The 144,179-nt window shown below is 32.3% G+C and overlaps 1 protein-coding gene across 4 annotated transcripts; it reads right to left on the reverse strand.

Moving 5' to 3' along the window:
- Nucleotides 1-11,353: 11,353 nt before the first annotated feature.
- On the reverse strand, nt 11,354-70,495 carry LOC118205180 (uncharacterized). 4 transcript variants are annotated; one of them, XM_085810895.1, is made up of 4 exons: nt 70,222-70,495; nt 63,709-63,813; nt 32,038-32,278; nt 11,354-14,458 (listed from the first exon to the last, which is right to left on the reverse strand). In XM_085810895.1, exons 3-4 carry the CDS (start codon nt 32,081-32,083, stop codon nt 14,142-14,144), a joined length of 363 nt encoding a protein of 120 aa, XP_085667021.1. In that variant the 5' UTR covers nt 32,084-32,278; nt 63,709-63,813; nt 70,222-70,495; the 3' UTR covers nt 11,354-14,141. The 4 variants fall into 4 exon arrangements, with proteins under 4 accessions (XP_085667021.1, XP_085667019.1, XP_085667022.1 ...); XM_085810893.1 differs by lacking the exon at nt 63,709-63,813 and having other exon boundaries at nt 70,222-70,491; XM_085810896.1 differs by lacking the exons at nt 63,709-63,813; nt 70,222-70,495 and adding an exon at nt 37,554-43,415.
- Between the last annotated feature and the right edge of the window lie 73,684 nt (nt 70,496-144,179).

Genomic DNA, 144,179 nt, shown 5'->3' on the forward strand with positions numbered 1-144,179 from the left:
AATGAAATTATTTTGACTATTCGATTACTTTCCCTTTATTTAAGCCATTCCGAATATTATTCCTTAGAAAGCTAATCTGTGTTAAAACACAACCATTTTTGGAAGTTTACTATACTTCAGCAGTTACTGCAACTATGTTATTATAAACATTCATACATATGCTCATAATATAAGCATAACGATCATAATAAACACGAATGTGAACTGACCATGCAGAACGAGAGTTCAAATTTTTAAGATCTTGATAGAATTTCAAATGTGTGTAGTATTTGGGTGGGAGGAAAAGAATGCCGAATGTACCGGAATTTTCTACTGCTTTTGCAATTCTTTGACCAATAGAACAACGGGCACCTGTCTGTACTCTTCGTGCACACCAAAGTTATGTTAATGCAGAGAAAGGGGGTAAAGCTATTTATGGGAGTATGACATTCCATATTAGGAAGAAAAGTTGTTTATTTAGTTTCGGCTTTGGTACGGGGAAAAATAAAGCGTTCATTAAAAAAAAGAAGCACTAAAAGCAAAAAATAAGCACTAAAAACAAAAAAATAAGGGCTTTAAAGAAAAAGTAAGCACCTATAAGGGCCTTTATACTTTATTTTCAAATATAAGGACTTATAAGCACTTATAAGGACCGCTACGAACCCTGTTAAATATCTGTCAATCTATATTTCATTAAAATATATTAATTATATAATAACATAGACATACAGATCACTTTACAGCTCCTAAAACAAGAAAATAACACACTTTGGCAAACATCATATATTAATATAAAGTCAAAGAATGTTGCTTTACAGAATGATACTTTAATTGACATTTTAATCTGAACGAACGACTACAAATTTTACAAGCATAAGGCTTCACGTTTGAATGAACAGATAAATGAGATCGTAGATTTTCTTTCAGCATGAAAGCACGATTACACGCATTACATTTAAAGGGTCGCTCCCCAGTATTAAGAAACATGTGTCGTTTAAAATTGCATCTAAGAGATGAAGTATAAGAACAGAGAGTGCAATTAAAAGGGCGTTCTCCACTGTGAATCTGCATATGGCGCTTGAAATTACTACTGTATGAAGATGTATAATTACAGTATTCACACTGCATAATTTGCCCAATAGGTCTCTTTGCACCATCATAAAAAATTTTGTAGTATACAGTTATATGTGACACACCTAATTAAAAAGGAAAAAAATCATTCATAAGAAAAAATACTGTAACACATGTATTAAACTTCAGAACCTTCATTAACTACTTTCATATACAACAACAAAGGAAAAATTAAAAAAAACTTTAAAATTTCTGTGTACAGATCAAAACACTTCCATCATAGATTATCACAGATGTCAAAGAATATCAACATATGTCTCAAAAGAGTATCAAAATAAAAACACTGCATTTTAAAATAGGTATAGGTGTGGCAGGCATACATGCGTGTGTGTAACATAAGTGTTTGATGATAACGTAAGAAAGATGAACATGCTAGATGACTGATCCTGGAGACTTTTTCAATCTGATAAACAATATATATATACACACATTATGTATGTACATACATAATGGAGAAGATTTCATATTACATCAAATCTTCTTCATGTGAGATACTTTTATCTTGCACTACATGCAACCTTTAGATAAATTTAAAAAAAAAAAAAAAGCATTATTATGGTTATTATACCATAGTTAAAATACAAACAAGACTATATTTAATTTTGTAGCTAAATTAAATAAAAATTAATGCCTTTATTTAATTTTATTAGAGACAGTAATGGCTAGATGCTTAAATAATCAAAATAATTTTACCGCTTAAAAAAAAATTTGCATTTTGTCCTAAAAATAAAAATATTTTATTTTTTAATTGCATAACCGTCATTGAAATAAAACAAAACAAATAAAAAAATAAGTGAAGAAACAAATTCCATTACTTGCTTAACAATAAATATTATATTTAATTCATGGTGGAGAAGATTAATCCAAATATCCAAATTTTTTGAATTCTCAGATGGGCTGTAGTCCTTTAGAATTAGACTATTTGATTGCTTCAAAGCAACTTATGGTTACCTGCCCATGGGAGACACTTATTATCAGACTTGATCATTGGTCCATGCAACATACTAAATTTCCAGTTAATAAATGAATTTATGACAAATACTTATGACCTTATGACTTAAAATAGCATAAATAATTTAATTATTTTTTTTTAATTAAACGGGTATTGCTTCTAATATAATTTTGCCTAAGAAATAGAATTTAAAATCTCCCAATATAATTTTTTAAATAAAAGGATAAAATTTATTTATTTCTAATTTTATTTGGGACCCTACATGATACTTTATAATATGAATTTTTTCCTTTTTTAAATCCTTCCTGCTCTTGCCCTCGCTCTTGCTAACCCAATTCTTTTCATCTTCTTAGCTTTATTATTACGCGTAATTAAAACAACAACATATAGTTCAACAGCAAAATTGCAAAAATTTTAAAAGCAGCTTAGTGGCATGTTTAGAATTCATGTTGCAATGTTAAGTGTTGGCATGCATTTTTTAAGTCTTTTCTTAGTTCATTGTATCAATGTTCAGTTTTCTTTGTAAGTTGGCTCAGAAATCTTTTTTTTTTTTTTAATCTTTTTATTACTTACATTTTTTGTGTTAAATTTCTTAATTAAATATCATGTTTTTGTACTTATGTCACATAAAAATCAACAGTAAAAACCAGAGCTGTGGAAACGGAGTTAAGCAGATTTTTGGGTAAAAGGAGTTGTAGTCGCTAAAAGCACGTTGACTCCAACTCTTATCCAATTTTTCTTGGGCAGTTTGAATTTGAAATGAAATTAAAGTGAAATGGAATAATAATAATAATAATAATAATAATGACAAACTGATTTATTTTTATTTACGGACTATATACATTGATAAATAGTTATTTTCTATTTTATTGATATATTAATAAATAAATATAAGGGAGAAGGATGGATGTGATATTTGCCATTATTGATTAAACTGATTCATTTATTTACAACTCTCATTGGTAAATTTAGGTAAGCAGCAATAGCAGCAAGAACTCCTAAAATTGATGCCATTTTTAGGAAGCGAGCGGGAAAAGGATCAATTATTGATAAAGCAACACGATGGGAAAGTACACATGTGATGATATAGAGGTTGTTTGAATTAAGAAATTTTTTAGAAGATGTAGATAACTCTAATGTTTCACTAACAGTAAGACTGTGGAATGATCTTGCGTAATTGGAAACTCTTTTATCTACACCATATATAGCCACAAAAAAGCTACAATCTGAAGGATTAACAGGAGGCGAGAATGGAAGAATGTGATGCTTGTTCTTTCTGAAATGGAGGGTTTATTGCAGAAGGAATAGTTTGTTCAAAACCACACAGTGGAGAAGTGGCTAGCGCATTGTGCAACTACACCACAGGTCCTGGGTTTGATGCCCGGGCTGGGCAAGGTTAACTCAGCTTTTCATCCCTTGAATGGGTTGATAAAATGAATACCAAATTCGCTCGGGGACAAAACACTGGAGGGTCCTGCGACAAGCTGACCACTTGTTCAGGGCATATGCTGATGCACTCCAGGGCCCAAAAGTCAAGAAAGCAGCTTGCTGGGTTTAATATCTATAGATCCAAAACACTGAATTTTGTTGGATGACGATCAAATTAACAAGACAAAGAAAGCCATCTATAATCTTTCATTAAGAATGAAATTATTCTTAGAACAATCGTAATATTCAAATCAGGACAGTCAAACTGCAGACACTGCAACTGAGGCTCTATCATTTTCTTCCAGTGATGAATTAGATTTTGAAAAATATTTGAATAATATTGAAAAGGCTAAGGCAAAGTGAATGAAAATAAAAGTCCAAGAGCCTTTAGATATAAAAATACAAACAAGATTTCTGCACGGCCTTAGGAAAAATAGAGAAATATGATTGCTCCTGCAAGACACCAATGTTAGAACTTATAAAAACCTGTTTCTTAGAAATTACTAATGCCAATTTTTCAATTTCATAATAAATGCTAATAATTATAAACAATTTTCTATGCCATCAGTTTTTTCCTGTAGCATCTGTTACTTCTTTTATATTAAAAAATAAGCTGTAACCCATGTGCATATGTTTACATATATATGAGGGCATCGGAGTCAGTCTCTTTAAAATTCCAGGAATCAATCATTTTCCCTACCGATTCCGCAGCCCTGGTAAAAACACAAAATATTTAAAAATAGCATATCTTTAGAATTTTTGATGGACAATTTTGCACACTGAAGATAAAAACATTTTATTTTGTACAGTGTTGCCACTGCTCACTTTCAAATCATTGAGTTTGCTAATAAAAAATGTTTTAACAAAATATGAAATATAAAATTCAAAATTTAGGCAGAGGACTACATTATTCAAAATTTGATAGCTCTAGGTACCGTTGTTTTTCTCCAATGCGAGGAACATACATGCAGATTCTCCATTATTAAATTTCCTTAAAGATAATACAGGGTGATAATATTTGGTGTAAAATTTTTGAAAAGTGATACATTCCTTTATGGCAGATGACACAGATCCTGTTTTGTGACTAATAGCCCATTTCAGCTAACACCCTTTTGGGCTAAAAATAAACTTCTCTTCTGTTGAATGGCTTGAAAAATGCATTTCATTAACTATTAAATGCTAATTCCCGCATAAAAATATACTGTGACTAAACAATGACTTAAATACAATTTCAATGAGAAATGCATTTTTATAGTGTTATTTCAAATAAATTTATTACTAGTATCCAAAAATTTAATAATATACATAGTAAATTTACAACATTTGAATGCAATGCCTTGTTGCAATTCTTAAAAACAAAACAAAACAAAAAAAGGCACAAATTTTTTAATTTATCATGATGAATTTAATATCATAACACCCTTGATAACAAGTTTATAGCAACCACATTATAAAATTAATATTGAAAGTATAAAAATATTAAAAAATCAGCATTCTATTACTCCCAAAATCACTTTAACAAACAACAATAATATGATTTGAATAATATGATAATTTAGTTACTATAGAAACTGGTCAAAGTTATGATTTTTATACAAAACTGCTAAGACTGGAAATCAGCGGACAAAACAGTAGTATTTTGTCCCATGGTCATTGAAAAAGCCTGTAAAAAAATACCATCAAAGAAGACATCTCGCTAGTGAATAGCGGAATCTTCCGGAAATAGCATTAATGTTTATTGTGCTTCTTGTGCTTCCATTTCATCCTTCTATCAGTTATAAAATTGCACAGATTCTCCATAAGTTCAACTTTCAAGTCACTTTCTCACCTATCAATAAAACCCATTGTTTGATTCTTAAAGATTCCATTTCTCACTTTCTTTTCTGAATTCTTGGGGAATTTAGAGCAAGCTGCATCAGTGTGGTACAAGATATATATTGGCCAAATTAAAAGAAAGTGTAGTATCAAGGAATACAAATCTAATGTCCAAAAAGGCGAAATTAACAAGTCTTCAATAGCTAATCATACTTGGAAATTTAACCATAATTTTGACTCTGGGGATGCAAAAATCATTCATAAAACTTCTTCTTCTTCTTCTTTGGATTTTCTTAAAGCTTTTGACATTAAAAAAAAAAAAAAAATTGTTTACTTAATGATTTGAAGTCTAATCCAGTCCTTCCTAACACTTTTTAATTTTCACTTTTGTTACTATTTTTGCCAATAGATGGTGCTATCTTCTCATTCGCTTTACTTCCGTACAGTTATAAATACGACTGGTGACTGCTTTCCAGTCTTGCAGATTTCTTTGCTTCTGATGAAGAAGGACCTGTACATGTTTGCCTACAGAATCGATTGAGATCTTGACTAAACCTATGATAAACACAAGTTTGTTGTTTTGGCAATTTTAAGAAATCACATATTTTGAATTGCTTACAACTAAGAGCAGCATTTTAAATAAAAATGTGTTAACTGCTTTTTAAGGTTGTTCATATATGCTAACATGAAAGAAGGGTTTATTTATTGATTATTATTACTCTAAATTAGTTCAAAGTTTGTTGACTTAAATTTATATCAGTATATGAATATACTGATATAAACTTAAGAATATTTATATATTCCAAGTATATCAATATACTTGGAACTTTATGGTATAATAATGAAACAGAAGAATGTTCAAACAGCTGAATGTCAACTGAATACAGTAAGACCCCACTTAACGCGGGGAATACGTTCCATCAAAGTAGAGCGTAATGCGAAACAGCGCTAAACGAGGCTATCTTTACATGTAAATATTGGGGTTAGGGGAAGATGGCTAGGAAATTGGTTAGGTATTAAATTTAAAAAGTATGTTTTTTTAATAAAAATAAAACCAAACATTTATTTCTTAAAGCCCAAATTAATACCACATTATTATTTCTTGCAAAAATAAAAACAAAATATAAATAACAAAACGAATATTCTTAAAAAAAACAAATAAAATTCTAAGTCAGTCATATTTAGTTAGCCTTCCGCGTTTTCAGTGTTCTGCCTTTTTGTGACAAAAGCATCTAATGTTGTTTGCCTTTTTCTTTTGCGTTGTTCTCTTAAAAGTTCTTCATAAACGGATAGAGCATCTCTAACACCACGCCTTACTTTTGAGCTCCTGTCAAAATTCGGATCATTTTCAATGAGTTGATCCATTATTTCAATTATGGTAGACAAACTCCTTTTTACAAACGCCATCGAAAGTTCTTTTTGCTCTTCTTCTGAATCACTGCTGTCACCATTTTTGTTTTCTTCTTGTTCAGTTAATTCCTTGAGCTCATCATTAGAAAGACTACCGCTGCTTCTTGAATTATTTCTTCGACATCTTCCACATTTACCCCTTCAAAATATGTCTGTACAATACTGCACCAAACAAGAAATACAAGTACACTCTTTCGGATATGTATTTGAAACCTATCGCTGCATAATATTTCGGGGAATCCCCGTATGCTGCGAGCAATTTCGTGGAATCCCCGGGTTGAAATAAAAGAGCGCTAAACGAAACAGCGTTAAGTGGGGTCTTACTGTACTTAAAAATCAAAATTCTTTGTACAACCGAAATAAAATATAAAGGATATAAAACCTTTTCAAAAATTAAATAAAATTAATTTTGAAATGAAGTTTGAAAAGCTGAGCTGTGGGAAAGCCAATAATAAATCATGATACATTTCAGAAACTTCACTGAAATTTTACATCTTGAAATCATCAAAAATCAACATCATTTACTCAGAAAAACTATCAATACACAGCATTTGTTGGCAGAAGATGGAACCCAGCAGTAAATGGGAATTCTATTATTTTGTTTAAATATGGGAATTCTTTTGTTTAATTTTTTAATTACTTTTTAGGAAGTAAAAATCTAAGTAAGTTTTTATCACAGCATTAAATAAGCATGCTTAATTTTAACTTCTATAACTGGCAAAATTTGTGTGTGTTCTTTCACTGTATCAAGAAATGTCAAATTAATGAACTAAGTGACGGCATCCCTTCTATCATTCTTTTTTACCCCTTTTCTCTTTAATCTTCTATCATCTTTTCAGAGAATGTCTAACAAGAATGGCAGTACATTACAAAAAATTTTAATTGATTTACATCATACATTTGGCAAAATTTCTCAGCTTTTGATAATAACATAAATTTTAACAAAAACTTTTGTCACTTTACAAGAGGCATGGTGCTCTAAATATAGTGAACCCATCAAGTAGATGATAAACAACTTAGATCATTTTATTTTTAATACTCTTAATTGAACATATTTTGTTAAATGTTTTGATAAAGCATTACAAAGTCTTCATCCATTTGTGATTGCATATCAACCTGACACCTCGAATTTAATTCACTGCTTTTAATAGCATCAGTCCCAAAAAAACTTTTCTTTGAATGCTTTATTTTTTTTAGGAGGAGGAATTAGTTTTCTTTTGAAAGCAACCGATGATACTTCCCCTTCTTCAGTTTGAGCAAACAATCATCAAAACTTGACTTCTAAATTATAATGCATTATGCTTGACGATACAGTAAAATTTGTGAAAATTTAAAAACATTTATGCGCACACTACCAACTGACAACGAAAGTAACATTAAATTCAGAGCAAAAAGGTTCAGCATTTGAAATTGGTCAAAGGAAAGTATTTGTGAGCGTTCTGAAAAATGTGGACAGTTCCATATGGGGGAGGGGGAAAAATGAATTATTTAGCTATTGCCAACAGACAAAAACAAACTCAAGCACTCCCAACAGCTTAAATGTTCATTGAAGGAAATTATTTATAATAACGAGCTTATGTAATAAAATTCTCATAAATTACTCACTTCAAGCAGTTTATTTGGTTATTATTAATAATAACTACATTATAATAATATATATCTGCTCATTTAAAAACATTTGATGAGAAACAAAAATAGCTGCTGAAATAATGAAGGTAAGAAAAATGTGAATATAATTATATCTGGAGATGCAATGCTATTTAAGCCACTTTTCAAAATTTCTAAAATACAGCTAAATGTTGTCAAAAAATTTGCCTCCAGCAAACAGAAATTTCATATTTAATAATTTTTTCTGGATTACTGATAAATGTACAGCAAGTTTTTGAGTTTTTTGAATGTAAGGAATTTTAACAGTTCTTTTTTAATGAATCAAATCATATGCATTTTTCTAAAAGAAACAGATGGCAGACCTTTCTTCTTGTCTCAAAATTCATATGTATGAATTTTTTCACATTTAGCAGTGTTTTATATACAGTGGATGGACAAAAATATGGAAACACCTTGTGAAATGTATGTTTGAAAAGAAAGATTGATTTTAATGAAATATGTATGTGGCGCTGGCATTTTTGACTACTGACGCCACCTATACAACTTCGTAAATGTGCTAAACAGTTCAGTTGTTGTCGGAGTACTGTTATGTGAGGTTGTCATTGCATTATGTCAGAGTTAACAGACTTCGAACGTGGGCAAATTGTTGGAGCACATATGGTAGGTGCTTCCGTAAGCAAGGTAGCCGAGGTGTTTAGTGTTTCAAGAGGTACTGTATCGAAGATTTATTCCGCATATTTGAAAAGCGGAAAAATATCATCTGCTAAATCACAGCGCGGACGAAAGTGTGTACTGAGTGATCGTGACAGACGATCATTAAGGGCAATTGTGACGAAAAATAAGAAGACCACAGCTGCAAAAGTTACTGCTGAAATGAATGTTGTGTTACCGAACCCTGTGAGTACCAAAACAATTAGAAGGGAGCTTCATAAACAGGGAATTGCTGGCCGTGCTGCAATTGAGAAGCCACTCATCAGTGATGCTAATGCCTGTAACAGGAAAAGGTGGTGTTTAAGTCATAAAGCCTGGACTATAGAGCAGTGGAAGCGAGTAATATGGTCTGACGAGTCTTCTATCACATTGTTTCCCACTTCTGGCCGAGTTTACGTCTGGAGAACGCCATCTCAAGCCTATAATACAGACTGCTTGTTGCCAAGAGTGAAACATGGCAGGGGTTCTGTTATGGTTTTGGCAGCCATATCGTGGTTCTTTGCTAGCCCCATGATAACTGTGTCAGGGCACATGACTGCCAAGACTTATGTGAACATTTTGGCTGATCAAGTTCATCCCATGGTACAAACTTTGTTCCCCGATGGTGATGGTGTCTTCCAAGATGACAAAGCCCCTGTTCACACAGCTCACATTGTCCAGGACTGGTTTTCTGAGCACGAGGATGAGTTGTTCCATATCCCCTGGCCACCACAGTCACCAGACCTGAATATTATCGAACCTTTGTGGTCTATATTGGAACGGAAAGTGCGTTCTCGTTATCCATTGCCAACATCGTTATCTGAACTTGCCACTGTTTTGCAGGAAAAATGGTATAATATTCCCTTGGCAAACATGCAGGAACTGTATTTATCCATTCCGAGAAGACTGCAAGCTGTTTTGGATGCCAACGGGTTTCCTACACCATATTAAGCAAAGAAACATGTTTTTTTAAAGGTGTTTCCATATTTTTGTTCAACCCCTGTATATTTCCAGTTTCTTTCCCCAAAGAAATAACTTTATTCTAAAACAAACCCATAAATGCAAAATAGAGCTCCTTTCCAATTTATTCAAAAAATCTAATTATGTAATTTGCAAAAAAGAAACCATATGTTGAATAAAGTTCAGAATTACTTTAGCAATTCTCCTGGAGATTATACAGTTCTGCTACTTCAGACAAAATAATGATAAACAACAAAGTTAATCCTTAATCTTTTTATTAAAATATCTCATGTGGACATCACATGACTTCACTGCACAGCCTATTAAATTATACACATTTTTTACTGCATTTCATTTAAACTTATTTCCTCAAATTTCATCAGAGATATATTTCTCATTCAATCACTTCAGTTCTCACTTTGCAACAAGACAAAAATACATAAAAACTCGAAACATCTTCATTAAAGATTGTAAAATACAGAAAAATCTAAAATACCAAATACAGCTAGAAAAAGATTTAACAATTAAAATTAGTTTCTATGAAAAAACAAGTTGATGCACAAACTGAATTAGTTATTTTACTAACAGATTCAAATGTAAACAAATGGCAGCCTCCTTAGGCTTATCACCACTTAAAACTTTTAAATTGTTGATAATTCTATAACTATTGCATGCTGATTAACTAAAGGGATAAAAACCTTAACAGAACATATTAAAATTCAATCACTTTTAAAGCAAAAAATGCATAAATTAGAAACATAAAAAAATGGAAAGAAAAACCGAGCTCAATGAGCTGAGTAATATAGTGGGGTAATATACATACATTTGGTGAGGCCGACTGCAACAAAATAGCAGGTGCTCTACGAGATATTATAGCAGACCCATATAAAAAAATTCAATGTTCTGAGACAACTCGTTTTTGAGTTAAACGAGATACATGCATGTGTCCATGTTTCACAATATCTCTAAGCTCCTGAATTCATTTTCTGATCTGTTTTGGAGAAAAGAGCCCTTTATTCTGTGCATACATTCAGATGTCATGCAAAAACAGCATTAAAATGGATTGGAGTGTGATCAAAATGGATTATTTTCATTGAAATATGATACTCGAAATTTGTTTGCGATTATACTTCCTTTACTTCGTACAAGGAAGTAAAAAGAGATAATTCATATTATATAAAGTATTTGGAATATGTTTAACTAAAAATACTCAATTTTTTTTAACCTAACCTATTTTTCAGATATATAAACACAGACATTTAGTAAGACATATCTTTTATAAACTGCAAAATATGAAAATTTCAAAATGTATCCGAAATTTTGGGCCACTACTGTGTAATGTGAGAAGCACTAAGATTCTGAACATGAAACTCACCACAATGAAACCAAACAATTTATTGACATTTGTGAGAATATTACCAAAAAATTCTGATACTTTATAAGTATCACAATGTTTATATTGTTTCATGTTTTTATACAGTTCTTACGATTCAGTATACCTAAATTAATTACAATCACAGGCAATTAATTCTGCGAGTATTATATCTGCTTAAATACATTAACAATTATAGAAACACAATCAAAGAATTATATTTTACTTACAATAATATCACAAATTTAATTGATACTTACCTTTTGTAAAGAAAAATTTCTAATACTTAAAAATAATATTTAGAATTAATTTTGCTACTTAATATATAAAGGTTGAACAATGAATCTGAAACATTAGGCACATTCCCAATTTAAACATCATAGAATCAATACTCCAGATTTCAAACACTGTATACACTTCTGCCAAATATCTCTGAGTGACAAAGCATTTTATCAGTAGGAGCAGTGTGCTGAACTTGAATTTTTAGCAACAGCAGAAATACTGTGCATTCAGACATTAACACTGAGAAATATGGCACAAAAATGAGAGACTTGCTGAAGTTCAAAAGAAGACAAATAGTTGGTGCTTGTCTGACTAGTGTAACCAAAGAAAAAAAAAAAAAAAAAAAAAAAAAAAAAATAAAATATAAAAAAAAATAAAAAAATTTTAAAATAATCAAATATAAAACAAATTATAACATAAGATTACTTAAATTATAATAGATTCAACATTCTGAGCTCACCTATTTCTATGAAAACTACCTATTGGAAGCTTCTCAGGTTAATTTATGACAGAGACACAACAGTAAAACCTTTCATAACTATTATCCATGCTAAATGCTTGTTTCAGAGATGACAGTAATGCAACATTTGTGTACAAACAACACATGTGTACTATTCAGCAGTCAGTACATCTTTTATTTTCTTTTCCACATTTTTAAAAGCTGATGGATAGAGAACTCCTTCAGAGACAAATGATATGGGCTGCCTCAGGCTCAGAAACATGGAAGTAAATTAATAAAATAGGCCAATGAATAACGGAAGTCTGAGAATACTGATAGTTCTTAATTGTCATGTCACTTTTGAGTATTATTAATGTATTCTAAATGATTAAGTATATCCATTTTTTTAAATATTGTATCCCATAAGAGATGATACGCATCAAGATTACAGTGCACTAATTTATGCTGAACAGTGGCAACAAAGTGGTTTAAAGAAAATAACAGTACATTTGAACCCTTTTCAAGTATTGCACATTCCCAATTTAAACATCATTGAACATGTCTGAGGCATGCTAGCGGACAGAGTTAAAAGACATCCTTATTATGAAATAAAATACACATTAATTTGCAGAAGAATAGCTAAAAATATTTTTTCTAGTTTTACGTAACTTATAAGTCAATATTCCAATAGACCCCCCCCAAAAAAAAATAACTGTAGCACATGCCTCTAAAAGAGGGTATAAATTATATAAATAAATTATTACAAAATACAGTTCCAGAACGTTCTACAAAAGTTTCAGATGTTCCAGTTTCACTGTGCAACCTCTGTACATATTTCATCAATTAGTTTGGTACAGTAATCTTTTTTAAAATATCTAAATTACTTCTCAATGTTCCATATGCTAAGATTTTAAGAATTTTATAGTCAGATGAAATGCTAATGATAATTCTAATAAAATCTTTAATAATTTAAAAACTTAATATATAGCACAGTTTTCAGCATGATCAGAATTTAAGCATTTAACTTCATACAATTTACATTCTCAGCTGATAATATAATATCTAAGCTTGTTACCAATTTCCACAAACTAAAAACAAAATACACTCACCTACGACTGTTTGAAGAACATCAAATAACAGTACATAAATGCAACAAAAAGTAATATAAAAAATTAATTAAATAGTCACAACAAAATTTTAAAATGAAACAAAACTCAACTAAACTTGTTTATCTTTATACAAATAACAGACACCAAATATATATATATATATATATATATATATAAAATTTGATTACATAAGCATTATAGAATGACTTAAAAACAAAACAAAACTACATATTCTTTACACATGCAGTACTGTAAAATATACAAAATCTTCCGTATTTTTTTTGAATTATTATTAATTACGCATGATCTTTTTAAAAAAAGCTGAAAATTTACATTTAATACAGCGAACTCAAGAAACACATGTGTCTTTTGTTTATAAGCATAATTTTACAGCTCCCTACCTACCATTTTTTTTTTTTTTTTTAAATTTATGAAAACCAACGAAAATATAAGCAATCAAGTTAACAATGGATGCTATATTTATTATAATGATTGCTTGGCTAATCGATTAGCAAAGTAAGCTGTGGTGGCGACAAGGAGCATGCCTTGCGCCCCCGAGTGTATGCTGAAAAAATACGGCAACCCGAGGTAGAAGCGCACAGAGAAAAGAGAGAGAGACCGGCTGTTCGAGAAGTTGCATGCTTGCAATAAAGATCAATTTTTACTCAGCAATATGTCTTCCGAAAGTTCTTGATGGATGCATGTAACATGCACAACTAAAAATTCCATAGAATCCACAACAATCACTTCAAAGCTAAGACTATTTGTTATATGATTTGTAATAATTTCACATTTTGCACCACATAGTGAAGACTTTGTTTTGTATGAGCTGGTGAATCTTCAACAGTTAAAATAACACAAAGTAATAATATTACTGGAAAAATACTGTCCATTTTCAAAGACTAACAATTTTATTTCTCTTCAAAACTTGAGTTTTCGTTCCTAAAAAAAATTGCCACAGAATGATTACACCTTGTTTCCTTTACAAAATGTTTTATGACTTCTTAATGCATCAGATCGCCCAAAAGCCTTACCACAGAGTTCACAAATATGGCTTTTCAAACCAGTATGTGTAAGCATATGCCTTTGCACATGAGACTGATATCGAAATTTCTTGTCACAAGTTTTACATGAAAAAGGTCGTTCACCTGTATGAGTCCGCAAATGTCCTTTGTAAGGTGTTGAATACTGACAGTATGGGCAAAAGTTTAGAGAAACAACTTCATTTGATGCATAAGGTGAAACATTTTGGTAAAATAATCTTTGACTTCTACTTAGCACATCTATAAAATGAACAAAATGTGTTAAAATCTTTAAATTTCATTACACGAAAAACTTACTATAAATAATTTTACAAAATGCATTTAATAAATGTTTTATTAAACTACTTACATGCGTAGTTTAATGATTAAAGATTACACATGGGCAATGTAGATTAAACTTATTACGGCCATCAGCTGATTAAAGAACACACAAATCACAATCTATTTAACACAAATCACAATATAGAAAAGAACAATTTTCCTCATATATTAGGGATAAGACATTTTTTAATTAGGCCATTGCTATTAGGCAAAGACACTTCAAACTAGAGCTTCAGTATTTGAGAAAATAATATTTTATAGCTAGATGATATTGACCTATCTGTTTAGAGTGAGACAAGCTAATCTGTTGCTTCCATTTCAAGTACAGGGAGGGAATAAATCACTTCTGAAGGAGTGAAAATATTTGATATGCTATTTCTAGTAAAGATAGCAGCTGAGTGTTTTTGCATAAAAAGAATAATGCAGATTAGAAAGAGGAAAAAATTTAAAATAGTGAAGAAAAAAGGCTGTCTTGTTAAAAGGCAAGCTTGTACAATTGTTAGTTTTCACACACTACTAATAAAGCAACTTTGTCATTTAATTATCAAAAGTTTCAAACCAGAATGGTTTTCACTTTTGCTCAATCAAAATCATATAAACAAAATTATATTCAGTCATCATTTTTCTCATAAGGATCCACATAGGATCTTTTAATATAAAAACTCTAATAGCAAAATTTTGAATACAGAAGGAGGAAATCAAAAATTACTTTTATGGAAATAATATCTGCATTTACTAAGAGCTATGTCTGCTTTATTTACTATAATGTATATGCATCTGTTGAATACTATCATACAAAATTATTGTGTTCTAAAAAAATAAATTATATAACAACATAAAACTTTTTAAGATGGCAAGAAACAAGAGAAAGTTCTTAATAGGGGAAAATGATAACTTTCCATGATTAAAACAGTTAAAATCTGTTAGCCAAGTACTAAGTCAATAAAACGAACAGCTAATTTTGGTATAAAAGTTGGGTAATCTGCTGGACTATTATAATTCTGGAATGAGGGAAAAAATTATAATTCTCACAGAACATGCAGTACACACCAATATTTAGGCTCTTTTGGAACATTTAGTTGGATTTCCACCTTGCTTCCTGATCAAATGTCAAGTACAGCAAACATAAAAAATATCAAGACAGTATATGACAGAAAGCTGTTTAAGTTCACTTTAGATGCATTGGAGCAATACACAAAAATACTTCAGAAAGCACTGACACCATAAAATACACCTACAGTGACAATGACAGCACCATTCTGTTAGAGCAAAAAGATAGAAACTGGTAAACGAAGTGATTTAACATGTATGACTTTGAAGAAGTGAATATCAGTAAATGTTTTGACAAGTTTTAAACATAATACTTAGACAAAAGCCATTTATTATTTGAACTAAATGTATTATTTCATATGTTCTGTGTTTAGTCTACTCATATTTTGTTTTAAAAGAAATAGTTTAAAACATTTTATGAAAAAACATGCTTTAAAATTCCTAACATATATAATTACAAAAAATAGCTTAAAACATTTTATGAAAAAACATGCTTTAAAATTCCTAACTCATATATACAATTACAAAAAATAGTTTAAAACATTTTATGAAAAAACATGCTTTAAAATTCCTAACATATATATATAATTACAAAAAATAGTTTAAAACATTTTATGAAAAAACATGCTTTAAAATTCCTAACATATATATATATAATTACAAAACGTAAAAAGACTTTAATATAATTTTTGTTATGAAATGCAAGCATGTCCTTTTTTAGTAAATTCATCTGAACAAATAATTAGCTTTTCACTATTTCTCAAAATTTTAACACAAACTTTTTTATAATTGAGACAGTCAATAATCTAACTAAGCTAAAAGTTTACAGCCTGAAGCATCCTAATTAATACCAGAATCATATATAATTTTAAATATGAAATACATTAAAAAAATAATAAAAGTTAACCCAGAAACATAATGAATAATTAAAACATTTGAAAAAAATAAATATTTTTAATCAATTTTATGCAAATCATTCAGTGTCAACATACTTTGGTCCAGTCATAATTCAAATTTAATGCATAGGATTTTAGACCGACAAAATGACACTTGTAATATTTCATGCATTACGATTTAACATAGGTTAATAAGTTGTAAACACGTGATTAAATTGTAACTAACATTACGTTGTCTAAATATGCTAATTAGTAAATCCTATTAAATACTTATTTTTATTAATCATATTAAAGACTCATTTTTTTAAATTTAAGATTTCTATTCTGAAAAGATCAATTCAATGTTTAGATTGAGAAATTCCCCTCCCACCCCCAAAAGAATTCTGCTAGGAGTACAAAATAAAAAAATCTGATGTGGACACCACAGACTACCTTGTACAGTCTATAAAATTATGCACATTTTTTGCTGCTTTTCATTTAAACTTACGCCCCCAAATTTCACTAGAGATATATTTTCCATTCAATCAATTCAGTTTTCACTTCGCAAAAAGGAAAAAATACAGATCTCAAAACATCATTAAAAATTGCAAACTGCAGGGAAACCTAAAACACCAAATAGAGGTAAAAATCGTTAAAAAAAACAATTTTTTACAATTAAAATTTTAAATAATTGAAATTAGGCAGAAAGACAGTTTTTTCAGCGCACCAAACGTTTGACCCCACTCAAATAAAAAGACACTCAAGTTGGTGCAGAAACTGACTTAATTCCCTATGCAGGCTAAATTTCAAATGTAAACAAATGGGGCCATCATTAGGAAACATAAGAACAATATCATTCAATCACCTTAAAAACAAAAAATGTACAATTTACCAACATATAAGAATAAAAAAACTTAGTTCACTGAGCCAGGAAACAGAGAGGGTATATAAAAAAATATGTAAGCAAACTTCTAATTTTAATTGGTTTAAATTCTTTTATTTTTCATTTAATTTGGGAATTTCTTCTCTCTATCTTAGAAATAGCACCATAAGTCTAAACTATGTCATTCAAATTAATCATGTGATCTTACATAACACTTAATGCAGATGCCTTTTGACCAATCACCAAATTGTAAACCAAACTTAAAAACTGAACCTCTCTTCCTTTACATTACTACTGTGACACTCTCTCTCTTCTGGCTTATGCTTTCATCCTGTTAAGACGCTGCAGCAATCTTCAATCACTATAGTATCAAATTTGTAAATGTTCTGGAAATAGAGTCGATTAGAGTGCCAAGTGAATTATGGCCACAAAAATGTGAATTTAAATAAATACAGAATTTAATCCCGCCCGACTGTTTCTTCTTAAAAATGGATAGACATAAGTCTATCCATTTTTAAGAAGCATCAAGTCTATAAGCATCAAGTCGACACTAAACAACATTGCTACGCTTCCACATCTCAGTGCCTCCAAAATTGTTCTGTCATTACATTTTTCAGCCAGTTGTAATTATGAAGAAATCTACACGGGTTTGTTACTATATGTTCACAGTGAAAAACCAATTCCTGTTTCACTGAAAATTTTAATGCAAGTTTATGCTGCACTCATAATCTGCAATCATTCATGTCATGTTATCGAACCGCAGTTTTATTACATATATATAATTACAAAACAATTTGGGGAAAAAAATTCTGAACGGTTTCAGATTTTAAATTACATCCAAAGGAGCATTTTCTTAACATTTTGTGTGTTATCGTTATTTATTAAATATCATGTTCTTTGCACTTAAACCATAAAATTCAGTTCAATAGCAATGTTGCAAAATAATTTTAAAATGAGCATATCTTTAAAATTTCCGATATACAGTTCCGCGCACTGGAGATGAAAAGGTTTTTTCCGCGTGGAGTGTTGCCATTGCTCGCGTTGAAATCACTGAGTTTGTTAATCAAAAATTTGTTAAAGTTTTACAAAATATGAAACCGATAATAAAAAAAAATTCCAAATTTCAAATTTCGTCTTCCACATGCCCATATTCGCAGGAGGATTACACCATTCAAAATTCGATGGCTCTATGTACCGTTGTTTTATCACAATGCGAGAAATATACATACATTTATGCAGATTTTTCATTATTTAATTTCTTCAAATATAATGCAGGACTCTAATATTTGGTGGCAACAGTTTAATATAGTTTATTAATATTTTATAATGATACAACTATATTTTTAAGAACAAGATTACAGAGCTTACAATAACTATATGTCTAAATTTATCTCAGTTTTCAGCCTGAGATGGAATCCAAGGATATTGATATAGACAAAGCAAACTTCGGATATTTTCCTTTATTGGATAACATTTGCCAAACAATTTTCTATACCAAAATATATATGCCAACATTGCCTACTGTCCATTAAGTTAAATATAACCTTTGAATCTCTCATAATATTATTCTTATTCTAAAAGTAACTGTTGTCAGTAAATCTATCAGTAACCTTCTAAATTTCTTACTTTATGCCTTTACTTTTGGTGCAGCCAACGAAAATGGAAGTGCATATCTACATGCTATAACAGTGTCAAATACAAAATTTCAACGTTCTAAGACCATTTGTTTGGTACGTACAAGATTTATATATATATTATCTTTTTATTTGTCAAAGAATTTAACTTCCAAAAAAATCTACAACCACAAGAGTTAAATTACTACAAACACACCTACAGATATATTGATGACCTTATTACAATTAATAATTTTGGTAAAATTGAAAACTCCGACATTTATCCGAATTGTCTTAAACTTAATAAAACTAATAATTCACAAAATAGCATAGACTTTCTAGATCTTCAAATCATTAACTACAAAAAAATTTTACTTTTTGACAAAACAAGAAACTTCAATTTCAATACTAAAAAATTAATAAATTGGAACTCCAACATATCCAAAAAAGTAATTAACAATACTATAATTAATCAAATACAACGAATTAAAACTATATGCACAGATACAATAGATTTACAACGCGAAATTTTGATCCTTATCAAAATTCTCAAAAATAATCTAATTCCCTTTCAATTTATCAACCATTGCCTTAAAAGAGCAGGCGTTAAATACTCACTCTAAATCATTTAACTGATAGGGATATGATAATTTATTCCTAAATTTGAGAAGGCGGTATAAGTTGGATGACTGTCAGTTGAAAGATTTGTATATAGTGCAATTACTTAATCGTATATATTGTAAAAAGCTAATTGTCTTCAGACATATACTGTTACTATACTGTTACTAAAAAAATGGGCCTATTTCCTGCCTTTAGACTGTCTATTAGCTCTTGGACAGCGAAAATGCCTTTTTCCTTTCTTAAATTCTTAATTATTGCGACACGACAATTAGCCAGAAATTAATTAATTTCCATTCACTAGTATTTTCAAAAAAATCTTAACAGACGGTCTCTCTCAGATAAGAACTCCACAAAATACATCCCTCAAGAATTCCAAGTCCCACCCACTACCATAAATTACTTCACCCAAGTCTTACCGACTGATATTATTCAAAGCCCCTACTGCCGCTAAGAATTTTCGGACACCCTACACTTCTGAGTCAGACACGAAGAGAACACTTTGCCAACTCCCCCACTAGAAAGAATGTAAGTTACTTAATACCTTTCTGGCCTTTATATCTTCATGTACATTCACTATCTTATTTATATTATTTTCTATATTATTTTTATGTTTTCTTTGATTTGTTTTTACAAAGTTTGCATTATTTATCTTTTTTATAATCTTCTATGTTTATTTCAACTTTACTTTGAATTTGATTTCATAATGACAATTTCCAATGTTTAATTTCTACAAATAATATAGTACTCAAATACATAAAGATGATAGTGTCGGGGACGGTTACTCGAGTTTTATAGGATTTCTCTACAGTAATTGATTTTTACTCCAAATTGAATTGACTAAAATGCTTCATGAGAATAAGTTCTTTGAGTAGCAACTATTCGCGGAAATATTTGGCCTGACTAGAATTGACGGTTTGGCTTTAACTTATAACTCGAGTAAAGACGAAACACTTTCATATTTACGTATTTTTATCAATTATTGTTCATTGAACGGGAGTTGGTTTGTTCCCCTTGAAAAGTCAACTAATTTCCGATCAATGACAATAATTACATGTTTTAATTTTTCCTTTTACAATTGAAATATTATTCTTCGTGATGATTTAACTCCAGTCCCCGTTAAAACATTATTAACATTTTGCTTTCAAATTATTTCAAAACATCTTTCAAAATATAACTTACCAGTATGGATGCACACTTTTAAAATAATTCTACTTTAATTAAACTTAGGAGATAATATAATCAATTAATCAATACTGTTTAGGAAATAAATTATATATATATATATATATATATGCAAGAAACGTACATATGCACATACTTAATAATAACATTGTAAATCTCTTCTAAATCAATTTTAAATCCATTTTACAATCCGTTTTTGGAAAAAGAGTCCTTTACTCTGACTGTACATACAGATGCAAGGCAAAAACATCGTTCAAATGGAATCAAGAGTGGTCAAAATGGATATTTTCGTCGAAATACAATACCTGAAATTTTTTGTGATTACAATACTTCCTTTACATCTTACAAGCAAGTAAGAACATATATTTTTTTGCTACTTTAAAGAATTTAGATACTTATTTATTATCCCATTAACTGTACAACTGTTGCCAAGCAGTGTGATTTAGTACCAATTATGAGTAAGTGTGATATAACAGCACACTTATAACATTTGTGCTTTCATCTGATGTAACCCGAATGTTTCTTCAGAAGACACCTTGTGTTTTTATGAACAATATATAAATTAACTGTTGTTGCCGTATTTTTTGTTGCATTTTGAAAGAATTGGTTAAAATTTGGGACCTCCCTTCTCCAGAACAGCAAGCAGTTGGTTACTTTCATAGTTATGGGATCCTAATATCAAAGTAGTAGTATTAATGAACATGATATGATCAGCTGAATATGGCCAACAAAATAGCAATAATGATTAAAATAGTTACCTATGGGAAGTTCTTATTCATAACATTCTAAACAGAGCTGCTAGTGAAATAAGAGTGCCTAACAACATAACAGAAATGAACAAAAGCCTTTTTGAAAAGTGCAAAACAAAGCAAGTTGACTACAAATAGTTTCTTAAATAAAGCATCAGTTCCTGCAGAATTCCTCTGGAATGACTGGCGCAATTTTGACAGCATCATACCAAATTTCATGAGTCGAGGTAGCCAACTTTTATAGTCGACAGAATAATTATGTAAGTCCCAGAGTCATTTATACAGTTTACATGAGTTACTTTATAATTTAAGAAAACTGATCCGATAAACAAAATATTTTCATTCTAAAATTATGAAAATTCCTATACTAAAAAAGAAATTTCAAACTGCTAAACCTATTTTTCTGACAAAATAGAAACAGTCCTTACATATATTATACTATGTTACTCATGAACACTTAAATATTTTCTCAGTAAACAGTTTTATTTTATATAAAGATTCACTTGGCTGGAGAGCATGACAATGTAAGGAAATAAATTAAATAATGAGCATGTTGATTTAAAAAAAAATCTGAAATCGTTTACATTTTACATTACGCCCAAAGGGGCGTTTTTTTCATTTACACACATACACATTTTGAGAGTATTTGCTTATGTCCCTTTGAGCTAAAATTATTTAAAAACAACATATCTATAGAATTTCCAATAGACAGTCTCAATAAAAATGTTTTTTCCATGCAGTGTTGCCACTGCTCACTGCTCACTTTGAAATCATTGAGTTTGTTAATTAAAAGGTCATTAGAGTTTTACAAAATATGAAATAGATAGTAAAACATATTCCAAATTTGGGCTTCCAGGTGCTCATATTCGGGTGCAGGGCTATGTTATTCAAAATTTTATGTTTCTATGTACTTTTTTTTTTTTTTTTTTTTTCAATGCGAGAAATATACATACATTCATTCAGATTCTTCATTATGTAATTTCTTTAAATAAAATACAGGGCAATAATATATGGTAACACTAATTTGATAGTTCATACAACACTTTTAAATGAGCAATTTGATAAGTCATTCAACACAAAATGCTGTTTCAAGACTAACAATCCTTCTGGCCTAATGCCCTTTTGGGTTAATTATGAAAACAGATCATTACATTTAGCTTTATAGCTAAAGATACTTAAAAAAAATAATCTAAAAAATGGCAGATTTTTTCAAAAAGTATAAAGGCAACTACATTTTGCAGGAAAATACAAAATATACTAAATGACAAAGAACTTTGCAAGTTATATGTTATATGCATATCATGCTTAAAGTGAAAATTGCTTACACCTGAAACAAACAAATAATGGTACCTCTCGTGGTCACAAGCTCATAGTAAAACATACATTGAAACCGACAAAAATATAATTATAAATGTCAGCAAATAATACAAATAAACAAAGTGAGAGCAATTTTCATCAAAACAACCAATTAAAGCATTATATAAGAATACAGGAAATAAATATAAAATATATGCTTAAATAAAAGATGTGCTTTATGATTGTATATATTCTTCTAAATTTTATATATATAAAATAAAATTAAAATATTTTTATATTCAAAGTAATAGCTGGCAAAATAAAGCAATAAAAGAATATACTAATAAAATATCACAGAATTACAATCATAAATAAATATTGCCTATAATACACTTTAAAAAAATAAAAACAGTAACGCAAACCATAAAATCACTAATCATTAATTCTGTCATTATACTAAACAGGAACAAAAAAAAAAAAAAAATCCTAACCACATGTTAAATTTATCATATGTGAGGACAAAAAGACGGATATCATTAAAACCACTGATTCTACAATATAAATTTAGCCATGTTGCCAATAAATAAAAAAAATAATAAAAAACAACTCTAAAAAACACATTATTTAATTATGACTACCAAAAATATAGCAACCATAATTGCGAAAAATACATTTAATTGAATATGTGTTAATTTATGTATGTTTAATAAAATTATAAAATACAAGTGCATTGTTCAGTTCCATTTATCAAATACACATAAATAAATAAAGTAATTAAACGAATGGAGGTGAAAAATGAAACACAACAAAAACTGCGTTTTGTAAATGTAAATTGCCTATAAATCCCAGTTTCCAGAATAACAAATAAAAAAAATTCAGAGACCTTGCATAAGGGAAACTATCTATTCCTTGCTGTTAAAAGGTTAAGATGAAATAAGAGTTGTTGCTGCAGTATATTTAAATAAGTCATAAAGTGTCAGCTCTTATGTCCCTATTACTACAGAATGGTATTCTGCAAAATATTTATAATACTTCAGGATCTCATGATGGTAAAAATACTGTGTCTGATGACAACCATATATTACCTAACATGGGGTAACACAGCTGCCAATCCTGAAATATGAAAAATCCACAGTTTTCGGAAGGTTTTCATGTTGCATAGTGATAGCATCACATCAAAACTCTAAATTAACTTTATAATGCATTATTCAGGTTATTTGACATGAAATATATTAATACTTAATTAGATATTCTAAATTTTACACTCTTTAGAAATTTCAATTTGTTATTTTCTCACACTTTTATACTAACAAAATCCCGAGTAAAGAAGAAAAGCTTTAATTTATTTCAGTAGTTTTAAACATGATGAAAATAAAATAAATAATTTAAGACATACTATTGTGTGGATAAAATTAGTAATGTACTGCATATTACATTGATGTAAAACAAAATTAAATACAAATATTAACTGATTAAACTTTAGTTGAATCTTCATAAAATGTTTTTCAAATATATAGAGTAGATTAAGATAATTCAGAACAAATAAAATTTAATAAGGGAAATTATGCTGAAAATAATTACAAGTAGGGCATGGAATTTGTAGAAATTTCATTTATTGATGAAAAACATTTTAGTAAAGGCTAAAAATTAAAAATCAGGACATCCAATGTTCTACCAGGAGAGCAGAAGTTGTGACGAAAACCAGGAGAGTTGGTAGCTATGGAGTGATCAAATCAGATGAGATATTCTTTGCCTTTATCACCACTTTTAGCTTTCTTTTTATAAAGCAATGGCAGTGAATTTCTATATTTGTATTTTTCAAGGCCAGTTCTAAATTGAATCTTGATGCCATTGGCCACATATGTTATAAGTAGTAAATACTTAGATATATTCTGTGTTCCACAATGCCTTGGTGGTTGAACACAAAAATCCCAGTGAAATTTTAAAGAATGGAGATTTTGCTCTAGAAAAGGGAGTTTTAGCAAAGCAATCACTGATACAGCTGTAAACGAAGTAATTGCATCATTTGAAGCAGTACATGAAAATTGAAAATTTGAAATTACTACAAAAATTAGTTATGCTTTTGTGAAAGTGTTTTATAGAAACATACAGAATTATTCTTATAGCATATAAAAGTTTAATAAGTTACTTGAGAATCTTATTGCAAGCACTATGTACAACTAAGTTTTACAATACAGTACAAGATTTTCATTATGATTACTCCTACTCAATGGTAAGTACTATGAGTCTTATATTCATATTTAATGATTTTTGTGGTTTGATAGCATATTTTGTGTCCTTTTACATACTATTTTACATTTACAATATTATCAGTTCTTATTAGGTGTTCACTATCACATAGGAAATTTTTACTTCAAACTGCTTTTCTTGAAACAGTGCTTTTTAGATTTGTGTACATGATATTTTTAAAACTGCTTAATATATAGCTTCAAAATTTTCAGCACACAAATATAAAGGCAGTAATCTAAATGAACTACAATTATGACGATGTGCAAAATCAAAAGAGTTATTTCAATAGAAATGCACGAAAAAAATGTTTTTGAATTAATGCTTAATATTTTAAAATTGAACTGATAAATAAGTTCAAATAAATAATTAAATTAATGTGCTTAATTTGATGATAAATTTTTGAAGATCGTGTTAAATTTATATAAGATATCTTATACACAACGTAGTAATATAATATGAGACCTGAATTACTAGGACTTGACGAAAATATTTTAAAAACTAATTTATTTATGTCTGTGTAAAAAACTTTTCCCACATATAAAAATTTTGCTAACTTAGAAAAAAAGGGGGGAATCTAAGTATTGTTGTGTTTTTCTTTTCTGACACCAGTTGTTACGTTATTTTCTTCCTTCACGTTTTTGCGTTACGGGTTTGTACAAATTTGGAGTGAATAATGACGACAGCACTTGATGGAATATCGAAACATACTTTATTTAGCGAATACTGATCAGGACAGCTCCAAAGTCACATTTTACAGTCGTCAATGAACTACACTAAACACGCTGGAACAATCAGCGACAAAGCCTTCAGGCTATCACGGTAGAGACATCTTCACTGCAAAGCACCAGAGTACAGCTCCCGACTCTGCTTGGTCGTTCTCGAAACTCCACGTACTCTCTAGACTCTCCCCGCTACAACTCGCAATGTACTCGATGATACACAAGAGTATAGCTCTCGACTCAGCACAGTCAAAGACAAAATTCGAAGATGCACTAAAAGACTCTCTCGATGCACTCAACGACCAACTCGGCACTAGACTTCGAGACACTCGCTCACTGACTGACTATTAGCTCACTAGACGAAGCACACACACTGGACGAGACACTCTCACACTAACTGATTGTGGACTAGCAGGGTTTATATAGCTTTTGGCTTGTGTTTGAGAACATTCTGGGCTAAACTGGTAAGAATTCGTTCCAGAAGGTTTTCCATTCGTCCATGGCATATCGCCAGTTTTGTCGCCAAATGCGGCAACTCTGCCTTCCCTTGCCATTTTATGGCAACCCTAAAACTGCTTTGCGGGGAAGCTACCTTACCGCACCTTGACATTTCATAACACAGTTCGGATGCATCAAATAAACACGATCATCCAGAAGAAATGTTCACTACATGCCACAGGATGAGGAGGTCAGATGAAATTGCATTCTTCTCCTGAAAAAAGCAATTTATTATCGAAGGAGGGAAAGTTCTCGTGTCATGGGGTGATCTCATTATCAGTTGTCTTTTGCACCTTTACTCCATATTCACAGAAATAAATACAAAAATTCATACTGATGTGCAATATTAGAAACCAAAAATTGTTGAAAATTTTTTTCATAACATATGAACTTAACATATAACATATGAACGGAAGAATGAAATACGTTTAATAAAAAAGGGAGATTAATAAATATATACTAAATTCAATTAACATTATTTATTTGTCAAATGGCAGTTACATTGGTTGCCATTAAACTTCTTGCTTGCCAATAGCACTGAAATCTACAAGAAACATTTGTCAGTGCTTCACACTCATCCAAATGTTCCGCCGTCATTGGCCGTCCACTATTACACAACGGCAAATCAGTTAGTCCAATGTGAAATAAATCATTCTGTAAACAGTCATGTCCCGTCAATAGTCTAAAAGATGCAACCGCAACTGTTCGTGGGTGCTCAGGAACAAAAGCTGGGTTTGTTGAGAGAACATTTCTAAAAATAATGGAACTATAATTTTTGATTGGAAAACACGTCAACAGGTATTTACTCATTACAGGAGATCACTTGTATCACTGATCGTACTTGATTTAATATGACATTTGCCATTATTGTGATCTTTTACACAAAAATCTTTTTTTTTTTTAAATATATTTGGTATTCCCCGTCCACTTAAACCATGTATAAGAATGCATACATATTTTAGTCTAAAAAATCAAGCAGAAATAATAAATTATTTATTATAATATTATTTAATTAAATAACTATAACAAACATTTATTAGTCCAAAGGGGCTTTATCCGTGAAAGACTATTGTTTTTGTTTTGCGATTTTGCATCGGAACCCTATAAATGGCGTATCACTTTTCAAATCGTTGCCACCAAATGCTATCGCCCTGTATTATTTTTGAAGAATCTGCATAAATGTATGTTTCCTGCATTGTAATAAAACAATGGTACTCATAGCCATCTGATTTTTAATGACGTAATCCTACTGCATTATGGGCATCTGAAAGCCCAAATTTTAAATTTGGAACTTGTTTCATTATCGATTTCATATTTTGTAAAACTTTAACGAATTTTTTATTAACAAACTCAACGATTTAAAAGCGTGCAATGGCAACACTCTACTTGGGGAAAAAAAACCTTTTTATCTCCAGCACACGGAACTGTGCATCGGAAATTCTAAAGATACGCTGATTTTAAAATTATTTTGCGACATTGCTGTTGAACTGAATTCTATGGTTTATGTGCAAAGAACAAGATATTTAATAAATAAAAGTAACACACAAGATTTTTAAAAAAACGCACATTTGTACTTTATTTAAAATTTGAAACCTTTCAGATTTTTTTTCCATTTTTATCATATAATTATTTATTAAGAAATTTCTTATTTTCAGTACATATTACTGTGCATTGCATTAAAAAAAGGGGGGACAGTTCCATATCTCCCAGTCTACTGGGCCGATTTGACGAAATTCATATTGCGTTTTTCATGTCTCAAAAGTGCTAATATGTATTAGATTTATACATAACAATGCTCTAACACATGTATTCTGACACAAGATCGGATATTTTCTGAAATGATACGCCAATTTGTTTTTCATATTTTGATTCTACGACTCAAATTGTGCCTAAATATTAAACTTCGTAAAATTTGGTGCGGAATTCAAAAATTTATCTTTGCACTTTTTTTTCAGTTTGCGCCAAGAATAATTCACTTCCCAAACTTCTTAATTTATAGCAATCTATTTTCCTTTTTAATCATTGTACACGAGCGGAAAAAAGTCATTGTTCATACTTTTAAATCATTTTAACAAAAGGTGCAAACCACATTTGGCATTATTATCGCTTATAACATATTTGTCAAATTTCTAAATGTGCCAATACGTATTCACGTATATCTTTCGAAATTTTTTGATAAAAAAACTATTTTTTGTAGGTACACTTAGAAATACGTCTACTTTAAGATTATGGTATAAAGTTTGTAAATTATAGTTCAAAATATTTTTCGAAAAATTTATAAAATTACTTAAAAATAAATCATAAAAAATAGGCGAATTTTACTAGAAATGAACCTAAATTTTGAAATGTGAACGGAAAAATAAAATATGTTTAATAAAAAAGGGAGATTAATAAATATATACTAAATTCAATTAACATTATTTATTTTATTTATTTGTCAAATGCCAGTTACATTGGTTGCCATTAAACTTCTTGCTTGCCAATAGCACTGAAATCTACAAGAAAAATTTGTCAGTGCTTCACACTCATCCAAATGTTCCGCCGTCCACTATTACACAACAGCAAATCAGTTAGTCCAATGTGAAATAAATCATTCTGTAAACAGTCATGTCCCGTCAATAGTCTAAAAGATGCAACCGCAACTGTTCGTGGGTGCTCAGGAACAAAAGCTGGGTTTGTTGAGAGAACATTCCAAGGCTTGCCCTCACAAGTCCGAGTGGCAAAATCTCTAAAAGTCTTTTGATATGTCAGCGATGTCCGAAGCTTAATAAAATGGAGGCTTGCACTCATTTCTGGCTTTTTGAGAACCGTAGCCCCTTTTTTCGCAAGCATATCAGCCATCTCATTCCCATAAATACTGCAGTGTGAAGGTACCCATTGAAAAGATATCTTGTGGGAAAGTTTTTTTATGACTTCCTGACACTGTTGAACGCATATGTTCTTACATTTTTGGCAAGAGGAAATGGCCTGTATTGAAGTCGAATCAGACAGTACAACAGCCCTCCTGAATGAGCTCTGTCTCAATGATTGTCTCAATTGCTAGGAGAGCTACATGAATGGCTTTCACTTCTCCATCAAAGTTAGTGGAGTAAGCCCCTACAGGTATGTAGAAACTGAAAAGCTTGCAAAAAAACTCCAGCTCCAGCCCCCTGGATCCTATTGGTCAAAGAGCCATCTGTATATACATGTAACCATTCCTCAGCCATAAAATTCAATTAACATTGAGGAGCTATAATCTTGAGAGCTAATGCTTCAAAAAGTACTCATGCCATTTTTACTTGCCAAACTTGGCAGTTTGGCAAAACTTGAGTCATAGAATCGAAATATGGAACAAAAGTTGTATGTCATTTCATAAAAAGTCAGATTTTTGTAGTCCAAATACCTATATTGGAACAATACTATAAATAAATCTAATATATATCCTAAAAACTATCAGTTTCTTCACTTGTACTGAAATATACTATTGCAGTTTTAGGTCATTAACTTTAGTTTTTAAATTAAATTTTAAAATAAAAGTTTCTATTATTAAAAAATGCGTCAAAATATTTTCGTTTATTCTTTGTGTGTATTGTCTTATCTTTACCTATTTTCAGAAACATTAAATACAAATATTTGGTAATTGTAAAATTCTTATAAATTTTTTGGCAACCACATAAGAAACTGTGGTGTGTTCTTTTATTGCTTTATTTTGCCATTTGTTACTTTTAATAAAAATATTTTTGTTTCATTTTATATATACATCATAAAGCACATCTATTATTTGAGCATATAACCATATACCCAGAATTTTTAAATCTTAATCCACTGGTTATATCAATGAAGTGGTGATAGAAGCAAAAAAAAGTATATTAATTTTTTCCATCCCTACTAAATATTTTTTCAATTTTGTAACAAAATGCATTCACAAGTATGTAAACAGCCTTCATTTCATACAGGAGTTTTTTGGACATGGATCTGACAGCAGTTCATATTGGAAATAAAATAACTGCAATATCAGTCATATGTTATATTATGATAAAATACATAAACTTTTTTTTTCCTTTTATTGCTAATGTAGTATAAGTAGTCTTTCAGTCTTCTAATTATTTACTAGTCATTAAATCTTCCAATGCAAGACAGTTTGCCTGCTCACCTAAAAGACAACCACAACTAGTTTTGGTATTTGCATAGAAATAAAAATGGCATTCATAGCTTATTTAGCTTGCTGTCAGAACAGCAAGCTAAAGAAACAATGTTTTTATAAGCCTGGATACTTCAGGGAGCAGCATAATATGAAGATCCTTGATATCATTGCATACTTGATATGAGGCCTTCCTATTTAATAAGAAATTTATATTATATTCAGACTATTCATTACCTATCAGAAATTTTACCTCAGAACATAAAAATATATATATAACTTTAAAAAAAAATTCTGAACAAACCACATAAAAAACACTTTAACAAAAATTTTTCTTTAATCTCTTTCATGTAGTTTCTAACAATTAAGGAAATAACAACTAACTGTTTGTATTTAGTAATACAACTTCAACACATATAACAGACATGCCACTTCTTGGCTTTAACTTGTACTCAATAAATTAACATTTATTCAACTGTTTTATCACTCAAGGTCATAATAATAATGATATTGCACAATTTAAAAAAAAATTACATGCAAATGAAAAAGTATACAAGGGAAAAGATCAAACACTGGTGAATTCAGTCATAAATTATTTAGTCTCAAATCAAATAGCCTAAGTTAGTATAGTATGAATAGTTTGTATCATCAAACAGTCTTGCACTAGAATAACACTAACCAAATGACACAAGAACTAAAAAAATTTTTGCTGAGAAATTTTTGCTAACTAACAAATTTGGCAGAATGACTCACACTGGCTATTCTACCAATCAAAACTGCCATCTGTTTGGGATATTACAGAATAATTTAAACATGAAAATTTTCCCATTCCTCAGGAAATGCAAAACTGCTTAACAGAATTCTTTGAAGAATAGCCAGGTTAGGTTAACTGAACAGGGCAAATCACATGAGAGTTATCTACCTAAGGGAAGGTATGCCTTCCACATTACACATGGCTTAAACCATGCAAACCAACTATGCAGCCAGCCTGTTTGCCAGGGATCGAACCTGGGGTGATCTTCCAGCCCTTAGTGGCCTTAACCACCCAGCCACTGACGAATCTTGAGAATGGCCAATAAATTTTCACAAATGCAATATTAAAAAACTGATAAAAAGATACTTGAGTATTAGATATAATCAATGTATGCACTACTAAGTAAAGTATTAGCATGAAAAAAAAAATCTGAGAAAATGTGAAAAAAGGAAAAAACTTCACATCAATTAAAAATTACTGCAACAAGTATAATTTCTCAATAAACACATGAACAAAATTTGTGAAAGTTTCTGTTATAAAAAAATTGCTTAATTAATACAATATATTCAGTCACACTATTTTTTTAATTTAACAGAAGCTTAATTGAAAAACATAGCATAAGCTTCTTAGAAACATTTTACTTACAATTATCAAACCCCTTTGGAAAGGAATTATCATAAGGAAAATGAATAAATCACATTTTATATTAAAGTAAGAAATACAAAACTATGAACACTGAAATTTTTGATTGTTTATTTTTTCTCCTAATCAACAACAATACAAAGAAACAAAGAAACTGACTGACAAAGATAATCTAATTACAGAGAAAAATTAAAATAATAATAATAATAATAAATAAATAAATAAAAAAGCTTTTATTCATCAAACCTTGCACATAAAAATCAAAAGTGGGTAAGCATATGTGTTTGCACATGAGACTGTTGTCGAAACTTCTTACGACACACCTTGCACATGAAAGGGCGTTCTCCGGTGTGAACTCTTATATGCTTGACTAAATCATAGTTAAAACGAGTTGAATAGGAGCAATATGGGCATGTCTTCAGAGAAACTGCCTTGTGTAAAGTCACATTATTTTCATAAAATGTTCTTTGAATCTTGCCCAATGCATCTAAAAAATATTTTTGATGTATTATTCATACATTAAGAGTAATAATATGCAAATTTACAACATGAAATAAGCATATACTTAGGAAAAATTACTTCAAAATTAATATCCCTTCTTCTGGTTCCATATATAAGAGATCTAAATTAAAATGCTTTACATTTTTAAAGGTGAGTACCTGCTTAATGCATTTCCCACCTTTCTCCTATGGAATAGCAATGATTTAAATAATATTAAGGATGATGATGACATAATTTCTTCAAACTATTTGGAAAAATTATTTTCATGAAAATCATTAATACCATGATACACACACTTTCATTATTTAAATGGCTGCCAAAGATCTTCAATTTCTTCATGTTTATTTTATGTAATATAATTATTTTCATGTATGCAGACATTCATTTTTGACAGGAATTAGACTAAAATTCATTAAGAAAATGAAAAATGCTCAATTAGTGTCTAACATCTAAAAATAAACACTTTTTTTAATGAGAAAAACTTTCAGATAAATAAAAATGTAATATGTCTAACTGCATTTAAATGGAAATAAATACTTTCATATGAATAGATAACCATACATAAACTTTAATAAGCCTTTTTACAAATTTATTTGGAAGAATATAGATGGAGAATGGATACACTAAGAATTATACAGCTATATCTCCTTGATGTGTTTCACAAAGGTTTGATAGTGCTAAGGAAAGAGAAGCCTGATCGTCAAATCTATGAAAATTAATTTACAGAAATGTCTATATTGTTGCTGTAAACCAATATATTGTACTGTCCCCTTTAAAAAGAATTTCTTTACCTACAGTGCCATAAAACACTTACTCATGCTGCTTCAATCATAAGCAATTGATTACTGATGAACAGTGAGCTTTACTGTTCATCAGTAATGAAGCTCTGTACTTTTAGTAACTGCAACTTGGCATGAACTCTTATCCCGATGTCCTTCTACTCAAGCAATGTGAATCTTCCCATTTCATATACCTTTTCTTGACAGTATACAGTACTATTTTCTTTTAAATAGAATATTATTTACACTCAGAAAAGACTGAATCAGCTTTCTGAATGTGAAGAGCATATTAGTTCACATTTCAAACTTTTCTAATTTTTATTGCATATGGTTTTTACTTTGAATTATGGATGTAAAAACAATCTTCCAGTACTGAGACACATTGCTTGGAAGGAAAACCATACATGTCTAAGAACAGTTAGTAGAATATTACCATTCTTGTATTAGAATGTACTCTATTTAAAAGTTAACCTGTTATAGTGAGCCAATTACATTTTCTATTACATTACAGTAGAACACTGATTGCTTCAGTTCTGTCAAATGAAAATTTTCAACAAATCAAACTGAATACTGAAATGTAGAATTAAAAATTAATGTTAGATTTCCCAATAAATCAAATTTTAAATTATCAAAAAATATTTTTCTACTCCCTTCAGTTTCAGGAAACTGAAGTTTTGCCAAAATCTACGTACATCGCTGCACACTGACTTAACCCAGTCTCTTAATATACATCTAAAATGCATTCAAGTATGGTCTGAAAATACAGTCCAAAAGATCCATACACCTATGCCCATCCTTTCCCATATAACTTAGCAGCACAGCAAGGAGCTTTTTACACTATCTGATAACATCAATCGCGTGAAATTTTCTTTCAGCTTTTTCGAAAATTCTTCATCATGTGAAATTATCCAAATAACATATTTGAAACACTATGGAAATTTCACATTTGTATATTCATTTTCCACATCAAGATTATCTTTTAGGTATAATTTCTCTATTACTGTTTCTAATTTTTTATCCATTATAGAGTTACATTTTTATTACGTATAAAACATCACACTTTTGTGAGAGATTTAGTTTTATTATACATTTGCTAATTCACAATGCTTCCATTTAAAACTGTTCTTAAATATTTCACAGCAAAATAATCATATTATTAATAATTACAAGTTGTTATAAACATTAAGCATATTATCATTATAATAAATTCAAAATGAAACTATCAATATATTCCTCAGTTAAAAGACACCTATATACTGCATTATAATGTTCTTTTTTACTGTTACTTATATTCTTTAGTTATAATATTTGATATTTAATCTTCAGTTTCAATTACATTACATTTTTAATGACTAAATAGAAAAATTCTTAAATTTTTTTATTATTATTATAAATACGAAAATGAAAAATATAGATATGAAATAAGTATACATAAATGCAAACATAATGAGCAAATGTGATTACATATTAATAAACAGAAATAATCTACGATTACATTTTGTGATTCATTACAATCAAATGAAATAAATCCTTTTTGTGATTTATTTCATTACACTGAAAAAAAAATTGAACTTACAATACTGCTTTTATATTATCATCACATTCATTTCTAAATATAGATTTCATAGCAAGTAAATTTTCTTAAACAGCTGGTTTCAAACCATGCACACATAAAATACAAATTATTTAGCTAAAAACATGCAGCAAGTCTGAATAACTAGAAATTTTTCTTAAAAATTCACATTTTTAAGGAATGTAAATTTGAATATGCCTCTATTACTTTCTGGAAGTTAAGCATTCCTGGAAAGTCTTTCATAAATTGAAATGGTGCAAATCAAATAAAGTTACTATTAATTTGTACAGGAAAACCTTCAAAAAAATGTTAAAGACCTCATCCTGAGATCTAAAAAATTTTAAATATTGTATAAAACCTCAATTAATAATAAAGCAAGAACAGCATATACATAACCCAAATGAATAAATAAATAAATTTCTAACTTTTCAACAGAATAAATAACTAGTTAAAATGCATAGAATTATGTGCAATATGATAATAACAGGGTTGCCACTCAAACAGGAGAATGAAATTCCCTGACTTTTCCAGGTTTTCCAGGTATGTTTCGAGAAAATTCCAGTCTATCCGCGTAATGTACGTTGGCTGTGCTAAGAGGTAAATTAACTATGGTATTACTTGTACTGTGTAGCAAATTCACTTTGTTTGATAATTTTGTTTACTTTTCCACTTAAAAAACTTAATAAAATTTAAGATATATACATTGGATAACCAACTGTACGTTTTATTTAATTATTACTCATGATCATCCCCAGTTCAACACGAGGCTAATCCGGTTCTTATAAATCACAACGCAATGCTAAAAGTTAGGTTAGATTTTAGGTAAATTTAATTTGCGCGAGGTGTATTCTTAAAAGGCACCTTAACACTTGAAAACACAAATATAATTATAATAGGAGTTGTTTTCTCCACTGAAGATTGAGATTAGAATTTGCCCAATCTGGAATAAAATAAGGCTTTTTTTGCAGACATTCTGCAGCTAAACGAAAGAAAGAAATCTATTTAATGATATTTTTTTACTAAATTGAGGTATTTTATATTTATTTCGTAGCATACATAAGGAAAAAATATGTGCATTAAATTTCGTGATGTCATCATACTGCTAGAATTAATTTCAGAATTATGCCAGAGAAAATTTCCTGAAATTTGGAAATATTATTTACTAATGATAAATAAATTTAGAGGGAAGAAGCAACATTAAATGATATGAATAACATAAAAATAAAGATAATTACTTACAAATTTAATTAGAATAATCAACGATATTTTAGCGAATATAGTTATATTACATGGTTATCCTAGATGATTGATTACTATTTTTTTATTTTACTGCAAAATGACAAGGTATTTATTAAAAAGAAAAGAAAAGAAACGAAAAAAAAAAAAAAAAAAAAGATTTTGCGGTAAAATCCTAGTATACGATACGGCCTTCGCATGATTTTGAAAATTGTCGCCAAGAACAAAATGACCCGTTTACTGCTCATCATCATGTCGCCAAATCCTGCTGTACCGTACATGGAGATTATTCTTACCAAAGAACGTCTATGTAAAAAGCGGAGGGAAAATTTGCCAAGGGATTTGACGACGGAACGGCCAGAATTTCCCTCTCCGCGATGTGTACAGAAAATTGAGAAACACGTGTAAGAAGAAACATTCTTTGACCAAAAAGAAAACTATGAAAATCCGTTTTTAAATTATTGCGAAAAATCCAAGAAGAAATGTTTTATCAAATAACGTTTTTTCTTGGATTTTTCGCAATAATTTTAAAAACGGATTTTCGTAGATTCCCCCCCTCAAAATAACTAATCCATGAATTAATTTACTTGCGCCAAAAAATATTTTCTTTTCCTTTAGAGTTTAAAGACATTTTAAACGATATTCATTTTATGAACTCTTGCTAACGTGACCTTCGAACTTCGACACCGGTTTCGAGCTTTGGCGGCAGATATATCGCGCATGCACAGCTGTTTCCCCGCTATGATGGAACCGAGCCACGTCTGTTGCAGAGAGGTTTTCCTTCTTTATAATACATATTTTTTTAATTCTAACCTTCATGGTACTGTATACTAGGATTAAACCCATTTTGTTTTATACGAGAACAGGTACTTTCTTAAGTTCATGCACTGCACTTGCGATTCTACGCGAAACCAAAAGTTGCGGGAAACTTGCTTTGCCTTTCTAAAAAGACAATCAAATTGGAGCTGCAAAAATTGGCTCTATGCCAGCTGCCCGAATGACACTCACGTGATACACAATTCGCCAAAAAAAGGGATCTCTTCCGACGTCGGCGCAAAACTCACCTTTTTTGGCAGGATCGTTGTATGAAATTCCATGACTTTTCCAGATTTTGACTAAAACACTTAAATTCCCTGACTTTTCCAGGTAGCATCGCAACCCTGTAATAAAAGAATACAGCGGTACCTTGGTATGTCCGCTGTGGAATATGTCTGTATAATATGTCCCATTTAGATGGAAAAATTTTTGTTTGGAATATGCTGCAAGTGTGATAAGTCACGATTGAATGCACTACACTTGTTTACCTTTTTCAAAGTACAACTACCCACGAGCCACAGTACACCTGTAGCTACTATCAGTAAACAACCTGCACTATCACTCATAATTTTTAAGTACTTTTTTTTTTTTTTTTTTTTTGCATAAATTGTTTGTATATTCATTAACAATGAGTTTTAAGAAAGTTAATGAGAAGCAATGAAGGAAGCTGTTGGGATCACCATGGAAGAGAAAAAAAGCAATTTTCCCCAGAAATCAATAAATTCAGTTTTATCATTAATAGAGGCATGATAATTGCAGTAATACTTCTGGTTTCATTTCTGTCCTTAAAAACAGAAACGATAATATTTTAATAAAGACTCTTCATTCTCTCTGTCCTATAATTTAATCTCCCATACCTTTATAAGGTATTTCTCCCGCTTTCCTAGCGTGCCTTTGTGGTGCAGTGGTTCTGTACGCTGGCCCGGTAATCCAGAGGTCTGTGGTTCTATTCCCTGCAAAGGTGGTTGCTAATTTTTCATCTCTCCAGCTTTCCAATTAACCTAATGTCTCTACAGTGGCACTGGAACTAAAAGGGTGTTGGATGATGATTCTCCTCACCCACGATTTGGTGATTGGGTCCCTTGAAAACCCCAGTCGCCCTTTAAAAGGGGGAGTATATATGGTGTTTCTCCCACCTTCCTAGCGAGCCTTCGTGGTGTAGTGTTCTGCACGCTAGGACGGTATCCAGAGGTCCATGGTTTGATTCCCAGTGAAGGCGACTGCTAATTTTTCATCTTGCCTGCTTCAAAAAAAAAAATAAATAAATAAAAATAAAATAAAATACCTAATGTCTCTACACCTTTCACTAACAAATCTCAGGCAATTCTTTACTTCCATCACTGTGAGCATTGTAGTATCACTTTTCTGATTTTAGGCAATGAAACTAGTCTGTAAATATATTATTAGCATTTAATACATATCACGTTATTGCTCTATTAATCTTGCATTCAGCGATATTTTTGGTTTTATGTGTTATTTGGTATAATAAAACGGGATTTTTTTCCCTCACCCTTTTCCTCTGTAAATTAATCATAAATATCTCTTGACTTGATCCCTTTTTCGATTATGAAGGGATTCAAAAGAATGCACAAATTTCATAAAGTATCACATATCTGTATATGCCATAGGTTTCAGTTAAAATCTTAAAAAACAATTCATACTCTATGAAACAATACAGTCAAAAGTCGTTAATAATCCGGACCTCAAAGCTAAAAACTTTCTGCGCATGCGCCGCTTTGACGCATGCGCATAGGCGTGCGCATAAGACCTTTACGACTGCGCATTTGCGTGTGCACAAGCGCAGAATACGTTTTCGCTGCACGTTTAATGTATAACGGACGGTATAAGCAAAAATTATCTAATTGTCTATTTCAGTTAATGTTGATGATTGCGTTGTTCCTTAATCTTCGAATTGGATCCGGCTTATTATTTTTTGCAGACTGTAAGAGCAATTTTATAAAAGTAAGCTTGAACTTTCGATTATGTCAAATAGAATTTCCGATGCTGGAGCTCCCAAAGGATCTACGAAAACGAAAGTATGTTTCGATGTCCATCAAACAAAAAGTGGAATTGCTCCAAAAAATGGATAAAGGCATATCCTTTCTTTATCTAACCGTTCTGAAATCTGTTTATCAATTTCACGCTGCTCTGTGCGGGGGGAGAAGGGGACGTGGTGGCGCGCAATGAACTGGAAGTTGATCTGTCAACACTATCGTTATCTTCAGGGCAGATGTTTTTATTTTATTCGGCTTATAATTCCTTATTAAATGTAGTATTTCATCTCGATGTACTTCGTCTTTGATATGATTTAAATCAAATTCCTCGTCATCATAAATATCACGAATACAAATCAAATAGTTTTCTGGTTGCAATTTTCTAATTTCGGCTATGCATAATGTATGCTTTATGCATGCGCGCGTTGAAAGAAATGTTTAATAAAGTAAACAAATAAATATTAAGCTTTTTTTTGTAAATTTTGATACCCTATAGATCATAATTGCTTATTATTTTATAAATTACGGTTTCATATTTTTAATTTTATAATTTCTGCATGCCATCTTACCAGATTGAAACTGATGATCTATAATCCGGAAAAATCGATAATCCGGAATCACCGAAGTCCCGACGAGTCCGGATTAAAGACTTTTGACTGTATTGAAAAAATACAAATAACAATTAAAGAAAGCAAAATCTTAAAAAACAATTCATAATCTATGAAACAATATTGAAAAAATACAAATAACAATTAAAGAAAGCAATTATCTTGAAAGACAATTTTCAGTAACAAGAAAGAAGTTTAACTTTTTATCTACTTTACTTAAGAAAATTTAAAAAACATAATTGATTTTTTTAACATCTTTAATTTTTTGTTACACATACTTTTATAATTCTGCACTTTCTGAAAGATATCAATTCACGCAATAGTACCCAAGTAGCACACGACGTTGCAAACTGGTCCGAGAGGTTGCAAAGTGGTCGTGGTAACTTTTACGACGTCTATACAACATTGCGAAGACGCAAAATATTTGCCGTTGCATCTTGCGAATTTGTCGACATCACTGAAACATCATGATATGACCCCTTTTAGACGTGGTCATTTTAGCATTTTGTTTTAGTTCATCAGCATTACTTTTAAAATGAAAAGACACTAAATCTGCCCTTTCAAGAATCTGAAGTCTGCATAAGATTTACTTTGCAATGTTTCATTACTTTATTTCATCTAAATACATTCATCTAATAAAATGTAAATTTAATATAAATACTTTTGATTTATTAAATTTAATTAGTACTAAAAATACGTGCTAAATAATTGTTTAAAATTTTGTTAAAATAATTAATACTTAAAATATTTTTTATAAATATTATAGCAAAATATTTAAAAATGAAACTAATCTATAAAGTAAGTTATTAAGTTATGCATTTTATATACTTTAAAAAATCATATTTCTGAAATCAATGTGAATCACATGTTAGCAATTATTTCACTACTGAAATATGTAAAATATTTCTTATTTTTGAAGTAAGAACGAATTCATGGCTGGCCAATATACATGACAGAGAACTCATCAACAGTCAGGAGAAGAAGACCTGTACATTATTTACTGGATGCTTATATAAATGAACATCTCGAGATTTGTTCGCTTTGGCTAGCTGCCAAATTTGAACAAGCAACTGCGCCATTAATTCAGATTCTAGCAGTTCTTTCAAGTAATTTGGTAAAGATGTCATCTGTAAAGCGTTTTACAAGACTGACTTCATGTTTGAAATTTAATCAAGCAATGACTGATATAAATAATATTGCTTATATTAAAAGTAAATGTAATGCACTGTCAATCAAAGAACGCATTGTGAATCTTCTCATTGTTCTGTATCTACTTACTTCCAACTTCCTTCAGCAAGTGAAATTCCATTGCTGTGAGCTGTTTGGAAGCCTCTGAATTGAGGAGAATGCTGAATTTGTGCTAATTTTGTGTGTGAATATCTGCTCTGCAAGAAATGCTACAATGCTAATCGTGAATCTAGTGTTGCTGAAATAGTGTCTCTGTGGTCTATAGTAGTCTGTGGAATATAGTGTTCGTGAAATAGTGTTTCTGTGGTTCGTGAAATAGTGTCTGTCTCCAATCACTGTGGTTCCAGCGGTGCAATATTTGGTGCTTATTAGCTTTGTGCTTCGATTATAACATCTTAAGTGCTATATCGCATATCATTCATATTAATCGATTATTGTGTTCATATTGAAAAGTTGGCTCTAAGAATTTATTCACATAAAACCAAAAATAACATACAACGGCAAGCCACTTTCTGGTCTTGCTGAAAATGCAATCAATACAGAAGCAACAACAATTCAAGCTGTTGTGGTACGTTCATTATTTTCAAAATAGAAAGAAATTATTGAACAGGTACCAGTACTTAATACGACTGCTGAAGATGAATTAGATATATGTATAATATAAGCAATTAATTAATTATTAAAATTAATAATAATACACATTCTATAGTATATTGTCTTTTGTACAGTATGCAGAAAAGGTTAATGATTTTAAACATTGTATGAAATGTATGATGGAAAAACTTGCAGTAAGGAAACATTAGTATTTCTATGAAATATTGTAATCTATAATTATGTGATATTTAATTGTGTAATATTAAAAAACACTAAATATTTTTTTGATTGCAAATTGCAATTTTATTACTTTTTATTTGGTATCTATTCTTCCAAACACTAATTCACGTTTTTTTAAATATTGCTGTTATGTATATTAGATTATCTCAATAAATGAATGTTGGAAATCGGGTTTTATTTTTTTATTAAATTTAAGTATACCCTATTTTCTTTGCTTACTTTTTATGTGCTTGTGATAAAGAAATTCATAATAAATAGAAACAAAAAGTTTCATCGTGTTCTATTTAACAAAGAGCTTACTATCGTATACTATATTATTTAAATTATTTCTGTGCAGAAGGAAAGTTATTGATTATAAAAAGTGCATGAAATAATCAATGTAATCTATCACTATTCTAAAATGCAGAAACTAAAAATAAGTAAATACATTAACATAATGATCGAAAGAAATGGTGTTAAGAAACAACAGCATTACTAGTAAATACTACAATCCATAATTATTGCACTTTTATTTGCTTACTATTTAAAAAACACAAATATTTTTTTTTTTTTATTAATTGGAAATTTTAGTTCTGTTACCTTCCTTCTGCTATTTATACTTTCAAACACTTCTAGTTCATGTTTTTTCTTAAACAGTGCTGTCATGTATGTTGTTTGTTAGGTTATTATTTCATTTTAGATATGAACTTTTGATCACATTTATTAACTACTGTCTTTCATTTGTATATCTTGGATATATCGAAGTTAACGGTTATATTTTTTACTGTGAAACACGAATAAATTTATACTTGACTTCAGGTAAAATACCGATTATGTTACCTTAAGAACCGCTTTCTAATTTATCATGACAGGGGCAATTTTCAATGTGTCTGAGATTTAACAGAAATAAATGTGATAATGCTGTTATCAGAAATGCTCTTTTTTTTTACCCACATATATATCTTTACTTTTATTTACGTCTAATTGAATTTTATTTACTTAAAACCTACTATTAATGTTATATACTTATAATAACCACTTTCATTACTCTCACTTAAAGGAAAAAAATGATGAAATCTTAAATAATCATAACTTAGAATTTAAATTATTTTTAAAATATAGTTTAAAGTACTGAAAGAAAGGCTATTACAGTCAAAAGTCGTTAATTCGGACACCCATAATCCGGAATGATCTATAATCCGGACCTCAAAGCTACAAACTTTCTGCACATGCTTCGCGTTCACGCATGCGCACAGGCGTTTACGAGAGCGCGTAAGACCCTTACGGCTGCGAATATGTTTGTGCGCATGCGCGTTTAATGTTTAACGGAGTTATACGCTAAGCTAAAGTTATCTAATTCAGTTAATGTTGCAGATTGCGTTGTTCCTTAATCTTCGAATTGGATCCAGCTTATTATTTTTTGCAGACTGTTAGAGCAATTTTATAAAAGTAAGCTTGAACTTTCGATTATGTCAAATAGAATTTCCGATATATATTTACTACAAAGCGAAAGTATGTTTTGAAATCCGAAATCTGTTTATCAATTTCACGCTGCTCTGCGGCAGAGGTGGGGGCAGAAACGTCATTATTATATTATGATAGATTAGAAAGATTATGTCAAATAGAATTTCCGATATATATTTACTAATATGTAATTTGTATCTACAAAGCGAAAGTATGTTTTGAAATCCGAAATCTGTTTATGAATTTCACGCCGCGGATTGGAAGTTGATCTGTCAACACTATCCTTATCTTCAGAGCAGATGTTTTTATTTTATTTGGATTATAATTCCGTACTAAGTTTAGTATTTCGTCTCGATGTACTCCGTCTTTGATATGATTTAAATCAAGTTCCTCGTCATTATAATTCGCTTCCGATAGTGAAGAAAGTGACCCAGAGGTTATTGAAAACGAAAACATTTCGATTGACAAATTAGTCTGTATTCTCAACACAGCAATTATAGGACTTGAACAGCGGAACTTTGTAACTAAACAAGAAATTATGTCTGTTTAATAGAATTAAAGAGAAAGTATTATCACATGAAACGAAGCAACTTACATTGAAGGAAATGTTTAATAAAGTAAACAAATAAATATTAAGCTTTTTCTTTTTGTAAATTTTGATACCCTTTAGATCATAATTGTTCTTTATTTCATAAATTACGGTTTCATATTTTTAATTTTGTAATTTTTGCATGCCATCTTACCAGATTTAAACTGATGATCTATAATCCGGAAAAATCGATAATCCGGAATCGCCGAAGTCCCGACGAGTCCGGATTAACGACTTTTGACTGTATTAATTATGCATATTTAGTCTAAAGAGAAAAAATTGTATTATCTTCCGGTTTTCAGGAAATGATAAAATATTTAAACTTTATATAAATACAAGAAATACAAAATTTTAAAAAAGAAGAAAAATATATGAATTATTAAGCTTATTTTTCTGCATAAATCAATATGTAACAAAAGGACAAAATAATGACATTTTCACAAATGTTGCAAAAAGGTGGAATTTTGCGAATATTTAGGCGTCTTTAAGACGTTGTGATACAATGCTTTCACAACCAAAATATTACCTGCAAAAGACTCAATAACAACATCTATGCGACAAAAACCTCATCTGCAAAGACGTAATAAAGACATCTGTGCAACAGTGGATGTTCGCGGTTATCTGGGTATCTTAAAGACGACATATTGCAACGTTTTTGCAATGTCATTACGACGTTGCTGTGCTACTTGGGTAGCAATTTTATTGTTTGTATATTTTTAATATATCGCAAACTTCTGTTAACTTTAAGCAAATATACATTAAATTGGTATTTTTGAATGGATTAAAAAATGCCTTCTTAGATCACAACTACGACGAAAAGTCTTGAAACAAATATCACATGAGAAAGGTCTTTCACCAGTGTGAATACGCATATGTGGTTTAACAGCTGCTTTCCAAATAGTAACATATGAGCAATATGGGCAACTATAGACAGTTCCTTCACTTGTACTAGTCTCTGCAATGTATTCTTCAATACTATATGAAAGTTTACCTAAAAATTATAAAACGATATTAAATTTTATTTTAATACTCTAATTTTTTGTCAAAAATATAATAATTAAGAAAGGTGAACAGAATTCTTAATTTCATCAAGGTCATTCTACTTACCTAAAACATTAAAACCCAGAAAATTTAATACAAATACCAATAACGTATATTACCTAACCATTCTAACAAAACACACAATTGGTCTTAATTTGAAATAAGTTATAGTTTTAGAGAAATCAATAAACTTTAATTTCATTCATGATCAAGAAAGATTCTCGCTGAAAGTTTTTTAGCCTTAAAACTTTAATTTACACTCTTCAATCACAGTTAGTAGAATCTAGAATAACACATGCCATAAAATACAATATTATTTCCCACAGCCCATAAAATTATACTTGTTGCTCCCCTTCTTAGGCTTGTAGCTGGTTTCTCACAATTCATGGGTGTTGCACTTTTTCCAGCCTTTGGAAAAGATGACTGTTCTTCCTTTCATGCACATTTGGATTTCTGCAATCAATGCTCCTACTGTTCTATGTGTGCCACCCACAGGGTATAGTAGTTAGGGAAGCCGACTGTGATACCAAAGGGCCCAGGTTCGAATCCCAGACAAGGCATGGTTGTAACTGTCCATCCCTTCATAGGATGCAAAGGTGGCCCACCTATTAGGTGCCTCCATAATAAAGTGACCACCACCTCTGGCCTTGACTCTTGACCAATCCAAAGTCAGCTGTGGGCCTGCCAATGGTTAAAAAAACTCTTCTATCTGGAACAGCCACCATAGATGTTTCCTTTGTTACACATGTTGGGTGACAATCACAGTTCTTCTTTATAGAATTTGACTTATACACATTCTTTAGCCAAAAGTAAAAAAAGCAGATAGGTGTTCTAAAGGAGATACTATTATTTTCAAACCAATTTCTAGCATGCATTCTAATACTTTGCTTGCAGTTTTGACATTCCATTTCCATTAAATTCAGTCATTTATAAGAAGTACAATTTTACAGTCCTATTATGATCCATTCCAACAAAATAAATAAATAAAATAAAATAATTTTAAAAAAGGACTTTAAAGGATGGATTGATTAGAGAGATGAGTAATATTTTTAAAATGTAAATTAATGTGCACTCAACCATGTACATACATGGGTTGGTTATTTCTGCATGCATACAAGAAAATATGGCAAAACACAATACTGATTGCTGAAACTGGGATTGGGAACAATCAGGAAAAACTTTACACCTTTTTAATGCTTGAAGAATCAAAACATGTCTCAATTTAAATAACATTATCATACACCACATTTTCTGGAACTTAGAAGATGTTTTAATGGCTTATTTGTCATGGTTACAAAGCAAAACTTAGGAAACAAATATTCATGGAAAAGGATTCAGTATAAAATCATTGGCGAGCCAGACCTAACAATGGCTAATAAAATAATTAAAAATGCAGATGTCATGATTTATTGACTATTTTCTAATCAGCAAACAAATAATTATTTTTGCAGTTCTATTAAACTGACCTATATTTCATAGCAGTAAAATAGACATTATGCTGTATAACAATTTCTGAGTGATTTTCTCATCACAAACTAACATATTTTAGTTATTTTTAATAATATAAGATGAAAGTCATTTTCACAGCATTAAATTATATCTCTGTTTATGTCATAAACAATGCTCACATTAAATTTACAGATCTACAGAAATATTAATCATTCAAAAGTCAAAAAACAAGGTTTCATAATTATTTAAATTTTTCATGAAGTTAAAATTATACTTTCAGATAAATGTTATTTTTACAAAATTTCAAATTTTTGAAATTTTATAAAAAAAAGCACATTACACTCCAACATCTAAACTGCAGAATTTTAGTATTTAAACAAAATAAAGAAGCCAATAACATTTAAACAAAAATATGGATGCATTTTAAAACTATACATGAGTTCTGTACACATGAATGTCTATTATCCACACTTTAACCCATTACACCATACTTAAATAAAAAGCCTTCTTCATTTCAGAATTTTTTTGGGAGATAGGCTGTCTGTGCACCCATATGAGTCTAATCCCCCTTGTTAGTCTCTGCTTCAAAATATCAGAAATTTTTATTACAAGATGCAGACAAACACAATCTAATATTATTGAAAGAATGGTAAAATCTGCCAAAGGGTTGAATAAAATTTCACAGAACTTTTATTGGCATTCTGAGTACAATGTATGATAATAATGTAAACAGTGCATCCAATGTTAAAAATAAGTGAAAATGCAATAAATCCTGTCCATAAATACTCTTTCTAGTCCAAAGACAAAAAAAAAAAAAAAAAAAAAAAAAAAAATTTTGATGAAATATGAAAACAGTCAACTGTCCAAAATGGTGATAAAATTTTTGGTTGAGAGAATGGAAACTTTTTGACAATGGGAATAAATTTTACTATCAGGTTTCTATTTTTCACAATGATTCATTGTGAATAAAATTTAAAAAATTCCATATATATGTGGAATAAAATAATAACAAAAAAGTCTCCCACATTATGTCTATTTTAATATATTCTGATTTAACTAACAATCTCAATTCAATGACGTTTTTTGTAAACTTCAGGACGAAATGGTTAGCTTATCAAACTGTTCAAATTTTTTTTTTGTTAAACTGTGCCAGCTGCATGATGGCAGGTTTTCCATTATTATGACTCTGTAACTCTAACATTAATTTTAAATGTTAATACACTTGCACCATTTTATCACCTTATTAAAGACAGATATAAAATAGAATTTGCCCTGTTCCCTAAATACTACTTTCATATTTTCATTTCATTATTTAAACAGTCAGGAAATGTATCAAATACTGGTTGATAATTCAAACAAACATTGCTATACATGAGAAACATGGAACATATTTTTTGTTAGCTTATAGAATAAAAAAAATCTAAACCAATAAATGTTGCCAAGAGAGTAATTATCAGATATGGGCAGAATCTAAAAAATTCCACTCTCATTTTTTGGAGAATTTTTATTTTTTTGCAACTCATTTTGCTTAATTTAAATTAGCCAGACTACCTTAAACACTTAACAAACTTAATGCTATTTTACTTAAGCTGACATATCACAGATTAGAACATAGCCATGCAGCTTCCAGATCCAAGTTTGGTTTATTTAATTTAAGCAAAGCATTTGATCCAAACACAATGAAAAAATATTTTTAAATTCTGAGCCTATATAAGCAGTTTAAAACACTGAAATACAAATCCAAAAGTAGAAAATACACTCAGTGAATTAATGTGTGTAAAGCTTTTACACATGAAGCTGAATTTTTCAGATACCAGAAAAACATTGCTAGCTGCTAGTAAGAGAAATTATGGAGAGGAAATGAATCTTCACTTCACCACTAAGGAACCTGAGGAAAATAAAATTAATAGTTTTGAACTTTATTATACAATTATACTTATAATTACATCTTACAACTAAAATGAAAATAAACATAACAAAATTAATAAATGCTGTATCTGTCATGACAATAGAAAAGAAAAAGCTACAAACTGGATGCAATTTTTCAAATGAATGTCTTTCCAAATGATTTACTATTAATACGTACTTTAAAAAGGAAAATAAAATTTGTTAATATCATCTAGATACATATTTCTAATCAAAATTAACTTTAAAACCATTCTTTAGCCCCTATACATGCAAATCATTACATTACTACTAAACCTTCTCAAACATTAAAAAGTTAATCTTGCATAAATTTGATCTGGAAAATAATTTAACTTTCAAATCAGTCGTTTACCTCTGATCTGATGCAGATCATTACAAGCTACCACTACAGCTCTTCAAGCACTAAAAAATTTAACACTAGAAAATAATATTAATTTATAAATCATATTACAAAGATATTTTTATTTCAAATTTATATCAAATGAGAGCGTTTATGGTATAGAATTCCAAACATATGCAGTTTTCCCTTAATCTAATAGGGGCTTAGATAAGCCCACTATTCTGAGATTAGGTAACCTCAGAATGTCGACTATCCTCATTATCATCAGAGTTCCTGTATATTGTAACAATCATTCGTTTCAGAAATAAAATTAAAATCAGCATAATTGCTGGGAAAAAAAATGTAACAATGCACACCAATGGGAAAATTAAATTTTGCATTATTTAATTTACTGAGACATTTCATTTGACATAAACACCAACTTAAGGATGAATTTGATCAATATTTAATGTTAAAAAGATGGTTGTGCATAAAATTTACATTTATACGAATTAAGAGCAAGAATATTTTAGAAATAATAGTGAAATTACCTGTGAAATGCAGAGTTGAATTATATGATTATAATAAATACACCATTTTAAAATACTGAAACATAAATACAGAGCTGATGCTAAAATTTAAGTATGAAATAAAATATAATACAGTACAAAGTCCAAGATCCGGACGTCCAATATTCAGATCTTAAAGACACCAACAAAATTTTTTTAATGCTTTACACATGCGTAATTGATTTTTTCCGCCGTAAGAAAGCATGTGGAGAATTCCAATTCTTAATTTCACTTCGGTACTGAATAAAATACCTCGTTATTGAAGAAACAATCATTTTAGTATAAATTTATGGATCAATAATTTGGCTCTGTAGTTGCATATCTGCTTTTCAAATTTATGGATTTTGTAAAGATATGTGGAGAAGCGGTAATAAGTGAAGATGATACAATAGAAGTTTTTATTGTGATGGAAATGTTTCAATCATCAATCAATTAATGGACGGCGAAATCTGTAGTAGCGTTCTAGATCCAGAAAATACCGCTACCAATAGTGAAGAACGTGACAAGAGGTTATTGAAAATGAAAAAATTTTGAATGACAAGTTAGTCAGAATTCTTGAGATAGCAACTACAAGACTTGAACAATAGAACTTTGTAACTGAAGAAGAAATTATGTCTGTCTACAGAATTGAAGAGAACATATAAGCACAAAAAATGAAGCAACTTAAACAATTTATATTTAAAGAAATGGTTAATAAAGTAAACAGATAAATATTAAGCTTTCTTTTGTAAATTTTGATACCCTTTAGATCATAGATGCTTCATTATTTAATAAATCACAATTTCATATTTTTAAGGGTTCGTACACATTTCTGCACATGGAAAATAAGTACTTTTAAGGACCATTAATGAAAAACGTTAAGGACCTATTAGCAAATGGGAACTGAATAAATTCAATTTAAAATATTACTTATGCCTGAATTTCACTTTTGTAATACCATCCTAAAAATAAAACAGATCCCTAAGTAGTATGCATTATTACTAAACAAGAATTAATTAACCCTATTATTAATAAGTTTTAGAGTAAAATAAACTTTATGCAATTTATCAATTAGCATTAAATATATTACATTTATAATAGTTGGTCCTATTTGAAAGACGATAAGTGACATTTACGATTTACTAACAGTTAGATTTATGTTGTCTCATTTTGTCACAAACTTGGTCAGTCTAGAGGTTTAGTAAATAGCAGGTATATTTTATGTCAAATGGCATAGGTTAAAATGAAAAGTAAGATCATAATCAGCATGATTCATAACAAAAGACTGAATGTTGCCACCGCTGATGCTTGTCTAGAGAGAGACCTGCGGATCAGAACAAATCTGAAAGGCCTGATGTAGGCATGTTTGGCAAGTTCTGAAAGTTAGTCAGACTCTGTTTGACGCAGTCAGTTTCGTAGTTCCATGTAGAGTTTCAGGAGTTGTAACCCAGTTAATATATTTCAACGTTTCAATAAGCCATTAAAGCACCAGAGGTGATAAATTGTTTTGTATTATTTTAAGTCTCACTAGATGCAAAGAATAAGTTTTACTTGAATTTTTACATTTTTGTGTTTTATCTTGTGATCACAGTGAGTATTAATGAAAGGCAATAATGCTTTAATATGTAGAGATAATTTTTACAGGTAAGCAGTTAGTTACAAATAATTAAATTAGGTAGTTAGATAAACTTAGTCATTATGGATTTACATGGCCACTATTAAATTTTATTTTTTAATAATATTTGTTAAAAAAGCCCTATTAAAATCAAAATCTAATAAAATTTCACAGTTTAAAATGCATGCAATTTATGACTTTGATTCTTAAACAATATTAGGATAATTACACATTAAAAGCTCGTAGAGACTTAGGTATTTTTGAAAGCAGGGAAGATGAAAAATTAGCAGCGCCTTCGCCAGGAATTGAGCCGTGGACATCTCAATTACGTGCTGAACGTGCAGACCACTATACCACGAAGGCGGGAGAAATACCTTATATACTTCCTCTTTAAAGGGCAGCTGGGTTTTTTTTAGAGGACCCAATCGCCAAATCTTGGGTGAGGAGAATCATCATCCATCACCCTTTTAGTTTGGGTGCCATTGTAGAGACATTAAGTATTTTTGGAAGCAGGCAAGATGAAAAATCAGCAACGTTTTTCCAGGAATCTAACGGCTGACCTCTCAATTATGCGCTGAGCATGCAGACCACTACACCATGAAGGCTGACTAAGAAGGAGGGAGAAATAGCTTATAAGCTAAAAAACATTTATGTTTTGTTACGACGACACTCAACAAAATATTTATCCGTCATTTTAATTTGAAGACTTCCCAAACATTTTGGCTAGTTTATATCAATTTCCTTCTCTTTAAGCATATTTTCTAACAATTACAGATTTGTCTCAATATGAAAACCAGTGCTCTCGCTAGTTTCTTTGTGCTTTATCTCCTAACTTATCAACCTCTCCACAATGTACCTAAGAGGGTTTACTTGATCTGGTAAAAGTTAAATAGTCCAAAACCTCCCGACAGACGTGAAGCACATTATTGCTATGTCTGAAAGTGACTACAGTATCAGACAAAGGTTTAAATAAGCCTCTTATTTAAAAAGAACTTAAAATATAAAGGCATGTTCTGATGCTAACAAAATCAATTACAGTTCGTGGTGATATAATTAAACAAGAACAGTCAAATTCAAACTAAAAAAATGGACTAATGGTCAAAGATTATACAATTTAATTTTAATTTAATCTGGCTCAGTAACTCTATCATATGAAGAAATAGAAATGGAAAATTATAAGTAATAGCTGAAATCATGAGCAGTTGGGTAATTTACATAATAATTAACTGCACTATATCTTTGAAGAATACTTTTCTGTATGTATTCAGTTTCTTTCTTCAGCACGTTTCCTTGCATCAGGTGGGAAAATGCCTAGAGCCAGTTCTGTGCATGATGCATTAAAACATATTAAGCTTTCAATTTCTTTATTAAAAAAAAATCCCTTTCTATAATGCCTGCCCGTGTGATAAGATAAAAGATTATAGTATCAGAAGTAAAACATTCATATATTATGTTTTCAATCTTCTTCCAGAAGAATCTTCTTCAAAAAGAAAGAAATTCATTGCAAACTTTCTGTAAAATACATCTATTACATGTTGATACCATGGAGACATTTTCCATTTTATCATATATTTCTCGAATCTTCTAGAATCGTGTGTCTATAAATCTTGCCTTCAAATCCTTCTAAACTTTCCAAGCTGCAATGTCTAAAATCCTAAAGAAAATTATCCCTACCAACTCCGTAACAGCAAAAAGCCAGAAATATTTTGGAAAAAAAAAAAAAAAAAAAAAGGAGGGAAAAACTTTGTACTGTATTCATTTTGAAAATTTCTTCCATACTCTATCTTCAGATTCATTATATTTCAGATATTAATATACATATATATATGTAATAATAAATTCCATAGTCAAGAATACACTTTTAAAATTCTAGCTGTATGTTCTTTTCATTTTTAATGGCGACGTTCTCTTATTTGAAAATACGTGGAATTAAATCCACAGCCCCGTAGTCAAGTTGTTTTTTCCGCCTTTTCTACACGTACAGTTATAGAATGTTCTCGAGATATTTAAAGCGAACTGGATTGGCTGACGTCATTTCTTGGAAGCTCCGCCTTTCCAGAGGCTATAAAAAGACTCACAAAAGGAATATCAGGGTTTTTTCTTAAATGTCACAATGCAGTAAAATTCATACAAAATATTATTAGTAGTTCTTTTTTATTTACTCCGGAGATCAGATTTTTGTAATTGCTATTTTCTCCTGAAATATAATAAATGGATCCTGTTTTTTAAAACTATCATCTGATAATTTAAGCTACGACTACATTGATGATTCTTCAACAATCTATTTATTCCTGACAAAAGCTGGTACATCAGATATATATATACTATTATTACCTTAAGATAATTTTGTAAAAATGCAAACCTAAATTAAGAATATTTATATATGATTCGGGATACTTCTTTAACTCCATTCTTCATATTCTTTATATTATTTTAGACCATTTCCTCATAATTTAACCTAATTAAAAATTACCTTTCTTTATACTTTCCGACATCTTTTTCTCAATATGTTACATGCAGTTGTTTCAATGATATGAATAGACAGTCAACAACCTATTCTTCTGTAAAAGTAATTTAATTCTAGTACTGAGTTTACCTTCTTCACCTAAAGATGAAGTTTTTATCGGTTTTAATGAAAGTTCTCCGCTTCTGCAAATATTTTCTGCAAACAGTTCGTGCTGACATGTTTAATCATATTTTGACAAATGATTCTTGGCACTTCAAAGAAAGAGACTTTGTGAAATCTTTTGTGAAATTAAACACTCTTTTGTGAAATTTGTAAAAAAAAATTATTAAGTCCAAGGTGTCTGAAATAGAACTATCAAGCTACCAGATTAGTGCCAATATTTACTTCCAGTTCTGTTGAAAAAAGTCAGCTACAGAATGTCCCCAAATCATGTGTATAGCTTTAGGTGCTAATGTTGCATCATTTAACACTGTGAAGGTTTGATACTGAAAGTTCAAAAACAAGGACTATGGCATTCAAGAAGCAGAGCGCTCCGGCCGGCCTACTGATGTTGATGAGGCCCACCTGCGAGAAATTGTGGAAAAACCACTTGAGAACTAAGGAGTTAGTCGTTAGTGCCATGTCCATTAGTTGTATTATGCATCGCATAAACTTGACGTACAAGTTCAATTGCTGACTGCCACATGAACTTACTCAAGCAGATAAGATCAGAGGTTGTTGGGACCTGCACAAATCTGCTCGAATATCGATGCAAAGACAAAATTCTGGACCAGATCATCACTTGTGATGAAAAGTGGATTTACTTCAACCACACAGGCCGAAAAGGGAGTTGGTCTGTACCCAGTGATCGCGTCAACTCGTCACAAAGCACAACTTGACTAACAAAAAGATCAAGCCTTGTGTCTGGTGTGATTACCGTGGTATTATCTACAAAGAATATCTGGAAGGAGGTAAAACCCTCAACAGTAAGGTGTATAGCAAGAAAACATTGAACTGAGTTCCACCGCAAAACGGTAACGTTCAAGATAATGCAAGACAACATGTGTCTGCACTCACCAGCTGGGCTCTGTACGGACTCAAATAGGATCTTTTGCTGCACTCACCATATAGCCCCTACATCATGCCTTCAGATTTCTACATTTTTTCACACTTGCAGCTATATCTTGCTGTTGCTAGATTCCATTCTGCACAGGACACCTGAAATGAGGTTTATCTCTTTTAGGCCTCGTAGGCACCAAGCTTCTGGGCTGAAGGCTTTGAAAAACTACCAAAACATACTTAGTAAAAGCCAAGAAAACTTTCATGGTATCAGGTCACTCACCAGGATTTTAACTTATGTTGAATTATCAGTGCTTAGCAATTTTAGCGCTCGATCACTAGGAGAGGACCATCAGACGGATTTAAAATTTTGTTCCAAAATCTTCCAACTTGATTTAGTAAGTTATAGGTATTGTCGTATGAGGGTTAGGATTATCTGAATACAGCAAAGCACAGAAGGACTATCTGCCTATGGAGTGAGATGTCTTTGGGGAAGACCTTCTAAGGGAAAATGATCCGTATTCCTGTTTCCCATGAAGATCTCAAACCACACTATGCAGCCTGTACATTCATTCATCTGGGTTCGAATTTAAGTCAAACTACCAATATTCAGCAATCTTATTAGTCGCAGTATAAGAAGGGAAAATATATATTACTAGACTGTGAAATCTGAATTAATAAATTTAAAAAATTTACTTTATAAGTAAGCTTGAACCCAAAATAAGTTTCTTTTTTCTTTCCTGCTAAGGACTAATAAAATTATGAAACAATCTTAACACTTCATTTAATTTTCAGATTATTAAAACCAATTAATAAATGATTATTTAAACTTGCTTTAAGGAAAAAATACACCAAATTTTTCCTTTAAAATATCAGGAATTATTGAAAAAGACTTTTGTAATTTAAAAATGAGGAAACTGTATATTTAGCCACATTTCACATGCATGAAAAAAATAATTATGATCTTCTCTAGTGAAGATTTTTGTTTCAAAATCTTTGCTCAAATTTCTAGTTTCAAAATTAAGTAAGAAAACTAGTTGCTGAAGCCTAAGGACACTAGAAATTCCTGCAGGCTTCTATTTTCAGCAAAAGAATATATTAGCTGCATGGAATTTTTATCATTTTTCTCTTACACTAATTAAACGTGAGAAGGTTTTTCTTATGAAATTCGCAAGAAAGGGAATATCTCTATCTTAGCAGACAGATATCATCTGCTTTAGTAAAATTAATAAACCCAAGGCCGACTGTAATATGTTTCGGGCATTTCCCTTAGCAAAATCAAGACAGAACATTTCACAAAAGAAACTTTTTGGTGTTTTCAAACCACGTTGATTATTCGTATTGTTTTTATGATTTTTCACTTAAACTAATTAAATGCAAGCACGTTTTTCTTACAAAGTTCGCTAGAAGTGGAATATTTCTATAGCAGACAGATATTGTGCACTTTAGTAAAATTTATAAACACTGGGCTGACTGTTTGGGCTCTTCCCTAAAAATCAAAAGTAGCGAAATCAAGGCAGAACATTTTACAAAAGAAGCTTTTGGGTTTTATCAAAACATCTCGATTATTCGTGTTATGCATTTCTCCATTCAGCACCCTGGCCAGTTACCCTACATTGCTCCCTTTTATTTAATTTTATCTTAGAATTGTATACGACACACATAAAAATTTCTCTAAACTAATTCGCTAACTAGTGCAAACTTTTCATAATCGGAAAACATGCACAACCTCGAGCATTTAAAGGAGTTACAATTTTCCTCATTATATATCGCGCAATAAAAGAGCATGGATGATACAAGCATTAATGAAAGATTGGTTTGAAAATCATTTTATACCTGAAGCTCAGCAACATTTGAATTCGGTTGGTTTATCTAATAACTCAAAATAATTGTTGTCCTGATTGTAGACAACTGTTCGCCTCATATTTCACTTAAAGTTTTAGTGAAAGATAATGTAACCATATTATTCTTCCTTCCAAATTGTACATCTGTCATTCAGCCTAATCGGAATAGTGCGCACACTGAAATGCAAATATTCTAGTGAGTCTTCTAGTGAATATATTTTGGCAGAGCACTCAATACCTCTTTTATGGATTTTACAAAGTTTAATAATTCTCTGATAATATAATAAATAATAATAATCCATTTCACATTTAAACATTAACTGCATTGTCATCAGTTGCAATCTTGATTGCCTTACTCTGCATAATATTGCTTTATTCGTCCAATTCGCAAATGTATCTGTGTTCTGTTCCACACATTTGTGTAAAACTGTATATAATTTTACGCAAATGTGTGGTTACAAATCAAGGAAAAGTTAACTTATTAGCATATCTGTGTGTATATTTATTAATTTTCATGAGGTTAGGTTAGGTTATTTAATTACGGCAAAGCCTTGAGGGCTATCTGCCTAAAAAGAGGGAGGCCTTCATGGAGGACTTTCTAAGGGGAACTGGCTCGTATACACGTTACACATGGGGAAACCACGAAAACACCCATGCAGCCAGCCTGTTTGCTGAATTAATTTTGATGAGGATTACAGCATTTGGTGGTAATTTTATGTTTTAATTAACCCAAATAAATAAAACATGTATACCCAAAGTGATTATTTTTCAGTTATATACAAATAAAATGAGTTTAAAACAAGCAACTATAAAGCCTCTCCTCTAAAAATTTTTTAGAAGTATGTTACAATAATATATGGGTGACAAAAAATGTATTTTATTTAATATTTTGGTGTTTAGAACATAGAAAGAAGTGAATACTCTATCAAGAGTATCGAAAGACATATACAATTTTAAAGGTACCAGAAGGTATTTTTCATTCTTTAAGCATAACATTTTTGCTAAAATCTACATTTTTGTAGTTCAACAGCTTAGAATTTTACAAAACAAATTTATAATCAAAATCACTGTTGTTAGTTATCGAAAAATAACCAAGATGCGATTTTTGCATAATTGTCACTAAACTGTACAAGTTGCCATTATCCATCACACCATGAATGCTTCTTTTATGTGGAAGTGTCCCACCGTCGTGTGTCGAAATACTATCAGAACACTGTCAAGAGAGCTTTTGAATGTAAACAAAAAACACCCCATCTGGAGACCGAAGCCTCAGAGTAGTCCTTCACTCGTAGTGTGGGTTCGGCCCCTCCTCCCTTACTTAGCTCCATAGGATGTACCCACTTGATCCATTGCAGCAGCATTTTGGTATTTCTATATAGGTAATGCTTGCTTTTGGAGTCGTGCCTCAGGCACCAGGTCTCAACCCCAGTGATGATGGTTTTCAGAAAATTTGGATTTTGATCTGCTATACTGATGAAATCTTCACAGGCATCAAGCCAAAGTTGTATTTGTTCTGGCATCAAAGTGTGGAGCACAAGTCGGGAGCAAAGCTTGGGATTATCCAAACTGTGGGTCATTAAAAGGTAGGTTGTCTTGCAACCAATTCCCACTTTTTTAGCTATTACTCGCACTATCACACGACGATTCTGGGTCAAAAATTTATTCATCTTCTGCACAGTGTCTGGGGTACATGCAGTTATAGGCCGATCACTTTAGGTGTATTCTTCAATGGTGCCTTGCCCTTCTCAGAAGCAATTACACCACTCAAACACAAACTTCAATAGCACATAATTAATAAACAGTTATCACCGCTTCATGAGTCTCTTCCATTGATTGTCCAAGTTTCAAACAACAGCATATTCATTTGCCAAGCCATCTTGAGTTTCAACAGCACACATAATATCTTCATTCTACAATGAGTTGATTCCACATAATAAACACACTCACACCACCGCCACTCAGGGACTAGTTTCTTGACGTATCCACTGTGGAGATACGCCAGTTACACTCTCTTACAAATGTGAGCACTATGATGTCATTCACTGAACTTGCTGGACAGAAGTTGTACTTTTATATTTATGATACCAATTACATCACATTGAAGATTACTGAATATATAAACAAGTTATTTTACATCATTTTTAAAATGACTAAATTTACCAGTTATTATGGTCATATGTACACATACATATACACCGATATGTGTGTAATGAGAATCCAAGAATTCAATTTTAAGTCTAAAAAACCTGACACATTTTGAAATTTCTAATAGATCAAAATTACTGGAGTATTTACCTCAGAAATCAGTTTTTTAAATTTTGGCAAATTCCTTAACATACAGTATCCTGATCAACAAAAATGTAAAGCTCATGAGGCCCACCACAGCCTAAGTGATTAAGATCACTGAACCATGATAGTTTGACCTGGCTCTAATACTGATGAATAAGGGAACTCTATGAATATTTTCATGGTTTTTCCCCATGTAATTTAGGAACAAGGTAGTTTCATTTAAAATGTACTTCACAAAGGCATTCTTTTCCCTCAAATGCTTTGGATAAAGTAAAAGCAAAATAAATAAAATTTGTTTTAATAATCATAAAATCTAATATTGGAGAACAAGATATAATAAACACTTCTTACCCTATATGTGGGAAAAGGCTTTTTCTAAGAGTTATGCCAATCTCTTTCTTTTCATACGTATTCTGTCAAACATTGCAGAATTTGTTTTCCTCTTTGCAGAAAATGTACCTTGGCCAGTTGGTGTCGAAATAGATGGAATGCAACAAAATGTACAATACAATTCCGAGGGGGAAGTCAATTTATTTTACATTTTAAAGAGATTTTACTACATGGGGAACAATCCCTGTATGATTAAAAACACCTTAGGCACATAAAAAGCTGGAATATATTCTATATATAGATTGTTCACAATTTACTAGCTCTGAAATGTTCAAAGTTAATGTTTTATAAATACAATGGGAAGAACTTTTCAAGTTTGCACTTAGGATTAGAAAAACTTAAATATTTCCGTGACAAGTTTTTAAGTTCATTTTCAAATCTAAATATCATCTGCTATACAGACTGTAATCTTATACTAACTCAGCAGTAGCAGTATGGCAAGAAACAAGATTTTTGACAAAGCATTTTGTTTGTCAGCATATCATCGCACATATATTTAAGCATATATATTCATATACACATTTAAGAACAGAGAACAGTAGAACCCGGATACATGAAAACCATTTAGATTACTTCATTCAAATTTGCAATACTGAAATATTTATTAAGCATCATTAAATTGCTTGTTTAGTTAAGAATTGTTAATAATACATTTTATTCTGCAAACAAAACAAAACAAAAAAAAAAAAAAAAAAAAAAAAAAAAGACTGGTTTCAATTATATAATTAGAATTTTACAAAAAATATTAAATTCTTAATCATTAAAATTTTATGGATTAAAAATGACATAATTACCAAAATATTCATAAACAAATAAATCGGCAATTCTTTTGAAAGTTAAAATATCATGCTAATACAGAATTTAGAAATTGAGACTTGCATGACAATACGAGGGCTATCCAGAAAGTAGATTACGTTTTGGAATAAAAAAATAAACAAAGTATAGGAAACAAATTTTATTATATACAGATGAAAGCCACACTCAAATACTACTTTTCTACATAGTCACCATACAAATTAAGGCATTTATCGTAGCGATGTACGAGCTTGGAAATTCCTTCGTCGAAAAATTCGGCCGCCTGCGCCTTCAACCACTTCGTTACCTCTTCTTGCCTTCCATCTTGCACAAAACTTGTGGTAACCAAGCTTTTCGCTGATGATTTCGTGCAACAAACTTCGCGAAATTTGTGGAAAACTCAAAGAAAGTTCCGTTATTGTGAAATTTCGATTTTCACGGACTTTAGCATCGACGTTTTCGAGAAGTTCGGCGGTCACTATGCTGGGTCTCCCACTTCGATCTTCGTCGTGAACATTGGTTCGGCCATTTTGAAATCTTATGATCCACTGACGCACTCCACCTTCAGTGATAATGTTGTCCCCATACACTTCACGAAGCTGCCGATAGATTTCTATCGGTTTACAGTTTTTTGCAGTCAGAAACCTTATTACTGAGCGCACCTCGCGGGATTTTCAATTAACGCAGACATTTCAAACCGTCACAGTATCTGAACGGAGCACAGCACGAACCTCTCACTAGCACGGCTAGATGCAGACTGAGCTGCGCAACGCTCTGACCCCAAGATGGCCGCGCTAGCCCCGCCCCTAGCGGACACAGACGGAAACGTAATCTACTTCCTGGATGGCCCTCGTATTATGCATTTCTTTTGAAGCAATTAGACATGAATCAATGATCCAACAATTTTAAGATGGATGAAACATTGTTATACATAACCATTTAACAGAACAAAAAAAAATGTTCATAATTAGACACAACTGATTTCAGACATCACTGTTAACATTTTATTTGTCTACTGAGGATGTATGTCTACAATATTACTATTAGACGCTATTGATCTTTTGAGATATGAAGTATTTTCTTATGACTTGATAAATTAAGCAGATAGTGACAATTAAAAAATAGTAATTGATAAATTAAACAATAGTGAGTTTAATAAAATTTACCTATTCAGTTTAGAGCTGTGATCTGCAAATCGTCAATCGCAAGCTACTAGTAGCTCACGGAGCCATTTTTAGTAGATTGTGTTAAAGCTTCAGTATGCTAACCTTGATTTCTCTACTGAGCTGATGCTGATGACAATTGTCAGCCTCATCTCATAGTTGACTGTATACAAATGAGGTTGTGCACGTTATGTTTCTCATGTACACTGCTCAAAAAAAAAAAAAAAAATGGGACAGTCCTATATCTCCCGATCTACTGGGCCGATTGACAAAATTCAAATTGCGTTCTTCATGTCTCAAAAGCGCGACTTAGGATATATATTAGATTTATATATAGCACTATTCTAACATAGGTATTTTCACACAAAATCAGACTTTTTCTGAAATAACATACCAATGTTTTTACATATTTCGATTCTACGACTCAAATTACGCCTAAATATGAAATTTTGTAAAATTTGGAGCGAAATTTACGGAGAAATTTACAAATTTATGTTGGCACTTTTTTTTCAGTTTGCGCCAAGAGTACTTCACTTGGCGAACTTCTTAATATATGGAAACCTAGTTTCCTTTCCCGTGAAAGGAAAAAAAGTCACCATCGTTCCTTTTTTCCAAATAATATTCTTTATATTATATTTTTAATTATAACTTATAATTTTAAGGAATTTTTTCTTTTTCGAATTTCATTTTAATTGTTTAAGTTGCACGTTTTTTTTTTTTTTTTTTTTTTTTTTTTTTTTTTTTTTTTTCTTCCCGAATAACTGTTTTAAAAATTTCTATTTACCTATTCGAACTGCGTAAATAAAGGTGCAGCGTTTATTTTTTTTTCAAATAGTTTTCTTTATATATATTTTTCGTCATAGTTATTATTTTAGGTAATTTTTAAATTTTTATACTTTTATTTTAATTGTTTGTGTTGCATTGTCTCTTCAGATAATTGTTTTAAAATTTTCTATTTATTCCTTCGAACTGAGCATTTTAAATATATTTATTAATATCAATTTTCCAGAATTTGATTTTATTTATTTGAACTGCATTTCTTTCGGAAGAATACTTTGTAACCCAGACTACGATGAGTTTGAAAACTGCATACTATATTAAAAGAGAAAATGCAGTAAAGCACAGTTTTACACGCCTTTCAATGTTCCGTTCAGAAAAGATATATATAAATAAGAGAGATGTATAACCGACATTTTAACTTAGGATGACTTGCATACACTGCTTTAAACAGTTTTATCCTACATTTGGTTTCTTAAAATGTTATTCATATTTTAGTCAAATATTTTATTTTTGAAATCGCAAGAATCAAATATCATAACATTGAAAAGTTTTAAATTAAAAAAAATACAAATGCTAAATTTTACGAAAAAATTTATTTTTCTTCTCTTTTTCTTTAAGCATTCTGAAAGTATATTAAAAAGTATCCAACTTTTCGAAACATTTTGGTATTTCTGACAATCATTTTAAATAAAGTTATCGCCTTCCATTTCATAAAGGCCCACAAACGGCCGAGCGGAAAAGACGCTGATCACTGGTAGTTCGGTCCGAGGTTCGAATCCCGCGAACGGGCTGGTTGCATGGGTGTTTTCGTGGTTTTCCCGATGTGTAACGTGTATATGAGCCAGTTTCCCTTAGAAAGTCCTCCACGAAGGCATCCCTCCCTTTAGGCAGATAGCCCTCGTGTGCTTTGCCATAATTAAATAATCCAATCCTTAATTAAATATAATTGATTTGTAACTTCTACTAGAACTGACGTTAAGAATTGAAGTGCAAATAAATAATATCGTGTGCAATCTTGATTAATATAAAATTAAAAATATTTGCATTCAGACAGAAAGCTTTTTGAAATATTTGCAATTACTTTATAAGAAGGATTTATTAATAACTGTAATAATTACTTATTATATTACTGACGATTAGGAATCAGTTCTTGACAATTACATTCTAAATTAGAATTTTAAGAATTATTAGAATTTTAAATTAGAATAATGAAAATACGCTACACACAAAATTACATTTTAGGATAAAAAATGAGTTGATTTTTTATGTTTTAAAACTTCTTGAATTCATTTAATAAACATCGTATCCTCGTTGTTAATTGAATTCATAATGTTGGGTGTCGTTTATATAATTATTCTTACTTGTCCACGGAATCTGCTGACTTATCCAGCGATTAAGTAGCTTCAAATCATTTCTACATAACCATTGAACTTCCATTAATTCAGTCTCTAGAGGGTTGTATATATATATCATAATTTGACTTTTATAAAAATGATTATTCTAAATCTTATGTTTCTATAAAAATATACTGTGATTTAAAAATATGGATGATAGTACCAGCCACTTCAAAAGCATCAGTTTGTTAAGAAATAAATTGTGCAGTTAATGTCATAAAATTCAAATAAACATCAAACGAAAATTCTCAGTTTTAGACAATTCGATTTAAACGAAGTAAAGTAGCAGACGATAAAGCGCCGAAGGTAAAAATTTACTCTTACAAAAATTTACTCTTATTTAAAAAAAAAAAAAAAAAAAAAAAAAAAAAAAAGATAGAGAGAAATTAAAAAAATATTAAAAAATTTATTTAAAAAAATAGCTTTTCATATAGTATTAATAAATATTTATTACGCATCATTGAAGGAAAAAATGTCATATAATTAATTCTCCGTAAAATTTTACTTGAAATTTAAGGTCAAAAATAGCTGTGGCAATACAGTGTAACAAAAATCCATAGACCACATTTGGCGTTATTATCGCTCAAAAAAAAAAGATGCCAAATTTCAAAACGCGAAAATATGTAAATTTGTGTATATCTTAGAAAATTTTGAATAAAAAAGTCTAATTTTTTGCAGATATGCTTAAAAATATACCTACTTTAAGATGATGGTAAAAATTTTATAGGTTATAATTCAAAATTTTTTTCGAAAAATTTATAAAAATTATTTAAAAATAGAAATTTAAAAAATAAAACACAAAAAATGGGTAAATTTTGTTTGGAATGAACCTAAATTTCGAAATGTGAGAGAAAAAATCAAAAAAGTTTAATAAAAAAAGAGATATAAATAAATATTTGCCAAATTCAATTAACATTGAGGAGCTAAAATTTTGAGAGCTAATATTTCAAAAACTACTCATACGATTTTTACAAAACTTGGTATTCTGGCATAATTTGAGTCGTAGAATCGAAATATGTAAAAAAATTGGTATGTTATTTCAGAAAAAGTCCGATTTTGTGTCAAAATACCTATGTTGGAATAGTGCTATATATAAATCTAATATATATCCTAAGTCGCGCTTTCGAGACATGAAGAACGCAATTTGAATTTCGTGAATCGCCCCAGTAGAACGGGAGATATAGCACTGTCCCTTTTTTTTCTTTTTTTTTGAGCAGTGTACATATGGATAGTTTGGTTTACACATTAGTATTAAGCTTGGTCTGTTATAATGATAACGTATTGAAGCAAAAACTTACCACTTTCATTCAGAATGGAGAACGATCACTTTTTCACCCAGGTAAAGGTTACGATTACATTTTCACCAGGTATGTGTGTATTTTCTATGCTACATGCAAGCATATCTGTTGGGAAGAAAGGGAACTTCAAACATCACTTCGAAACCGTTCACGCAGGGACTGAAAAACATTTCCCACTGAATTTTGCTCTAAGAAAAGTTAAGATAGCTAAAATCTAAACTTAATGCTCAACAATCAACTTTTTAAAAACCATTAAACAAGAATACAGCATCAACTGAGGCATCATTCCGAGTTTCAAATATCAATGCAGAGAATAAAAAAACCCTTTGAACACGGTGAAATAATCAAAACTGCATTTTAGAAGCTGCAGATGCATTATTCGATAATTCAAAAATAAAGCTGCGATAATGTCTGCTATTAAATCTATACAGCTTTCTGCAAATACAGTAATGAGGTTGCGAGTTCTGATGTTCCCTCACAACTTAAAACTGACTTATAAAAAGCAAGCAAAATTTCTCTCTGCAATTTGATTTATCGACTGATATTTGATACAATTCAGTTAAGCCATTTTTGAAAAAATGGTTTTTGATAATTTCGAAATAAAAAAGGCGCAGATAAAGATTATATCATTAACAGGAAGCACTAGAGGGCAGGACCTATTTTTAGCAGTTAAAGTTATTATAAACTTTAAAGATATTCTTTTAAATGTTGGTGGGCTTAACAATTGATGGAGCTCCTGTGAGAGAGAGATTCATAACCTTGTGTCATAAATACGACAGCTTTCCGAAATTCCAGTCTTACCCTTGTGTAATACACCAGAAGTCACTGTGTGGGAAGTTTTTAAGTATGAACAATGTGAAGACAACAGTCATAGAAATAGTGAACAAAGTAAAAGCACATGCAATTCAGAGATGCTTGTTCAGAGCACTGACTGATGAGTTAGATTGCCAGTATGGTGATCTAGTGCTTCATATGGAAGTTTGCTGTTTGAGTAAAGGCAGAGTTTAAACGTTTTCAAGAGTTGCTTCCTGCTTCAGTAGAATTTTTAAAAGAACGAGGCCAATCCTTCCCTGAACTAGGAGATCCAGTTTGGCTGTAGGAGTTTTCTTTTCTCACAGACATCACCAATAAGTTAAATACTCTTAACATGCAGCTTCAAGGTAAGGACAAAGATATTGGATGAATAGTTTCACATGTTGCTTCATTCTTAAAAAAGCTCAAACCGTGCGAAGGAAATATCATCCACAGTGAATACAAAGACTTTGCCTGTTTGAAACAATCATTGACAAGCAAGAATCTTCAATATCTCCTTACAGCAGTATACAACAGGTTGAATTTTTTTCAGATTTGGGGAGTGAATTCAACAGACACTTCCAAGATTTCAATTGTGGCAGACTTTAGTTCTCTACTTGTGTCACGGAGCATTTTGATTTTCAAGAAGACAATTCTGCAGTGGAGTTGGAACTCATTGATTTTCAAAATATTTGTAAAACCATTTTCTTTAACTGGTTATATGAAACTGAACTACTGAAATATATGAAAAATACCTAATTTTGGTCCAGGTTTAAAGTGAAGGCAATGTTGAGCTCTACGTATCTGTGTAACATTTCTCTTTCCAGTATGAAATTTATTACAAGTAATTACAGAAACAGACTCACTGATAGAAACTTGGACAACTGTATTTGAATGGCAGCCACTACCTACTCTCCCAACAATAAAAACTTGTTGATCACAAAAAGGAGTTCCATCCTTCTCATTAAAGTTAATAAGTCTGATGAAAAAAAAAAAAAAAAATCTGCTATTATGTTTGTTATTTATTACTAATTACACTTCAGTTTCTTAGTGAAGTACAACTCAATTTCAGTTTCCTTCTGTTATATACAGTTTAACTGAAATTGATTTCACATTTACTAGAAATGTAAGTTTATAGGCAATGCGATATATATATATATATATATATTTAAGTTGGTAGTCTTTTATCTCACAGTAAGATTTACAAATGGTACGACAGCTCAGAAATTTCGTAAGTTTGGCGATCACTGGTTTAGAGGAAACATACTATTACTGCACAAAACAGTGTTCTGTATTCATAAATGTGACCATAAAAAGCATAAAATAAAAATGAAAAAATTAATATAGGAATGAATGAAATATAAATATGAGAATTTGTAGAAAATGCCATCTATATTATAACAGATGAGAAGGAAACGGTATGTTCGCAGGCATGGGCACTGTGATGAGCAATTTCAGTTTTTTAGAATGCATCAATTATTCAGCTGAAGAAGAAAACTCAGTCACGAGAAAGGTTTCTACATAAATGAAGGCTTTTCTGTTCAAACTCTGCCGTAAATGAAAGGGGGGAACGAGGCTCAGCTTTTTAGATGTTTGGCGTAAAGCAATTCATCAATGAAGAAATGGAAAATGACAGGGGGGAGTAGGAAATTATTTCTGCTGCACTCAAAACCATCTTGAGACACACTCAGAGGGGAGAAAGTGTAGAATCACCCACTGCTTGGTGCGTTTTTAAGAATTGCACATACTTGGTGTCCACGTACACATCAACCTATTTTCACTTAAAAAAACATCCCAGAATTGCATGCTCCCTTGACTTTATTCACATACACACCGACCTATTTTTACTTAAAATGACAAAGAAAATTGGCAAAAATCCAATTCTTCTTACTCTTGTAAAAACCGCCAAACAAATAAGTGGGCGATTGTGCGCTTTACACACTTAGAGTTGGAAACAAGGCATTCTAACAAGAAAAGGTTAGAAATTTACATCAACGTTTGGTCCATTTTCTAAAAAGGGGTAAAAAACCGGCAATGGTTTAACAATGTTTTAATTATTTGTTAAGTATTTCATCCGATTTCTTACTTTACCCAAATGCTTTGCTAAAATTAGAAATGTATTAAGTGTTTCTACAAGATCACAGATACAGTCAAAAGTCTTTAATCCGGACGTTCATAATCCAGAATGATCTATAATCCCAACCTCAAAGCTACAAACTCTCTGCGCATGTGCAAACGCATAATGCATGGAAGTTGATCTGTCAGCACTATCCTTATCTTCAAAGCAGATGTTTTTATTTTATTCGGCTTATAATTCCTTACTAAATGTAGTATTTCATCTTGATGTACTCTGATATGATTTAAATCAAATTCCTCGTCATTATAAATATCACGAATACACATCAAATAGTTTTCTGGTTGCATTTTTGACTATGCGTAATGTATGCTTTACGCACGCGTGCGCATAGAAAGAAATGTTTAATAAAGTAAACAAATAAATATTAAGCTTTTCTTTCGTAAATTTTGATACCCTTTAGATGATAATTGCTCTTTGGTTCATAAATTAAGGTTTCATATTTTTAATTTTATAATTTCTGCATGCCATCTTACCAGATTTAAACTGATGATCTACACTCAAGAGCCAAAACATTATGACCACCTGTGAATAACGAGTTGGGCCACCTTTGGCACGCAACACAGCTTCAACCCGCCTTGGCATGGATGCCAGAAGTCCTTGATAGATGGCCGGAGACAGATTGTACCAGATGTTGTAGCAATGGTCACGCAAATCCAAGATATTGCGAACTGGTAGTCTTTGACCTCTGAGCTGCCGTCCCATGAAATCCCGAATGTGTTCTATCGGATTGAGATCCGGTGAGTTAGGCGGCCAGGACATTAACTGGAAAATGAGCATCATGTTCCTGGAACCACTCCAACACAATTGTAGCCTTGTGACACGGGGCGTTGTCCTGTTGGAATATTCCATTTCCAGCTGGAAAAACAGAGGTCATGTAAGGATGCAACTGGTCCACAATGATGTTCAGATACCCTGTAGCATTCATGGTCTGCTCTACCACAACCACAGGTTCCAGAGACGCCCAAAAGAACATCCCTCACAGCATAATACCACCACCACCGGCTTGTGTATGACCTACTGTGCATTGAGGGAGCAATTGTTCGCCTGGAAGACGGCGTATCCTGCAGGCCATCGGAGTGATGAATGATAAACTGTGATTCATCTGACCAGGCAACTTTCTCCCACTGATCCATGGACCAGTCGCGATGTTCCTTGGCCCAGCGCACGCGCAGTTGGCGATGACGCTTGGTCAGCAAAGGCACACGAGTGAGACGTTTGCTGCGTAGCCCCATACCCAACAGTGTCCGCCGATACTTTTCTAATTGGCCCTACACTGTATTCGGCTGTCAGTTGAGCCACTGTCTGCCTCCGGTTTTGCTTCACCATGCCAGACAGTCTCCGATGATCTTTTTCTTTGATAGCGTGTGGATGTCCAACAACATGTCGTCTACTGCTGGTTTCACCGTCATTCATACACTTTTCATACGTACTAACAACTGTAGATCGCGAGAAACCCACGAGTCGTGCAGTTTCGGAAATACTTGTTCCAAGCCTTCGAGCCATTACTATCTGCCCTTTATCAAAGTCCCTTAGATCCGCAGCCTTTCCCATCACACACAGAGGTAAGCGAAAGAATGATTCTTCAGACTCTCCAGCAGCAGTTAAATACCACTTCCACCCGATCACGTGCCTTCCATGTCATCCAGGTGCGTTCATCGCAAAATGTACGGCTGGTCATAATGTTTTGGCTCTTGAGTGTATAATCCGGAAAAACCGATAATCCGGAATCGCCGAGTCCGGATTAAAGACTTTTGACTGTATGTGCAAGTTGCTTTAACAGTTTCATTTTTTAGCATTTTAAAAATTTAAGAAGGTACATAGTTACAATCTTAAAATTTATCTACACCACCTTAAATAATATCATAACGAGTCAAAATGAAACGGAAATGCACCTATGCCAGATTATGCCCTCCCCCTACGAAATCAAAGTGACTGCTGCAGAAATGAATCATCTGTGAAGCCTATAAACAAGAGTCTTACACCATAATGCTTCTAATACAGGTACATGCCTATCTGAGCTCATCACTATTTTATAAACATACAACATGCAAAACTTTTGAGTACCTTATAAAATAAATAAATATACTAAAATAATTACATTATACAAAAAAAAAGTTTATGATCAACATGAAATTCAAAAGCATAAAGCAGACATCTAGAAATGAAATATGATAAATTTACAGTTTCTTTAAGAATTGGGTGCCCCTTTGATTAACGACAGTTTTTTTTTTTTTTTTTTTTTAATTTTGGTGATGAAACCTCCTTTCTGGTTACCATGATAGTTTTAACTTTGTTTTAGCTTCCTGATTTTATTTAAATGAAAATAGATTGATGTGTATATGGACAAATTTAAGGCAGTGCGTGCAATGCCTAGTTTGCGTAATTCTAGGATGCTTTTTTTAAGTGAAAACAGATCGATGTGTACATGGATACACAGTTTGTGCAATTCTTTGACTTATTTTGGTTTTATGTAGCGGCCATATCGAAATGGTGCCTTTCTGGAGTCAAAAAAGAATCGCCAAAAAAACAAAGAGCACCCACTTGTAAACTTTTACCTTTCTTTATTTTAAATTTTAAGTCAGTTTAAAAGACTTCTGGAAATTAACTTGACAGGTAAAAAATTTTCACCATTTCCATACACAAAAGTTTTAATAACACAAACATAAAAAAATTATATGGATAAAGTTTTGAAAAAATCTCAGCAATTACGTATTTGATTATCAAAGTTATCACTGTATTAATTGTAAAAATCATTAAATTTCTGCCAAATTTGTAGCATGCACATATTAAATACCACCAAACAGATATACAATGGCCGCTTCAATACATACACAATTACTTAAATAGCTACATCTTATCATTACTGTAAAATGCTATTATAGTTCATATTAAAAAACTTATTAAGGGTTTTCTTTTGCAAAGAACCTTCCCTTATTAATTTAAGACAATACAAACAATTTATACTTCAAGCATCATTATATACAAACAAGGACATTCTTCTTTTAAGTAAGTGCTTGGTCGGTATGGTATGACATTTAATACGCGAAAAATAAAATTTTTCAGATATGAAACATATTGTTGTTTCTTATGGCTTTATCCGGAAATCAATACATTTACATCAGGCCACTCACCAAAAACAAAACAGTAAATTCAAAATTACATAAAAAAATATTAAAAATTACAGCAATAAAATTCGAGTGTTTAAAATAACAAAAAATTAAGACTTAAAAATTTTACAATTCAAATCTTAAAAACCTTCAGTGATTAGAAGCAAAACAACCGTGTGCTCAGGACATACGATCGCTGTCCATCCAATCTAGCCGAACATCACCACTATGATGTAACTTGAGATTTAAGGTCCGAATCGACGAGCAAATGCTGCTTATTCATAGTATCTATTTTACAAATAGGGCATCGGATATTAGTCAATATGCCTATTCTGCTGAGATGTTGGGTTAAGCAGCTGTGCAGGTATGAAAAATAAACATAATATCATAATGTAACAGTCAACTTATATTAACCAATAAACATATTCAAATAAAACAAAATTATAAAAAACAATTACTATAAAAAACATATACTACCGTCGCCCATAAAAAGATCATAATTGTTGCGGTTGCATACGATTACTTTCATACCGTATTGATACATGTATGCACTGTGGAGATGTTCGTTTACACATACTACAAAATAATTCAAAATGAGATGAGTGATTTAACAGTTACATTACTAAAATTTGATACGAAAACAAATATATACGACAATATTCGAAGTTTGGCGCGACCGATGTTGCCACTTGTGATGCCTTAATGTTTAGACTAGCCATATCCCAAGGAGGTTACAACACATGGAGATGCCCTGCCCGCAGTCCAAGTGAAGCCAAAAAGTGGGGGAAAGCATGCCCTTAGTAGTCGTGGCTTTAGTCGTGGCTTTAGAAAGATTGACGAGCTCTTCAGCCAATGAGGCAGAACCTAGCCACACCCAGTTTCGTAAATTAAAGACCGTGAATTCTTCGCGCGCTTTTTCCTTCACTTTTTCCCGCCATTTCATTTTATTTCTACATTTTCTATCATCTTGTAGACGGCTGCAATATTGTTCCGAGAAGCAATTTTTATTCCTGCGTCGCTTTCGGCTGTACAAATAGAAGAATAGCAGGATCCGGTATTACATTTCACAGGTAAATATTCTTTTAACATATATACTATCATTTATTTAATTATACTCAAAGTTAGATAAAAATTTGCTGTGCATGTTTAAAACATATCCAAGGAAACGGCTGCAAGTGCTGATAATTGTATCAATTCTAATGATTATCAGGATGTGCAGAGGGAAAATATATGTACAAAGGGACTGATTCCATTAAAATGAGTTAAATGAAAAATGCATTATGTAATTACATGCTGTCATTAATGAATGCTAGCAATAAAGGTATTGTGAAAATAAATAAATAAATACTCAAACCATTAATTGATTATATTTTAGTTATTCTAAATATATACAGGTATAATTCTCAATTTTCCATGTTAGAAATACTACTTACGTTTTGAAAAATATTAAATTGCATGAACAATGATAAAAAATAATATTTAAATTCTGCATTGTTATTTTTAAAACTCCCACAAATTTCACCCCAAATTAAATCCTGTTATTAAATATTTACTTGAACAGAAAATAAAATTAAATACATAAAATATGACTTGTAATATAATATGATCACACCTTTAAAATAACGCGTTTTCTTTTCCACTATGAGCTGACCACTCCCCCTTCCCTTGTTTACTTACCGTTCTGCTTTTACAACTCAGTTAATTACGAGTATAATACTCAAACCATTAATTGAAGAAAAATCTGAGAATTATAGATGTTTCTTCGCGCACGTCACACCGAGAAAATACTCAAACTCTTTTCTGACGGCTTTTCAAACGCACATTTCAATTATTCTACTTATTTATGCATGTTAAAAAAACATTCTTTTATATGGAAATGAAATCCGAAATGTAGACATTATTTCAATGTAACCATTCAGTACCTTATAACCCTCTCACGTCTTCACATAAGAAATCAGAAAACACACTCAAAACTTCAAACAAGCTGACGTTTAACCTCACTTGACATAGTAAGGGAAGCGTTTTCTTGCCCTCACGAGGCGTGGCTTATTTGCCTTCCCCGGCTTCACGCTCCTCGTATTGCGACAGCAGAGACGCCATCTCCATGTATTCTAACCTCCTTGCCATATCCGCATCAAACAAGGAACCTGATCAAACCTTTTGCTACATGTACTCACTCAAGGAGGTTAAATTAGAATATTCTAACCTTGAACACAGTGAACTTAAGGCGGTTTGTTGATAAATATTTGCCTATTCTTTCAACACACGGAGTATAAAGGTCTGTATTTATACTCTGGAGTAGTTATAGTTCGTGACCACGGAGTATAGTAGCGCGGAATTGCATTGAAAACCTGAGCGAAAATAAATATTTGATTTTTGTGTCTTACTATACAGTAAAAAATTATAATTTGATAAATTTTTAGAATAAACGAATGAAAAAGTTTAGGGAAATCACTTTTAAATTAAAAAATATTCATTTTTGAATTTTCGTTGATTATTATTTTTTTATTTTTGTTGTAGTTATTTTGTAACTCTTAAAAGTCTGTCTTTTCCAACGAGATAATATACTGTTATAAGAAGTCGTTGGTCTTTTCCTCTGTTTTTTATTTCAAAATTGGTGATGCATAAGGGAGGGCGCTGTGATCACGTACGATGGAGGCAGGATCTTAGAAGAGCTCCTAAATTTTCAAAAGTTTCTTTCAGAAAACGTTCATTTATTTAATAAAAATTTTCGCGAATATCCTCTACATTGTCTCGTTCTCAAAACCGAAAGTTTTCGTGTACCTAAAGGTCTTATCTTCCTTGCAATCTTTTACAACACCAAGACGGAACATTCAGATAAGTAGAACTTCTTTTCTCTAAGCTAAATCAAATATCTGTCACTAAAGTACCTTTAAATTCATTTATTTATTATGATCATTATTATTATGCTCATTTTATTATGTTCTGGCATTAAATACTTAGTAATTGCTTTAAATCACGTGGTTCCATTTTTGTTTTTGTTTTTTGGTTACCATCTCGTAGGGACGCTATCTGTTGCATAATCGAGAAAATATTGTTAAGAATTTTATTATTACTATTTTTATTATTATTGTCTATTTTTCTAAAGTGTGTTTTTGTTTTATTATTGTGTGAAGTTGTAACTATATGTCTTTTCTTGTGTGGCAACAACGCTTCTGTAATTCTTCAATTTGAACTTTTGGATGTGTGCCAGGTTTGATGGCGTAATGCTCTGGTGAGAGCGTCGATTGATTGTGTAGATGAAACATGTTGTTTCAGAACGTTATTTCTTTAAAATATGTAAAATAAATGTTTTGTTTTCTGAACTCGGATTATGCAAACGTTATTTAGTTTCAACATAAAAGTTTGGCGTCCGTTTGACAGGACGTTTGTATGATTTCGAGTAGTTTTGATTTAGGCGTTTTGTTAAAATGGAGTTGTTAAAGGCAAAACGTAAAAGTGAACGTACTTCGTTTACGTTAACTACGAAGATTGTGGAAGAAGAATTGCCTACTTGTACGGATCCTGAGAGATTGCAAGTGTTGTTGGGGCAACTAATTGACAAATTTGAACGCTTGGACAGTACTCAAAGCAGTGTTTTAGAACAAACCAAGGAAGCTGATTTCGAGAATGAATTTAATACGGCTGAAGGATACAGAGATTCCTTTATAGCTTTAAAGGTGAAACTTCAGAATAAAATTGGACAATTGAATTCGATGAATGTTACTACAGATATTGCTTCAGTTTCGATTTCGGATCCTAAAGAAAATAAAAACAGGAAGTTCAAACTTCCTAAACTTGAACTGAAAAAATTTTCTGGAGATGCAAGAGAATTTTTAGGCTTTTGGAGCCAATTCTCCAAAATTCATGAAGATGCGGATATTGTGCCGGAAGATAAATTTTTGTACTTAGTGCAAAGTGCAGTACCTGGCTCAAAGGCAGCTCAACTTTTGAACAGTTTTCCTGTTACCGCCGCGAATTATCCTAAAGCTATCGAGCAGCTGAAAGAAAGATTTGGTAGAGAAGACCTTCTGGTGCAGATCTATGTAAGAGATTTGCTTGGGCTTGTTACAAAGAATGCTACAACAGGCAGAACGGCGTCGGACTTAGGAGTACTTTATGATAGTATAGAAAGTAAATTACGAGCGCTGGAAAGCTTAGGACGCACCAAGGAAAAGTTTGCTGATTTCTTAGGAACTTTAGTGGAGTCGTGCCTACCTGAGAATATTTTACGTGCCTGGGAGCGGAGTCGAACTTCTGAACAAGGACAGGAAAAGAGTTCTGAAAGAACGCTTGAAAAACTAATGTGTTTTTTAAGGCATGAAGTAGAATCGGAAGAAATGATTAGATTAGCACAATCAGGATTTACTCATTCTATTAAGCGTCTTAATAAAAATGTTATTTCAGGTAATTCAGATTTAGCAACAGCTGCCGCGCTGGTAAGTACAAATGAAACCAGTAAAGGTAAGCAAAATGTTTGTATATTTTGTGGTAAGCCTCATATGAGTGCTAAGTGTTTTAAAGCTGAAAATATGAGCTTAAATGAAAAGAGGCAACTTGTACAAAAGAAAAGTGTTTGTTTTTCATGTTTAAGAATTGGCCATTTAAAAAACCAATGTAAAGCCAATATTAAATGCCCCATTTGCAGTTGTGATCATATAAAATTTATGTGTCCTCAGAATGTTAGTTCTGTATAACAAAATGACTCTAAGTTGGATGTTTCCCTTTCTAATAATAGTAAGAGCGAGAAAGTTTATTTGCAAACTTTATGTGTTCTAATTAAAGTTAAAGATCGAGAGAGAAAAATTAGAATTCTCTTGGATTCGGGATCCCAACGATCATACGTTGGGGAGAAAATTATGAAGCGAATGAAGGCTGATCCTATTCGACAGGAGAAAGTAATTCATGGTTTGTTTGGGGGGAGGGAAACTGCGCCTGTAACCCATTCTGTTTTTGCTATTGACATAAGCAGTTTAGATAACACTTTTAGGTGTTGTTTTGAAGCTTTTTCTGAAAAAAAGATATGTGGATTTGTTCCAACAATCAAGAATGCTCAGATTATAGAGGAATTGAAAAGCAGGAAAATTGAGGTCAGTGACACATTTTGCGAGGAAAGTGAAATTGATTTATTGATAGGTGCAGATGTCATTGGTAAACTGTTAACTGACGAATACCTAGAATTACCCTCTGGTTTAACTGCAGTCAAAACAAAACTGGGTTGGACGGTTATGGGTAAAGAAAAGGATACTGTCAGGGATAATGCCCTAATAAGTCTTTCCTTGCATGTAAATAATGCTTCTTTGAAATCTTTATGGGAGCTTGAAGTTTTGGGTATTTCCGACCCGACGGAAAATAGTAAAACGAAAAATCATCATTGCGACTACGAGATTGATTTTCAGAATAAATTATCTATTCGGCCCGATGGTAGATATGAGTTAGAATTACCCTGGAAATGCGAATCTACCAATTTATCAGATAATAAAATCATTGCTTTGACACGTCATCAAAAAATGATAAAGAGGGCAAAAGAAAATAATTCTTTGAAGGAATATCAAGAAGTGTTTAGAGAGTGGGAAAATTTAAATATTATAGAAAAGGTTCCGGAAAAGGAATTAAACAATAAATGCCACTTTTTACCACACAGACCGGTTATTAAGATGAATAGTGAAAGCACTAAGGTAAGACCCGTTTTTGATGCTTTATCTTGTGAAAAGGGAAAACCATCTTTGAATCAGTGTTTATTGAAAGGACCTAATTTAATAGAATTAGTCCCTGATATTTTAGACAGAATGAGATTTTTTCCTATTGGTCTGAGTGCAGACATAGAGAAAGCATTCTTGCAGTTAGGAATTTCTCCGAAGGATAGAGATTACTTGCGATTTTTCTATCCAAGTGATGAGGGAGAAATAGTGTATAGGCATTGCAGAGTAGTTTTTGGGGTTTCCTGCAGCCCTTATCTACTAGGTGCGTCTATTAAATATCTCTTGAATAATTGTCCACCTGACTTTTTAGATGTGGCTGACAAATTAAAAAATTCGTTCTATGTAGATAATTGTATTACGGGTGTTTACAATATTGAGGGACAAGAGGATTTAATTCAAAAGGCCAAAAGTCTTATGTCAAGAGGCAGATTTAATTTAAGGGGATGGGAGAGCAATGTTGCTTCCAAATATACTACAAAACACTCTGGGGACACACCTCTTTTAGGAATATTGTGGAATTTAGACAATGATACTTTAAGGTGTAATATAAATGTAAATATGATAACTTGTGATACTAAGGTAACTAAGAGACTGAATCTGTCTATTGTACAATCAATTTTTGATCCAATTGGAATACTTGCACCAATAACTTTGCTTCCAAAACTTTTGTTACAAGAAACATGGGAGTTGAAATTTTCTTGGGACGAGGTATTGCCTCATGATTTTGTAAGTAAATTTTTTGTGTGGTTATCTGATATACTTTTGTTGAAAAATGTGGCAATACCCCGATTCATTGGAACCTTTGCAACAGTTGAATTGCATGTATTTGTCGATGCCTGCAAATATGCTTATGCAGGATGTATTTTCGCGAGAAGTGTTGATTCATGCAGTGTAAAAATTACTCTCTTAAGAGCAAAATCTAGAGTAGCTCCTATTAAGAATTTGACGATTCCTAGATTGGAATTAACGTCCTGTTGCATTGGATCCCGATTGTTATATTCTGTTTGTAAAGCTCTTAATGATTTTGATATAAATGTAACTTTGTGGTGTGATTCCACAGTCGCATTATGGTGGATCAGAAATCCTGGTAATTGGTCAAACTTTGTAAGCAATCGTGTTAAAGAAATTACTAAGTTGACAAAACCTGAATCATGGAGGCATGTGCCTGGTAATATGAACCCAGCAGATGTGTTATCTCGAGGTTGCTCTGCTAAACAAATGATTAACTCGGAGTGGTTTAAGGGACCTCTCTGGCTAAGAGAAAGCCCTGAATTTTGGCCTACGAATATTGTTTGTCAGCCGAGCGAAGCTGACTTGGAAAAGAGGAAGGTAAAACTTATTAATGTTAACTTTTCAGAGGATACCATTCCTTGGTATGCAGAAAGAGTTTCTGATTATGAAAAAATGATTCGTGTAACCGGTTGGGTGTTACGTTTTATTTCTAACTGTAGGAAGAAGTCAAATTTGTGTAAAGAATCTAAACTAACTGTTGCTGAAATCATAAATTCCGAAAAAGTTTTGATTCGGTTGGTTCAAAGCTCAAATTTCCCTGACATTGGAGCTCTTAATCCACTTGATGTATTCATTGATAATGAAAATTTTATAAGAGTTAAAACTAGAATATTGGAACGCAAAGACAATTCTGGATTTTTAACACCAATTTTGTTACCGAGTAAATGTATCTTTACTACATTGTTAATTGAGTCAGTTCATAAGAAACATTGTCATGCTGGAACTCAAATGCTTCAATCTATTTTAAGAGAAAGATTCTGGATACTAAAACAACGTAAAACTGTGCGTAATGTGTTAAAAGGGTGTGTAATATGTCAACGATATAAAGCGAAACCGATGTCTTGCGAAGTGACTCCTCTTCCTGAAGATCGCGTAGGAGGTTATAGGGCTTTTGAAATTTTGGGAGTAGATTTAGCTGGCCCATTGTTTTTGAAAAACGGTAAGAAGGTTTGGATGGCACTCTTCACATGCGCTGTGTACAGGGCAATCCATCTAGAACTGGTGACTTCGTTATCAACAGAATCTTTTCTTTTGGCTTTAAGACGTTTCATAGCCAGACGTGGCAGACCACAAACCATTTATTCTGACAATGAGACTAACTTCCGAGGAACGTATAACGAAATGTCTAAACTTAACTGGGACATAATAGAGAATGAGGCAAAAATAAAGAGAATAGTATGGAAATTCAATCCACCAACAGCCTCCTGGTGGGGAGGTTGGTGGGAACGGCTAGTTCGCATGGTTAAAGAACTTTTAAGACGTTCTTTGGGAAAATCGGTTTTATCTTATGAAGAACTGGAAACCTTAATTTGCGATTGTGAGTCGGTAATTAATTCTCGACCTTTAACATATATTTCGGAGAACTCTGAAGATGCTATCCCTTTAACTCCGTCAATGTTTTTAATTGAAAATTGTACTTCGAATGTAGCAGATATAGATAAAATTGACTCTCAGCATTTTTTGGGAAGAACTAAATACCGCACGAAACTTCTTAAAGATTTAAGGAACCGTTTCCGAAAAGAATATTTGGGGCAATTAATAATGAAACAACCACAAACTAAAGTAACCCTGTTGCCTAAAATTGGGGAGATAGTCTTAATAGGCGATGATTTCAAAAAACGCTTGTATTGGCCTTTGGGTAAAATTATAGAGAAAATTCCTGGTCGGGATGGCAAAATTCGAACAGTTAAACTAAAAACTCAGAATGGGATTTTCATAAGGCCCGTTCAGCGTATTTATCCACTAGAGATACAACTAGGTGAAAATTATTTAGTTGAAGAGCCTAACGTTAACGACGATAAGAAAAACGATCAGACTGACGTACAGCATATAAAACAGAAATTTACGTCGTCAGGACGGCTTGTTAAGAAGCCTAATGTACTAGACCTTTTTAATAGGATAACATATGTTTTTGAGTCGTTTGCCACTGACTCAAAAAGGGGGGAGGATGTTGCATAATCGAGAAAATATTGTTAAGAATTTTATTATTACTATTTTTATTATTATTGTCTATTTTTCTAAAGTGTGTTTTTGTTTTATTATTGTGTGAAGTTGTAACTATATGTCTTTTCTTGTGTGGCAACAACGCTTCTGTAATTCTTCAATTTGAACTTTTGGATGTGTGCCAGGTTTGATGGCGTAATGCTCTGGTGAGAGCGTCGATTGATTGTGTAGATGAAACATGTTGTTTCAGAACGTTATTTCTTTAAAATATGTAAAATAAATGTTTTGTTTTCTGAACTCGGATTATGCAAACGTTATTTAGTTTCAACACTATCCTTCTCAGTAGTGTAGTCTGTTAGCGCTAGAGCTGGAGCAAACCGCATGTATTCGTTACTGAGTAACGGGTACATCGGTTGACTCGAAGTACCGATTCGGTACTCACAAATCCATTTCGTTACTCGCATCTGTCTTACGATGCGGTTTATTCGAGTACGAATGATGCAGTTATCGTGCGAATACGAATGATGCGGTTGCTGTTCGAATACGAATGATACAGTTGCGTCACAATGCGCTCGTATTTTTCATTGATAATTTTGAATTCTTTTGGGCATCGGGAAAACTCTTGTTTACATTATGTGTTTTAGTTGAAATATTATTTAGTTGATATTTAAAAAGATGAGCAATTTTGATAGCGTGAAGCGTTATTTTGTATTTCTTTTTAGTGCATATTATATTTTATTATATTGTTATTTTGTATTTCTTTTTAGTGCTTTTTAGTGCATTTTTATAGTGCATATTATGTTTGTAATTTGAAAATTTAGATGATTATTGATTTTTTTTTTTTTTGAGCGTACCATGGTGAGATTTTATTGATTTGAAATATTTATATACTGTACTTAGGTATTGTTTATATAAGAATATGTAGGTTAATATAGGTTCTTTACTTCCTTGTACGAAATAAAAAGGAAGTAAGTATTGTAATCCAGGAAACTTTTGGGTATCATATTTCAACGGAAATATCCATTTTTGACTATTACGGAATCCATGTGAATTATTTTTTTGGGCGACGTCTGTACGTACGAACACAATGAAGGACTTTTTTTTTTTTTTTTCCCCCTCCAAAAACGGATTGTTAAATGTAATCCCATTTACTCTAAGTTGATACCTGAAAGGCATTTTTTCGGGATGTGTAAGTACCTATGTATGCATTTCGCATAACTCAAAAACGATTAGTTGTAGAACGTTGAAATTTTGTATATGGGACCGTTATAACATCTAAATGTGCACATTCCTTTTTATTGCAATCGGTAATACTACCAAACGTAAATATGTATATATATATTAAATAAATTATAATTAAATGTAAAGTACATATATATATGTCCTTATAATTAAATGTGTGGTGTATTTTAATTATGGCGAAGCACACTAGGGATATCTGCCTAAAGGGAGGGATGCCTTCGTGGAGGACTTTCTGAGGGAAACTGGCTCGTATACACGTTACATATGGGGAAAACCACGAAAACACCCATGCAGCCAGCCCGTTCGCGGGATTCGAACCTTGGACCGAACTACCAGTGTTCAGCGACTTTACCGCTCGGCCGCTGGTGGGCTATAATTAAATGTAAAGTACATATATATATATATATATATAAAATAAAATAAAAGCCAAATAAGGCGAAAATAAAAACCGCAATCGTTGGTTGCAGTCAGGACTTATTTTTTTAAAATTAGAAGTGTTGGAGCTCTATGGATTGCCATCAGTAAAGATGAATAAATAAATAAATAAAATAACTATTACAATAATAAAATAATTAGCAACTAGAATATTAAATTATTATTATTATAATTCAATAAAAATTTAAAGACAAAGAAAATTTAATTAATTTTTAAATTAATGATGAATAACTAAGTAATGAAATAAAATACCAGACATCGTCTTGTTTGGGGGCTGTAGCTGAAATTACAATTTAAGAACTAAGCCGAGCATTAGCTAAATTTAGGTTTTTGATCAGCATATAATGTACTGTTTACCACAGTATAGATAAAAATTTGGTTATGTAGCCCATTCTTCTAAAACGATGTTTCGTCGCTGCCTTTCACCACCAATTCCCTTTTGTTTTCGGTTTGGGTTTATTTGGTTACGGCAAAGCATACTAGGGCTATTGCCTACGGAGAGGGGTGCCTTCGTGGAGGACTTTTTAAAGGAAACTGGCTCATATGCAAATTACACATGCGGAAAACCACGAAACCGAACGTGCAGCCAGCCGTTAACCGGAAATTGAACCCTGGACCGAACTATTAGTGTTCAGCGGCTTTACCGCTCGAGCGCTGCTGGGCTCTTTTTTCGTTTCATTCCCTGTTTGAAAAACATGTGTTCACTTTACGGTAAATCAAGCACCTGTTTACTTCAATTAAAATGGGTTAGACGATATGATTCTTACTACTTTAATCTTAGCTTTTGATTTCTAATATTGATTCAATATTTTCTGTAGACAAAGTATTCTGATTAGAATAATGGATTTCAAACATGTTCAAAAGGTGTGTATCTGAATATAATTAGATTTTTAAAACATAGGGCCCATTTTATTAGTTTCACATATTTCTAAAGCAATTGAACCATAGTATCGCTGTTTTGAAAGAAAGTAAAATTGTGACAAATGTATAATGAACATTAATATACATGCTTTATTAGAAGTAGTCAGCCTTTTTAAACGTGACCGTCTATGCTTTTAGAATGATTTGGGAGCTCTGTGCATTTGCTCTGCCATCTTAAAAAAGCGATGTTCAATTATCAAAGTATGTTTACGTTCTCAAGAAATACGGGTCTCTTTCAGAAAGCGACCTCTTAGAAGTCGTCAATAAATGATAGAGTATAATTATTTTCTAATAGATAATAGAATTAATTTATTTTAACGTCAATTTAAAAATGGCTGCTTGTACTAAGCATTAAGAGCAATAAGACTCTAATTTTTCTTTCGCAATTAGCTGTTATGCTAGCTGAATTGTTTTCTGTATAATCTTTATTGTGTATAATTGAAATATTTAGTTACGCATTCAACAAATAAACAACAAATGTAAGACAAATCATTTAAAAAATTAAATTTTGAAACATTAATAATAATTTTTCTGTTATACATAATATTATTAATGAATGATGAATTTATATTATATTATATATAAATCAAACTTTAAACTCCTATTCCTTTATAATAAATTGAAGAAAAGGAAGTGAATTAATTTTTAAAAACAAGACGAAAATTTAAAAAAAAAAAAAAAAAAAAAAATTGTCGTATACCTAGAATCTAAAAATAACGAATACTGAATTTATCGGCTCATATAATAATAAATGCGTATTCATATTGTAACAGAAATTTTGTTAGAAGTCTAGCATATGTATAGTTATTTGTAATCTTTTAAAACTGTCGTAACATGATGCATATTTATCATTATCGTGAACCAAAACAGTATGCTTTACATCCTTACAAATATGCGTGATAGATTTTAATATTTATTTCTGCATATACTTAAGTTTCCCAAAGACATGAAAGCAAGTTAAGCAAATTTTTGTTGCATTAAGCAGACTTAAGTCTTAAGTTCTCTGTTAGCTAGTGTAAAATAATTTCGGATTTTATGAGCCTTCCAGAATTATTAGCAAAATAATGGAAATGTCTTTACAAAGTGTTTTGTAAGCAAACAGCAAATGTACACTGAGCAGTGATCAACTGATATATTTCTTAAATGATTTGGTTTAGTTGATTATGACAAAACACACTGGCACTATATGCCTAAAAGGAAAAATGCCTTCGTAGAGAACTTTCTAAGGAAAGCCGGCTCGTATGGTTTGTGGTAAGCTGGCTTGTAAGCAGGTACGTGGAAAAAACCACGAAAACGCCCATGAAGCCAGCCCTTTCGCCTGAGATCGAACTCAGGTCGGAAATGCCAGTGTTCAGCGATTTTACCGCTCGAACGCTGGTGAGCCATTTCTTAAATGAATGAAGCTATACTCATAATATTATGAAATAACACCGATTGAAATATTTAGTGCTTCACTATTATCTCTAATAAAGTAACATAAAAATTTTCCTACCTTTTCTAAATTTCTAAATTTCTTTTACGTTCTTTATTAATTCGTACTTAACCTATACATATGCAAATGTGTTTATCGATCATATTGTTAAGTGTAAAAAGCAATTTGACATTTATCATATAGCATTCCTTGTCTCAACAAAGAGTTTTTGGAAAGGGGGTAAATCGGGGAAAATTCACATTTTCGTCATTAGCGGTTCTGATGAAAGAAATGGGGGGAAGCAGCGACCAAAACAACGAATAACGGACAAATAACAAAATCTAATCTTTAATGCAGTCTCCCAGTTTCTGTATTGTATTTGGGAAAGTTTTATGGTCATTATGAAAAGTGAATATTTGATATGGATACCACGACTTCCTTCTACGACTATTTAAATTATGCTTATTTTTGCTGCACTTCATTTAAACTTATTTCCTCGAATTATTCTAACTTAATTAAGCGATACCCGAAGGCAAGTTACAAATGGCATCAAAGATTGCAAATTTTGAAATTAAATTTCTCGGCCAATCTTTGTCCTACGGAACTCAAACTTCTTGTATTTTTATTTTTTCATAATGAGTATAAACTTTGGCAGATATAAATATAGGAACCAGAAGACAACATTAAAATTTAGATTTCATAATTTGTCCAAAATTAATTCTTTTTAAAATTTGACATTGACAAAATATGAATATTTTTTGTCATTTAACATACTTCTGCATTTTTGTTGCACCGTATTTAAACTTGTTTCCTCGAGTTATTCTAATTAATTCACCAGACCCTCAAGGCAAGCTGAAAATTACTGCAAATTTTTAAATAAAATATGCCGATCAATTTTTGTCGTATGGAAGTCAAACATCTTTTTTTTTTTTTTTTTTTTTTTTTTTTTTTTTTTTGTCATAACGAGTATAAAATTTTCCCAAATATAAGTATATGAATAGGGAGACCGCATTAAAAGATAGATTTCGTTATCTGCTCAGAATTTATTTTATTTTAATTTGACATTGCAAATCATGAATATTTTCATGAGTTAAAGCACTTCTGTAATTGGGAATGTATGACTACGACCAACGATTGCAAAAATAAAAGCCAGGTCAGGGAGGGGAGAATATATATATAGTTCATGTTATCTTTCTACTTTCATTATATATATGTGTGTGTGTGTGTGTGTGCAGGGGCGTAGCTAAAGAGGGGCAAGGGGGCATCTGTCCCCGGGTGCAGAATCAAAGGGGCGCCAAACTGATGTTACGACATTTTAGAATTAAATGTTTTCCATCCTTGCAAGCAGAAGGGGGCGCGAAATCTTCAGTTGTCCCTGAGCGCTGAAAACCCTAGCTACGACTCTGTGTGTGTGTGTGTACGTTTGGTATTATTGATTGCAATAAAAAAAGGAGGTGCACGTCTAGATGTTATAATAATCCTATATACAAAATTTCAACGTTCTACGACTAATAGTTTCTAAGTTATGCATACATGAATACGTACGTACAGACGTCATGAAAAAAATTCTTTTTCAATTCATCTAACAACCATTTTGGAAGAAAGAATCTTTATTACGTTCGTACGTACACATGTCACACACACACACAAAAAAAAAAAAAAAAAAAAAAAAAAAAAAAATCATTTAAATGAATTCGGGAGTGGTCAAAGTGGAGATTTCCGCTGAAATATGATACCCAAAATTTTTCGCAATCACAGTACTTCCTTTTTACTTTATAAGAAAGTAAAAATACAAGAAATTTGACTCCCGTACAACAATAATCGACCGGGATATTTAATTTTAAAGTTTACAATTTTTGATGTCATTTACAACTTGCGTTCAGGAATCGGTTAATTAAGTTAGAATAATTTGAGGAAACAAGTTCAAATGAAGTGCAGAAAAAATAAATGCAGAAATATTTTAAATGACGGAAATATGTATATTTAGTAATGTGAAATTAAAATAAATATATTTTAGGAAAATAACGAAATCTAACTTTTAATGCGATCTTTTCATTCCTATACTTATTTTTGAGACAGTTTGATACCCGTTATGAAGAAACAAATATGCAAAAAATTTGACTTCCGTGCGGCAAAAATTGACCATGTTATTTAATTTCAGGATTTGGAGCTTTTGATGTCATTTTTAACTTGCCTTGTGAGATCGGTTGTAGGAAAAAATGTCACCCAGAAAAAAGGGAAACGGAAGGAATGTCCCCGGAAAATAAGGAACGGAAAAAATGTCCCCCTTCGTTTGCAATGGGAAATATAAGGCATGTTTAGAAAAATCGCCAAGCTGGGTGATAAAAGTTTTATCTCAACAACCGTAACTTCGAATTACCGGAAACATGTGTGAGTAGAAGCAAGACAATTTTTTGGCTGCTGTTTTTCCCGTTAAGGTTAAAAATAGAGGGGTGTTTAGAGGGAGAAGATTTCGAGATGGAAGCCAGCGGGGAAGGCGTGTTGTCCAGCATCGGTCATTGTCAGGTCTTTAGTAATTACTCTCCTCGCACCGCATGTAGTTATAGCCTTAAGCTGCGGTTTAGTGAAACATTGATTGACGCATAACAGAAAACGAATTCATCCTGAGCTTTGGTATAAGAAACAGTTGTAGATGCAATTTCAAGTTACGGTTTGCGATAAGAATAGTACTCAATTTTTTAGCTAATTAATTTTCGCATATTTTTTTTCTCATTTGATTTTAATTAAAAGTAACGTATCTGCACAGGAAAAAATTGTTTAATTTTGCACTTAAGTTTGAAAACAAGAATACCACAGTTATTAAAATTAAGAGGTTTATTTCAAAATTATTAGTCCAAAATTATTAGTCCTTGAGGGACTATTGTTTTCATTTTGCGATTTTGCGTCGAATCAATCTGAATGTCCGTTTCACTTTTCAAACTGTTGCCACCAAATATTGTGATAAAACAACGGTACCTAGAGCCATCGAGTTTCGAATGACGTAATCCTACTGCGAATATGGACAACTGGAAGCCCAAATTTGAAATTTGTTTTATTATCGATTTTATATATTGTAAAACGTTAACGAATTTTTGATTAAAAAACTCAAGAATTTCAAAGCGAGCCATGGCAACGTTGGACAGAAAATCATTTTTAACTCCAGCGCGTGAGACTGTGAGTCGGAAATTCTAAAATGTGCTCAATTTAAAATTATTTTGCGATACTGCTCTTGAATTGAATTTTATGGTTTAAGTGCGAAGAACATGATATTTAATAAATAAAGGTAACACACAAAATGTTAAAAAAAAAGGCCCCTTTCGACGTAATTTAAAGTCTGAAACCTTTCAGATTTTTTATTTTACTAAAATTTTAAAATCTAATTAAAATGGATCCTATAACCACGTGATCTGGATTTAAACATATAATATACAGTGAACCCTCTTATGGCGACCTCTTCCAAAAGAATTTCCCAGAGTAGAAATTAACATTTGTGCCGAGCATTATCTCTTTAAGACGACCACTTCCACCAAAGACCAAAATGATTAGAAACGTGGATGATCGTCTTAGAGAGGATTTAATACATTTTACAATGCACCAATGCGTAATCCAGTCAGAGCCGGACCATCTAGTAGCCCGTAAACGATTGGCGACCATCTCCCTAAGACGATCACTTCCAAAAGTGACAGGCATTTCTATAGGTATAAACAAACACTTGCACTGAATATCATCTTTCTAGGGTGATGATCTTCACAGTATACCAAAAAAATCAACTAGAAACATGGATGGATTAGGATTATTCAATTATGGCAAAGCGCACAAGGGCTATCTACCTAAAGGGAGGGATGCCTTCGTGGAGAACTTTCTAAGGGAAACTGGCTCGTATACATATTACACATGGGAAAAAACGCGAAAGTGCCCATGCAGCCAGCCCGTTCGCGGGATTGAACCTCGGACCGAACTACCAGTGTTCAGCGTCTTTATCGCTCGGCCGCTGATAGGCTGAAACATGGATGGATATCTTAGAAAGGATTTTTACTCATAGTAGTTATATTAATTACAATTAAGTGTAAAGCTTATCGAAACTTAAAAGCGGCCGAGCGGTTAAGTTGCTGAATACCGTGGTTGTTAGATCTGGGTTCGATTCCTAGCAAAGCAGCTTTTCGTGGTTTTTCCCCTATATAACGTGGTTACGACCTAGTTTTCCTTAGGAATCCCTCCACGAAGGCAACCCTTCCCTTAAGCAGATAACTTTCGTGCGCTTTGTTATAGTTAAGTAAACCGAACCAAATTAAAGAAACTTATTAATTCTACTTTCCAAATTGAGCTCCAAATAAATCATACGTGGGAGTTTTTCGTATTCATAACCTAAAACGCATCAAAACGGAAAATTAAATAAATTTAATTATTTAACTTGGTTATCCAGAATTCCAGTTTTTAATTTATCTCTAGTTTCCAAAAATTTGAGCATGAATAATCGTGTAATAAAGCATAGACCGATAACTTTAAAATTCAGAGAGTAACTTAAATGACCTTCGACCACTAGCAGCCGAGACGTAAAAATCGTTGAATATTGGTAGTTCGATTGGCGTTCAAACCATGGCGGATGTGCTGCTCACCAGGAAATTTTCGTGGTTTTCTCAATGTGTAACATAAATACGAGTCAGTTTCTATCAGACGTATGAAATAATTTTTGTATCAACTCCTCGCTATAAACAGTCCTCCATGAAGGCATCCATATCCACTTCGGCAGATAATCTTATGGTACTTTGCCATATCCCAAATAATCTGACTTGATGTGATTTGATGATCATGCTAATCTTTTCTCATACTGAAGCAATGCTTTAATTAATGTTTTATTTATCATAAACTGTGTTAACTACTTTAAATTAACCATTTTAGCAATTTTTCTGTTAGATTTTCTTTTTAAAATTTTTGACATCATTTTAGAAGCCTAAATATGTCTGATCGTTTTAGTAAGACATATTTTTTGTAACTGCTTTACATATAAGTACAGAGAATCTCATGACGGCGAACTCTAAATGTGTTTCCTACAACATAAATAAACAGGCTTTTATACATTTGCCTCTCTAATGCAACCATATATATAAGTGGCCTAAAAATCGCTTGAAGCCGCCGTTAGTGGTCGTATTAGAAAAGTCTCGTTATATTTGCATTTTTGTGGCATTTAATAATTTTAGTTATATGTTCGCCTTATAAATTATAATTTTGATTTTTCAAGGTCGTGTAACAACTTTCAATATAAATTAGAATAGTAATAATCTTTTACATTCCATTCGGATTACTGTATTCGTATGAAAGCCTTGAATCAAATGTTGATCATTATTTTGTACGTATGTTATTGCAAAAATTTAAAAATTCTTAATTATGATATTTTCCAATATTCGGGCTTTAAATGCCCAAGTTATTTAATTTTATGCCAAGATTTAAACTTTGTGCATTTACAATAAGAAGATCTTAATTATGGAACTTTTTAACATCTGAAGCTGGTTAAAACTGGTGTTGCAGTCTCAGTTCGTATGCAAAACCGTTCTCGCGCTGATTTGTTTTATGCTTAATTTATAGCAATTTCCCTAAGTAACCAAATTTTAGATTTATATCATTTTTTTAAAATTGTGAAAATAAACAAAAAGAAAGGAGAAAATTTTTCATTCTTACATTATAATTATTTTCTGCTTATCTTTTATGATAATTAAAACGTATTTTTCAATTTTCCTCAACTGTCAAATCTTGGTGTATTTCTAAATATCTTTTATTTACAGTCCCCGCAATTTTAGAGTTTTTATGTTAATTATTAGAAGCGTTTGATGTAATTAATCACGCACGTCGCCCATAGATTCGCAAATTTTGAATTTTCAAAATTGTTGCAAGCACTTGAGCAGAAGATTCGTCTTTCTTAGCAATTTGCAAATTTTAAAATTCAAAAAATTCAACTCCATCATTCCAATTTTCAGACTCAATTAAAGGCACTGAAGTTATTTAACGTTTAAGAACTCTCGGTGATTTAGAACTCCCCGGAATTGGTACAAGAAATGACTTCAAAAATGCTCTTCTACATCTGTTATTAATTGTTCTATCCCTTGAATAGCTAGTATCTACTGCATTTTCTCCTCATTTTTGCTTTGGTTATTTGAATCATGGCAGAGCACGTGAACTGTCTGTCTAAGAGAAGGGATGCCTTCGTGGAGGTTTTCACGAAGTATGAGAAAGGGAAACTTGATCGTATTTACTTTGCACATGAAGAAATAACTACATTATCTTGCAACCAGTTTGTTTGCTGGGATTTGAGCCTCTGTCGAACTAAGTGTTAAGCGACCGCTGGAGCGCTGATGAGCTGCATTACGTATTATAGAAATGACTGTCAATCAAATGACTACGTATTACGTATTAAACAAATGACTGTCAATCCATCAGTGTTTTGTAACTTTCCCTGTGAAAATAAAATTGCTAGAAATATGAGTGAAAAGACATGCAAATATTTTGAATTTGGATTCAATTTAATCCCCTTCATGTAACATATAATGCTGTAATTTACGTAATAGCCCTTTAAATTTTTGAATATATTAACACAAAAGGATCGCAAAAAATGCGATGATGGGAACATCGTATAAATAAACGGACACTGTGCTACGGCAGTGCTGCAACGGCATTCGACAAAATATGTCTCGTTTATATACCAATCTCTGCAGAAGGAAGAAAATTATAGCCAATGCAGAAAATTTCTAAATTCAATTTCGCCAGATAAATTTTGCATAAAATGAAAATACAATTTTCAGTACACATAAATAATTAATTGAATAAATGTAAATTTTTACTGCAGAATATATAAACTTATTTCCAGCTCAATGTAAAACTGTTCCCACGCAAAATTTATTCATTGCTTATTTTTCCCTCTCTAGTGGTCTCCCGTTCTCTGGGCAGGTTTTATAGCAATCACTGAATATTTGCCGAAAAGTCTAAACTCGGTCTAAATATTTTGGTCACCAAATGACATAAGATGAACAACAAAATGCCACTGATGAAAAAGAAATATGAAAATAATAATAAGCAGCACTTATGCGATGGCTTTGTCAAGTAAATTTTGTTGTAGAAAGCATTTCAGAATAACTTTAAATTTGATTGATTTTTCAGAAATCATTCTGTTCTACATAGGATTTTTGAGAAGCGACATTGTATAACATTTCTTTTGATTCATGGAGTTCTCACTTAGTTGTAAATTATACCTTTAATAAATGGGCCAACCAGCGGCCGAGCGGTAAAGTCGCTGAACACTGGGTAGTTCGGCTCGAGGTTCGAATCCCGCGAACGGGCTAGCAGCATGGGCTTTTTCGTGGACTTCCCCATGTGTAACGTGTATACGAGCCAGTTTCCCTTAGAAAGTCCTCCACGAAGGCATCCCTTCTCTCAGGCAGATAGCCCTCGAGGCTTTGCCATAACCACATACCTTTAATCAAATATTTACCTAATGCAACACTTCCGTATTTGTATTAAAATACAAAAGCGGGCAATGCTACGAAATCTGCTTATTAGGATTTATTTCATTCATAATTAATAAGTGCCACGAATGCTTTATAATTGAAAATATTCCACCATAAACGGCTAAAATTTTAAACCATGAAAATAGATAGGACTAGAATATTTCCAGCTAAGTTTCGCATCATGAATCTTGTCTTGCCAGTGAACGTTATTAATGATGCAACTTTACAAATATATTGTTACGAATTTGCTATTTAAAAAGCTAATGTTAGTTCAATTATAAATTAAATGGTTTTATTTCTCGCGCAGTGTAGCGCGTGACGAATATTAAAAGAAAGCTAAGCCGGAAAATTGAAAATACAAGAGCGCGTGCATTAAATAAATAAATATCTCTTTTTGATTTCGAGAAAGTACTGGAAAATTCTAGCGCGTGATTTTAAAATCTTATAAAAGGAGGAAAACATCTCAGTTCGTAGTAGTTGCTGCTTAGTTTGTTGTTGTTTAGAAAACTGCTCTTGTTGATTGTAGCGAATTCGCGGATTAGCTTTCTTTAGCTGTTTTGAATTACGTTCTATTGGACATTTGAGTAGTTAAAAGATAACTACTGTGAGATATTGTAATACTGCATCATAACTTGAGAAAATTTAAGCATTTTGTTGTGATAATAATAAATTTTGTTCATTTTTCATCGGACTTGTGCATTCTTTTCGTAACGAACCCGTACGCACGCAACAATTTTTGGTGTCAGAAGTGGGATATTGAATGCCAATAACAAGAGCGATGGAAGAACAATTCAGGCAAATGATGACTGCATTTGCTGCTTTCCAAGAAAAGATGGAAGGAGCCGTCAACTCCGTTAAGGAAGATATAAAAGCTGTACAAGAAAAAATGGATGCTGGTCAAATATCCGTTAAGGAAGAAATAAAATTATTAAAGACGAGATGAAAGCAGGTCAGGACGAAATGAAAAGAGAAATTACCTACGCAATAGAAAATAAATTTGAGGCTATGGAAGGCAGAATAGACGCGGTTGAAATTAAAGTTGGACAAATTGAAGAAAACGTTTCCTCTGTGAAAGCGCAAATAGAAGACAGAGTTTCGGCCGTGGAACAACAAATAGGTTACAAAGTTGATTCAGTCAAAGAAGAAATAGAATGAAGAGTTTGTTCCGTTAAACAACAAATCGAACAACATATTGATGAGAGAGTTGCCAAAGAAATGGATACTTTAAAGAAATTCGTAGCGTCGGCAGGGAGCGGGAGTGATGATTTTAAATTCTTACCGATGCCTGCTCGTCCATCTCTGAAGCTATCCACATATGATGGGAAGACATCCTGGCAAGTGTATAAGACCCAGTTTTCTATCGTTGCGGATGCGAATGGATGGGATTCCCAAGCTAAGGCCTGTCATCTCGCCGCTTCTCTGAGAGCAGACGCAGCGGATATCCTGCAGACGCTTCCCGAAAATCTAAGGCTAGATTTCGAAGCTCTATCCGGCGCTTTGGAGCTGCGCTTCGGCGAGAAATGTTTAAAAGACTACAGCAGGCTCCAATTAAAATCCCGTCAACAGAAGCTCACCGAAACACTTCAGGAGTTCGCCACGGATGTTGAAAGGCTTTCACATCACGCCTTTTCGGAGTGTACGACAGAAACAAGGGAAATACTGTCCCTGCAATATTTCATCGATGGCATCCGGGACCATGAAATACAGAAAGCACTGCGAATGGCGGATGTTAAAGATCTGAAAAAGCGCTTTAGTGTACGCCATGAAATTTGAGGCAGCCCAGCAAGCCACTCGTAGAGACCGCCACCCAATCAGAGCTGCTCATGTCCAGGAACCAAGGGATCAAGTTACTGTTCGTCTAGACGATATAACCAGACAACTCAATGACTTAAGAAGAAATATCAGTGAAAAGAAACCGACCTTAAAATGTTGGAACTGTGGAGCTGAAGGACACATACGGCGAAACTGCAGAACACCCCAGGGCACGGATGTTAAGACCGCTTCTAGCAAGCAGCAGGGAAACTAATTAATGACCATATCAAGGAACGGAGGTTGCCAGATAATGAGAAACCCTGTTTTAAAGCGCTTAAGATCTCTATAGTGAGTGGCAACAATAACGGACTGTCCATCAATGGGAATATCGATGGAGTTCCTTGCAGTATGATCATTGACACAGGAGCTAATGTTACCATCATTAGGAAAGATTTAGCTGAACAGTTTAAAGATAAACTTATTTGGACGCCATCCTGTGTTACCCTTCAGACTGCGTCTGGTGATAAGATCGACATAGCTGGGAAGTTAAACCTGAAAATCACATTTGGAAGTGCCGCCTACCATCACACGGCATATGTGGCGGATATTACAGATCCATGCATACTAGGATTAGACTTTTTAAGGAAATACAGTTTTTCCTTAGACTTGAAAAACAACAAACTGCTTTCAGGATCTGAAGACATGACTATCCATCCTAAGAAGGGATCCTCACCTGGAAATGCCGACGCTTTGTCCGAAAGAACCAGCTCGAGAAACAGCCGAAATCATGCTAGGGTCGAAAAGAAACACCAGACTACCAGCTATTCTCCATCTCAGATGCTCTTCGGTCGAGACCTTCGTCTGCCTTGTGACCGCCTGTTTGATCGCCATAGGATGCGCCTTCATCGCCTGAGGAACACATCCAAGATGTCCAGGCCCGTTTTGAGGGGATGCACCGTTCTGCACGAAAGCGAGTCAACTTGGCGACGGAGAAAGTGAAAACCAGATACGACACGCAAACTACTAGACATAGATCCAACAAAGGAGACAAAGTATGGTTGTGGAACCCGATTCAGCGAAAAGGACTGAGTCCTAAATTACAGTCACCTTCGGATGATCCATATACAGTGCTGAACACGAATGACGTCGTGGTTCGGATCCGTGAGTCTTCGAACTCTTACGACAGGTTAGCTCATTACTATGGCCATAGTACATAATGTAAATAATTGTAAATAGTATCAGACCATGGTCCTTTTTGTTTTTAAATGTGTATTTGATTTGATTTGTATTTAGTATTTGATTTGCATTTAGTGTTTGATTTGTATTTGATAGCATTTGATTTGTTTTATTTATTGCATTTATTGTTCATGTTGTTTAATATTGTAATGTAATGCTTATTAATGCATTTATGCCACAGCTGTAAGTTTAGCTTCCTGTCCAGGGATTGTACTGCCCGGGACGTGCAGTCCTTGGGAAGGGGGCAGTGTTACGAATTTGCTATTTAAAAAGCTAATGTTAGTTCAATTATAAATTAAATGGTTTTATTTCTCGCGCAGTGCAGCGCGTGACGAATATTAAAAGAAAGCTAAGCCGGAAAATTGAAAATACAAGAGCGCGTGCATTAAATAAATAAATATCTCTTTTTGATTTCGAGAAAGTACTGGAAAATTCTAGCGCGTGATTTTAAAATCTTATAAAAGGAGGAAAACATCTCAGTTCGTAGTAGTTGCTGCTTAGTTTGTTGTTGTTTAGAAAACTGCTCTTGTTGATTGTAGCGAATTCGCGGATTAGCTTTCTTTAGCTGTTTTGAATTACGTTCTATTGGACATTTGAGTAGTTAAAAGATAACTACTGTGAGATATTGTAATACTGCATCATAACTTGAGAAAATTTAAGCATTTTGTTGTGATAATAATAAATTTTGTTCATTTTTCATCGGACTTGTGCATTCTTTTCGTAACGAACCCGTACGCACGCAACAATATGTTACCTTTAAAGCATATAATGCAGTTGTTTCATAGAAAAACTTGATTTTTAATGAAATAACTAGCCAATCGGTTAAAGTGTATAATTTCACACTTTACCTATTTATACTATAATTAACAAATGACAGACCGGTAAAGTGAAAAATAAACAAACTGAGATTAAAATAAGTTCGTTATTTGATAAATTAACTAATGGTAAGCGGTGAGATTCTCTCCAAAAATATGTTTCATATTACGGATAGAATAAGTTATAAATAATAAAGAAAAACGGAACATATAATATACTATTATTGCTACATTAGTTAGCGGCTTTCGCGTGCAATCTTTATTAACACTTCGTCATTTACTAACGCTTTAACACCATCTTTACTTACGATTAGGCATTTACTAACACTTTGACGAAGGGTGTTTTCTAATTCTTTAACGATTAGGAAATTGTTATTCTATAAAATTACTAGTTAAAGTGTAGAATTCAATAATTTTATGTACTTTATCTGAGGTAATTCATGGAATGCCTAGTTATTTTATGAAATAACGGATTCCACGCTTTAACGCTAACATTTATATATTCAAACATAACATCCATAAAATTGTCTTATTGCTCAGTTATGGGAATGTTTCCTAACATCCGCTGAACGTGTGGGAAAAAGTTTGAAATGTGTTCAGTTGTGCTCATTTGTAGGTTCCGGAAGGGTGGGGGATTCATTACTGTCACCTGATGATCTCCAAGTAATGCACTTGAAATTAAAATGTTTCAGAAAGCTAGAACATAAAAGTGGTATATTCTGTCCCTTGGGAAGAGGCTTCCCTCTAACAGCCGATCAGTAATGAAAAGCATAATAGGCCACAGCAGGCTGTCTATTGTTAATAGCATTCAGTCGATAACCGACGGTTATCGGAACATCAGGTCTGTCTTTCATTACTTAAAAAGTGAAATTGGTTAGCCATGATGACAGCGCAGATTAAAGAATTTGTTTTTAGCATAAGTTTCTTTAAACTTTTTTAAACGAAATTCGCAGATTTTCTTCGAATGGGAATTCAGTTCTCGGGCTTTCTTTTCTCGAAAACTGACGAAAATCATCTCATCACCCATTTAATTTGTATAAGCTAATCACTCTTATCATTCGATCAGCGTGTGGTTAGTAATTAAAATTACTAGGATTGTTATGGGAAACTACTTTTCTTAGAATATTCGAAATAAATGTTATTAAGAAGCTCACCTTCGATTTTAATGATTCATTTTACCACGCCATTGGGGTAAACAAAAATCTGAAAGTTTTCAGATTTTAAATTACGTCCAAAGGGGCGTTTTTTTAACGTTTTGTGTGTTACTTTTATTTATTAAATATCATGTTCTTTGCACTTAAACCATAATAGCAATGTCGCAAAACAATTTTAAAATGAGCCTAACTTTAGAATTTGCGATACACAGTTCCGCGCGCTGGAGATATGTTTTTTTTTTTCCATATAGTGTTGCCATTCCTAGCTTTTAAATCGTTGAGTTTGTTAATCAAAAATTCGTTAAAGCTTTACAAAATATGAAATAGATAATAAAACAAATTTCAAATTTTTGGCTTCCAGATGCCCATAGTCGCAGGAGGATTACGTCATTCAAAATTCGATGGCTCTGTGTACCGTTGTTGCGAGAAATATACATACACTAGCAGCTTCGCTGCCAGCCTTCGTCTGGCTTTTAAATGTACCGGAAAAGTGACTGAAGGAAACACCAAACGTTAAATTTAGAAACTGCGCAGAATTTTACTCTGCAGAACAACTTCATTAAAAAAAAATATTACGTATAGCAAAATTTCAATGAAATAAGCAATATCCCTTAGTACAAATATTAATTATCCTAATAAATAAATTAACCAACTTCCCGTTGCCTTTTCTCAACAAACGTCCAGTATCCAAGAGAAACATTAAATTTAAAAACTGCACAGAATTATCGCCGTCATTTTTCCAAGTGGCAACAGTGCTGATTTTCAACAGTCAGCATCAAGCAGTCCAGTATACAACTGAATGAAAAACTGTTGCCAAAACCACGTTTCTAAAAGAATGAAACTATTAAAAATGATGCGATAAAATCGAAAATATAAAATAAAAAAAAAATCTGATTCGAATTTTGAAAAAGTCGCTTCGAGGTACACTGGCTCTTGTCCAGATGCACCTATATGCCAAATTTCGTAGCCCTGGGTCTATTAGATTACGCGCAGCACGAACAAAAGACACACAGACTCTTTCTTTTATTACATGTAGAGATTTTCAAGAGAAAAAAAAAATCACAATGAAATAAGCTATATCCCTTAATACAAATATTAATTATTCTAATAAAAAAATTAACCAACTTTCCGTTGAAGGAAAAAAAATCATGCAAAACTTCTCAATATCTTACAAACAGTGAAATAAGCAAAAACTAACATGAAAAAAACTCAAAAAACAAAAAATTCCGCGCAAAATTTTACTCTGCAGAACAACTTTATCAAAAAAAATAAAAAAAAAATGTATTATATATATAAAAAAATGACAATGGAATATGCCAATCTCTTAAAAACAGCGACATAAGAAATAGGATGAAAAATTGTTGCCAAACCCATATTTCTAAAAGAATGAAACTATTCAAAATGATGCGATTTCATCAAAAATCTATCAACAACAATAAGAAAGGAAAATTGTTGCCAAAATCACATTTTTAAAGATGTGAGATGTGAGAAGTGTACTCGGAAGCTTCTTTTAAAATTTTTTTTAAAAATACAAAATATTATAATTTTTCCAAAATTCTTTTTGTAAAAGCAGTCGCAAGGATGAAAGTTTAACGTGTCCAAAAATCAAAGAAAAATATACCGTAAATTTTTAAAAATAAACTTTTTTAAAAAAATCCCGTTGAAAAGGTGTTAAGCTCACTTTGTTAAATAAATTCGTAATTAATCGATTTATTGAAACACGAAATTTATTTTAAGTTCGTAAAATAGATAAGTGCCTACGTTTCATGACGATGTGAAAATGGAGTGTTTAGAGTAAAATCTCGCTTTCCTATAGCCCATTATGTCTCAAAATGGCGCGATATCGTCACAAAAAACATAAAATAAAAAAAAAAATTAGAATTCGAATTTCGAAAAAATCTCTTCGAGGTGCACTGGCTCTTGTCTAGATGCACCTATGTACCAAATTTCGTAGCCGTGGGTCTATTAGCTTACGCGCAAGCGCGAACGAAAGACACACGCACCCAGACAGACTCTTTTTATTATTATTATTATTATTATTATTATTATATGTAGAGATTTATGCAGATTTTTCATTAATTTATTTCTTCAAATATCTCTAACATTTGGTGGCAACAGTTTGAAAAGTGAAACGGACATTTATAGTTATTAAATGCAAAATCGCAAAACGAAAAGTATAGTCCTTCAGGGACAAAGCCTCTTTGGACTAAAAAAAAAAAAAAAAAACTTTTATACTAGTATGTTTATTAGAAAATTGCGAGAGGTCTGCTTTAGGGGTGGGTTGCATCATGGGAGACATTCTGAGAGAATCTGGCTTGTATTCACATTATACATAAGACAAAACCTTGAAAATATCTATACAACCAGCTCATTCGCAGGGATTCATTCAGACTGAACTACCAGAGTTCAGCTCTCGGTTACAGGGGGCTAACTTTTACAACTGGTAAATAAACGAAAAATGTTATCTCTGTGGACACATAATATTTCCCTCTAATATGTAAAATCTTTCTTTTGTAACGACGAAAATGATGCCCACGATCGGTAATGTGTACGATCAAAACAACAGCTCGCGCCCAGCAGCGGCCGAGCGGTAAAGTCGCTGAATACTGGTAGTTCGGTCCGAGGTTCGATTCCCGCGAACGGGCTGGTTGAATGGGCGTTTTCGTATTTTCCCCATGTGTAACGTGTATACGAGCCAGTTTCCCTTAGAAAATCCTCCACGAAGGCATCCATCCCCTTAGGCAGATAGCCCTAGTGTGCTTTGCCTAAAGCTCTTTGCCGTAATTAAATAAACCAAACCAAAACAACAGCTCAATAACCGGTTTCGATTTGCATGTTGTTGACCTTATGCAGTTACCCTGGAAATTGCTAATTTTATCAAATTCTTATTTTCTTGGTTAAACACGGTTGGCTATTATGAAAATGCCGATTATATATAGGCAAACTGTATGTGGTGTCGACTGTATGCCTGTGAAGACTGTGTGCACGTAAAAAAATGTGCAATACTTATTATCATACCATTATTAAAATTTCTTTTTTACCATGTCGTTTAAGCTGATAACTATCGTTCGTATGTCAGTGTCAATTCTACGTGTGTCGAAATTATTCTTATAACAGGGCTTGCATTCTTATAACAGGGCTTGCCTTGCCGATCATATGCAGCATCGATGTGGAATGTCGAACCCATAAATAAAAGCCTTAATGGGAGATACAATTTTATCCAGTAAAGTACCACTACCGTTCTTTCAAGGTGTTGATTAGACACTGTAATCCAAAGTTATAGATATAAGTGCATAGAGTTTATGTGCTTTTCAAGTGCGCAAAGTAATTACGAGAATTCCTTTATAAAGTACTTCTTAAAAGCATTCTTTCCAAAGCAGAAAGCCTCTACCCCTTAATCAATGAATTTTCAACTCCCTTCGTAAGTAGGAACCCACGTCAGTTTTGTTAATATTACAGTTTATATTTGGATGAAAAGAGAGAAAATAAAGGAAAATCTGAAAGCTTTTCATATTTTATATTACGCCTAAAAGGGTGTTTTTTAATGTTTTGTGTGGTACCTTTATTTATTAAATATAATGTTCTTCGCACTTAACCATAAAATTCAATTCAACAGCAATATCCCAAAATATTTAAAAAGAGCATAATTTAAGAATTTCTGATACACAGTTTCGGGCGCTGGAGATACATTTTTTTTCGTACAGTGTTCCCATTGTACGCTTTTAAATCGATGAGTTTGTTAATAAAAAATTCGTTAAAGTTTTACAAAATTGGAAATAGCTAATAAAACAAATTCCAAATTCGGGATTACAAGTGCTCATGTTCGGTTGGATGACTACGTTATTCAAAATTGGATGGCTCTAGGTACCGTTGTTTTTGAAAATGCGAGAAACATTCATGCATTCATGCAGAATCTTCATTATTTAGTTTCTTTAAATATAATGCATGGTAATAATATTTTGTAGCAACAGTTTGAAAGTGAAGCCATGCAAAATGTCGTTTTGAGACTAATAGCCGTTTGGGTCTAACGCCCCTTTGGGCTAAAAAAAAAAAATAAAATAAAATAAAATAAAATAAAATAAATGTTAAATTAGCAAGTTAAAAATCGGAAAAATAGCAACATTTAACCGATAAGAAAGTCATAACTCCTTACTACCTCGCTTGAAAAATGCAATTTTGAATGCAATGATAATTTTGCTTCTTTATTAAATCATTCTTATAACAGGGCTTGCATGAATGGATTATATTCTACTACACGAAATTTTTTCATAGCAATAAATTGCTACAGTTAGGGAACGAAAGTACAGTAAACCCTCTCTAAGATGACTAGCACAGGTTCATAAGATTTTGGGCTTTTGCGAATTATAGAAATAGCTCTCAGCACCAATGTCCAAGTTCTCAGAAATATTAATCATAGTAGGAAGATAATCACCAGAAGAAAAACCCCTGTTCACATTCTGAAGTGCATTATTCTATAAATGAAAATACATTAAGCCAATTCGATTGCGTGTATGCCCCTATCTATATTTATATATAATAAAAATTATAATATAAAATAAATATAGTGTAAAATATGTTACCGTTAAAACGTATAATGCAGTTATTTCCTCGAATAAGTGGGTATATGACGGGCAAAAACTAGCCAAGCCGGTTAAGCTAATTATTTTAAAATAACTATATTAATTTGTATAGAATATAGTATTCTATCAACTAGCTAATGATAAATGCCGCACAGACGGTGTAGTGGTTAGGGGAGCCAGCTGCGATACCTAACGGCCTGGGTTCGAATCCAAGGGAATGCATAGTTCCAATTGCCCGTCCCTTCATAGGAGGCAAAAGTGGCCTACTTATTAGCTGCCTGCATAATAAAGTGACAACTACTTCTGGCCTTAGTCGAAGTCGGCTGAAGGCCCACCATTCATATTAAAAAAAAAAAAAAAAAAAAAAAAAAAAAAAACCTAATAACCAAAAAATCTGAAAGGTTTCAGGCTTTAAATTACGTCCAAAGGGGCGTTTTTTTAACTTTTGTGTGTTACCGTTATTTATTAAATATCATGTTCATTGCGCTTAAACCATAAAATTCAGTTCAATAGCAATGTCGCAAAATAATTTTAAAATGAGCATATCTTTAGAATTTCCGATGCACAGTTCCGCGTGCTGGAGATAATTTTTTTTCGTATAGCGTTACCATTCCTCGCTTTTAAATCGTTGAGTTTGTTAATCAAAAATTCGTTAAAGTTTTACAAAATATGGAACAAATTTCAAATTTGGGCTTCCAGATGCCCATATTCGCAGAAGGATTACGTCATTCATAATTCGATGGTTCTATGTACTGTTGTTTTATCACAATGCGAAAAATACACATACATTTAGATTAAGTGATTCGCCATTTATAGGGATTCAACGTAAAGTCGCAAAACGAAAAGAATAGTCCCGTTAAAGTGAAAAAGAAATTGACACTAAAAATATCTATCGTTTTATAAATTAACTGATGATAAATCCTTAGTGTTTAGAAAATTACGGATAGATTAAATAATAAAGGAATGCGTAATATAATATTATTGCTAGATTCGTTAAACCGTAATAAAATATAACAGACTATACTACGTCAATAGTTCTGTTTAAATTTTTACAGCTTTTAAAATTATTAAGCTATTTAGTCCTGCAAACAAGCAGCTTTCGCGTGCCGTCTTTACTGACGATTCCTCATTTATCAACACTTTAATGTGACACAAACTGTTAACTTCCAGTTAGGGATGGATGAAATTTAGTTTCAAGGGCGGCAGTCATTGATGTAACAGAGAAGAAACATTTGCTCCCCATGAATTCTTTCCTTCCGGGTGATGTGGGTCGATTTCCTAAATGAAACGGATAAAGCAAACGCGGGGGAGAACATACGATTTTCCCGGAGGCAAGTTGGAAAAACCTCCCATCGAAATGACCTTGCTCGGCTGCAGCCAGCTCAACGTCTTACTCTTAAAACCTCCCTCAAGAGAATCCGCTATAACCCTGTCGGTTAAATTAGAATTTGGCCGGTTTCCCCAACTAAGATTGGCGACATTATTTGGCGAGATTTTAGAGTTCCTCTTTTTCCGTTCCTTATTTTCCGGGTGACATTTTTTCCGGGGACATTCTTTCCGTTTCCCTTTTTTCCGGGTGACATTTTTTCCGCACACCTGTGAGATCAGTTATTATATTAGATTAATTTAATGAAAAACGTTTAAATGAAATGCAGCAAAAAATGTGTGCAATTTAAAAGGCTCTACAAGGATGCCGTGTGTGGTGTTTACATCAGATCTTTGTTAGTTAGTAACAGATTAGATATGACAGAATAATATCTTGGGGTTTTTCGAATGAAAAGTGAAACAATGCAAAATTAATGTTTCGAGACTAACAGCATTTTTGGGCTAATATTTTTCCCCAAACTTGCAAGATATGAATCACATTAGAATCATCACTTTAGTCTCTTTCATAAGAAACTATCATCACTTATCAGTTTGCTCCTCAAAATTCAATAATGTTTGCTGTCCCAATTTAATATAATTCCAATAAAGTTTTTAAAACATAAAATAAAATAACTATGAAATAAACTATGAAATGTTTCTAAACATCGAAATAAAAATGTCAAGTGAGCAAGGGTATTTGAGAATGAAAATAAAACATGTGGATAATGCAAAATCAACATGAAAAAATATTATTTATTAGTATTATTATCTAATGAACAGAAAGAAAGTTTCAGAAAGTATATATCATAATAGAATACTATGATCTCAATTATCCTCACCCACCCTGTTAAATTCAGAAGAGGAAAAGATCTGTTATATCACGCTTTTGGCTTCAAGGTTTATCCTCAGTGTTGTGGATTCCTCCACAAGAAAGGCCGACAAAAGAAGGGCTTGAGCTGGAGACGCCAGTAAAAATTAAACCATTAAATTGGGAATAAAAGATCCTTTTTCTCTTCTGAGTATGTTATAGAGAGTAAGTTTTCTCTTTCCTTAATGAGAAATGAACCACGGGGTTCTTCCTCGGGGGTAGGAGCGCTTTGAAAAAAAGCTTTCTATATGTATGAAATTGTCGGAAAGCCTTTCGTCCTAAGATGAGGTAAACGGATACGACGGCTTTGTTAAAGAAAAAAAAAAAAAAAAGATTCGGCACTGTCTTCAGTTATTGTTTAATCGGACCTTGGACGATAGAACCTTGCTCTGTCTCGATATTACATTGCTCTAAGAGCAAACAGAAGAATAGACAAACCTATTATTGATTAGTATTACCATCTAATGAATGAAAAGAAAGTAAAAATCTCACAGACAACAAACAGTACGTATCACTAGAGTACTATGATCCTAATTATCCTCACCTACCCTGATATGTCGCGAATTTGGCTTCAAGGGTTTTTTTCTGTCTTATGGATTCCTGGACAGGAAATGCCGACTAAGTAGGGTTGAGCGGGAGCGCCAGTAAGAATTAAACAATTAGATTGCGAATAAAAGAAAAATATCCCTTTTCTCTTCTGAGTATTTCAACAGAGAGTAACTTTGCTCCTCCGTTAATGAGAAGTTGACCATAGGGTTGTTCTTGGGGGCAGGAGTACTTTGAAAAAAGCTTCTTATGTGTAAAATTGTCAAATAGCCTCTCGTCGTAAGAGGAGGTAAACGGATACGGCGGCCTTGTAAAAAAAAAAAAAAAAAAAAAAAAAAAAAAAAAAAAAAAACTTGATCTAACGTTGGCGTCAGTTATTGTTTAATCGGATCTTACTCTGTCTCCATATTACATTACTCTAACGGCAAACGGAAGAATAGACAAACCTATTATTTTCAAAGAGACATTTTGTCAGAACGGGAATCATTGAGAATTTCCCACGGCAAACGAAAAGAGGAAAATTACCCCCTCGCTTTTAGGACACTGTGAAGATTTGCACGATGCCTAATTTTAATTTCTGCGTGGTTATAATTGGCCTAGAGTAGATTGTGATAAACTGGAATTCGCCAATTAAATTCAAGTGAGGAGTGGTGTGTCAGAAGATGACTTTTAATTAATAATTAGGTCGGGAGTTAAATAGGGAAAAATTTCTTCGAAAAGAGTTTTTAGTCTGAGTTTTTCTTTCTTTTTTTTTTTCTTCCTGTATTTGGTTTGGAGACTTGAAAATGAAATGTCGCTTTACATTGAAAAGTGAGGAAAATAGGAAGATTTTGGAAAAATGATGCCTGTCCTTTTGCTTGGGCCTTGAGTTAGAAAATTGAAAAAATCGCAAGAAATATAGTTTTTAAAGATGGTAAAATGGGCTTCTCTTCCTTTTTGCTTTACGAAATGAGTTTTGGACTGGTAAAGTTTCCTGTCCGAATGATTACAGATGGTTTGCAGATATTCAATAAATGACTTAAGGAGAGATGACTTAGATTAGACTGATTCATAGAGGCTCCTGTTTTATCATGTCATGTTTTATAGACTTTAAGATGGATTGTACTTGTTTATAGACTTTTAAGTCAAGACGGAGAGAAAAAGATTGTGAAGGAGAGTTCCAGCTGAAAATCGACTGAGCGATAAAAGTTCCTGACCGCGGTGAACCAGCCTTACAATTAAAGACTGACTGTATGAGTCGATGATTATATAGGACTTAATATAAAAATTCATCCATAGCCTGACTCTTAGTGTATTACCTTTCAGAGCTGAGAAATTTGATTTTATTGATTGTGTGGGAACAAAGTCTGAAAAGTATGTACAATGTTTCCTCTTACTTTTAGTGATCTATATATAAACTATTATTGATATTTTAATATGTATTAAAGAGTTAAATCCGAGATTAAGGAAATGTTTCTATTCCTCTATTTATTGTGACCTGAAGGTGTTAATATGTTATTTAGGACTCTATACATAAAAATGAATAATTTATAACTAGGATATGTGGATATTTAAGAATATGTTTTCTGTCCACTACAACACAATAACGTATTGTTAATTGTATATTATTTATCAAAGTGTTGTAATGTTGCGGTTATGCTAACTTTCAATGTTCCCGTAAGGAACTGTAAATTGTAGATGTGAAAGAACCTTTTGTTAATTATTTCCAGTTGTAATTGATTATTTAATTATTCATTCGGAAAAAGTGATTTAATATGTTTCACAATTTTGTGACTGATATTTTTCACCCCAAAAATTCACCATAATATTAGTCCCTAATTACCAGACTGAATATGATTTGCAAGTTAAATGTAAATCTGAGTGGACAGATAAAATTAATTTATGGTTAGTTTAATTAATTACAAATAATTTTATGAAGATTATTGTGTTGTGTATGAATATTCGACTGAAAATTAGTTATTTATTTACTTAATTTAATGAAAGTTCGTTACCTAATTATTCAGTTCATCCATTGTTAAAACGTGTTCATTCATTGTTATGACTATTGTTATAACTTGTGTATTGTTTGCAAGTACTTATTTTTATTACGAGTGCATATTGGATTGAACTTTAGAACTGACCTATTTAAATATCGAATCGAATCATCTCATTAGAAACAAGTACCTAACTTTATGGCTGTTCGCTTGTATTAATTTAGGTTGAGCATTTGTAGTGATGAAGTAGTGCGAAGAGCGCCGCCAAAATAAGCGATAAACATTAGAGTCTCATCATAATTGGAGAGAGCGTTGACTGTTTAAATATGTTATTGAAAACTAGGAATTTACTTATTCAATCCATTGCATTAGTGGTTTATAACTTATATATATGTGTTTTAGCTATTGTTTAATGATTTTTGCTTTAGTTGTTTGGTACTGAGTTGTTCTCAAAAACATTGCTTGAAAGTTAAGTACAAATTATATTTAGAAATATGTATTGGTGCTATGTGGGTTTAGAAACTTAAGAAATGGGAAGAGTTAGACAAAAAGATGTACTCGGGGTAACAAGCGAGGATCGTTTCAGTCGTGTTTTCGGCTTTGATCCATTAGAGTCCACAGTTTTCAGGCTCCGACTCAGATTGTTATTTTTAAAATTTTATAGATAGAGTTAACCTTATAGATTCGCATATCGGGTAATCTGACTCAGAAACTTTGATGGCCAAAGAATAACATTAACAGGAGAAGTCGTGAGTTTCATTCGCAATAATCCCAGATTACGAAGAAAAACGGATTTAAAATTTGTGTTAGAATCTCTTAAACATAGATTTTCTACCACTCAAAATTTGCATTCGCTTTATAGAGCCTTGATCTAAGCCTTTCAGAAGCTTCGGGAATCAGTTTGACAAAATGCAGCTCGCGTCGAAGCTTTATCGTATAACACTGTAATCTTGGATAGACAAAAAGATCCAATTTCAGAAGCACACCGTCTGGAGTTGTTATCGTCAGTTTTTACACAAGGACTGTTCCCCCATCTCAAGAGGCTGTTGCTTCTCCGAAATCACAAGTCCTTCTCATTACGCCCACCAGCGGCCGAGCGGTAAAATCGCTGAACACTGGTATTTCCGATCTGGGTTCGATTTCAGGCGAATGGGCTGGCTGCATGAGCGTTTTCGTGGTTTTCCTTATGTGCAACGTGTATACAAGCCATTTTACCTTAAAAAGGCCTCCACGAAGGCATCCCTTAGGCAGACTGCCCTCAAAAGCTTTCCCATAATTAAAATAAATCCAAATAAGTAGGAGAAGATTTTGAAAGTTGGAGAAGTGATTTTGATCTATCACATTTACCCACAGCTCAGAAGGAAAAGCTGCAAGATCCATTGAGTCGTTATAGACATATCTTTAACCTTATCGGTATTGGAATTGTCGAGATGTCTAGCTATTCTTTATAACATTAAGTTACGCGACAGCGTTTCAGCGCGTCAAAGTGCCATGTCACCTGAGGGATAAATTAAATAGACAGATCTCAGACATCATCAGGGAAAGCACTTCTGCTGATAGTGCCCGAAATACCCACAAATTAGTCACAGATTTCAGGAAGCTAACGAAAAGACGGTGGAAGACAGTTTCTCCCTTCCGAACACATTATGGTTAATGAAAGGATTGGGGGGCTGTTTGAATTATCCTCGACTTTAGGTTTCTTTCAGATGAAGATGCACCCGTCGGGCATCTTCAAATATAGGTTTTCGCTGCCACAGGACATTAAGAATGGTCTCGAGTGGTGTTCGGTCTTAAAAACGCTTCGAGTTCCTATCCTTTCAGCGGTTAATGGACACTGTCCGGCTTGTTCCCATTACAAATAAGAATTTATATTGACAATAATATTGTAAATGGTTCAAAAGCATTGAGGATTATTTAGAAAAACTGAAAATTTTTCTTTGACTGGTTAAATATGTATAGCCTCAAACGAACAAATGCAAATTCTTATAGCTCACTGTGAAGTATATGGGATATATATTGTCCAAAGGAATTATTCAACCGGACGATAGGAATCTAAGAGTGGTTCAAAAATATAAGCTCCCTTCAAACAAAAAGGAAGTTAGAAGATTTTTGAGATTAATTGGGTGTTATCGTAAATTTATTCTAAATTTTGCTTAAAGAGACTTCTGACGAAACTGACTTAAAAAAGGAAAAATTTAAATGGTTAGAAGATGTTCAACATGCCTTTGATACCTTTAAAGCGGAACTCTTAAAGCAACCAACTCTTTAGTTTTTTTTATATATTATTTAAAACATGTAAGAGTTATTTTAACATGTAAAGGAATATTTCTTTTAATTATACTTATCAGATTTTTTTTCTACCTTTAATTTCAACAATACATATTCTAAAACTCTTTTCTTTTTTACTACTTTCTTAAGTACGCATCTCATAGAATTTACTTTACAGTACCTTTTAACAGATTGCTTTCCTGTACGAAAAATTCTTGCTTAAATACGAGTAGTTTTATAAACGGATTTGTCAACAGGATTTCAATTTATTTGTACATTTCAATGTTAAGGTTATTATAAATTTAGATGCATTGAATAATTAGATTTTTTCACAGTAACTTTCACAGGAGTTTGTGAATGAAAAAATCCTTAATTTCAAACACATTTATAAATAATTTGATAAATATTTACGTATTTTGTTAAAGGCAGATACATGCATTTTGCAAGCATTTGCATAAATACCCATGCATATTTCATATTTTTCATTTCCGGCATGTATAAATCTTCTGTGCATTCACTATATTTTTCGAGTAAAGTAATTGACAATAATTTAGCATAAACCCGAAATTTTTACATAAGAAATATGTATAGATATAATTTGAATGAAAATTACATGCGTTATTTTTAATACCCACTCAAAGATCAGATTTTCTTCGAAACCCAAAGTGATTATTTTTCAATTATATAAAAATAAAATGATGAGTTCAAAATGAGCAACTATAAAGCCTGTTCTCTAAAAATTTTTAAAAAGTACACGTTATAATGATATGTGAATAACAAAAAAGTTTATTTTATTTAAAAAAATTTGGCGTTTGGAGCGTAAAATAAAAGCAGCGAATACTCTATCAAGGGTATCAGAAGGCGTATACAGTTTTAAAGGTACCGTAAGGTATTTTTCATTCTTTAAGCAGGCCCACCAGCGGACGAGCGGAAAAGTCGCTGAACAGTGGTAGTTCGGTCCGAGGTTCGAATCCCGCGAATGGGCTGGCTGCATGGGTGTTTTCGTGGTTTTCCCCATGCGTAACGTGTATACGAGCCAGTTTCCCTTAGAAAGTCCTCCACGAAGGCATCCCTTCCCTTAGGCAGATAGCCCTCAAGGCTTTGCCATAATCGCACACACACATTCTTTAAGAAGAACATTTTTGCTAAAATCTATATTTTTGTACTTCAACAGCTTACAAATTTATAATCAAAATCGCTGTTGTTAGTTATCGAAAAATAACCAAGATGTGATTTTTGCTTAAATGTCATTAAACTGTACAAATTGCTATTATCCATCACACAATGAATGTTTATTTTATGCGAAAGTGTTCCGTTTTTTGTTTTGTATGGAACTGTCGTGTGTCGAAATACTATCAAAGCGCTGTCAAGGAAGCTTCTGAATGTAACCCCCCCCCCCCGATCTGGAGAAAGAAGCCTCGGAGCAGTGCTTCACTTGTAGTGCAGAGTTCCTTCCTTTCTTAACTAGATGGGTTTTGCACTGGGGGGGGGGGAACTCTCCTTATCAGTGAGTGGAATCTGAATGGGGCCTTTGTTTATTGTCCTGAACTGTGCTTAGTTAATGAAAACGTCATTATATGTTTTCTCAAGGTAACGAAAATTTTATGGTCAAGGAAAATAGAGCGGTTTTTGAACTAACGAGAAGTTTATGATGGCTGAAAGGAAAGTAAAATATAAACAAACGCTTAAGGATCAATATCGTGTGTAATCAATAAAAATTAGGGTTTATGAATTTCTGATGGCATATAAAAGTAATTTGTTACGTTATATGTTAAAGTTTTTATTGTGTTGTGTCTAGAACCAAAACTATTGTGTAAAATGAAAATTAAGATTAGTTTAGTAATATTATTGCTCTTAAAAATTACTTTAAAGATTACATGGAAGAAATTAGATGCTTATTCATATTTTCATTACTGACTCACGCAGTACCAGCCAATAAGATGTATTTCCTTAAGTGTAATACTGTTGTCATTAAATATCGGTATCAACGTAAGGAAATATTCTAGATTTTAAGATTTTAATTTAAGTTAAACAGTAATTATCAGATAGACTATTTTTGAATAAAATTTTAATAGCTTCCTGAAGGGATGTTAGAAAGTATATACAATCGTAATTAAAAATATAAATAATAATACTATTCAAAAAAATTTTGCTTAAGTATAACGAAGATTAAATTAATAATCTTCACAGACATTTCAAATCGAAGTGTTAAAAAAATAACTTACATAGACTCGTTATCAGGCCTAAATATCATCAGGCTTACCTATTTTAGCAATAATAATAGGAACATAATTTAATACAGTATCTGAAAGAGAAAATATTGAGTGATGGAGACCGTTGGCTCAAGTACAAGGTAGGTGTAAAGCCTATACAAGATACAGGTAGTCAAATTGAGGATCGATCTTACGACCTTCAGTCTCTAGCCAATATATAGCTTGGCGCACGTTCACTTCTTACGATTCTGAGTTTCATTATGCAATTATAAGTAATTTATTTTAAGACTGACTGAATGAGATTTTACTGATTTCAACTTATATAGACTGCATTTATTATTTATATTTGATACTTATTTTCACTAACAAATTTTTAACGAGCTTTTATTATTTTATGTTACAGTGCAATCTATAATGGATAGGAAGAGAAGTCGGCTATGGAGGTTTTTTACACAGGCTACCGATGAGAAGGCAAATGTGATATTTGCCACTCGCTATATTCAGTAAAAGGTGGCTCAACAACAAATTTAAAAAAACACCTCATAAAAAAACACAGGTTAACTTACGAAAACGTCATTCTATGCTCCATGTCGGATACAATAATTCAAGAAGTTCCTGTGTCATCAACATCAGCAGCAAGTACTGAACATATTAATCATTCAATAGAACTGATATCTCAAACAAATTTAAAACAAACGACGCTGAGTACTTTCCTTAAACGCCCCGTAAGTGTAGTACGTGAAAAAAATAATAAATGACTTAATTTTTAATATGATAGTCAAAGACCTACAGCCTTTTTCTGTCGTTGAAGATACTGGTTTTAAAGAGCTAATTAATTATTTAGAACCTGGTTACAAATTACCTTCAAGGTACACATTTAGTAATACCTTCCTGGACGCTCAGTACCTTGAAGTCCAAAGGAGATTAAAAGAAGAATTGCAGAGTGCAAACTTTGTATCAATTACGACCGATGCTTGGACTTCGCGAGCAGCGACTTCACATCAGGCCGTTACTGCCCATTATATATTAAATTGGGAGCTGAAGTATGCACTATTGGGCTGTTTTGAATGTCATGAGCGACATACAGCCGAATATATAAAGAAGGAATTATATAACTTGCTGTCCCATTGGAATTTACAAAATAAAATATTTGTCTGCGTAACAGACAATGCAGCAAATATGAAAGCAGCCATACGGTTGGCCAATTTTGAACATTTGCCTTGTGTCGCGCATACGCTTAATTTAATTGTGCGCGCGGGACTTCAGGGCGCTGAACTAGATTGCCTCATAAAAAAAAATAAAAACCATCGTGGAGCATTTTCACAAAAGTCCGTTGGCAACGAAAAAATTTGCTGAGGTGCAAAAGCAGCTGAGGCCTGGCGAAAAGCCTCTTAAATTAAAAATGGACATAGTGACCTAATGGAACAGCACCCTGGATATGCTAGAAAGAATGTGTATCCTTCAGGAGCCTCTAGAAGCGGCCCTTGGACTCCTACACAATCCAGTTGCAAATCTGTCAGAAAGTGACTGGCAGGCTCTTCCAGATGTAATTAAAATTTTAAGACCATTTAAGCAGCTAACCGAAGAAATGTCGTCTGAAAATAAGGTTACTGTTTCAATGGTCTTAGCTGCGACTGAAAGTGTAATTAGCATGTTTGAAAATTTAAATTTAAATATTAATACAGAAATTGGAAAAAATCTATCTAATAAAATAAAAACAGAATTCAAATACAGGTTCAAAAATTGTTATAGAAACCCAATATTATCTAAAGCAGCACTATTAGACCCACGGTTTAAGAAGTTGGCATTCAGACTAGCTGATGAATCAAATTATGAGTGTGCTAAAACTCTGCTGAAAACTGAACTTGAAAAATATTTTAATGTTGACAAACAGCAGACAGTGCAATCAAATTAAGTCACGCCAGCAATATTCACTGACATTAACGAGGACTCAATATGGAAAGACTTTGATGCAAGAGTGACATCAAACTCCGTCTCAAACTCAACTGTATCCAGCATCGTCACTATGAGGCAATATTTTGAGGAACGCATTCTTTCTAGGAATGAGTGCCCATTAAAATGGTGGCAGGCGCGGGCATTACTCTACCCCGAACTTTCAATTTTAGCAGAGAAATATTTATCGATCATGGCTACCTCGGGACCATCCGAAAGTACGTTTTCGAAATCGGGGCAAATACAAAGTGAAAAACGTTGTTCCATTCAACCAAAACGAATGGAAAAAGTTTTATTTTTAAACATGAACAAAAGATTACTTCGCTAAAAATAATATGAAATTGTTCTTTCTGTAATGCTTAATTTAATTATTTTTGTAAGTTTTTTAAAATGTGCATAAAATGTTTCATAGTTTTTTTAATTTTTAATGTCCATATATAATTTTCCTAATATTGTCGAATCGAATGTCATTTAAAACAATGTTAGGAATTGTTATGATCGACCTGAACAAACATAATGCTTTACATATCATATTATAATCATAATCATTGATTTATCAATAGGCCAACATAAAAAGGGATCTGAATAAGAATAACAAAACAAGAATAGTTCAAAATACAGAAATGTGTAAAATATGTATAATATGTAATATTTATATGTACAAAGTTTGCTAAAACCAACCGGTAATTGAAGAAACTGACCCAGTCAGAATAAGACACTGCCGGAGACTACTCTTGGTGAGCAGTTTTTTATATCAACAAGTTAAGGGGTTGGTTTTTATTCATCTCTCACTCAAATGCCTCTTTATGTATCTGAGTTGATATTATCATTTTTATTTAGAAATAAATGACTTAATAATGTATAATTTTCTGTAATAATTTTCTAGATTTTATTCTCAGAAAAGATACCGAAGTGAATAAAAAATCTGTAGAATACTCATGTGAAATGGGTAATAAAATTCTGGAGATCAAAAGAAAGAAATGCATTTGTAAATAAATTAGTGTATGTTGTTATCTCAAAAAATAAAACAAAACAAAAATGTTCATTGCATGTTTTTTCAGGACTATCAATCCGGCTCCGCGAAAGATTTTTTAAAATAATTTTATAAAATTTAAAATAAGCAAGGTAACATGCACATTAACTATTTTATATAACAACCAATCTATGAATACATTGCCTGTCATGTATGTTCTTTATATATTTTAAACATTATATATAATTATTTCTAAATTTACAGTGTGTAAAATAATATAGCATTCTATTAAAAAATTTGTTGCTGTACTTTTTAGGAGAATAAAGGTTTCATATGTTATCTTTACCAACTTTCATAATAGTATTCTATGTTTGTTCTTAGAAATTTTCAGCAGAGATATTATATTTTGCACACGGTGTCATATGTATAATCACAAAATACAACCAACCTGAAGTAAGAATATTTCAAGTATTTGTTTCTTATGTACAAATAAGTAGTTTTGTATTAATTTAATATTTCACACTCAATTTATTAACAAATTAATTAAATTTTATAATGGTTCTTAGAAAGCAACCTTAAACCAAGCAAAATAGACTTTAGACCATTTAACACATTAGATATTCTGAAAGCATAACATTAGTGTAACCATTGTAAAGCAGTAAATTAATGTTAATTATGTAACTAAGTGCATAGTTATTCTCAAATACGCACCTATTTGTGATAAAGTAGATAGTATAATGAATTGAATGATGATAGTTTATTAAATCTGCTTGAAAAAAAGCAATTATAAAGAATCATATTTATATAGTTATTCTACTACTATGAATAATTCTTCTAAAGGAAAGAAAATGCAACTGCCAAATCAGTTTTGAAATGAAAAAATACCAATGATGATACATCATGTAATCGTAACTTTATCCAAAGATATTGCTGCAAAGTAAAGTGGAAATCGTTCTATGAAACAGGCAAACAGCTTTCAGACTCCGACAAATTATTACCATTTTTCATAATTAGTGTTCATCAGCAGTTGAATGGATAATACTGTAGAGCACTGGTAGTTTAACTCATTGCATGCAGGTATATCTTGCCAAGCCATAAATCAACCTTTTACTTACAAGAAGAATTTAACAAAGCTCGCCTACTTGGCCTCACAAGTTCATCCGCACACCTAATAACGCAAAATCAGAACTTAAGTAAATAACAAATAAGTCTAAATTAATTAGCTAACAAGCTGGCCCAAAATTCTAACTACTGCCGCAAATAAATTAATCTTCGGCTGTATAGACCAAAGCAAAGATATCAAGTGGACAGAAGAACGCTGGTAGAGTAGAGAGTCGCGCAATGCCGACTCTGTATTCATTTAAGTCATATAACTGCTGTGTTTATCTCACGACTTTCGAGTTATGATTTGAATTTAGTATATAATCATGTATTCATTATTATATTATTTTTTATATTACCTTAAAAGAAAAATATTTATATGTGAGCTATTAAGAGTGTTGTGATGATGTACTAGTAGCTCACGATCGACCTCGTTCTAGATATGACTACCTGAACAGACAAAGTTTTCTTACGTTTATTTCAAGAATAAAGATATAACAGGAAATAAATTGAGAAGACGAATGCGGATCTGATTGGGAACTAGCGCAAAATAGTTTTGACTGGAGTGTCTACTCTTGAGGAAGATTGAGTTTTGATTAATTGCAGGATACATGAAAACTATCAGCCTAGCAGAAGATTTGTATTCGTAGAATGCTGTTTACCGGAAAGAGAATAATCTTCCCGTTATGCATATGGAAAATCTCGAGTTGCGAGTCTTTTACTTAAGTTACTTTGCATGAAAATATGCAAATTTTTTCGATGCAAGGAATTTTAAGCTATTTCTGCTTTAAATGTAGGCAGACGAAAAGAAATTTTCAGCATACTAACTTATTATTTAGGGCTTTAATCAAAATAATATTCGTCTAGTAATTTTTTTTTCCCCAGTGAGTGACTAATTTTCGGTATTCAGGAAATGTTACATTGCACTAATCAAATAGTTCAATTCTCCCCCAGCTCAAAAAGTATCTATAATAACCATTCTCGAAATATTACTCTGCAGTAATCGCGTTTGACATTGAATAGAGAGAATATGGGAATGAAAAACAAATAATGCCTCGTTATTGCATAAAAGTAAACTTTGTTTTATATGTATGTGGAAATTTTATATATGAAAAGGATGTTACTATTCTTATTTATTGTAAGAATTGTTGTGTTTCTTATCAACGCTTATGATCTAAAATCGCTTACATATGTAAATAAATCATCAAAATATGTAAATTAAGCAATAACTGATTTAAAATTAAAAGATAATAATAAAAAATACAAGAATCTAAACAAGGTATTTTAACAATAATGAAACTCATTTAAAAAAATAGTTTACTAACTGTAGATATCAGAGTAAGTTAAAGATAAGAAAACAGAAGTAATGAAGACTTAGATAGAGTTAAAAAAAAAATCCTCCATCTCTCTCTCTCCATCTAGCACATGGGCTGAGATTAGGACAATGGGGGAGAATTGGACGAAAGGACTACGTAACCAAATTTCCATCCACACACTAGTACTATTTCCAGCATTCTCTATATTCTCATTAGTGGAGCTTTGATTGTTTTCCTTTCTTCATTGGTATGCCGTAAAAATCATGGTCTTTGTTTCTATCATCCTTTGAGTCATTATATTATTTGCTCATTCAGAGCCTAAATTTAGCAAATGCTCGGCTGAGCTTTAGTTCTTGCGAAATTGTAATTTCGTCCACATCCCCAATTAAGACGAAGATTTCCCGGTTTTCCTCCTGTGATTAAAATCGTACCGGTTTATTCGCTGCTACCCCCCTCATCCCCTCTTTAGACACCCCTACTGACAATTTATTTCCCATTTCGTCCACTTCTTTTCAACACCCCCTCATCAATACCCCTCCTCACGGACGGGGGACTTTCCCCCAATTCAACCCCCCTTTCAAAAAGTCGTTGTTGAGAGGCACATTTCTTGACATAGGGAACATTACATAGCAAATGTCAACTATGTACCAAACATCGATACACACATTTGGAAATATACAAATGAAGTAGGAATCAAGAAAAAAAGAAATGTTTAAAAGGTAAGAAAATATTTGTGTTACCTTTTTTTAGGGATAATAGAAAGCTCAAAATTTGTCAATCAGTACTATTTCATAATGCAATAAGCACAGTTTTATTCATTTAAGAAAATTTTTAGTAATTCGCTGCTCAGTGTAAACTGTTGTTAAACTTAAAAACACTTGGAAAAAAGTCATCATATGTGCGTTCGGCGCGCACACACATACAAGTTGGTTTGGTTTGTTACACTAGAGCTGTCTTAAGAGGAGCACACTAGAGCTGTCTTAAGAGGAGGGGTGCCCTCGTGGAGGGACTTTCTAAGGGAAACTGGCTCGCATACACGTTACACATGGAAAAAACTACGAAAACGTTCATGCAGCCAGTCCGTCCACCGAGATTCGAGCCCCGCACAAAACTACCAGTGTTCAGCGACTTTATCGCTCGGTCCCTTATTGGCCCTCACACATACAAGAAAAAAGTAGATGATTTATGCTGAAAAAAATATTCTGAAAAAGGAACTGCGTTTTTTAACCGTTTACATCTGTTGTGCCGAAATAAAAATGTAATCAAAAACAATTTTTTGTATTCGAACGAACTTTATTGTGTGCACATGAATTATTATTATAACAACGTATGAAAGGATATAAGTTGAGAAAAAATTTCGAAGAAAATAATTTTCATTTTTAACTAGGAGCTTCGCTGCCAGCCTTCGTCTGGCTTTTAAATGTACCGGAAAAATGGCTGAAGAGAACACCAAATGTTACATTTAAAAACTGCGTAGAATTTTACTCTGCAGAACAACTTCATAAAAAAAGTTATGTATAACAAATTTACAATGAAATAAGCAATATCCCTTAATACAAATATTAATTATCCTAATAAATAAATTAACCAACTTCCCTTTGCAAAGTCTTAAGAACTCTAATGGTATAAAGGAGGTTAAGAACTTTGTTTCCTAAAAAAATCACTCAAAACTTTTCAATATCTTAAAAACTGTGAAATGAGCAATATATAACATAAAAGAATACAAAAAACAAAAAATTCTGAAAATCAAAGTATAATTAATGATATTTTATCTTATATTTTCAAGAGAAAAAAATTACAATGAAATAAGCTATATCCCTTAATAAAAATATTAATTATCCTAATAAAAAATTATTCAACTTTTCGTTGAAGGGAAAAAATCATGCGGAACGTTTCAATATCTTACAAACAGTGAAATAAACAAAAAATAACATGAAAGAAAAAAAAAAAAAAAATCCGCGCGGAATTTTACTCTGCAGGTCAAAATAAAAATGTATTATATATATATATAAATGACAATGAAATATGCCAATCTCTTAAAAACGATGAAATACCATAAAAAATACGATGAAAAATTGTTGCCAAACCCATATTTCTAAAAAAATGAAACAATTTAAAATGATGCGATTTCATCAAAAATCTATCAACAACAATAAGACAGGAAAATTGTTGCCAAAATCACATTTTTAAAGATCTGAGAAGTGTACTCGGAAGCTTCATTTAAAAAAAATTTTTTAAATACAATATATTATTATTTTTCCAAAATTCTTTTGCAAAAGCAGTTGCAAGGATGAAAGTTTAATGTTTCCAAAAATCAAAGAAAAATAAACTGTACATTTAAAGAAAAAAAAAAAAAAAACCTTTTTATAAAAAATCCGGTTGAAATGGTGTTAAGCTCCCTTTGTTAAATAAATTCGTACTGAATCGATTTATTGAAAGACGAATTTATTTTAAGTTCGTAAAATAGCTAAGTGCCTACGTTTCATGACGATGTGAAAATGGAGTGTGTAGAGTAAAATCTCGCTTTCCTATAGCCCATTATGTCTCAAAATGACACGATTTCGTCACAAAACATAAAATAAAATAAATTCTAATTCTAATTTCAAAAAAACTGCTTCGAGATGCACTAGCTCTTAACTAGATGCACCTACTATGTGCCAAATTTCGTAGCCGTGGGTCTATTAGCTTATGCGCAGCGCGAACGAAAGACACACACACACACAGACACTTTCTTTTATTATATGTAGAGATTTTTTCAAAAAGAGATATCATATTAATTTCCAAATAATTTAAATCTGCTGTGCTGAAATAAAAATTTAATAGAGAATATTTTTTGTGTTTGTTTATTGTATATGTAGGATTTACTATTATTACGTGTGTGTGTGCCTGTCTCAAAGTAAATATTTCAGTTATGTATAATAAAAAGTATAAAAAAAGAATTAAACTCGCATAACAGCTAATTGCGAAAGAAAAATTACAGCCATAAATCGCTCATTTTTTTTAAATTACATTAATTCCATTATCTATTAGAAAATAATTATTGCAAATCATCTATTTAAACGACATCTCTAAGAGCTCACTTTCTAAGGAATCTGTATTTTTGAGAACATAAACAAACATTGGTAGTGAACATCACATTTTTAAGACCACCACATGTAAGATGCTCTAAAAGCATGAATGGTTGCATTTAAAGAGGACCCATTACTTTTAATAAAGAATGTAACTTTAATCTTAATTAAACATGTTTTTGGTGTGTATGCCAAAATAGTGATACCGTGGTTCTGTTGCTTTAGAAATGTGTGAAATTAAAAATATGGATACTATATAACAAAAATGTTATTATATTCAGATTGGATTGGATTGGATTATTCGATTATGGCTAAACACACGAGGGCTATCTGCCTAAAGGGAGGGATGCCTTCGTGGAGGAATCTAAGGGAAACTGGCTCGTATACACGTTACACATGGGGAAAACCACGAAAACGCCCATGCAGCCAGCCCATTCGAGGGATTCGAACCTCGAACCGAACTACCAGTGTTAGCGTCTTTACGGCTCGGCCGCTGGTGGGCCTATTATATTCAGATACACACCTTTTGAACACGTCGGAAATTCATTATTCTGCTCAGCATAATTTGTCTGCATAAAATATTAAATAGTATCAGAAATCAAAAGCTAAGTCGAAGTAGAAACAGTCATCTCTTCTAAACCATTTTAATTGAAGTAAACAGACGTTCGTCTTATCGTAAAGTAAACACTTATTTTTCAAACAGCGGATAAAACGAGAAAGAAGGAATTGGTGGGGGAAGGCAGCGAACGAAATGACACTTTTTCGAGCTCTGGATGAAATGAGAAAGGACGAAACGGTACTAAGCCAATAAGACAAGGTCTGGTATTTTACTTTATTATTTAACTATTCATCATAAGTTTAAGAATTATTTAAATTTTTATTTGTCTTTACATTTTTATTAAATTTTACTTATAAGTATTTTATATTTCAGTTGCTAATTATTATGTTACTTTAATTATTCATTATTTTAATCACTATTTTTTATTATTTTAATTATGAAGTTTTTTAATTTATTATTTTAATTACTAATTAATGTTATTATTGTAATATTTATTTTATTTCTTTATTTATTTTTTTTTTCCTATTTTCCTGACGTAGGCGCTTCTGACTTCAGAAACTAAGCCCTTACAGCAATAGAAAATTAAATAATGAATCATATCCAGTGCACCACAAAATAATAGCCAAAACAAAGTGAATTATTTCTACCCAAAAATGCGAGGGAAAACTCCCTATCGCAGCATTACTCAGTTCCCACGGGGTAGAATAGCTCACGTGATTCAATGCGATGCGACATTTCAAGGCCCTTTCTAGGGCCGTAGACCGATAAAATAGGCTCGGGATACGGATACCGATCGATTCTACCGAAAGTAACGAGTAACGATACGATAGTAACGAGTACTGGTTCACCGAGTAACGAATACACACGGGTACACAATTTCTCGTTACTTCTACAGCACTACTGCATGTTCCTAAAACGTACTCGCCGTACCTCCTGCTGTGAGAGCTGCTTCGCTGCTATTGGTTAGAAGAATTTAGACGTAACATAGAGCTTTCGACGTCATTTGTTTTGTCACGTGGTAAAGCCAAAGAATCTGTAAGGAACAGATTCTCTTTACAGATTCTTTGGTAAAGCTTCTCGTACTCCAGCCATATTTGTTCGCATCGGATCGCGTACAGTGGTTATGTTTTAATCCTTTTAAAAAAATCAGTTGAGAAGTCAGAGGTGATTTTATGTACAACTGAATTAATTCATATGTTAATATATATTTTCACTTTATGCAATACACACTTGAGAAATACTGGATCATTACAAAGGAAGGAAAATGGGTTATTTGCTTGAGAGGGTTATATCCATATTGCATTTTGCTAATGGAATGTTGGAAAAACAATATTTAACATAGTTTATTAATCTTTTATCGTGATACAACCACATTTTTAAGAACGAGATTACAAAGTTTACAATTATACACCTAAATTTATCTCAGTTTTCACTCTGAGATGGAATCCCAGGAAAAATATTGTTAATGATGGACTAGGTCAAAGTAGTTATATAGAGAAAGCACACGTGGGATCTTTTCCTTTACTGAATATCATTTGCCAGTCAATTTACAGCAAAATATGTATTGCCTACTGTCCATTAAATTAAATATAACCTTTGAATCGCTCTTAATATTATTCTTGTTTTAAAAGTAACTATTGTCAGTTAATTCTATCAATAACCTTTAGTATGCATTAGGTAGTAAGGAATATACTTTTTAGACACATAAACATTGCTTGGATTATCCTAAATTTTCATTTATATTTTAAAATACACAGTGTCATTTCCATTATCTATTTCTATTTCATTACCTTTTTTGATGATCTAGTGTGACAAATTGCATTTTGAATGTATTTTAAATTTACCATTAATATCTTAAACTACATTTTGCACCAATATTTATGTTTGCTCTCCCATTAAGGGAAACAAATATAATAATATAAGTTAAAATGTTTCATGGTTTAGACCATGATCTTCGCATCATGGTTTAGACCATCAATACTTTTTCACAGCATTCTGGTGAGATTCAGAAAATTAGAAAGTACCAAAATTCATCATTTTAGAATTATTTTGAGTAAGTTATATACTTTGTGAACTGTGATGAACAAAAATTAAGAAGCTGTGCTTCCCTCAAACCAATTTCCTTTCTTCCACATAATGATTTATTTGCATATATCAGAACTTTACTATTGCAATATGGAATGATTATTATTTCAATCTATGAGATTTTTACTTTACCACCAAAGAAACCAAAGAAATTTAGCACCAAAGAAAATGCACAGACATCATTGCTGGGAAATAACTACCTCTAAAAATCTGAGATGTATTAATAATAAATAGGTACCTTTGTCACAATTTGAATTATCATTTTTAAAGCACATTGATACTTAATTATGTTATAAGAAAGAAAAAAAAAAAAAAAAAGCACTATCCTACTTGATCTGGTTTTCCTACCTGAGCTGGTGAATGAACTCACTAGTTTGACTCATTGATTAAGATAACATAATCTGTATGTATGGCTGTTACAGTTATATTATTCTTCAGTTCAGAACTAAGTAGGTGCTACATAGCAAAAAGTTAAAGTAGTTTTTTTTAAAAGTGACCATTGTTTCAGCTAACTTTGGTAGAAAAAATAAGCAGCCCTTAGATGCTTTGCCATGTTCAAGTAACCTAACCAAACCCTCGTTAGAACGTTATAAGTGACTACAGCTATAGTTGTGCATAGAACTTTGCAAATAGAAGGATAAATAATATAAATTAATTTTTTTCAGATGAATCTTAATACATCAACACCATCAAGGATCACATCCATGGTCTGCATAAAAAAAATGCCACATTATGTCATGCATTATGTATCCCCATACAGGTCTGAAACCAAGTGTAATCGTATGGTCCATTATATTCCAGTTGCCTTCACGTTTAATGCTCATCGGTGGCCAGGGCAACCTGTATGAGTGCAATGGGCAGCAAGACATAGGAGTGTCAAAATTTTTAGAATTTTAGCAGGAACTGGAAGGCATAATTTGCAAGCAGCAGTTATTCTATTAGGTGATAAAATATCTAGCTCTGGCTTCACTAGCAGCCAAGCAGTAAAGTAGTTGAATACTGATAATTCGACCTGGGTTTACATTCTAGCGAACAGGTTGGCTGCATGTGTGTTTTCATAGTTTTCCGCATATATGAAATATGTATAAGCTAACTTCTCTTTGAAAGTACTCCATGAAAGTATCTCTACCCTTAGCCAAGTTACTATACTGTAATCAAATAAATTAACCCCCTCCCAAAAAAAAACAGCCTCCATGTTTAATGTGCAGTTGAACAGGCGGCATTATTTAGGGCTACTGTAAATGATTTATCAGATTTAAAAATTCTAATATCGAAAATATTATGCATATTATAATGATTGAATGCAAGTAAAGAATGAGATATTATCCAAATTTTCTTTACGTACAACAAATGTTTTGCTGTGTATATTATGTGAGCACTAGCTACATTATGTACAAAAATATCATGTGAGCACCAGGTGCATTTTGTACATAATGTATTAACAGTACATTGTGTACAAAAATGCACTCCTTAATGTTTGCCCAATGGAAGACTTCAAATGTGATAGATGATGCAGTATGGAAACTCGTACAAAAAATGTGAAATCAATAGCCATTTGGAAGTGTGCTATGTGATCAATGTCCATAAAATGTATGTAGCATGCGAGGTAATTTTTTAGTTTCTAGTTCATTTCCATAAATTGATTATTGTGTGTATACTATTTATGAAAAGGCAGTGTTTTTAAAATCTGATAAATCATTTATTATTACTCTGAGTTTTCGAAGCTCACTGCAGTCTATCTTTAGAGGTTGTCTAGACAAGGAAACAAGGAACATCAACAAGGAATGTCTGGCACATAACAGAGAACAACTCCTGAATTCCCACCATTTTTTTATTGATCTATTAATCCCTTGATCTATGATTTCATCAGATCTGTTATCTACTGAATATATCAGGCCTATGATTATAAAAAACTAACGTATCACAGTCTACCCATGGCTACATCAGCTGAACACTGGTAATAACTGAAATCTACTTTTCTCACATATTCTAGGTGCACATCCAGTATCTGTTTATCTTCATGCAATGGCTGTACGAGGTGGTATACTCCAAGTTTAACTGTTTTTTAAACCATGTACTTTAAGTCTAACTGATTTGCTTACACATGTACAGTTAAACCATGTATTAAAATTTATGGTACTATTCGGTTTCGAGGGCCGTAAAAAAAATTGCAGCAAAAATGTATGCGGGAAAGCGCCAAATCTAGCAAACACGTCCATATAACAGCGTGATAAATCTCGCGTACGCGCTGATTTCAGATTGCGTAACTTTATATAGTTCTATATTTGTTAAGACGCCATTGAAATACTAGTTTAATTTTTAATTTCTTTTTGATATCCTATGGATTTAACAATTTGAGAATTTCCTATGATGAAAAGTCTGCGATAGAATTTCGGGTAAAGTGCAGAATCATCCACTGCTTGACGCGTTTTTAAGAAATGCACATACTCGGTATCCATGTACACATCGACTTATTTTCACTTAAAAAAAAAATCCCAGAATTGCACAAAAATGGCACTGCGCACATCCTTGACTTTATCTATGTACACGTCGACCTGTTGTCACTTAAAAAGTAAAAGAAAAATTGACCAAATTCCAATTGTTTTTACCCTTGTAAAAAGCGGCAAAGAAATAAGCGGGCGATTCTGCACTTTACCAAAAATGTTTTCAAAGAAAAAGCATCATTCATTATAGAAAATTATGTTTGTACAACCAACGAGATGACATTATGTTTTAGCGATAACTCGGTATTCAAATATTATATGAAATTAAACTCATCTAAATTAAAACATCAATATTTAGATAGTTGTTTACTATTATAGTTTTTTCTTGCGTTAAGGGTTGCCGCAATTACTTTTGGCAGCACTGGCATCAACAATATTTTGGCGATTTTTTACGGCCCTCGAAACCGAATACAGTCAAAAGTCTTTAATCCGGACTTGTCGGGACTTCGGCGATTCCGGGTTATCGATTTTTCTGGATTATAGATCATCAGTTTAAATCTGGTAAGATAGCATGCAGAAATTATAAAATTAAAAATATGAAACCGTAATTTATAAAATAATGAGGAATTATGATCTAAAGGGTATCAAAATTTACAAAAAAAGAAGCTTAATATTTGTTTACTTTATTAAACATTTCTTTCAACTCGCGCATGCGTAAAGCATACCTTACGCATAGCCGAAATTAGAAAATTGCAACCAGAAAACTATTTGATTTGTATTCGTGATATTTATAATGATGAGGAATTTGATTTAAATCATATCAAAGACGGAGTACATCGAGATTAAATACTACATTTAGTAAGGAATTATAAGCCGGATAAAATAAAAACATCTGCCCTGAAGATAACGATAGTGCTGACAGATCAACTTCCAGTTCATTGCGCGCCGCGACGTTCCCTCAACCCTCCCTTCCCCGCACAGAGCAGCGTGAAATTGATAAACAGATTTCGGAACGGTTAGATAAACAAAGGATATGGCTTTATCCATTTTTTGTAGCAATTCGTTTTTTGTTTGATGGACATCGAAACATACTTTCGTTTTCTAGATCCTTTGGGAGCTCCAGCATTGAAAATTCTGTTTGACATAATCGAAAGTTCAAGCTTACGTTTAGATTATACCGTCTGTTAGGCATTAAACGCACACGCGAAAACTTATTCTGCGCTTGCGCAAACGCATATGCGCAGTCGTAAATGTCTTACGCGCACGCGTAAAACGCCTATTCGCAGAAAGATTTTAGCTTTGAGGTCCGGTTTATGGGTGTCCGAATTAACGACTTTTGACTGTAGTACCAAATTTATTTGTATAAAAAATATGGCTTTATCTCCTGTCTTCAATAATGTTATGCTTTTAAGGGCCATCAGTGTTTTAAGATTACAACAGTTATTTATATTAATGTTAACCCCCCAAAATATTAAATCATTGTGGAAATCTACAAATTAGACAAACTTCAATTATCATTTTCTTCTAATATTTAATCTAAAGCAACGGTTCTCAACCTTTTGACTAACACGTACACGTATCTAAACAAAAATTAAAAATCTTTAATACCACCACCACTCATGAACAAAGCTCAAATCACATAAATTTACTAGTGTTAGAAAAAAAACTCAATCAGGATGTTGGGTTTTAATTTTTTAATTTAATAGTTAAAAATACTTTGCTTCTTTGTATACCACCAGTTGAGAACCCCTGATCTAAAGAAATGTTCCTATGTAGTTTAGATTCATCCACACTCATTCTGCAAATAAATTGGAAAATTTTTATTATTTTGTCTATTAACAGTCAAATGGTAACTGTGTTAAGTGATAATATCAGTAGAACATATTCGCTGTACTGATGATTTTCATACTCTTTCTCAAATGTACACATAACTACTAATAATTTATTCATAGTAAATCATTAATAGAATATTTTACTCTTTGATGAAACACATTTTACTTAACTTATCTTTTATGCACTTTTGTAACATACATGTTAAATGTCAGTTTATATATTTTCTAATTAATATTTCTTTCACTTAAATCATCATTTCCTAGAAACTGGTATTGCTGTTTGTTATTAATTTTTCATTAAAATGCTTTCATAAGTTTTTTTTTTTTTTTTTTTTTCCTTCTCAGAATTTTACTTCATGTGATGAATAAGCATTATTTCCATTAAGTTGGAAAATTTGGATCTAGGAAAATATAAAGTTTGTCCAGTTTTGTCTGACATCATTCTAAATCTCAAAACAAATCTATAGCACATTACTTTAGAGACAATTTTGATTAAAAAATCTCTGCAAAATAACATTAACAAGAGAAGTTATCCTAGCTGTATCTAAGCAAATGTTCTGTGATACATATTTATGTAGGTATAATATATTTATGATATATTTTATTATAAAGATTAAGAGTTTTACTAAACATACATCACTTAACCTAGCTTCATATTTAAAGACACAAAACATTTGTACACTGATCTCAGGCAGGTCATGGCTGGCTTGGTCTTTCATGTATTTTCTAATCAGAAAAGCAGGTATGAGACAAATATCATTTAGAAGCTTCCATGAGAGCATCTCTCAAGCAAAATATTTGTCAAAATTAATTAGCTTTTAAAGGTACATTAAAAGCATGATGTTATGAAGAAGAGAAAAGTTCCACAAAGCAGAAAAAAAATCTAAAGTGCAAATTAGCAGGAAATCCAGCCTTAGTCCTACGAAGCTTTATTATAGCACTATTATATTTATAGTTTTAAACTCTAATTCATTTACTCAGAAAAACCATTCTATTAAGAAATTTTATATAACCATCATTAAGAAAAATACATTGTTTTTAATATGTTTTTATATGACTACTTCATTTTAGACAACATATTACTTTATGAAGCCAAATAATAGATATGCAAGACTTAGTTGAATATCATTGTGTAGATCTTTTGAAATTTTAATATATAATTAGGTGCTTTATTAGTGTTGGAAACATGATTTTGTAAGTAATTATTTTCTTCTCAGAAGACATGCTGTATTTTTGTCTTAAATCTGGCTGGTATTTTCTAGAGAAGATAATCTTTTAGAAGACTTTTGCTTACATTTTTGTTTGATTTATCCCTTAGAAAATTTCATGAGTATCATGATGTTGACTGAGCAATGCTACTAAGGCATTAGTTTTATATCATTATGCACAATGGCAAATGGTATGAGAGCGACTAAATGGCTAGTCAATAAGACGGTGATTATTTCTGGTGCTTTTTATTAAACACGATCTGTAGCTTTCATAAGTATAATAAAATCTGAGAGTTAGGAATTCATCACGAATCAACTTGACTGCTTTATGTAATCTTAAACAATGCCTAAGACCTATGGAAAAGCCACTTTAATAAGGGAGTGTACCAAGTGTCTTTCTAAATTTACAGCTGATATCACTCAAAACAGTTTTATGTATCTTATCATGCACATAAATTATGTCATGATGCAAAATATTTTCCCAACATGATGATAATGTAAGTCGAGCCTCCAGCATTGCACACTTCACATTATCAGCTATACCCCATTAATAGAGAGTTCCTGATTTCGAAGCAGAGAACCACTGTACACATATATAGCAATCCTGTAACTGTCTAGTAGCGGGTGGTTTTACTATACTTCACCTTGTTGTAATGATGCTATTAATTATATCTTCAAAGATATCCCTGCCACTATGATAATGAAAAACTGCAGTTGCTTATGATAGTGTTATAACGTTGCGCGCCTCTAACTAGCACGCAACCAAGAGGTGACTGTGAAAGCTTGTATAAACCACAGAGTCTTATAAAGGGTTTAAGTCCCTTTTTATTCAACGTACTAAATTACAATTGCGTCCTCTTGACGCTTACAAACTGTGCCAACTAGGCAGTCAAATAAAAATAAAAACCTGAAAAGAAAGTAAAGACAATATTCTAACTACGAGGCTCTCTAAAATCACTAACTCACCGCGTTTTACAAATACCGCAGCTAATTCAGCAGACTTGAAGCTCACTGGAACAATTGCAACTACTTCCCGCCAAGCACATAGGCCGCAACGCGGGGTTCTTTAATTCTCGATTTCTACCTCCGCGCTCGCAAGTAAGAATAACTCTCTCACCGAACTCGTTTCCTTCTATTTAAATCATACTACTTCCGCTGATAATTTGAATGCTTGCGCGTTCTACTCAAATTTACATATTCTGGCATTGGCAGTTCCAGGGGAAAGTAAGGCTTGACAGGAAAGATAGTTTAAACTTAAAATAAATGTTAGTTAAAATAAATATAAACCCTACATTTGCCGCTGCCAGAATTTGGAAAACTTGGAAGCAGGTCCTACAAACGACCTGTTGTAAGTTTATCTAATTCTGAACTAACTGGAGAAAGCCTGGTTTACACACAAAAAATCTTACGTAACAATTAAAATTCTGTTAGTCGTTACAAAGCTTTCTTCGTACAGCAACTTTTCCTGGACTTCATCAATCAATCTTGGTCTTTCCTTCCAGCATCTGGAAGGAATAAGTATCAGTATCTTTCTGCATACATTATAATTTACAGTTTCTTGACACAATAAATTTTTGTTTTTAAACGATTCGTTTTTCTTAGTTATTGCTTACTTCACATTCATTCAATTTTTCAAGCATTAATTTAACTTTACCCTGGCTCTCCACCATGTGTGGTGTCAAACGGGAATATTCGTGTTTTAGTCTTACAACACTTCCCCTAACCACCATGATTTGTTAGAATTCAACAACCAAATAGACACCTTACTCGACATTCTACAACTCAATGAGCTACTTTAATATTCTTAAAAATTCAAATGTAGGTGGAGAACCCTACAAAACACATTCATTCTAACTTCCCCCTCATTCATCTTTAAACATGCAGGCTTTCGCTCTAAAGCATGACTTTACAGTTTAATACTTAAATTTTGACTTCATTGCTTTTAAGCACTCACTTTTAGCATCTACAATTTTATGCTTCTAGACTAAATTCTACTTTTACATAACATGCAAGTATTTACATACATTTACAAAAGTTTAATACATATGCTTTTTACAATTTACCATAAAATGAATAAGAGAAAATAAATTTTTACTTTACTCATTCTTCGCCAAGCTGGCGGCACTGAAACTAAAATTCTTATTAGTATAAGAATACGAAGTTATTTTTATCTCCGGCCAAATTTTGGCTTTAACATAACAGAATTAGTCTTTCGACCAACAGAAAATGCTTGTTTTTAGCTTTTACACTTAAAGAAAATAATACTTTTGCCTTAGCTAAATAAAGTAAAACAAAACTAAGTCTCAACCGAGACATATTGACTTTCGTCAAAACATAGAACTTCGTACTTATGCATAACATTTCGGAACAAAAGAGAAAAATATTTATAGAAGGTTTTAACTTATCTTTGAGTTTTCGATGCTCGAAACTCCGTCATCCGTTTTTGACAAAATTGATCCCAAGTTAGAGGTGTCATGGATGTCAATCTTCTCCTTGTTGATCTCCGCGTGTCGTCCCCGTTGATCTTTCTTTTGCGTCCTCTACATGCTGGCCTCTTGACGGAGTAATCGTCTGGTTGTTGTCCTTTGCGTTTCTGCCTGGGACGGCTGGTCTTGACGTCCTCCGGTCTGGAGTCCTTCTTGAATTTCTTCTGTTCGTCGTATTTTTGTGCCTCCTGTTGGCGTTTCAGTTTCCGGAACGGCGGCCTTGCTGGCACCTGACTCTGTGGCCGTGTGCGCGTTCTCCTTGATGTGTAATTTCTCCTGCCATCTTTTGTAGGTGGTGTTTTCGTCTTTACTACGGTTTCTTTACCCGGTTCATCTGTATTTTTGTTTTTCTTAAACGCCGGAGTTTGAAAATCCTTTTTTCTTTTTGATGCCGACGTCCGGGTTGTAGAAGTGCTAGGTCTCTCTTCAGTCCTCCGTTTCTTGGGTGGTGGAATAGTTGTTGCAGTCTCTGGCCCTTCTATTTCGTTTAGACTTGAGTCCTGCAAGAAACTTTTAAGGATTTCAAAATCATTTGGATTATAGTATTTTTTCACCTGGTCGGGACTTGCTTTACAGATTTACCCTCTCTCGTTTTTAAGATATAAGACTACTCCTTTGATTTCCTGAATTACATAGGGGCCTTCAAACTTTGGAGCTAGCTTTGCCATAAAATTGTCTGGGGCACTTGATAAAGAAAATTTCCGTTTCAATACTTTATCCCCAACTTTAAAATCTGCTTCACGGCGTTTTCTATCGTAATATAACTTTTGTCTATTTCTTGCCGTATCCGAAGTTTTAAGCGCCTGATCAATTAGTTTTTGCACGTCCTTTTGTCTAAATTCCTGCTCTCTTTGTTGCACAAAGAATAATTTATCTAAAGGCGTAATTAACTATCTGCCTAAAAATAATTCTGCTGGAGTTTTTCCCGTAGTATCATGATGTGCCGTTCTTAAAGCATAAGCTAATTCATTTATGTAGCCATCCCAGCGCTTGTGATGTGTGCTACCGTAACTGCGAATTATTTTTACAATGTTTTTATTAACTCTTTCTGCTATGTTAGCCTGTGGTCTATACGGAACCATTTTGATATGGCGTATATCAAGTCCATTGCATATGTTTTCAAATATTTCACTAATGAATTGTTTTCCGTTATCGCTAATGACTTTTATCGGTGCACCGTATTTTAAAATGTATCTGTGTAAAAATGCATCTGCGACTGTTTTGGCTGACGCGCGTTTAAGTGGAACAATTTCTATCCATTTTGAAAAATGATCTACTATTACTAAAAGAAAACGATTTTTATTTAACTCTCTCTGGGGGAAGGGACCAAGGAGATCTATGCCTAAAATTTCATTCGGAAATGTAGCGCGAATGCTATTTAAGTACCCGGCCGGGCTGTAATTAATATCATTTATTAACTGACATTGATTGCAGGACCTGACATACGCCGTTACTATTTTGTATAATTGCGGGAAATATACCGCCTCGCGTACCCTTTTTAAAGTCTTTCTGACCCCGAGGTGGCCCGCTGTTTTTTTTTCGTGCAACTCCTTCAAAATGCTTAATCGAAGCGAGGCTGGGATGACTGGCTTATACTCAAGATTTTCGTTTGTTGTTTTCGTATAGAATAATAAATTATCTATTATTTCATAGTTTTTTGCTCTATTTCTTATCGCATCGATATCTGTATGCTCAAAGCTTTCGGGGTCTTTCAAATAAGCATAGATATTTCCAAATTTAGGATCAGCTTTCAGTTCAGTAATATATCGTATCTCTAGAATCTAAAATTTTTGAAGTCAACACAGCGCATTTAAGTTCATTACCTTCATCGTCCAGTTTTATACGAGAAAGTGCGTCAGCTACATTGTTTTCCTTACCCGGTTTATATTTTATTGTGATATTATATTCTTGGAGTTTTAAAGCCCATCTTATTAACCTGGGCGTTAGGTTTTTTCCCGAGTAAAGTCTACCAACCGCCGCATGATCCGAAAAGACTGTTACTGGCGATTTGCCGAAATAAACTCGAAATTTGTGTACAGCCATTAATACGGCTAATGTTTCTCTTTCTGTAGCTGTATAATTCCTTTGTGTTTGATTCAATGTTTTACTAAAAAATGCCAGCGGATGGTTATTTTGCATAAGAACCGCACCCACCGCATAGTCTGATGCATCTGCCGCAATTTCCAGGTTTTCGTCCCCCTCAGGGAATTTTAAAACAGGGGCATTAATTAGCGCTTCTTTTAATCTTTCAAATGCTGTGTTAGCTTCCGCTGTCCACGTAAATTTACCACTTTTTCTTTTGATTACTAAGAGTGGTTCAACAATATTAGCGAAATCTTTTATGAAAGATCGATAGTAAGAACACAACCCAAGGAAAGAAGAAAGTTTCTTGGCGGTGTTGGGCGGTGGGAAATTCTTAATAGCTTTTATTTTTGAATCTTGCGTTTCTATACCCTTTTGCGAAATTTTATAACCGAGATATTTAAGTTCTTTAGTTGCGAACTTGCATTTTGAGGCGTTAATTGTAAGACCGGCCTCTTTTAATAATTTAAAAACTTGTTCGAGGTCATTAACGTGTTGTTCCAACGTACTACTCGTTATAATTATATCATCTAGATAAATTAAAGTTGATTTTCCTAGGACAGGCTTTAGAACAATGTCCATAGCTCTCTGGAATCTTGATGGGGCCCCACACAACCCAAAAGGCATGCGTAAAAATGCATAAGTGCCCGATTTTGTTATAAACGCGGTTTTATGTATATCTTCGGGTCTCATAGCTATTTGATAGTAGCCAGACGTTAAGTCCAAAGTAGACATATATCTTGTCGATTTGATCTGTCTAATGATCTCGTCTATAACCGGCAAAGGGTAAAGTGGGAATTTAGTTATGCTATTTAGTTTTCTATAATCGATAGCAAACCTCCAAGCCCTTTTATCCGAAGGAGGAAACTCGTTCTTTTTCCTACATAGTACTACTGGACTCGCGTATTCACTATTTATGGGCGTTATTATTTTATTCTTTAACATCTCCTGAATATGTTCTTCGATGATTACGTCTTTTTGTTTGTCATAGCGGTAAGGTTTAGTCCTACAAGGTTTTTCGGCATTTAATTGAATCTTGTGAGTCACGATCTGACAGTTTCCCGGTTTTTCTGAAAACAAATGAGAAAAATTACTCACCACTTGCTGTATTGCTTTACTTTCCTGGTCATTCAAATGGCTAAGGTCCAATTCAGGTGTCTCCGCAGGTTCCACCACCCTCTGGTCCATCTCCAGCACCACGGAACTATCTTGAAAATTTAATTTGGCCCTCGCGGCCCTTAAAAAGTCCATACCTAAAATAAGAGAGTGTTGGAGGTGTTTCACCACAAAAATTAATACTTTGAGATTTTCCTCTTTTACCTGTATGTTTAATGATAATTTCCCGATGCAGTGACATGTTTTTCCTTGCGCCGCTATAATTTCCGTATTTCTGGTTTTAAAGAGTCGTATCCTATAAAAATTCTTTTTGAAGAACTTTTCACTCATGAAATTTCCTTCTTCTCCTGTATCGATGAGGGCTTCTACTGGTACATCGCCAACCAGGACTTGTATAATTGGTAGCTGTGAGTTTTTTACGATGACTGTATTTAGATGTCTATTTGAGGGTTTTTCTAAAACTTCGGGGGTCTGGACCCTCCCTTTCACAGGCCCCTCTAGTCGTTTAAAGCTTTCCTTTCAATCTGTGTCTTCTGGGTACGCGGATGCTTATTTTCAAATTTTCTTTTTGGGCCTTGACCTTCGAGTTTCGATGCGTTAGCTTGATATTTCGTTCCCCCATATGAGCGATTTCCATTTCTGGTTTCCTCCTTCCTTCGGGTATGTTGAGAATATGTTTCCCCTCTCGCTCTTTCCGCGATTCTGCGATTTTGAAACTTCACCGCCAATTCGAAGAGTTCCTGCAATGTTCTTGGGTTTCTAATTTCAAAGTAGTCTTGGACAGCGGGTAACAATCTTGGTAATATTATTTCAATTATCTCCTCATCGGGTTTCTTGCCATACAGCATATCCGTTAGCTTGATTTTTCGCAAAATAAAGTCCGTCAATTGTGCTGTATCCCGTTGATAGAAACTATATAGCTCGGCTTCCAGCCGTGCGCGATCTTTCACTATGGGGAAGGCCTTTACTAACGATTTTTTGAAATTTTCAAATGTATACGTCGGGCTTCCAAATTCACCTAGTAGAAATTTTCCTATATTTTTCCACCATAGCGCGGCCTGTCCTCTTAGTGCTGATGTGGCGATAGCAACTTTTTGTCTTTCAGGCACAGGATAGAGCTGAAAGTGGTTTTCTATACCTTCTAAAAATACGGACACCGAATTTTTTCCGTCGAAATAGACGTTTGGCTTGATTGATGCTCTCAAAGTCTGGACCAGGTATCCAAATCCTTCTAACTGAGTTGTCATTTCTTGGTGTTGTCCAGCGGCTTCCATCCAGTTTTCGGCCATTTCAGTTCGATAAGTGTTCGGGCGCCAATATAACGTTGCGCGCCTCTAACTAGCACGCAACCAAGAGGTGACTGTGAAAGCTTGTATAAACCACAGAGTCTTATAAAGGGTTTAAGTCCCTTTTTATTCAACGTACTAAATTACAATTGCGTCCTCTTGACGCTTACAAACTGTGCCAACTAGGCAGTCAAAATAAAAATAAAAACCTGAAAAGAAATTAAAGACAATATTCTAACTACGAGGCTCTCTCAAATAACTAACTCACCGCGTTTTACAATACGGCTGCTAATTCAGCAGACTTGAAGCTCACTGGAACAATTGCAACTACTTCCCGCCAAGCACATAGGCCGCAACGCGGGGTTCTTTAATTCTCGATTTCTACCTCCGCGCTCGCGAAGTAAGAATAACTCTCTCACCGAACTCGTTTCCTTCTATTTAAATCATACTACTTCCGCTGATAATTTGAATGCTTGCGCGTTCTACTCAAATTTACATATTCTGGCATTGGCAGTTCCAGGGGAAAGTAAGGCTTGACAGGAAAGATAGTTTAAACTTAAAATAAATATAAACCCTACAGTGTGAAACTTAATTTTTCATCTGTTCAAATATTAATTTGATCCAAGACACTCTGATATTCATTAGTAACAAAGTATCATGCACATATTATGCGAATATAATTATTTTGGCTTTGTATATATTGTTAATGTTTACTTCAGGACAGTTTGTCTATGTTGTAATTGTAAGTCACTTTGTTTTTTATTTGCAATCTACTGGTGGTTGGGAAAAGTATAAAAGAAAATCATCTAATATGAATGTGCTGTCAACTCCATTAATGGCTGCATGAAGTCTTTAGGCGCTATCTATCCTGCATCAATAATTTTTTATACAGAAATATGCAATAGTTTTATAAACTATGTAAAGTACTTACTCTTGAAGTCTCTTAGATAACTGTTAATCAATAATACACTAATAGCCATTAAAATTGCTATAGCATGAAGGAAAGCAAATAAAGAAATATTTGTTGTGCGTAAATAGTATGGCATGAAGACAAAATGATTAAATTTGTAAGCAGCTTGGGGGTTTACAAAGGTGCGAAATCAGTCGAAACAACTGCTCCACCTGGCAGCTAAAACGGCCCTTATCCAGTTAGGCACTGAGTAGAATTTCACTTGAATGACAGAAATCGGCATCTCATTCCATTCTGATTCAAGTCTATGCCACACTTCATCAATCGTATTAGATGGAGAGGGTTGCTAGGCCAGTCCTCAGCAAACCATGAGCAGGTATTTTCAATGGGTGACAGATCTGGAGACCGTACAGGCCAGGGCAGCAATCAAATGCACTGCATACTGAGGAAGGTCAGAACACAATGTGCAACATGTGGTCTTGAATTATCCTGTTGGAAGATTGCATTTGGCAGGCCTCAAAGATAGGGCACAACCCCTGGATGTAAGATGTCACAAATGTACCGATCTGGCATTCAAATTACCATCGATCCAAACTAAAGATGTGTGTGCCATGTGCTCAGTGGCTGCCTATACCATCACATTAGGGTTCCTATGCCGATACTGAATGCAACCAGGCAATGTGCAGTCTCCTTGGAGCTTCTAGACACTTATACGACCATCAGAATAATGCACACAGAAACGGGACTCGTCTGAAAAGACGACATTGTACCCCTCCTATATCCAGCTTTGTTGTTGGACACACCACAGTAGCCATCTCTCTCTGTGCTGCATTGTCAAGGAAAGCTAAAGTAATGGACACTGTGCTGATAGTACATGCTGATGCAAACATTGACACACCGTACGAGCAGATACTGGGCATGCTGCAAATATGCCCATTTTCTGACTAATGGTCTCTGATGTGGTTGTAAATTTGGAGGGCTGACCTCACAATATGCCTGTCCTTTCGGGTATTAATCATGGGACGGCAATGAGATCCTGCATGACGTTCAGGATAATCCTCAGCCATATTCGCTTAGCCATATCTTACACATATCCTACACGTGCCATATTCGCTTAACAGTGGTTGGATGTTGACTAGTGCAACGGGCGATATCACAGAACGATAATACACACACTCTATAGGCAACAATCCTGGCTCTATTGAATTCTGACCCTTGCCGGTAAGCATTTCTTCTTATTATTCAAGGCATACCATGATATTCTGAACACATTCCAACCTTGCAAAGTGCTTTCCGAACGACAAATCCACTGCACAACTTTTTGAAATTATTAATTCACCATGCCAAACTTTGCCTAGAAATACCATAATGACTGTTTCCAAGTTTTTGAATGTTTATTTTTTTCCTGTGATTCACATAAGTTAGTATGCAACTGAATACCCACATCCAAAACTGAAACAATGTTTTTGATACATTACTTGTGACAATGATAAAGTAGTGTTCTAGTTTGCCTTTTTGTACCTTTTTAAAAGATGGACATCATCAGAAGTTGCTCTATATTTTTAAATAATCGAAACAATATTCTTTTTTAGACTATCAGTTATTACTGCAAATATTAACAGTCCTCCATTTTTTAATTTTAGTTCCAGAAATATTAACATACCAATGAAATATTAAAAGATTAAACTGTTCTTCTGCCAAAAATTTTCAAAAATACAAAACCAATCTTGATTTATTATAAAATAAATAAAAAATCCCTTCATGCCAAGCTCCAACTCCCTCAAAATTTAATCTCTAATGTTAAATCATAATTCTCTTACATTATATCACAACCTCTGATATTTGAAAATCTAAAGTACAATAATAGATACTTTTATGCTCCGGTAACGAAATTTCTTTTGCATAATTATATATTTTGTTTGCCGAAATTTGTCTTCCTAGTAAACATATCTTATGTCGTCCAAATAAAATACTTCAAGCGTTATGTCTGAAGAGGTTTGTATTCTATATATATTCTTTACCAGCTGTACCTTTTAGTGGTTTATTATTAATTCAGAATTGTATATGCATACAAAATTTATTACGTCTTATACAGCAAACTACAAATTACACTTTCACAACACTTCAGAATCCATGCAATCGGCTTGTCACGTGACCAAACAAGCGTCGTTTTTTACGTAGCAAGTCGGTCAGCCAATAGTGATTCAGTATTGTCACAGCAGGGGGTACGGCGAGTACGTTTTAGGAACATGCGTTAGCGCTACCCATGGGGGCCCCTTCAGGAATTTCTCGAGAGGCAAAAAACACGATATTGGTCCTCAATGAATGTATAGATTTGTAGTTTTTGCTCCTTTAATCTATATTCCCTATCTATTTAAATTAAAAGCATATATTAATACAGTGTGACTCAAATTGATAAAATAGTACACATATAATAAATTATGACCATTAACTTAATAAATAAATAAAATGCTTATTTAAAAAAATTAATTAATATTAAAAAAAACTCTGTAATTTATTTACTTATTTATTTTTGCTGATGTGTTCTCGCCTTGTTTTAGATTTATGATTTTATCTGATGGTGTTTTCTGAGTATATGAATATGTTGGAAACCGCAATAGATGATGTTACTTAAGTTAATGTATAATTTTGCATGATATTATATGTATCTTGATCTTATGTGTCTTCTGTTACTGTGTCTCAAGGTAGAGGCTAACATATTGTTTCCCATGCTAAAAAATAAAAGTCTAATTTAAAAATTTTTAAATTTTAGTTTCCCTGTTATAGTAAAAGTTAGCTTCTAAACTAGGCTTATACGGTTATGTGACTGGACCCCCAATATTTATTTTTTATTATTAATTTTCCCCCATCTTTACATCTATTCAGCTTTACAAAACACACTCATTACACACACCTGGAAGACTCTATTTAATGTAAATGATAACAACTTCCTTTGACTACACTCATGGACACAATTATGTTTTTTTTTTTTTTTTTTTTTTTTTTTAAACAAAATTCTCTTACTTCCTTTCCTTTTCTTTCTATAGGCCCTTTTTTTTTAAATTATAAATATATTTTTTTTCTCCTCTTCATTACTTTTGGGCCATTTATTTTTTACTTTATTTTGTCCCAACTTTTCTTCCTGGCCTTTCGAACTCGTATAAAATATGCGAAGTTCCTTTTTACTCTCCTCTGAAATACGAAATTGCCCCTCTTTGCATATACCTTTCCTTCGCACCTATGCTCGATTTTTCGCCCATCGGTGCAGAAAGCGGGTGCAACAAAAGACATCTGTCTACTTTGTCTGTCTGTCTATTTCAAAATTAAATAATAGCACATGAATTCCTTTCCACAGCGAGCTTAAATTTAGCTTTTTATATAGTTTCTTATCAATCATTAATATAGTCAGTATCAGGGATAAATAGAAAGGGCTAGCTCATTTCTTTGTTCGACTCTTCGCCGACGCGAGCCTAATGAGTAGAGCTACTAGAAATATAGTTTATAGTAGCCTTACTAATGAGGAAAATTAACAGGCAGTAATCTGACGTCACTGTGATGCCACCTGTTCTGATTTCGCGCGTTTAAAACTGTACTTTCATTCAGCTGCGAGACGATTTTCTAGAGGTTACATATCCCAAATTAATTTTAATCATATATATATATCTGTTTTCTAATAATGTATATATTTAAAATAATTTATATATCTGTAATTTTAGTCAGTTTTTATTTTAAATTCTATATTGTAAAGTATCGTTTACGTAATATTTCTTTTTGCGCTGTAGTAACGTGCCGTAGCACTTACAGAAGTATGAAAGGATGAGATATTTTATTTCATGGGACCAAAGGATCCAAATACGATTTTGCTTATGACGAAAGTATGGATTCACAAATGTCAAAGACAAGATTCTATTAATGTGAAGAGCGAAAAAATCTGCAGCGAACATTTTCTGTGCAGTGTTTATGAAGATGATATGAAAAATCGCTTGTTTGGATAGCCACAAAAAGAAACTGTTGAAATGAAATGCTGTGCCGAAAGTAAATTATGATGACAATAATAAATCGAAATTGATGATGACAATAATAAATCAAATTTTAATGATTTTGAAATAAAACTCACAAATGAAAATGTAGATATTCCTGAATGCCCTATGTTTAAGGATAAACAAGAATACATTGATAATTTGAAGAACGAAATAATATCCTTAGAAAATTGTATTAAAGTATTGAAAAATAGAGAAAAGAAAAATTTTAGAATGTTTGTTCAGCGACAAAGAAGGTAGACGACATCTTGACAGAAATTGGTATCAGAAATTAAAATCTCAAATAGCGAAATTTCGGGGGGGGGAGCACAAATCGGAGAATTTGGAAAAATGTCTAAAGCCTATTTTTATAAAGACGCAGATTAATGCATTACTGAAAAAGAAGAAAAAAATCAGGTGGACTAGTGAAAATATTTCACGTTGCATCGTCATAAGAGCTCTGTCATCTTAAAGCTATGATTTTTGGAAAGAAAAAAAATTAAGAAAAAAAGTGGAATATCTTTACCTAGTATTATTAAATTAAAGAAATGGTGTTTATTTTATTTTTTAGTGTTTTCTAAATTTTAGTGTAGTCCAAGAATTCAAAGTAATGTTCTTACTCTAAAGAAGTAAAGAGGTGAATATTTGTATTCTGTAGAAAAAATATGCGTTCTCAGTTTCGACGAAATGCATATAGATTGAAAACTCTGCTATGACTCTAAACTGGACTAAGTTGGTTCTTTTCAAAATGTGCAGTTTGTTTTAATCAGAGGTCTCATTTCACGCTCTGCCTCAAATTACTGAGAAACCGCGTTTTAGATAGAGGATTTGTTTTAGAAGCTGTAACTGTTTTAAATTTTGATATTATTAAAGAGGTTTTAAATAGAGATTGAGAAGAAATTAAATTGTGTCACAAACTAAAACCAAATTATTTAATGGTCAAGGGAAACGAGAGAAAAAAGTCGCTCCAGAGAAAACATTATTTTCAAAAAGTACCGCAAAAGGTATACTCTACCGCACAGGAAATCAGAAAGCATCTGACTTCTATGAGTTAATCGATAATATCTTCGGTATTATGAATAGTACCAACAAGAATAACAAGTATTTAACAAACTAATTTTGTTAAGTACTTGTTAAAGTTATTCTTATTGTATCCTTTGTAACTAATTATTGATTAGATTTTGTGCTAGATTAGCATTCTAGATAAAATATAATAGTATAAAACATCAAAGTAATTGGCATAAAAAGACCTGCTTCCTTTACTCACACTTTTGAAAAATTAAATAACTGTTTTAGGTACTCTGAATAAAGCTATTTTGTCAAAATTAAGGTAACAGTTTTATATACATTTATTTAATTGTAATATAGATATAAGTATAAATTACAAAATTATTTAAAAAATATCTATTATATTGAATCGGAAGAGAATTATAACAATGTAAAATTTACAATTAGGCAAAATATCAAAAGTAGGTTAGCAGAAATGTTGCCATATATGTGATATATGTTTAAATCTATGTCAATGTAAAGTTGTTTTTTGAGTAAATTTAAATAGCTGCTATTATAGTTATCTTAGAAGCAGTATAAAAATTCTCTCAGTTAGAATGCAAATAAAGAAATGATTAGAAATAAACGTGCATTAAATAAAAAAAAAAACCTGCAAATAAAAATTAAAAAAAAAAAAAAAAAAAAAAAACCACGGAACTTTATGTTAAAAGAGTAGCACATTTTATCTATTATTTTAACATTGAGTAAGCATTATTAAATTTTTTAATGGTTCAGTCTAAAATGCATAAAGCAGTAACATTGCTTCTTCCAAATTATAGCTATCTTTTACACACAGCTCATTTTAAAAGCTGGTTCAAAAACGCTAATTTCCAAGCTGTGAATTATATTGGCGCGCTCAGTGTCATCATGGCTACGTCATCACTTCTCACTTTCTGCTTCAGGGGGAAAAGCTCTATGAGCTAGCCCTTCTCTTCTAAGTCCTGCTTGGTTCTAGTTATGTAAAATTCTTTAGAAGACTTTTTAAATGTAATGTTGTAAGTGAAATGGTTTTGGCTATAGGGTGCGAACTTTGCTCTTGGTTTTCATAATGGTCATTCCAAATAATTGTCTGAACGTTTTCATTGTAATTTTTTTTAAAGTTATTGTCGGATAATTATAATGTATTTCAGTGTTTTCAATTTATTTTGGGGTGCTTTGGATTGTCTTTAATTATTTTTTCTGTTTAAGTTAGTTATAAGCAAATTTTGCTTTTAAAATTTCACTGTAAAATTTTAACTATGGATTCATAAAAATTTATTACGTATTGTATGGCAATGTTTTCCCCCCTTTTTAAGTTTACAGAATTAAATGTACCCATTTGTTGAATAATTTTGGATTAAATAGATCTTTTGCAAAATTAAAATGAAAAATCCAAGCATACAGCAATTTTACAATTATTAGTTTTATAGCGAAGGTAGAAAATTGTGTCATCAAAGAAAATCATTTTTGTAATTTTTATTTAAAAAAAAATTATTCCTAATTTTATAATTTGAAATAATTTTTGTCCCAATGGCTACAATATTTGTTTGATATAATAATATTTATTTGATTCAGTAAATTATTTACAAAATTTCTTCCCAGGTTTTAATAATACCTATAGGTTTGATTTTCAAATTAAGTATTTAATCTTATATGAATAAATGTAAGAAGTATTGAGTATTTTGCGAAAAAAGAATGAAATCAGCTATTTTAATAATTTATGTGAAATTCTTTAAAAGACCTTTTAAGTGTAATTTTGTATTTGTTAATTTAAGTGATATGATTTTGGCTCTTGGTTGCAAACATTGCTCATGGTTTTCATAATGGTCATTCCAAATAATTGTCTAAAAAATTCCTTGGTATTTGTGAAGATGCTTAAAATTATTTTGCATACCTATATTCTGAAACTTGAGAAGTGTCAATAAATATTGTTTTACTTAAAATATGTTATTCTTTATTTTAATATTTAATAATATGCTTGATATGAAAACAATTACAAAATAGCGTTATTTATGTAATTAATTGCAGTAGTTATAAATTAATGCTGGATATTTTATCAAATGAAAAAAATATAAAATTTATTCATTTTTTTTTTAAATTCATTTTGCAGTTGAACTTAGGATGTTCCATGCAAAACAATTAAAGATAAGAACATAAAAGATCAACTTCACAATTTATCTAAAACAAAAGTCTCTGAATCCTGTTAAGTACTAAGAAATTTATTTCATTTAAATTTTGTCTTCGTATGGCTCGTGTTTAAATTGAAAGTAAAAATTGGATAGGATTCCTATAACTCGCCCAAAATTCCAACTAACAGCATTTTGCTCATAAAACTCAGATATGTATGAAAATAAAACATTTTGAATTATTTCGAAGTAAAAAATTTACTATCTCCTCGGACGGCGCTATCTAAATTTCACCCTGCGCTGGTGTTTCACTGCATAGCCGTGGCTCTTCGGTATAGCGGCGCAGAGGCGAAACAGGTTTATATTGCGTCTATGGAAGCTTTCATTCTTTTCCTTAGAGATTCTTTGGTTTTACTATGTATAACGTAGTACGAGCCAGTTTCTCTTAACAAGTCATCTTCCTTAACGCAGATAGCTGTCATGTGCTTAAACATAATCAAACAAACTAAACTAAACCTACACGTGGAAGTACATTATTGTAGCTGTTAAATAGATGTTAATGCAATATTTTACGTACCTGACACAGAGTCATCTGGTTTGTAAAAATAATTTCTACGCCTTTCTTCATGTGTTACTATATTTATTTATAAGTTCCTTGCCCTAAAAGAAAAACAATCTTAAAAAATTGTACTATGAAAGAGTATCGCAGTTTTATTTCTTAAGTATATAGAAGAAACCCGATATCCAAGGCGACCCATATTATCTATATATATAAAGAAGAATGTCTATGTGTTTGTTTGTTCGCGATTAACTCAGCCACAATTATAGCTATCGTCACCAAACTTTCTACAGTTTTTCTCTGGGTCCTGGAAAAGGACGACGTCCACATTTTTCCAAACAAACAAAAATAAAATAAAAAAAAAAGGATATTAATTAAAACTCGGAAAACGCTAATTTTCGCTCTCTTTTTAACGAGCGGCAACAGTCTCGCACGCTGGAGATAAAAATCTGCTGGTTTATTTCGAGAAGTGTTGGCACTGCTGGTTTTCAATCGTACAGTTCGTTAATAAAAATTTCGAAGTTTTACAATGAAATAAAAGTAGCATTGTCAAACATTAAATACATTATTTCCGATTCCAAAAATTCGTGAGAAGCCATTTCGACTATTCCCATCTTTGTACGACTTTAATCAGCCGAAATATTAATTAAAAACTCTGAAAACACAAATTTTCGCTGTCATTTTCCCGAGTGGCAACAGTCTCGCGCGTTGGAGATAAATATGCTTTATTTCGAAAAGTGTTGCTACTGCTCGCTTTCAAATAGGAGAATTTATTAATAAAAAATTAGTAAGTTTTACAAAATCTATATTTATAAAGAATGTCTTTTTGTGTGTGCGCTTGTTCGTGTTATTGGTTTCTGATCAATTATGATACATTTTTTTTGCCACATTTAATCGACTAAAATTGAATATAGGTGAAATATTGGACGGAACTTGAGCTTTTACGACCATTGTTGCTGGATATAATGAGATAGAATTAGTTTATTTTTTATCGAAATTTTTTATGCGAGTTTCACATTGCATGAGAGTAAAAAATGTATGACTATGAATCGTAATTTTTGGATCGCTATTAGATAAGGATTACAGCGGTATCCTTCTCTCTGTTAGGTAAATTACTCTCAATCTAACGCAACTAGCATCGGGTACTTTCGCTAATTTCTAATATTTCCCCTCCTCCAATGGCGGGCTCATTTCTTTGTTCGACTCTTCGCCGACGCGAGCCTAATGAGTAGAGCTACTAGAAATATAGTTTATAGTAGCCTTACTAATGAGGAAAATTAACAGGCAGTAATCTGACGTCACTGTGATGCCACCTGTTCTGATTTCGCGCGTTTAAAACTGTACTTTCATTCAGCTGCGAGACGATTTTCTAGAGGTTACATATCCCAAATTAATTTTAATCATATATATATATATCTGTTTTCTAATAATGTATATATTTAAAATAATTTATATATCTGTAATTTTAGTCAGTTTTTATTTTAAATTCTATATTGTAAAGTATCGTTTACGTAATATTTCTTTTTGCGCTGTAGTAACGTGCCGTAGCACTTAAAAGGATGAGATATTTTATTTCATGGGACCAAAGGATCCAAATACGATTTTGCTTATGACGAAAGTATGGATTCACAAATGTCAAAGACAAGATTCTATTAATGTGAAGAGCGAAAAAATCTGCAGCGAACATTTTCTGTGCAGTGTTTATGAAGATGATATGAAAAATCGCTTGTTTGGATAGCCACAAAAAGAAACTGTTGAAATGAAATGCTGTGCCGAAAGTAAATTATGATGACAATAATAAATCGAAATTGATGATGACAATAATAAATCAAATTTTAATGATTTTGAAATAAAACTCACAAATGAAAATGTAGATATTCCTGAATGCCCTATGTTTAAGGATAAACAAGAATACATTGATAATTTGAAGAACGAAATAATATCCTTAGAAAATTGTATTAAAGTATTGAAAAATAGAGAAAAGAAAAATTTTAGAATGTTTGTTCAGCGACAAAGAAGGTAGACGACATCTTGACAGAAATTGGTATCAGAAATTAAAGGCCTCATTCAATTGAAACATTTAGTGATCGTTAGTCGTCATACGTCATCAGTTGCGATTGATTTTGCTGTTTTGGTATTCAATTGAAACGCAACGATCACTCTGAGCTCGCGATCGCTCGTTCTCATAGCGATCACTTGGAACCCATCATTCCTCGGCGAAAAACGATCGAATCAATATGGCGGCTGTGTTGTTTGTGCTTTCACGAGGACAGAAATCAAGTGTGCTAAAGAAAATGCTTTAGATCTGCTGAATGAGCATCAACTTATATCAAAGTATAGGGCGTAAAAGGATCCTAGCAAGGGCAGCCGACACATCATCTGTGTTGTATCTAAATTAAGTGCACTTGTTGCTAGTGGACATTGATTTAGCGTTGTGTTGTTTACATTTGTGTTGATGGATTGCTACCTAATTCAGAGAAATATGCGTGGATGCACTGCATCAAATTATTCATATCGTTCCAGAAATAACTTTAGTATGTTCTATTTCCCGAGAAATGAAGAAATACGAAGAAAATGGGTAATTAATTCTTGTCCATTGGAATAGATTCCGATCGCAAGACCGTGCGCTTTTGAAGTAAGTTCAGCTTCGTATGTTTTCATAATTGTTAAAAAAATAAGTGTTCATGTTTCAGCGAAATGTGTATTATCATTTAAGTATTGCTAATTAATGACAAACTGATTTTATATGTACAAAATGAATATCAGAATGTGTATAGTCAATACACAGATACCGACGGCGATAAGTAGATGCTGATGTGATTTTCTTTATTGTTATTATCGCGAAAGGACAAAGTTTAAATAATTATATTGTTGCGTGCGTACGAGTTCGTTATGAAATGAATGCACAAGTCCGATGAAAAAAAATGAACAAAAATTTATTATTATCACAACAAAAATGCTTAAATTTTCTCAAATTATCACGCAGTATTACAATATCTCACAGTAGTTTTCTTTTAACTACTCAAATGTCCAATAGAACGTAATTCAAAACAGCTAAAGAAAGCTAATCCGCGAATTCGCTACAATCAACAAGAGCAGTTTTCTAAACAACAACAAACTAAGCAGCAACTACTACGAACTGAGATGTTTTCCTCCTTTTATAAGATTTTAAAATCACGCGCTAGAATTTTCCAGTACTTTCTCGAAATCAAAAAGAGATATTTATTTATTTAATGCACGCGCTCTTGTATTTTCAATTTTCCGGCTTAGCTTTCTTTTAATATTCGTCACGCGCTGCACTGCGCGAGAAATAAAACCATTTAATTTATAATTGAACTAACATTAGCTTTTTAA

The sequence above is a fragment of the Stegodyphus dumicola genome, chromosome 2 (assembly GCF_044657685.1).
Source record: "Stegodyphus dumicola isolate Sdum_Otavi_A_Nest chromosome 2, ASM4465768v1".
NCBI lineage: Eukaryota > Metazoa > Arthropoda > Arachnida > Araneae > Eresidae > Stegodyphus > Stegodyphus dumicola.

Coding starts and splice junctions, on each gene's coding strand:
- LOC118205180 (XM_085810895.1), bottom strand. CDS start 32,083: ATGTGCAAACACATATGCTTACCCACTTTTGATTTTTATGTGCAAG. Junction 14,459..32,037: donor TTTTGATTTTTATGTGCAAG/GTTTGATGAATA, acceptor TTCATTTTATAG/ATGTGCTAAGTAGAAGTCAA.